This window comes from Schistocerca cancellata, chromosome 5 (assembly GCF_023864275.1).
Source record: "Schistocerca cancellata isolate TAMUIC-IGC-003103 chromosome 5, iqSchCanc2.1, whole genome shotgun sequence".
NCBI lineage: Eukaryota > Metazoa > Arthropoda > Insecta > Orthoptera > Acrididae > Schistocerca > Schistocerca cancellata.
The window spans coordinates 630,438,449-630,582,627 of record NC_064630.1 but is presented as its reverse complement, the minus strand read 5'-3'; positions in this window follow the sequence as shown (position 1 = coordinate 630,582,627).

Sequence of the window (144,179 nt, the reverse complement as noted above, 5' to 3'; positions counted from 1 at the left end):
GAGGCAAAAGAATCTCGAGAAGTGATAGGAAACTTAATAACAGGTCACAATCAATTGGGAATAGACATTGACAAGGTACAAGCGGACGCACAAACATTGCGTAATGACACTCAGGACGAGATCAAAACATTACGTAACAACACCCAGGGAGAAGTCAAGAAACTAGAGAAACAGATAAACGTAATTACTAGACAAGCAGCAGGTACAGCGCGTAAAATTGTTGAAAACAGTGTGTTGCACAAACGTATCACAAAAGCAGCTCTGAAAAGATATGATAACCGCATAGTCAAAATAGAAGCGCAAACGAAGCAACAGTTTCAGAAATTGCGAACAGAGTTGTTGCAAACCATTGATGAGCGTAGTGAACAGGATCGAACAAGCACTGAGTCTGCAATCACATCCGTATCTGTAACAGCACCGGACAAACAAACAATTAACGAAGATATTACGCATTTGCGATTCCAATCACAGGCGGAAAGTAACATACGTGAAGTCAGACAGCCTGCACAGCAACAAACACGTTTCGAAATTCTTAATGAACAAACGTCATCACAAACACATGCGGAACCACAAATGTATGTTTCAAGACAGTTTGGATGGTGCAATGAAGCAGCAAGGTTAGCCAGAAAAGATACCGAACCAATACCTGACAATGGAAAGCCAGGTCGCGAAGAGTACAGTGCAATGCATTCAGCTACACGTTCACAACCGATGAAAGAGAATTATTGCGTACCACTCCAACGATACTACGTAAGGGTAGGCGAAAGTTACAGTGGACAATATCCAATGGATCTACCACAAACGGAAAGAACGACGGGAGAAATGATCAGAAACAAAAGTGGCGACGAATCGCGAATTTCATATGGAACTATGACGAAGTACGGTAACGATCATTTCCTCACAGTCAGAAAACTTCAACACTTTCGAGAAGGAAACTCATTACATCCACGAACTTCTATTGATCAATTCCGACTAGGATTACCAGAACACTGGACGCTAGCACACAAATTAGTCTTTATATGTGCACACATGTCATGAACAGTCGTAGAAACCGTGCAAAATGTTGCAGCGACATGCCGATCGTACGAAGATATCAGAGAGAAGTTTCTCTACGATATTGGTCCAGCGAAGCACAGAACAGAGTGAAGTACGAATTATTACAGAACCCATATTTTGAAAATTCAGGAGAGAAGAGTCCTGTGAAATTTTTCGAATTAATGGCAAAGAAAAATCAATGCTTAGATGTAACATACAGTGACGGAGAGTTGATTAAATTATGCGCGATGAAGTTACCATTGAAATACCAGCAATCATTAGTAGGTCGCGGAGGCAATGACGTCGAAGCATTTAAAGGTATTCTATGGGAACTAGAGTTCATATTTTCGGAAGGTGACGCAAGTAAAAGACGAAGGGCACGTGAAAACGAAAGCAAAAAGCAGTGGAATCCACAAGACACAGTACGAAGAAACAATAATTACGAACCACGTGATAACTTCGCACCAAGAAACGACAATAGATTTCAACAAGGAACCGGTTATGGATTGAGAAGAGAATATGGCAATAACTATAATTCACCCAGGAACGGCAACAACTATTACCGAGGGAATAACGACAACCGGAACGGTTGAACCAATAGCCCGACAAATTATCAAAAAAGAAACCCCTATCAACAAGCTGAACAAGAAAAGAGAATACAGATAGAAGAGGTGGAGGTAAGATCACCAAACCCCGATAAACGTTCGAATTGACAGCTAAGCGCCCATGCCAAAGAGAGTGAGGCACCGACCCAGGACAATTCCAGCACCTTGAACAGAGAAGTAAAAATCTTATCACGAGAAGAGAAGAAGGAAGAAACAAATCCGCAGGGACCAGATGAAAACGAAGACAGGAAAATAACAATATCGTGTTGGGACGAAATTAATTGGGAGAATACTGAAGAGGAAGATGAATTACCAGATGCATGCACAACGAATGTAGGAGGAAAGGACGAAGTAATGAGTAGCGCAGAGCTATTTGAGATGAAACCAGGGAAAGCGAATTCAATGAGGATAATGCGCAGTCGACAGAAGTTGAAAATAGGTACTAGTGGGCACACAACCCAACGTATATAATGAAGGAAGTTAGGAAGCGATATTTAGAGCACTTAGATGCGATTATGTGGAAGTAGCGACGAAGAAGGAGAAGATGGACGAGGGTGAGGAAAAAGTAGAGGATGTTGAAGAAAGCGTAAATGAAGGAAGAAATAGAGAAGAGGAAATAAAAGAGAGAGAAGTAGCAGTCGAAGCTTATCCTACAGAAAGTTCGAATTCACAATGGAAATTCCTGAAAAGACTCAAGTATGATTCAGTGGAGGATTCGTTGATGCAAGAAGAAGAAGAACAGAACCAACCCTTTCAAATTCAACCAATTGTGAAGGCCATGGTAAAGCATATCCCAGTCAATATTGTAATTGACAGCGGAAGAGAACTGACTGCGATATCAGAAAATTTATTCATGCAGTGTAATGCCAAAGAGGAATTGCCAGTTGTGAAAACACGTAAGATTAAAGAAAGTGATCCTATTAGAAACAATACTGCGGAAGATACGAGACAAACAAGGTTAACTCTTTCGTGCCAAGGTCAAAAGATCGAAGCCAGCTTCGTGATTATACCTAAACTAACTGTAGATTTGATTACAGGTGCGGATTTTTTAAATGAGAGACGAGCGATAATAGATATGGGGAAAGGTAGCGTAACATTCGGGAATGTCACACTTCTCTTTGAGCAAAAGCTAAAGTTAGAAGAAATACCAGTTGTAAACAAACATTTAAGAATGATGCGAGATAAAGAGGATGAAGAATTAGAATGGTATGCACAAAAGGGGGAATCGCCTCAACTCATGTTAGAAGTCCATAAAGAAATCGACGAAAAAGTTCAAGGTATTTCGGAACACAGTAAAAGAGGGTATTTTACGAGATAAAGCAGAGGTATTTTTACCTAAGACTGGCAGTATTAAACACTTTCAGTACAAGTTTGAAGTAAAACAGCACTTTCCAACATCAGAAAGGCAGCCATTAAAAGAAAAGAAAGAGGAGATAGAACAACAATTAAAAGAACATTCTCAGTAGGCCAGAAAGTATTTGTAAAACCACATCATCTCTCCAGAAAACAAAAACACAAAATACATAAGTTTTACGCTGCATACATAATTAGCCAAATTGCTCATGATAATGCTGTAGAACTAATGAACCGAAAAACAGGGAAAACATTAGAACTTCACTATGTGAGCCATATCAAAAAGTTTGAAGATTAATTTCATTACTGGTAAATAATCAGCACAATATTTCAAGATTATGTTGCAGATAAGATCGTCAGGAGAAAGAAGAATGAAGAGAGAGAAAGGTGGGAAAAACAAAGTGGTTTCAATAAAAACAAAAAACAAAAATAACACCAGTAGTACCATAGATTAAGGTGAAGGGATAAAGTGTAGATAGTCTAACAGCATGAAATACTAAAATGCTATACAACACGACACTACACAAAAATAAAAAACGAATTTGAGGATTCTTGTAGAAGTTAAGACTCAAAATATCTTAGAATTGTAACATGGAAAGGATGCCGAAATTTGTAAAGTTTTTTAAGAAGGCGTAAAACAATGTAGGTACTAGACATATTGTAAGAGGTATGCGATGTATGCGCTGCCTGCAACAGGCAAGACTTAGGAGAGTCTCTGACCAGAGAGCGGTATGTAGTTAGTTGTTCCTAGTCGACATTAGTCGGCAGTAGTCGACAGTAGTCTGCGTAGTCGGCAGTAGTCGGCGCGTGTGTGCGCGTGTCGGCTGTCTGCTCTGGTCGGGACTCTGGAAGATGGGTATTATTGTAGAAGGTAAAGAAGCAGCCTTGCGCATATCTAGTAATGTATGTTAACTGTCATCCAATTTCTTTCAAAAAAAGCCCCAATAATAATTTTTATAATGTAAAGTAATTTTTTTTTAAAAAGCATTCATTTCAATTTAAAGAATTTTTCCAATGAATAATTAATTCCTTTCACGAGTCACAAAGCATAGGCCAGCATTGCACGGAGCTGTGCCGAAAATTTTTTAGGTAAGAGCAGATATATTCGCAGTTTTTATTGAGGTAAGAATTTTTGCTTTTTTTATTCAGAATACATGGCCGTGTCGCAGCGCAGCTGTCGTCATAAAATTTACCAGGTTACTGAATTTTCCTTTTTTCATTATTTTTGGGTTTAGGAATTTTTCTGTTGCGAACTTAACATTAAATGAGAAAAGAATTTTGTGGGAACATTAAATGTGAATGCATTTCTGCACAGAGATTATAAATGGGAGCCAATTTTGTTCTCAGGTTACAATATTTAAAATTCATTTAATTCTTATTTCCGAGGGGAGGTTACACCTGGTTGATTTTCATTTACTATTATGATTACTGTGGGCAGATTACACTTGGCGACATCCGATTCAAATGGCTCTGAGCACTATGAGACTCAACATCTTAGGTCATAAGTCCCCTAGAACTTAGAACTACTTAAACCTAACTAACCTAAGGACATCACACACACCCATGCCCGAGGCAGGATTCGAACCTGCGACCGTAGCAGTCCCGCGGTTCCGGACTGCAGCGCCAGAACCGCTAGACCACCGCGGCCGGCTTCGCGACATCCGGCCAGGATCGTTTATCTTTGTGAATCTTCTGAGAAGTAGTCATATATCTGCTCTTATTTACTTAAACGTAGTTTGCATCTGGCGCAACCCATTTACTAATTTGTCACTCTTTCTTTCAGAGATCATCAGCAATTTGTTGCTCTTTGTTGTAATTGTGTTTGTTGCATTTTGCACTGTCCTTATTTCATTTGTGCTTAATTTTTATTAGTGAAAATGCCGCGAAAAACTGTTAACAGTACATCGCGATGTGTAATGAGTGAAATAGCCGAATCTAATAATTTGACCGATAATACTAGCGACACTCAGTGTCTTAATGATAGCCCTCCATTTACAGACAATCAGTGCATACTGATAACTAGTAATGATTTTAATGCTAATGATGAGCAAACAAATTCAATAGTGTCCTCTGTTAATTTAACGACAATTTATGACGCGGGACGTTCTGTTACAATGAACGCTGCCCAGTTCGACTCACCCGATTTGCAAAATTTGAATTGTGAACAGATGAATTTTTCTAACGAAAATGAATAGTGTACTCAAAATACGACATGTTTATTTGATTCAGAGGTAGTGACTAACAGTGCACATCGGATTGGGTAACCTTTTCAAGAATTACAGAATGACCAAATGGTTACAGAAAACGTGACAAATACAGATACACCAACACACAGCATAGAAAATAGAGTCGCTAATTTTGGCTTGGATCAAATTATGGCAGTATTGCAACAGTTTAAGAAAGAACATGACAACAATCACAAACAACTTAGTGAAAGTCTTAAACAGTCGAATGATAAACATGACAACAATCACAAACAGAATAATGAAAATTTAAACAACTTAATGAACAGAACAAACAACTTAATGAAAAACATGACAAGATTAATGAAAAATTAGACAACAATTCCAGACAGCTTAGTGAACAGATTACAGCCGTTGCCGCGCAATGTCATGATACTAAGGAACAATTACGTGAGGAAATTAAGGCTTGTGCTAGGAAAAGTATTGAAGAAATTAGATCTATTGCTCAAAAAGTAAGGAATACGCATGCAGTTACAACAGAATCACTTAGAGACGAAATTAGTGCAGTCGCTAAACAATGCTCTGAAAACACAACACAGTTACGCGATGTCAGTAGAACTTTCGCGCACACTGGATGCAAAGGTAGACGCGAAATTTGACCAACAGAACAGCCAAATTGACGAACGCTTTAATCACCACCTACAAAACAGTGAAACGCGTTACCGTAAATTTATGCAGGAACAGAATAAAGTAAAGTGACAAGTCATGGAAACAATTACTGCACAGAGACAGGAAGATAAGCGTAAATTGTTTACGAAAGCAAAAACATACGTAGACAACAATATTGCTACAGTATCAGACTAAATTTATACCATCAAACAGTTGAATACCGAATTGCGTGATGAAATTTCCGATCTTAAATCAAAAACAGATACACACACAGTAGACTTTCAGACAGTGACCGACAGACATTAAAAACTCGGGACCTTTGCCTTGCCCGCGAAAGGCAAAGGTCCCGAGTTCGAGTCTCGGTCGGGCACACAGTTTTAATCTGCCAGGAAGTTTCATATCAGCGCACACTCCGCTGCAGATTGAAAATCTCATTCTGGAAACATCCCCCAGGCTGTGGCCAAGCCATGTCTCCGCAATATCCTTTCTTTCAGGAGTGCTAGTTCTGCAAGTTTCGCAGGAGAGTTTCTGTAAAGTTTGGAAGGTAGGAGACGAGGTACTGGCAGAAGTAAAGCTGTGAGTACCGGCCGTGAGTCGTGCTTCGGTAGCTCAGATGGTAGAGCACTTGCCCGCGAAAGGCAAAGGTCCCGAGTTCGAGTCTCGGTCGGGCACACAGTTTTAATCTGCCAGGAAGTTTCATATCAGCGCACACTCCGCTGCAGAGTGAAAATCTCATTCTGAATACTGAATGATGTTTTCTAATAACAGACTTTGAGTAATAGTTTCAGAGTGTTACATTTTTAAATATGTCATATGTCACTTGAATGATGAGTTCTGAGTAATAGTGAATGATATTTCGTAATGATGCATGCATGCTCTACACTCTTTAACTCCTGTTTTGACTGATGACTTCTGATGATTTGTAACTGGTCAATGAGTGCCAATAATTATTTTAAATATGTCATATGTCACTTGAATGATGGAAAATGTTTTGTAATATTTAATACTTGTTGGCCAATGAATGCCACTGTTTCTTATATTTTAAATTTGTATTATGTCACTTTTATGCTATATATATGAATACTAGTAGCTTGATGCTACACTCGTTAGCTCTTGTTTTGAATGATGACTTCTGATGGTTTGTAACTGGTCAATGAGTGCCAATGTTCTCTGTAAACAGATAACTTACGAACATTATTCTGTAATACTTCGTACATGGTACAGAAATGTTCAGTAACTGGGCGATGAGTGCCACTAATTAATCAACTCATTTGATAGACTAGTAATTATCCATGATGACTGGCATAAGACTTAATGTCCTTCACCGTCTGACCTAATTACCAGAAATTACTGTAATATCCGTTTGTCCTGTCTATCCTCATGCTCATGGAGCACTATATTTGGTTTTTGCACTAATTCTACGTTGGTGTGCCTTACAAGAACGTGGTGTTGACACGACATAATGTCCACCACCTTGAGTGATGGAGATGTTATTATGGTCCCACTGTTTGGTGTACCTAATGTACTACCAAAATGATAACATGGAAAATTACTACGACATTTCAGTGTCTTGGCTACACTGATTAATACTTCTGGGAAAAGAACTTCAGATTGTCTCACTTGGCGTTGTTCTTCTGTAGAAAGATATGGACTTTCAGTGCAGCTGCGTGCAACCTAATGCGCTACAACCATGATGCAATCCTTCCCTTTCCTATCCTAGTTCTTGTAAAATAGTAAAAAACAACTACTGTGCATGTGCACTTTATGTCATTTGTTAATATGATTTGTATTGATTGCGTATACATTTTGTGATTTGCTGATATATTCTGAACTACAGTGCGTGTGCACTTTATGTCATTTGTTAATATGATTTGTACTCATTGCGTATACTTTTTGTGATTTCCTGATATTCTGCACTACAGTGTGTGTGCACTTATGTCATTTGTTAATATGATTTGTATTCATAGCGTATACATTTTGTGATTTGCTGATATATTCTGAACTACAGTGTGTGTGCACTTTATGTTATTTGTTAATATGATTTGTACTCATTGCCTATACATTTTGTGATTTCCTGATATGTTCTGTACTACAGTGCGTGTGGACTTTTACCATTAGTTGATACGTTTTGTACTCATTGTGTATACATTTTGTCATTGCTTGATATGTTCTGTACTCAGTGCATGTACACTATATTTTATTTCATGTTCTGCACTTATATATATGTATATATTCTGTGATTGTAAACTTAGTTAATTAAGAAAAACTTGTTGTCCAATTGACTCACCATCGCTGCCAAATTTTTGCCCCCCAGTGCAGGGCTATGTAAGAGGTATGCGATGTATGCGCTGCCTGCAACAGGCAAGACTTAGGAGAGTCTCTGACCAGAGACCAGTATATAGTTAGTTGTTGCTAGTCGGCATTAGTCGGCAGTAGTCGACAGTAGTCTGCGTGAGTCGGCAGTAGTCGACAGTAGTCTGCGTAGTCGGCAGTAGTCGGCGCGTGTGTGCGCGTGTCGGCTGTCTGCTCTGGTCGGGACTCTGGAGGATGGGTATTATTGTAGAAGGTGAAGAAGCAGCCTTGCGCATATCTAGTAATGTATGTTAACTGTCATCCAATTTCTTTCAAAAAACGCCCCAACAATAATTTTTATAATATAAAGTAATTTTTTTTTAAAAAAAGCTTTCATTTCAATTTAAATATTTTTTCCAATGAATAATTAATTCCTTTCACGAGTCACAAAGCATAGGCCAGCATTGCACGGAGCTGTGCCGAAAATTTTTTAGGTAAGAGCAGATATATTCGCAGTTTTTATTGAGGTAAGAATTTTTGCTTTTTTTATTCAGAATACATGGCCGTGTCGCAGCGCAGCTGTCGTCATAAAATTTACCAGGTTACTGAATGTTCTTTTTTTATTATTTTTGGGTTTAGGAATTTTTCTGTTTCGAACTTAACATTAAATGAGAAAAGAATTTTGTGGGAACATTAAATGTGAATGCATTTCTGCACAGAGATTATAAATAGGAGCCAATTTTGTTCCGAGGTTACAATATTTAAAATTCATTTCATTCTTATTTCCGAGGGGAGGTTACACCTGGTTCACGGTTCATTTTAATTTTTTATTTTGATTTTTGTGGGGAGGTTACAATATGTTAGATGATTATAAGTAAAACTTTTTGTAGGAACCATTGTAAAAACTCCAGCAAGGACCAGATGCAATGGCCCGACGAGAAGACCGCTTGGGCAAGCCACCACTGGCAAAAAATATGTGTAAAAGTTACACTACTGCTATTAAACAGCACGCTGATGCACGAAACTGAAGAAAACTACCATAAAGTAAAAATGACACAGCCAAACAATTTATCAAACTGTTACTATGAGGAGAACATCAAAGCGACTAGTTATCAATAAATATTTCCATATCCCGCCCAGAGAAGAACCAAGAAGCAAGTAAGAAGCATAGAAAAAGCAGTGAAAACAGAAGTTGAAGATTCGCAAGATTGAGACCAAGAAAGAAGATGGGTGAAGAATAGACGACATACCTTCCGAAATCCCTATCCTATTGTAAACTAGTCGTCTGCGAAGTATTACTACAAAAAACGACCGCTTTCAGCGACACATAACGATGACTTTCACGCATACAAAGCCAGTAAACCACGAGATTCTGCACTCACAGCTCCATTCCATTATGGGACCTCCACAAGAGCAACACACACATGCAAAGCCAACAAGGAACGACGAACGAAGCTGTACATCAAATACTTGTCCACATCTATCTCGCTCAAGTCCATCACCTTCGTGCCAAAACATTCGCCAACCTCATGCTTAAATGTTGATAGGATTGTGTGAATGTGTGAAATCAAATTATGTGATGTAGGAATTGTGCAAAAGAAATGTGTGAAAAACTAAGTAAGTTAAGCACACCAGACAGCTAATAAACTACAAAATAACAGTCATTGACAATGGACTTAAGTAAAATATAGACTATCGATAAAAATAAATCATTAGTTCTGAAATGGACAGTATATAAGGAACAAAAGTAAGGCATAATAAACACTAAAAGTATATGCCACTTATTCTCCTCATAAAAATAAAAGAATAACTATATTTTACTTATTTTCTCCTTATAAGAACAAAGAATAGAAAATTATCTTGTTGGATGTTTCCTTTTTTTTAACATTTGTACCATTTTATTGATTGGCGACTCCATGTTGTCTTGTGCACTACGACCGATAACAGGTATACTTGAAAAAAGAGACAGCATTGGTTGTATATTTTTTACTATCGCAAAATCGATTTTCTGTCACTGAGTGACCATCTTCAGTGCTAGAAGTTAAAATTTTTTCACATTACGATCAGAGAGTACAACATAGAAAATCACAATTACATCTGCATATGAACATAACACTTGTTAGAAACTTACCTATATTGTATAACTTAAATTTAGGATGCACTGTTGTCACTAAGCTTACGGCAATCACATAGACTGAGGTCGCTGTTTACCTGCACTTGTTCAGCGGACCTCGGTGTGACGGGGCTTGACACGCCCTCTATGTGACATGTGTCACGTGACGACATAGTATTACTGGTTTTGCGAATTATTAACACTAAATAACTCTTGTACTTGTGTGAATGGTGTAGTAATTCAAATTTAAAATGTACGTACAACACATAGCAGACGCAGGGGAATATCTAAAATACATTGGCGTATTGTTTTTTATAAACTGTAAAACATAAAATAGATCGATGATAAGTTGTTAGAGTGCAGAACATATAAAAAGAAAAAGATAATGCAAAAGAATAATAAATGAATAATAAATGAATAACATAAAAAGAGGCGTAACACAGGTTTTTTGAAAAACATAATACCCACCATCTGGCGTGGGAAGTCAGAAGTACAACGTTCGTAATTTATGTAACAAACGTTAATACCAAGGAGTCAAATGTATAAAAAATAATAACAGTACGAAACTGCCGTTACTTCATAATTAAAATGCCATGCAAATATAAGGTGCGAACAAGTAGTATACATCAATCATCGAGAAACCATCATGAGCAAGGACAAGTAATAGTGTCACTTATACCAAAATATACATCGTACGTTAGAGAAATTAAACATAGACTATGCACGATATCCAGCACTTATTCAAATAGCAAAGGAATTGTTAACATACATTAAAAATAATTACGTAAAGTGATAACCGGTTTGTATTACTTTGTGTCAACGCCTACGAGATGTCGACTGTAGTAAAATTATGTTCAGTAGGCGTCCATAAGTTCTGCAAATTACAGAACAAAAAAGGAAGAAGCATCTTTTAAAAAACCGAAATTAGTAATGTTATTAAAACAAACTGAAAACATGTGTGTCAATGTGTTGAGATAGTTGAAATAGCGGCCATTATACGTGTTCTCGTAGCGACTATGACTGAGGCGTTGTATATAAGGGATAACAAGCAGCTGACTATGAATTGCTAATTGTGATAATTGACCACAAGTTGACTTTATTTCATAGGAAATCGGAGAAGCATTCCCAAAAATGTGTGCTTCTCGATATCGTTTGCTCGTTCAGTAGCGCGATATCTGGAGCTTTATTATGACAAAAGATCTCCATCTCTTCCATAAGGTCGAGGAGGCGACCTTTTTTACCCTTGTGCAACAACTTCAATTGCGATGTCAAATCTGGAGTTGTATGACCAGTTGCTACCAGATGGGCTGCGAAATTCGATTTTTCAGCAATATCTTTTCTCTCAAGTGCAACGTGCTCACGGAACCTTGTTTCTAATTTTCGTCCGGTTTGCCCTATGTAACCTGCATTACACGTGGCACACATAAGTTTGTAAACACCTGATTCATGTAAGACTTTGCGTTTATGAATGTTATTCCTTAAAAGCACGCCCAGTCTTTTCGGCGTCGAGAAACCGACATTAATATTTCTCTTCTTGAATACACTGGCAATTTTATTGCTAATGGGACCATAGAAAGGCAATGTGATAAATTTTTGATTTTTGGTTTCGCTTGTCTCATTCTGCCTTAAATTGTCTTTACTATATTTTTTGGATGTCATCTCATAAATGTTCATGACGTATTTCAACGGGTAATTATTATTTCTTGCAATTTGTTTAACTATGTTTAACTCTTTCTCATGGTTTTCATTAGATAATGGTAATCGGAACATACGATGAAATGCAAAGTGGAAAAAAATGCAAAGTGTTGTGAACGATAATCTAAGATGATATCTGTGAATGTTGATTTTCTGTAAATGTCAAATGTATGTTTTCCATTTTCCCTTCCAATGGTTAGGGCTAAAAAATTAATGACTCCATTCTGTTCTTTTTCAACTGTGAAAGCAATTTTGTTGTGTAAGCTATTAAATGTACTGACGACTTCGTCAATATCAGATTGACTACCATTAATAAGCAATAGCGTGTCGTCTACATATCTATAGTAGTATACGATCTTTTTAGCTAATATTGGAAAATCTTTTAGTAATTTCAATTCAAAATAGTTAATAAAGATGTCTGCCATAATCCCTGATACAGAGTTTCCCATGCTGAGTCCGTCTTTTTGGACATAAATTTTATCGTTAAATGTGAAGTAGTTATATTTTAAGCAGAATGATAATAATTCTATGAACTGGTCATACAACTCCAGATTTGACATCGCAATTGAAGTTGTTGCACAAGGGTAAAAAAGGTCGCCTCCTCGACCTTATGGAAGAGATGGAGATCTTTTGTCATAATAAAGCTCCAGATATCGCGCTACTGAACGAGCAAACGATATCGAGAAGCACACATTTTTGGGAATGCTTCTCCGATTTCCTATGAAATAAAGTCAACTTGTGGTCAATTATCACAATTAGCAATTCATAGTCAGCTGCTTGTTATCCCTTATATACAACGCCTCAGTCATAGTCGCTACGAGAACACGTATAATGGCCGCTATTTCAACTATCTCAACACATTGACACACATGTTTTCAGTTTGTTTTAATAACATTACTAATTTCGGTTTTTTAAAAGATGCTTCTTCCTTTTTTGTTCTGTAATTTGCAGAACTTATGGACGCCTACTGAACATAATTTTACTACAGTCGACATCTCGAAGGCGTTGACATAAAGTAATACAAACCGGTTATCACTTTACGTAATTATTTTTAATGTATGTTAACAATTCCTTTGCTATTTGAATAAGTGCTGGATATCGTGCATAGTCTATGTTTAATTTCTCTAACGTACGATGTATATTTTGGTATAAGTGACACTATTACTTGTCCTTGCTCATGATGGTTTCTTGATGATTGATGTATACTACTTGTTCGCACCTTATATTTGCATGGCATTTTAATTATGAAGTAACGGCAGTTTCGTACTGTTATTATTTTTTATACATTTGACTCCTTGGTATTAACGTTATTATTTTTTTATATATTTGACTCCTTGGTATTAACGTTTGTTACATAAATTACGAACGTTGTACTTCTGACTTCCCACGCCAGATGGTGGGTATTATGTTTTTCAAAAAACCTGTGTTACGCCTCTTTTTATGTTATTCATTTATTATTCATTTATTATTCTTTTGCATTATCTTTTTCTTTTTATATGTTCTGCACTCTAACAACTTATCATCGATCTATTTTATGTTTTACAGTTTATAAAAAACAATACGCCAATGTAGTTTAGATATTCCCTTGCGTCTGTTATGTGTTGTACGTACATTTTAAATTTGAATTACTACACCATTCACAAAAGTACAAGAGTTATTTAGTGTTAATAATTCGCAAAACCAGTAATACTATGTCGTCACGTGACACATGTCACATAGAGGGCGTGTCAAGCCCCGTCACACCGAGGTCTGCTGAACAAGTGCAGGTAAACAGCGACCTCAGTCTATGTGATTGCCGTAAGCTTAGTGACAACAGTGCATCCTAATTTAAGTTATACAATATAGGTAAGTTTCTAACAAGTGTTATGTTCATATGCAGATGTAATTGTGATTTTCTATGTTGTACTCTCTGATCGTAATGTGAAAAATTTTAACTCCTAGCACTGAAGATGGTCACTCAGTGACAGAAAATCGATTTTGCGATAGTAAAAAATATATGACCAATGCTGTCTCTTTTTTCAAATTTGTACCATTTGTTAGGATAATATCTCAATACTTGTGTATGTATATTTCTTTGTCAAAGCAATTCTTGGAAATAATTCTTATTTGTTAGTGTAACAATGTTGAAATGAGTGTCTAGAAACAAAAACATTTTGCTTGTACATGATATTTAGAAAATGTGTTAGGAATAGATTTTATTTAATTACTACATTTATAAAAAAAAATTCTAAGAAAATCGATGTGAAAGACTCCTCACATTCGATAACAAACTTCTTAAAAAACAAACTTCACACTTAAATAAAGAAAGAAAATAATTAAGAATTAATAATAATGATAATAATAATAATAATATAAAAATATTCATCTCTTGTCGATATAAACAAATTTTTGAGAATAATGTGGAAGAATATAAAAATATAAATTAGTAATACAAACTAGCATAGAACCAGAACAACGTGGCTGAACAGATAAAGGAATAATTTTTGACTGACTTAGACAATGATTCAATCGTTGCCTAACTTCAGTGCAAAAATTAAGTTCGAAGGGTGGTGATATGTAAGGTGTCAGGCAATTCCAACTCCTTCCAACCCTGACATGATAAGCAAATCCAGTAGTATGTCACATAGCTCCGAATAAATCGTGACATTAAATTAACCAAAGTAATACGAGTAACGAGTGAGCAAATGAAATACTACAGACTAACACAAGAATGCCTAAATGCATGTCATACCTTCCCACTGTGAGACAGACGCAGTTCCGAGGGGAGAAACGAGAACAGAAGCCGAGAACAGAACCGTGTTAAGCTAAAAGGCCCTACGATAAGAGACGGACACCCACGTCGCCAGCTAACCGCTAGGACCACCCCCCAGCCCATGTTAAAAGCTAGAGCCCTCCAGAAGAACAGTATAGATCTTACGATAACACTAAAAGGGCCACACCAGCTGCAAGTTTTAGCGTGAGACTTTTCTGCGTCTCTGTTACGTTGCAAACTTCAAAAATATTGCCCCACCACGAAAAAGTATAACGTTTCTCATTGGATAGACAGAATTTTTGTAGGCAGAGCTTAAGGTTAACATCGAGACCCTGATTGTTCAGATGAAAACACAGCTAGATAGTTTTTTTTAAACCAACTTCGGTAAATTGTAGTAACGAGAAGTTAGGAGGAAGTGGCTTCCGACACGGCGATATGCGTGCAGCTGTACCTACCGCCGCTCCCTGACGCTGACTAACCACCGACAAGGTAATGAACGCATGCGATGCCGCATAAGCGCGCATAAAGCTTCACTCAGAACTGCAGAAGTCTCATCTGTTACATCCCTTTTTTACGTAATACTAGTGTCGATCGTCAATTAAATTTCATGGTGTTCACATTTGCCACTTGAAGTTAAAAACTGAAACGCGATGATTTTTCTGTTATATAACTATTGAGAAGCCACATCAGCCACTGTAATTTACGACAGGTTAGATAAGTAATTAAAGATAATTGAGGGTCACTGTAGACCATTTTGATAGTTTTCTCTTTTGTGAAACTTAATTTAAACCTAGATTATAGAAGTGATATGGCATAGGTCATCCTTCGATCCATTGTAGAACTTGGTGACCCATTCAGGGAATATTCGTTCACATTTTTGTTGAACGCAGTTGGTTTTTATCATCCTGTAATAAAACATTTCCTTTTATCAATAGTGCAATTTATAAACAATGTTTTGTGAGTAGAATAAAATTTCAAATGATAAACTTAACTGCTTTTTCGACGTTATTTTACCAGCTAACTAAAAATAGGAAAGCCTTGAACCCCTTCCACTAAATTTAGTTAGTATTAAGATTCTTTTACAGGGAGTGCAGTGGAGCTGACGCTGAAATCATTAAGTATTTGGTTATATCATCGCTAGTCTCACTGAACTCTTCTGAACTCTACATGTCATGTGTGGTCTGGCGTCTCCTTACCAGCAACAGGTCCCAGGTTCAAACTAGTCAATTCCCTAAGAAACACGCTCAGAGCGTCGTTGCGTGGTAGGCAGACACGACTTAGAACAAACAGAAACCACGCAGAATGTTAGAAACCGAGTACGCAGGCTTCCTAGACACAACACATCCAGTGTTGCTTGGAAGGGACACTATAACTGCCTCTCCTTTCACTCCACAGTGTCCCTTCCTTGTTGGCTCTCTGCTTACTTCTTGCTCCAATTCTTGCCCATGCTTCTCTCAGTCCTTGGCGAAAGAGACTGCTCATCGATTCCCGTGTTAGTAGACCTCTGTAGATCAATAGCTGCAGCGGTTACAGTAACGGCTCAGCTGTTTGTAGTACGTTAGAATTTCCAAAAGACCTTCTCCTGTTGATGCTCATTTATAAAGCGAGGTGGCAATGCTACAAAATTGTAGCGAAATGCTAGAAGACCTGTAGAGGATCGACGGTTAGTGAGGCGTTTGGCATCTGGCCCTCAGCACAAACAAATGCAACGTGTTGCTCATAGTTAGGCATAAAGACTCATTATTGTGTAATTACGCAATTACCGAAAAATCAGTGGGGCAGTCAAATCCATTAAATATCTGGGTGAATGAGTAGGGAGCGATTTAAATTGGAATGATCACAGGTACGTCACATGTCAGATTGATTTATTGGAAGGAAGCTCAGAGAGTGTAGTCCACCCACGGAGGAGGTTCGACAAATACCTAAGTAATAGTGTTGTAGTTGGCAGGAGAGCCAACACCGTGCTACTAATGGAGGCCGAAATGCTCGCGTTTAGCTCACGCAGGCACGCAGGCAGGACTATACTGACGTGAGGTCTGGAACATGACAAGGAATTAGAATTCAGAAAGAGGACGTAATCAGTTTTATACTTAACTTTAATCCATTAATGATGAACGTCTCTCTTGACGGTACATGATTCACTATATTATCTGTTCAGGATACATAGTAACTGAATATGGCGCCTTGCTAGGTCGTAGCAAATGACGTAGCTGAAGCCTATGCTAAACTATCGGATCTGCAAATGAGAGCGTATGTAGACAGTGAACCATCGCTAGCAAAGTCGGCTGTACCACTGGGGCGAGTGCTAGGGAGTCTCGCTAGACTAGACCTGCCGTGTGGCGGCGCTCGGTCTGCAATCACTGATAGTGGCGACACACGGGTCCGACGTATACCAACGGACCGCGGCCGATTTAAAGGCTACCACCTAGCAAGTGTAGTGTCTGGCGGTGACACCACATATAGACCTCTTGTCTGGGATCCATTCTGAACAGCTTTGATAGAGGAAAAAAAAATGTCCAAAGAAAAGCTACTTTTCTCATTACAGATCAATTTAGTAATCGCGAATCCCTTTCGGAGATTGTCAGAAAACGCCAGCGTCATACAATATAAAAGAGAGTGTAAATTCTGTGAAAACATGACTTCCGTACTGCTCTCTCCTACGTGTATCCCGCGAAAACACTGTGAAGACAAGACTCATCCGAGCTCACACACACGCTTATGAACAACTGTTCTTCTGGTGAACCATTCCTAACTGGAGCAGGAAAGAGGAAAACTGAAAGTAATACGAAAAAAAAACCGCCACACACCATAAGGTAGCTTACTGACGATAGATGTGGATTTAGAAGACAGAGGCTACAGTAGGATCCGTGCTTCCAGCATAAGTGAACAGCATCCAACGCTATAAGGCATAGCACGTTTGTCTTGCATTCTAAAGGAAGAGGATTAAAATACCCATACGATATAAGTTACAAAAATCTTTTGAGGCGCATGGCCGGAGCTTCTTTTTTATATAATATCACAGGCCACATTTGACACGCCGAGGTGCTTCTCTGTTTGTAAATGCTACAACACAGATACTACTTTGAGATGAAGCCTCTCTTATATTCTCTTCCAAGCGATCTTCAGTATATCCCTGTTCTTTTTTTCTTCTTTTTATCACGGCAAGAAGTGGGACGGGTTTGAGATCCGACCCATTAGAGAGTCGCGGTTGTATTCAGCCAATTTTCGGGCGAGCTGATTCTGTAGTGGGACAGACGAGGAATCCCTATCGGAAGAAAGATGGAGCAGCTTACCTGTGCAGGCATACACCTTGCCACCAAGGGAAACCTCCCAAGAACCTTGGTCGGAACTGGTGGATTCGAACCTTATCAATTCACTTCTGGAACATCACCCTTCCTTGAGGACTTCGTTCCATCCGAAAGTTAAATGCGTGTGTGAATAGCGTACACATAGTAATTCAGCTTCCCCTACCAACGTCGTTTAGTGCAACACGCAATTTTTTGTCATGCCTGCAAAAACCACGTGCGAGATTTTCATATTCTCTCTCTCACTATGCGTAAACTGTTAGTCCTACTGGAAAAAATAACGAACAGGGTTGTTCTGTGGGAAACTCAATGTAGCTCAACTATGCGCTGGGACACGTTTTAGCTAGAGACTGTAGCTTTCGAGTTATTTAAGAAAAACGTACAAAAGTGACTTTCAAACGCACCCCAACTCCCACACTCAGGCCTCACAAACAGGATTTCTAGTGTGTTCTTCATGGCACTCCTTCTTGACAAGGTACGAAAATTTGCAATTGGAAGAATTACTTCCGACCTTCGACCTCTTTTACATTTTAGACTTCATTGACTTGCCTTATTACGCCACCGACTTAGTCGAGCAAAAAGTCTAAAATTCACGTTTGTGTAAATTTTACGTAAGAATTTTGTGTATTTTAACAGCATACAGTAAATAGTTACATCATTGTACTCGTTAGATTTTCTGACTGCAAAAATGCTGTTTGTAAGACTCAAGTTTGGACTGAATTTTAAAAGTAATTAGTTTTAGCGTAACGTTTACAAAAGTCGCTTTTTCCTTCATTACCCTCACAAAGACGTTGATATTAATAATGTTAACGATATAGCAGACTTTGATGGTTGCATAATACCTCTGTAAGTAGGCTGTTTAGGTTTTTATATTGGTAACGTCACGTAGCGCTCTGTATGAAAATCACTGATTGCGCTGTGTGCAGTCTGTGGCTGGTTGACATTGTTGGAATATTCGCCATTGCAGTGTAGGGCAGTTGGGCGTTGGCCGTTAACAGCACGTAGCGTTGCGCAGCTGGAGGTGAGCCGCCAGCAGTGGTGGATGTGGGGAGAGAGATGGCGGAGTTTTTGAGAGCGGACGATCTGGGCGTGTGTCCATCAGAAAGAGTAGATTTGTAATATTGGATATCATGAACTGATATATAATGACTTTGGGACATTATTAAGGTAAATACATTGTTTGTTCTCTATCAAAATCTTTCATTTTCTGTCTATGCCTATCAGTAGTTGGTGCATATACTGCATATACAGGGTGAGTCACCTAACGTTACCGCTGGATACATTTGTTAAACCACATCAAATACTGACGAACCGATTCCACAGACCGAACGTGAGGAGAGGGGCTAGTGTAACTGTTTAATACGAACCATACAAAAATGCACGGAAGTGTGTTTTTTAACATAAAACTACCTTTTTTTTAAATGGAACCCCGTTAGTTTTGTTAGCACATCTGAACATATAAACAAATACGTAATCAGTGCCGTTTGTTGCATTGTAAAATGTTAATTACATCTGGAGATATTGGAACCTTAAGTTGACACTTGAAACCTCCGACGTTTAGTTGCGTGTTGTAACAAACATGGGCCACGGTCGGCGGGCAGCATCTGCAGCGACATGTGGCTGTAGTGTACTGTTGTGGTTTTGTCTAGCTGTCGCAGTGTCCGCATGTAGCGCTTGCTGCTATTGTTATTCTGCATTCGTCTCCGCACGCAGATGAACTGTAGTACACCGTGTTACCAGACGTCTGTGATAGTGTAGTGTTGCAGGAACTGTGACCATAGTGTATTCGAACTCTGAAAAGGCGGAGATGATACTCATCTATGGCGAGTGTCGAGGAAATGCAGCTGAAGCCTGCAGGGTGTATGCAGAACGGTACCCAGACAGAGAGCATCCAACTTGCCGCACATTGCAAAACATCTACCGCCAACTGTGTGCAACAGGTATGGTCGTAGCACGCAAACGGTCGTCACAGGAGAAGCGGGTGCAGTTGGTGTGTTAGCTGTTGTTGCCATGAACCCACACATGAGTAAACGGGATATTGCGACAGCCGGTGGACTGAGTCAAAGTAGTGTCATGCGCATACTGCATCGTCACCGCTTTCACCCATTTCATGTGTCGCTACATCAGCAATTACATGGTGATGACTTTAATCATCGAGTGCAATTCTGTCAATGGGCATCAACAGAGAATGCGTTGCAGTTCTACCTGTTTACCGATGAAGCGGGTTTCACAAACCACGGGGCAGTGAATCTACGGAACATGCATTACTGGCCCGTGGACAATCCTCGCTGGCTCAGACAGGTAGAGCGACAGCGATCGTGGACTGTAAATGTATGGTGCGGAATCATTGGCGACCACCTCATTGGTCCTCACTTCGTTGCAGCGGCCCAAACAGCTGCAACATACATCGCGTTTCTACAGAATGATCTGCCAACGTTGCTCGAAAATGTCCCATTGGAAACGCGTCGACGTATGTGGTATCAGCATGATGGTGCGCCTGCACATTCCGCAATTAACACTAGGCTGACCCTTGACAGGATGTTCGACGGGTGTTTCATAGGACGTGGAGGACGCATAAATTGGCCAGCCCGTTCTCCTGATCTTACACCTCTGGAATTCTTTCTGTGGGGTACGTTAAAGGAGAATGTGTACCGTGATGTGCTTACAACCCCAGAGGATATGAAACAACGTATTGTGGCGGCAGCCTGCGGCGACATTACACCAGATGTACTGCGGCGTGTACGACATTCATTACGCCAGAGATTGCAATTGTGTGCAGCAAATGATGGCCACCACATTGAACATCTATTGGCCTGACATGTCGGGACACACTCTATTCCACTCCGTAAATGAAAACGGAAACCTCGTGTGTACGTGTACCTGATCCCTGATGGTAATGTACGTGTGCGTCAGTGAAGAAGACCAATAAAAAGGTGTTAGCATGTGAACGTAATGTGCTGTTCCAGTCTCTTCTGTACCTAAGGTCCATCACCGTTCCCTTTGGATCCCTACGTAATTCGGTGTTCTCCGATACACACGATCGAACAGCGGAGGAGTGGTACTCAAGCGTCAACTTTAGGTTACAGTATCTCCGGATGTAATTAACATTTTACAATACAACAAACGGCACTGATTACGTATTTGTTTATATGTTCAGATGTGCGAACAAAAATAACGTGGTTCCATTTAAAAAAACGTAGGTTTGTATTAAAAAACATACTTCCGTGCATTTTTACATGGTTTGTATTAACCAATTACACTAGTCCCTCTCCTCACGTTCGGTCTGTGGAATCGATTCGTCAGTATTTGATGTGGTTTACGAAATATATCCAGCGGTAATGTTAGGTGACTCACCCTGTATATGCAGTAGTGGCACTTGCTGTATTGCAGTGGTTCGAGTAACGAAGATTTTTGTGAGGTAAGAGATCCATGAAAGCTATAGGTTATTGTTAGTCAGGGCCATTCTTTTGTAGGGATTTTTGAAAGTCAGATTGCGTTGCGCTAAAAATATTGTGTGTCAGTTTAAGCACAGTCATTTATAATTTCTCTAAGGGGACATTTCACATGGCCACCCTGTTCACTAATTGTTTCACTGTCTACACGATTATTTGCCGCCCGCTCCATTTTCCTATGCACAATTACCAAATTACTACTTTGAATATCAGTTAATTCATTACGCTCGTCGTCACTATCGTTTCCCACTTTACTTTGGAGCCTAGTGTTACGTTTTTCACACGTCATAATTATCACGTATTTCACGCGGTAACAAGAAAAGCACAATTTGAAGAGCAAAAATAAGAAAACACAATCACATAGCACTGAAAATAATACCTAGTTAATTGGAAGCGCAGCTGCGAAATACTTGGTGCAAATCTACATGCATGCCACAACGGTTTTACTGTACAACAATGAAAAACTACAACTACAGAGGAAATTCTCTCTATAATTACGCGCTAGCAATGAACAATAGCTACACTAATTACACAAACTACAAGAAAAAAATCAGGAGATTCCAGTGAGGTATCCTCGGCTAAGGGACGACATAGAAAAATTATAAATGACAGTGCTTAAACTGACACACAATATTTTTAGCGCAAAGCAATTTGACTTTCAAAAATCCCTACAAAAGAATGGCCCTGACTAACAATAACCTATACCTTTCATGAATCACTTACCTCACAAAAATCTTCGTTACTCGAACTACTGCAATACAGCGAGCGCCAATGCTGCCAGCTAAAAAAGCATTTCGCTTCCCACGCCCGGGTTCCCGGGTTCGATTCCCGGCGGGGTCAGGGATTTTCTCTGCCTCGTGATGGCTGGGTGTTGTGTGCTGTCCTTAGGTTAGTTAGGTTTAAGTAGTTCTAAGTTCTAGGGGACTGATGACCACAGCAGTTGAGTCCCACAGTGCTCAGAGCCATTTGAACCATTTAAAAAAGCATTCTAACTACGGAAGGCACCAACTACTGATAGTCATAGACAGAAAATGAAAGATTTTGATAGAGAACAAACAATGTATTTACCTTAATAATGTCCCAAAATCATTATATATCAGTTCATGATATCCAATATTACAAATTTACTCTTTCTGATGGACACACGTCCAGATCGTCCACTCTCAAAAACTCCGCCTTCTCACTCCCCACATCCAACACTGTTGGCGGCTCACCTCCAACTGCGCAACGCTACGTGCTGTTAACAGCCAACTGCCCATCACTACAGTGGCGAATATTCCAACAATGCCAACCAGCCACAGACTGCACACAGCACAGCCAGTGATTTTCATACAGAGCGCTACGTGGCGCTACCAATATAAAAACCTAAACAGCCTACTCACCTCCATGAATAGGGACTAAAAAGGTTCGAATACCAGGAGTAGTTACTGCAGTCGGAAATTTTTGCACAGTGGTAGGAGGGGATGACACGAACATCACACAAGAAGAGAGGAATGAGTGCGGGAGTGGTGTATATTTCTCTTGGATAAAAAAAATGTGTGTGAAATCTTTTGGGACTTAACTGCTAAGGTCATCTGTCCCGAAGCTTACACACTACTTAACCTAAATTATCCTAAGGATATACACACACACCCATGCCCGAGGGAGGACTCGAACCTCCGCCGGGACCAGCCGTCTATTGGATAACTCCAGCGAAAGCGTGTCCCAGTACAACATGTAACTACGTTAAATTTCCTACAAAGAAATCCTGTTCATTTTTTCCATGCGCGTAGCGTGCGAAAGAATATGAAAATTTTACAAGATATAATATTGCGGGTCGCAAAAAACGACATCGGTAGAGGCCACTGAATCACACTGTGTACGTTGAGTGTAAGTGTGTCTTTATTGCTGAAAGGAGTGGAATATTCTGTACCCCTCCTCGTATGTGCACGACCGTGAATTTTAGCAGGAACACTGACAATGATAGGTTGGAACTCGATAACAATGGAAGTGCGGCACGGTCAGTAGTGACATACCGGTGCCTTGACGGAGCACCAAGGACTGGCGGTTGGTGGGAGGGGGGGGGGGGGTGGCAGAAGGGCGGGGGATAGCACGGCAGGACGAGCTAAACACGGTCGGCAGCCCTGCCGGCTGCGGATATAAAACGAAATTGAGCCGTGCGGGCGACGGCCAGATAAGGGAGGCTCACTAGGGAAACGCGGGCCTACATCCGCTTTATCGTTACGGCCGAGCACGCCGTCACCATCTCCCCGATAAAAAGAGACGAAGGCCCGAGGCGGTGAGGCGGCGAGGCGGCCAGAAGAAACTCCGGCGGGCGGCTTTACAGCTCTGCAGGGAGCGGCCGCGGGTCACAGCGGCCAACGCCGCCGGCCGGTCACAAGTTGAGGAACGGCGGGGGCGGCCGGACGACTTACGCCGCGGGCAAACGACTCGAATCGCTGCTCCAGTGCGTGCGTGCACCAGAAAACTCGCCATCACTAAAATGTGATCTAACTGTGCATGTTCGACTTTTCTACATCTACATGTAGTCAAAAATGGTTAAAATGGCTCTGAGCACTATGCGACTTAACTTCTGAGGTCATCAGTCGCCTAGAACTTAGAAGTAATTAAACCGAACTAACCTAAGGACATCACACACATCCATGCCCGCGGCCGGATTCGAACCTGCGACCGTAGCGGTCGCTCGCCTCCAGACTGTAGCGCCTAGAACCGCACGGCCACTCCGTCCGGCTGCATGTAGTCACCATGATGAAAATTAGGTGGCGAAATTATTATACTCTCATGTTTTTGAGGACAGAGTGTCATAAGCAACATACTAAAAATCATTGACCTCTGTGGTGTGAGCGTGGCCGTGGGGAGGGGATTTCAAGTTAATTCTTTTTTTCCGGACTAACTCGATAACCACTGCTTCCAGCGAATCCCAGTACAAAATTAAAGTACACTAAATTTTCTACAAAAAAGATCCTGCTATTTTTATGTAGAATTTATAGTTTCCTTTTTGCGTGGGTTGGAAAAATCACAGATTATTAACAATTGTTGTATGAATGTACGATGACTGTTCTTTCGAACATGTACAAAAGTACTGACATCACGCATTCATAAGATTGAGCCGTCTCGATGGGCTACAAAACCACCAGCTTCGCTGTAAATGCAGTTAGTTCGACCTCCTGCGGGAATCTCGAAGTAGTAGGCATGGAGGACACGGACGGTGCCATAGCACATAAAAATAGGATCTTCCGTGAATGGCACGTAGCTAGAATTCCAGACACTAAGCGCCTCCTCGACAGGCCCAGGAGAGAGCTGAAAGTGGCGGTGGAGGGACATCGAAATAGGAATTGGGAAGAGAAAATAGCTAGCCTGCAAATAATCGATGGGTCAGCATGGCAAATGACGAAGCAGCTCTTAAGGAAAGGCCAGTGCCCTGGCTGATGTCTTTGCGCAGAACTTCACACCTGTAGAGGACCCCATTGACGAGGAGCACATACGTTTAGTGCAGCAACGGCTCCCAGTCTTTTTCGAGGAGGAAGCAGTAGCAGACATCGAAGAATTCACACAGGAGGAAGTAGAGGCACAACTGAAGCAGCTAAACCCGAGGAAAGCCGGTGGGTGCGACCAGCTATAAAAGGCTATACTACTTCAACTGCCGGCCGGAGTGGCCGTGCGGTTCTAGGTGCTACAGTCTGGAACCGAGCAACCGCTACATTCGCAGGTTCGACTCCTGTCTCGGGCATGGATGTGAGTGATGTCATTAGGTTAGTTAGGTTCAATTAGTTCTACGTTCTAGGCGACTGATGACCTCATAAGTTAAGTCGCATAGTGCTCAGAGCCATTTGAACCATTTGAACTACTTCAACTTCCTCAAACAGTCATTCGCCCTATTACCACGATCTTTAATCGAATTATTCGGACCGGAAACTTCCCCTCTGCACTGAAACGTGAAAAGGTGGCTGCCATCCCAAAACAAGGCAAAGACATCAGGCTCCCACAGAATTACAGGCCGATCAGCCTTCTGCCGGTAATCTCTAAGGTATTTGAGCGCCTGTACTATAAAAGGCTAATACTGCATGTAAACGCGGAGAAGCTGATCCCGCCGGAACAATTCGGCTTCCGACGCGGGCACAGCACCGAGCAACAGCTGCTACGTCTGGCAGAGGACGCGATGAATGCCCTGGAGAATCGACAGTACGCAGGGGCCGTGCTGCTTGATGTCTCTAGGGCTCTCAACTGTGTATGGCACAAGGGCCACACTGGGGGTACCGACTCCACACGTCCGTCTTATCGAGTCCTATCCCAGTGGACAATTGCTCAATGTCCGTACGGGTGCGGGCATATCTACAGCAAGGCCCATACAGGCGGGAGTACCGCAGGGTTCTGTTCTCCGACCCCTGCTGTACTCCCTATACACCTCGGACACTCCAAACGCCAACAGAGTCTCGCTCGCGTTATACGCGGACGACACCGCGCTGTATACCATAAGCGCGAATGCGAACCTCATGCGCCGCCGCCTGCAGACGGCGTGTGACACTCTAGGCACATGGGCCACAAAGTGGCGCCTCAAATTCAATGCCAGCAAAAGTCAGGCAATCATCTTCAAGAGGAAAAAGATCCCCATCGACCTACAACAGGTGTACATCATGGGAGGCCCCATCCCATGGACCAGCACTGCAACGTACTGTAAGTAGACTGTTTATGTTTTCTTATTGTCAACGTTACGTAGCGCTCTATATGAAAATCACTAGCTGTGCTGTGTGCAGTCTGTGGCTAGTTTGCATTGTTGTCTGCCATTGTAGTGTTGGGCAGCGGCAGCTGGATGTGAACAGCGCGTAGCGTTGCGCAGTTAGAGGTGAGCCGCCAGCAGTGATGGATGTGTGGAAGGAAATGGCGGAGTTTTGAAATTACATATATTATGACTTTTGATGATACTAAGGTAAATACATTGTTTGTTCTCTATTAAAATCTTTCATTTGCTAACTGCCTATCAGTAGTTAGTGCCTTCCTTAGTTTGAATCTTTTATTTAGCTGGCAGTAGTGGCGCTCGCTGTATTGCAGTAGTTCGAGTAACGGAGATTTTTGGTGAGGTAAGTGATTTGTGAAAGGTATAGATTAATGTTAGTCAGGGCCATTCTTTTGTAGGGATATTTGAAAGTCAGATTGCGTTGCGCTAAAAAAGTATTCTGTGTCAGTTTAAGCACAGTCGTGTACAATTGTTCTAAGGGGACGTTTCATATGTCGACCCTTAGCCTAGGATACCTCACTGGAATCTTCTGATTTTTTCTTGTAGTTTGTGTAATTAGTGTAGATTTTGTTTATTGCTAGCGCGTAATTATAGAGAGAATTTCCTTTGTAGTTGCAGTTTTTCATTGTTGTACAGTAAAACACTTGTGGCATGCCTGTAGATTTGCACCAAGTATTTCGTAGCTGCGCTTGCAATTAACTAGATATTATTTTCAGTGCTATGTTAATGTGTTCTCTTATTTTTGCTCTTCAAATTGTGTTTTTCTGTGTTGTTGTGTGAAATATTGTGACAATAATGGCGTGTGAAAAACGTAATACTAGGCTCCAAAGTAAACTGACAAATAACAGTGAAGACGAAAGCAGTGTGTTAGCGCCACCATGTAATGAATTAACTAATGTTCAACATAGTAATTTGGTAACTGTGCATAGGGAAATGGAGCGGGCGGCAAACAATGGCGTAGGCAGTGAAACAATTAGTGAACGGGGAAGCATTATCGATCGATCGCTCGGCAACAGCTCGCCTCAGGAATCCGAAATGATAGGACACAATTTTGCAAATACTGTAGATTCAGATTTTGCGTCCTCACCGTTTTCTCAAATAAGTCAAGACACATTTTCTGCTTGTCAAAATGTGAATGTTGCTGGTTCAAATGCATTGCCGAAAAGCGTAGAGGAACAGATTCCAGACACTAATGCATTGTTATTACAATTAATGCAACAAATGGGACAAAATCTTCAAAAGTTACACACAATGGAACAGAATCTTCTAAAGTTAGACACAATGGAACAAAATCAGAGACAAACACAGCAAAAGCTTCAAAAGTTAGACACAATGGAACAACACCACAGACTGCACAGAGCACAGCCAGTGATTTTCATACAGAGCGCTACGTAACGTTGCCAATAAGAAAACATAAACAGCCTACTTACAGTACCTCGGGGTGACGCTGGACAGGCGCCTAACGTGGGGGTCACACATAAAGGATATTATGGGTAAAGCGTGTGGAAGATTGGGAACACTGTACCCGATCTTGAACCCAAAGACAACACTACCCAAACGCTGCGGTATTACGCTGTTTCTCGCCCTTATAAGGCCGGTAATGGAGTATGCGGCAGTCGTGTGGGGCAATGCGGCAGGCTACCACATCCGAAGATTGCAGGACCTCTAGGGTAGAATCCTTAGGATGATCATGAAACTCCTGCGTGACTTCCCCACTAGGGAGCTACATAACATCACTTGAGTACAGACAGTAAAGGATAGAATTAGACAGACTGCTCGACTTTTCTACGAGAAGTCACAGCAGTCGGAAAATAGGCTTGTCTCGAATCTCGGGAACAAACCACACAGAAGAGGCACAACCAGATGGCCCGACCTGCTAAGTGAAAAACTGCCACAGTGGTGTATATTAACCAACATAAAATGCTCAACACACAATAGGACCGACACAAACAATAGGACCATTTAAAATACACATTAGGAAGCGCAGGAATAGTGCAAAGCACTTAAATTGCATAGCCTACAGATAGTCAGGCACTATCCAATTAGGCAAAGAGCGAGGCGGATGGGTGGCGCTACGTGGGAACATGTGTGGGCTGAAGGGTGTACCGAGATAATCTGCCCAATTGTAGTAAACACAGTGTACGCTTGGCGCATTTGTTAACGCAACGACCTAGTAAGCAGAAGAGCCCCTACAGCTTCAGTTCATATAAAATTAAATAAATAAATTTAACCTTTTTCGTTAAGTAAGTGGTTTAAGAACATATGTTAACTGTGTGTACCATATATAGGTGCAGTAGAACCATGTTATCGGGTAAACTGTGTTCTGGAGGTGTGTCAGGGTGGAAGGGGGGGTTGGTGCGTAGAATCCCAACGGAAGGTAGGCCGCTGGATTGCGCTACGCGCTTTTCATGCATGGTGTGTGAGAAAAGTAATTGGTCTGATTTATTATCGACGAAAGTTTCTTTCTTTCCAAACAGCAGTCTTGTCCCTTTCAAATGAGTTCTCTTCGGCAGCTATACATCGGCAGAGTTGTTGTTCCCAGTCCAGGTAGCAGGGCTGAAAGGCCTCAGTTGGTAGGGTTTCCAAAACGTCTGTCACATTTTTTAAATGTTCTCCAAAATCTCAAAATGACTTCAATTTAAAACAATTTTCAATTACTGGAAAAGAAAATAGTCACAAGGACTCAGATCAGGTGAACAGCACGGCTGTGGGACAACAGGAACGCCATTTGAGGACAAAAACTTCTCGATGGAAGTGGCCATGTGACATGGTGCCTTGTCATAATGCGGTAGCCACCTGTCTGCAACGTCCGGTCTCATTCGATCACTCAGTTCCTGAAACTTTCAAGGACATCTTTGTAAACACTTGGTTGACAGTGCGTCCTGGAGGAACAATTTACTTATCTCTTCCTGAGTGGCCCGCATCTCGTGGTCGTGCGGTAGCGTTCTCGCTTCCCACGCCCGGGTTCCCGGGTTCGATTCCCGGCGGGGTCAGGGATTTTCTCTGCCTCGTGATGGCTGGGTGTTGTGTGCTGTCCTTAGGTTAGTTAGGTTTAAGTAGTTCTAAGTTGTAGGCGACTTATGACCACAGCAGTTGAGTCCCATAGTGCTCAGAGCCATTTGAACCATTTTGATTTCTTCATGAGCCTTTCAAGGACACCTTTGTAAACACTTGGTTGACAGTTTGTCCTGGAGGAACAAATTACTTATGCACGATAACCCTACCGTCTAAAATGCGAATCAGCATTGTTTTGATCGTTAATTTGCTCATTCAGGCGTTTATCGGGCGCTGAGTTGTCTCAGTGTGCCAGTCCTCACTTTCCTGCTTCGTCTCAGGATCGTACTAAAATATCCAGGATTCATCATCACCTGTGATCGGACGACTAAATCATTCGTGGTCACTGGAATTTCTTTCAAGAAGGTCAACACACACGTTTCTTCGATTGTCCTTCTGCTCAGTTGTGAAGTTTTTCGGCACCATTTTGACAGAAACCTTTCGCGTGTGCAAATCTTCGGTCAAAATTTGATGTACAGCGAACGTGTTTAACAGGTCACCCATCATACTTATTGTTAAGGGGACCACACCGTGGTTCGGGTCGAAAAAAATCGGTTTTCAGTTTTCATCATATTTCGATAGATTAAGGTTTTATTTAAATACTGTGAAAAGGACTTTGCTGAAATTTTTTTTTTCGAGCATTTAAAGAGCATTTTCCTACCACGTGCCACGCCCACTTTTCTGTCACCTACTTTTCTGCATATATTTTAGATCTTTATATCCCCTACACTGCACGTTAGGGCTCTTTTTTTAGTCCTGAGTGTGTTGACTATTCTTGGAATGGAACGGTCGGTATTCTTTTGTTTCTGCTGTTTGTAAACAAACGGTTAGTTTTGTTCAAGTCTGATTGCGAGTAGTTGTTATAGAAAACTTGCAGGTATACTATGGACAGGCAATTAGGAAAAATAAAGAAAATGTGGAGGCAATGAAGAGAGATGCATGAGAGGCAATGTAGAGCATGACAAACATCCAGGGAAGGTGGAAAAGAAGCTGAAAGACCTGCTAGAGGCCAAAGAATGGCCATCATATGCAGCAGGACAGTTTTAATTAACTGTAAGTAACAAATTTCAAAAGTTTTTCTTTAAAGTCAATTTCCTGCAAACTAAAATTTTCAGTACATATGCCCCATTATATCAGAAAGTACTACAAATAATTGAATGAAATTTTCAGAGACTCTGCATAACATAAAAAGCCACCTCTGGTACTACATTCATTAATATTCCGCCATTAGGAAGTTCACAAAAAATATTTTCTGCAGAAAAAACTTAATATTTTTTTGTTAGTAAATTTAAAAAAAGTATTTCTTAAAAATTATAAAATGGATAAAGTAGATTTTAGTACAGTTGATTCTATTAGCATCATCTAACATACACTAAAATATTAAGGTCCAGCAACAAATAGTCTTTTTCAGAAATGGGTCAAATACTTGCCTAAATTAACATGGGTGTGGTCCCCTTAAACGCCGGTCTGATCTCACAAGAGCTCATACACTTTCGACGTTGTCGTCGGTTTTTGAAGTTGGAGGTCTCCCTGAGACAGGTTCATCTTCATTGTGTTCACGGTCATCCGAAAATTATTTGTAGCAGTAAAAATCTTGTGATGTTGATAAGGAAATTTCCCGTAAGGGAACCTCTAAAATGTCACATTCGCGGATTTCCCATGCTTAACACAAAACATGATTGCATAACTTAGCTTTAAATTGCGTTGTTTGAGTTTTGTAATACACAACAAAAACACAAATTCACTGATGACGCTCTGGAAAGTCACATTATGGCTGTACAGAGCTGAAACTCGGACTGGGCGTCTGGAAGGAGAGGCGACACACTTCTACATGAGAAGAACAACACAGTGCTGCCAGAACACACGCAGTATTCTCAATCTCATTTCTTTCTCATAGACTTCGTAGGTCTGAAAATTGAAGAGCGAGCAAGAGATTCCCAGCTCTCTCCACCCCGTTAAGCCACAAGAAGCTATTACAGGGTGTTTTACCAAAATATACGCACCCTTAGACAATGATTCAGGCTCTTCAATGTGTTCGACAGTTCGACAGCACCAACTGCTGAGCTTTCTTGCAGAATATCTCAGTTAACACCTTCAAATAAGTACTTACTTAACAAACTGAATACAGCTCCAACCACGAGCTCAGTGACGTAATTTTGTCTACTCACATAAGAAAACTGCACATGAAATGCCAGGGAGGTACAGCTTGTAAACTGGAAAGCCAGCAGCCCTCGTGATGGGGCAAGTCTCCTTTCCTCCGTGGACGCTGCAAATACTCTACAGTATGATTAAGAATAAATTATCGCTCTATCAGTATAGAACAGTGTGCAGAGAGCTGCAAATGGTGTCCAAATACCCTTCTGGGGATAGCATTATTGGTAGCTCACATTTCTATTCCATGTAGTTAAATGCACATTGGGGAGGGGGGAGGGGGAGGAAGGACACACCTCGTATATGTGGCCAGCGATTCATAAGATGAGCTGCGAAAGAGGCAGTATGAATTTGTAGTGGTGTAGAGAGAGTGGAAAATCGCCTGCTTGCCCTTCATTTTGCTGACCTATAAATTATCGAAGTCGATGACCACAATCCACTGACTTGCCATCTCTCGTATATCTAATCTCCGCCCCCCCCTCCCCCGCCCATCGTGATTCCCTCTAGCCTGTCACTTTACCAAACAAGAATATATCCCTCAATAAGGATTGTAAGAGGTATGCGCTACCTGTGATATGTTAGCTATAAGAGAATCTGAGACCAAAGAGCAGTGTTGACTGCAGTACGAACTGTGTAGCGGTAGCAGTAAGTTGTTGCTAGCGAGCAGTCTCCTGTCTGCGCTTGTCAGTCCTGTCTGGTGTATCATGTTGGTTGGGCCGGTCGCGGTGCAGTGATGGCGGAGCCTGAGTATTATTGTATAAGGTAAAAAAGCAGCCTCGCGCATATCTAGTAATATGATGTAAACTCACATGTAAATCTTTTAAAAATGTCCGAATAATAATTTTTGTCTAATTTCTAACAAGCATTCATTCAATTTAAAGAATTTAATATTTTTTTTAATGCATGATCATTCCGATTGTTGCAAAAGAAAAATCATTTGCGTCCTTTCATAAATAACAAATGTATAGGGCAGCATTGCACAATGCTGTGCCGGAAAAGAGCTGTTATAAGAGCAGATATATTTGCCGTTTTTATTGAGGTAAGAATTTTTTCCTTTTTTTATTCAGAATCATCTTACAGGGCCGTGACGCAGCGCTGCTGTCGTCCAAATTCTACCAGGTTACTGAACATATTTTTTATTACGAGGTTTAGGTATTTTTCTGTTTCGAGCTTACATTAAATGAGAAAGGAATTTTTGTAGGGAGGTTATAAATGGTAACCAATTTTGTTCTGGGCTTACACTGAAATTAGAATCATTAACCAAATAATATTCCAAATAATTTTGTGGGGAGGTTACACTTGGCGACAACCGACCAGGATCGTATTTCGTTGTGAATCTCTGAGAAGTAGTCATATATCTGCTCTTATTTACTTAAATGTAGTTTGCATCTGGCGCAACGCATTTACTAACTTGTCACTTTTTCTTTCACAGATCATCGGCAATTTATTGCTCTTTGTTGTACTTGTTTGTTGCATTTTTTGCTTTGTCTTCGTTTCATTTTGTGCTTAATTTTGATTTGTGAAAAATGCGGCGAAAAACTATTAACAGTACATCGCGATGTGCAATGAGTGAAATAGCCGTCTCGAATAATTTGACCGATAATACTTGCCACACTCAGTGTCTTAATGATAGTTCTCCATTTACAGACAATCAGTGCGTGCCGACCACTAGTAATGATTTTGATCCTAATGATGAGCAAACAAATGTAATTATGTCCAGAGTAAATGTAACAATTGATGACGCGGCACGTTCCATTACAATGAACGCTGCCCAGTTTGACACACCCGGTTTGCAAAATTTACGTAACGAACAGATAAATTTTTCTCACGAAGATAAACAAGGTAGTCAAAATACGTCAGATTTATTTGATTACGAGGTAGTGACTAACAATGCACATTCAATTGGCGAACCTGTTCAAGAATCAGAGAATGACCAAATAGTTAGACAAAACGCGACAAATGCAGATACACCATTACACAGCATAGAAAATAGAGTCGCTAATTTTGGCTTGGATCAAATTATGGCAGTATTGCTACAGTTTAAGAAAGAACAAGACGACAATTTAAAACAAATTAATGAATCGTGCAAACAACTCAATGAAAAATATGTCAGGTCGAACAAACAATTTAATGAAAGTTTAAAACAGTCGAATGAAAAACACGACAACCTTAATGAACAGAACAAACAACTTAGTGAACAGACTACAGCCGTTACCGTGCAACGTCATTATACTAAAGAACAATTACGTGAGGAAAGTAAGGCTAGTGCTAGGAATAGTAGCGAAGAGTTACGTGATACACGTGTAGCCACACCGAAATTACTAAGAGATAGTGCAGTCACTGAACAATGTACTGAAAAAGCAACACAGTTACGCGACGAGTTTGATTTAATGTCAGCAGAAGTTTCACGCATTCTGGATACGGAAGTCGATAAGAAATTTGTACAACAGATCAGCCAAATTGACGAATGTTTTAAAGTGACAGAAACGAAAAATGTTTCAGTCACTAACGCGTCACAGCATACGCCACGTTCCGAACATTTGTCACACTCACACAGCCAGTATAATTTGGGTAATTTACAGAGAGTACGTGACTTAGATTCCGAACAGTCATAGACAGATAGATTCTCATACAACCCTGAACCTGTTCAGACATACAGAGACGATAATTTTGATTACAAGCAATTTTTATCCGTCAAAAAATCTGAAGTATTTAAAAATGACAGAGCAGAGGTTCACGTTTTGGACTGGATACGACAATTTGCTTTTGTATTTTTATCAGCTTGGCCTGTAATGCAGAAACTAGAATTGGACTGGATACAACAATTAGTTTTTGAATTTTCATCGGCATTGCCTGCAACGCAGAAACTAAAATTTATTTGTAGCGCGTAATAGACCTCAGGGGATACATTACACTTCGATGAATATGTGCCGTAGCGTGCACAGGGCCCCAAGCCGTAGTAGTGCTATTTCATCTTTAGTTTTCTGCACTGCTGCCTTCTCTTCTACTATCCTTTAAATCTATCAAAACAGCTCTTCAACCATCGATCTATCTAGGATTAGAAACGTGTAAAAAAACCCAATATGACAAATTTAACCGAAAGTGACAGTTTTCATTAGACGCTCCAGAAATGACAACCACGAGAACTTTAATACCAGATAAAAATTTAATCATCAGAATGTGTACAATTTTCAGCAGTCGCAAATACATTTTGGTAACAATAGACGCTTTTCACCGCAACAGCATCAAAGCCAGCCGGTTAGCATACCTAACCAACAATGTAGTCTGCAATGTCAACCAAGCTTTTATGTTTCGCCGTCTACGTGAATACCGTCGGCTCCACCAAATAGTAACGCACAGCAACACGGAAATATCTACGTACAGAAAACACACCATTTCAACTCATATCGCAATGCGCCGTATAGCAATGACTATCATGACAGACGTAAAAATAATGAGCACAATTTTCAGCGTACGTTTAATAACAGTCGGTCTTATCAGCAACAAAATCATCCGCAACAACATATTATCATGCATGAACCAGACAGTAGATATCATCCCGAACGTAATACGTCAGGACGAAGTAACAGAACAGTACAAATAGTGGAAATGCCACAGCATCCTCCCGAAAATGACAGCACGTCAGATATAATTTGACTAGATACAGTACAGGTTGCATCTTCCAGCAACGCCAGCAATACTTCAGATACGCAGAATCTTGTTCACGAAAATGTTATTACTTATGACGACATCTGAGACACACTTATACATGAAAAACCAACATTCTGAATTTGTGAATCTGAAACAAGCTTTGTTTAATGCACCGCTTTTAACACGTCCAGATCTTACTAGAAATTTTTCCATTGCCACCGATAGTTCTAACACCGCTTTAGGCGTACACATTTTTCAGGAAATTGAAGAAGATGGTTCTACAGTAATTAAAAACATCGCCTTTGCGAGTCGCATTCTGTCACCTGCTGAACGCAGTTATTCTGTTACAGAACTTGAAACATTATGTGTTGTGTGGGCATTCACGAGATTTCGGCATTTTCTTTATGGAGGACACACTACCGTTTACACAGATCATAGAGCTATACAGTTTTTACTTTCCGCTAAATTTACACACGACAGATTAATCAGATGGAAACTTTATTTACAAGAATTTAATTTAACAATTGTTCACATTCCCGGTACACAAAATATTGTAGCAGACGCACTATCCCGTTCTCTCAGCAACAATCAGCATGACATCGCAACTAGCTTCTGCAAAGCAAATTTCAGCGTCATGTATATTCAACAAGTTGCATTTGAAAATTTCATTTCGTCGTCATTACGAGACATAGCACAATAGCAGAGTAAAGACAACATATTGAAAGAAATAAAACACCTTTGGCAACATAGGAATAGTGTTACCATTAGAAACCATTACACTGTACGCAAAAATATTCTGTTTCGCCGCTCTCACCCAGACAGCAACAACTGGTTACTCTGCATTCCTGACGAGCTTGTTAACAAATTAATTTGGTATACTCATTTAAGTTACAACATGATGGAGGCAGAAAATGTTTTCTAATACTGAGACAGATCTGTTATTTTACCAACATTGGGAGACGTATTCGACGAGTTTTAGCGTCATGCAAAATCTGCCAGAAAACTAAGTCAGACACGACTTCACATATTCCTCCATTACATCCCATTGTACCTGTTAAATTGAGACACATGGCCGCTGTAGACATTTTTGGTCCGATTCCCAGAACTAATAGAGATTTTTGCTACATCTTTGTCGCTGTTGAACTCACATCAATATTTGTTACCTTCGCTCCGTTACGCAAAGTTACTGCTAAATATGTTTCGAAAGCATTTGTAAAACATTTTTTATTTCATGTAGGGCATGTATTGAAAGTAACTTCCGACAATGGATCACAGTTTCGATATGCTGTATGGACACGTATGTTACGAACAAGAAACATTTCTCCGATCTATAGATCCAAGTATCATGCTTCTCCGAACCCTTGTGAACGATTAATGAAAGAAATTGGTAAAATGTGTAGAAAATACTGCCATAAAAGAAATATTGATTGGGACACACAAATACTCTCATTCCAGGATGTAATTAATTCCATACCAAATGAATCTACTATGCTATCTCCGACTGTTATACTGAACAATGTTGAACCACCTAACAAAATTAAAGAATTAGTAACCTTTCCTACATCTCGTCGACTACGACACCATGAAATAATTGACATTCCGCTGAACAACATCAAACGTGCCGCAGAGCGCCGGAGAAGACAGTAAAACCAGGTTTGTACACGCTGTGACTTTCACATTGGACAGAACATATTAGTGCGTAGACACTATTTATCTAAAAGAGGAAAGAATAGATGTAGTAAATTTGAGCTTCTATATGCAGGTCCATATAGAATTCGCAGCATTCCTCACCCCAACGTAGTACACATCGAAACTCTGAGAACCAGAAAAAGTAAAGGCAATCACCATGTCTCCAATATTAAACCTTTTATTGAATGAACATACTTTATGATTTATTACACTGTAATGCCATTTCCTGATTTTATATGACCACTTATACAATTATATTTATATGAACACTTACTGATGATTATCATATTTTTTCTTGGCGAGTGCCCGGCAAGGTAAGGTTAGCAGGTCGCTTTTCTTGTCTTACACATCAGACTGTGCAAATTTTTCCAGATAAACTTACACATTTTATGACCACTTATGCAATTATATTAATGTGACTACTTACTGTTGATTATTATATTTTTTCTTGGCAAGTTCCCGGCAAGCTAAGGTTAGCAGGTCGGTTTTCTTGTCGTTATATATCAGACTGTGCATATTTGCCATTTTTTTATGTACATATGATTGTTTTTCTGTTTCTTTGTATGCACTATGAAATCTTTAAGATATAACAAACACCAGTTGACTTTGACATTTTTGCCTTATGATATCTCAACATCGTGACTATTTTACATTTTTTTGCTACTACATTATGATACTCTGTGTACATTTTTGCACCTGCACACTGTCTGTGTTTTTGTCATATTACGTTTTCCGTCATGTTATGCTGTATGCTTAATTATATCACTAGAAACCAGTTTTTATTTAATGGGTATATGATTTAAATGCAAGACATTAATCATTGTTCATCATTTTCAGAAAGCAATATTGTGTAAAAGAAATAAATGAAACAAACCACAGTGGATTACTATGAAATGGGAATTTCACCTTCGGAATGAACGAAAGAAGATGCAATGCCTCGTCACGAAGAGTAAATGGATCAGAATTAACAAACATTAACATGAATATACCATACACATCGTATGATAGCAGTCTTAACTAATTTTTTCTTTCAGAATGCGAGGCGATTGATGCAGGCTGTCAGACAGACCTACACATCTTAGTTTTAGTGATGAAATATGCTAGAAATAAGAAACTCGATACTATGTATAGTTGTATGAAGTAAATGGTAATATGAATATGAATAATGAAGTGTCTTTTTTGAAGATGATAATGAATAATGATGAATAGTTATGTGGAGAATATGAATAATGAAGTTTTTCTTTGCAGGTGATGATAGTGATGAATTTTATATGGCCACTTAGCGCACCGCTTTTGAGTTTTTCTTTGCAGATGAGAATAATGATGAAGTTTATATATTTACTGTTAGTTAAGGGATGCTATGTAGTTATTTAAGTATTTGTTGCAGTTCGTTTTGACAGTATGTCTTATGTCGCATGGTATAATGACTGAAGGTTTTGGAAAGGAAAGCTAGAGCACATATATATTGAATACACATTTCATTACCTCTTAATTCGAAGTTCACTACTTTTCAGCATAATATGCGTTTCTTCTTTCAGCTTAATAATCCATTTTGTATTTTTTCTAGGAGAAGCTATTCACGAAATTAATATGCTATAAGCAGTTAATCATTAAACCTGTTCTAGTACTTGCATTTTTTTACCCATTTGTGTGTGTCATTCATGAATGTGATCACATTTACTCTACTTGTTTCGTAACCTTGCTGCAGCTGACTCATGACGAATGACGTTACCTATCCTCATTTGCAGCAATAACTCAAAAGCAAATATTTTCATGCGCCAGCAATTAATTATCGATCCCAACTCAATGCATAGCTAGCACAAAAAAAGACCTTGAGTAATAGTTACAGTGTGTTACATTTTCAATTTGTCCTATGTCACTGGAATGATCAGTTCTGAGTAATACTGAATGATGTTTTGTAACAATGTGTAAATGCTATGCCACTAATTTCTGTAAATAATATTTTTGTTATACTCTATAAATGCTATGCCAATAATTAACTCTCATTTTGAATGATAACTTCTGAATAATACTGAATAAGGTTTTATGAATCTATAAGAGTACTTTGTAACTGGCCAATGAGTGCCAATAATTATTTTAAATATGTCGTATGTCACTTGAATGATGAAAAATGTTTGTACTATTCAATACTTGCTATATGTTTTGTAACTGGCCAATGAGTGCCAATGATTACTGTAACTAAGTGAATTATGTTAATACTATGCCATTTATTAGCTCCTGTTTTGAATGATGACTTCTGATGGTTTTTAACTGGCCAATGAGTGCCAATGATTACTATAACTGAGTGAATTTTGTTAATACTATGCCATTCATTAGCTCCTGTTTTGAATGATGACTTCTGATGGTTTGTAACTGGTCAATGAGTGCCAATGTTCACTGTAATCAGATGATTTATGAATAATATTCTGTAAAACTTCATAAATAGCACAGAACTGTTCAGTAACTAGGCGATGAGTGCCAACAATTAGTCAAATTGGTTGATAGACTAGTGTAATTCTCAGTTATGACTAGCATGAGACCTAATGTCCTTCACCTTCTGACCTAATTACCAGAAACTACTGCAATATTGTTTGTCCTGTCTATCCTTATGATCATGGAGCACTATATTTGGTTTCTGCACTAATTCTACGTTGGTGAACGAGTGTCGTGTTGACACATCATGGTGTCCACCACCTTGAGCAATGGAGATGTTACTATGGTTCCACTGTTTGGTGTACCTAATGTACTACCAAAAGGATAACATGGAATATTAATACGACAATTCAGTGTCTTGGCTACACTGATTAATACTTGAGAGAGGAGAACTTCAGATTCTCTCACTTGGTATTGTGCTTCTGTAGAAAGATATGGCCTTTCAGTGCAGCTACGTGCAACCTAATGTGCTATAAACCATGATGCAATCCTTCCCTTTCCTATCGTAGTTCTACTAAAATGGTAACAAAAAATACTACAGTGTGTATGCCCTTTATGTCATTTGTTAATATGTTTTGTACTCATTGCGTATACATTTTGTCATTGCTTGATATGTTCTGTACTACAGTGCGTATGCACTTTATGTCATTTGTTAATATGTTTTGTACTCATTGCGTATACATTTTGTCATTGCTTGATATGTTCTGTACTACAGTGCGTATGCACTTTATGTCTTTTGTTAATATGTTTTGTATTCATTGCGTATACATTTTGTCATTGCTTGATATGTTCTGTACTCAGTGCATGTGCACTCTATTTCATTTTATGTTCTGTACTTATATATATGTATATACTCTGTGACTGTCAACTTAGTTAATTAAGTACATTTTAGAAAAATTTGTTGCTCATGGCAAGTCCAATTGACTCACCATCGCTGCCAAATAAATAAAGGATGGGGCCCCTCCACGCCCACACCAACGTGGTGACCAAACCAAAAGTTCTACTGTCACCTCCGTAAACATGTTAGTTTTTGAATCAGGCGTCACAGGATGCAAGCTGTGATGTTATCCATGCGTCTGGGTAAGACTACTCATTAACATGGTCCATCAGGAGATAGAAGTGGTCGAAAACGATCGAAGGGTAGCGGTTGTAAGAGCAGAGGAAAAAAAGTGCCAAGGCCAGCGCCAAGGGAAAAAAACCTCTGCGACAGTAGAACGGGTAGTAAGGGCAGTAGCGGTTTGCTAGCTGCGACAGAGCATGCAAGGTGAGGGGTGGTTAGCGTGAGGTATCGTGCAACGTTACCTATGTACTGCGTGGTCGTTAGCTGGGTCAGTCCGGTGCTGCGGCTGGCCTCGCTTGTAGTCTCCTGGGCCGGCGGCAGTGGCTTACTCCCTGTAACATAAAAGTTCGGCGCGGCAGCTTGGCGACGCTTGTGCGATGAAGACTGCCCTATTGGCTTTTGCACCTTTCACCTGCGGTGCTGCTGGGGCAACCGCTGGGATAGGCGCAGGTACGACTGCGCTGAGGCCTTGGGCGAAGGCTGCACGCAGTCGCCTCAAGGCCTCTTCCTTCTCTGCAGCCACGGCGGCTGCGAAGGCAGCCCTCTCCGCCGCCATGACGGCTTTGAGGGCTGCTGTGGCCTCCTTCACGGCGGCCCCGAGGTTGAGGTCACATCTCTTCACGGGAGAGCGAGCTGCGTCCTGGCTGCCCGTTTCCGAGCGGCCGTCCCTGCCCCAGGCAGGTGGATCTGCTGCTGCGCCGCCCCTCAGCTGTGCCGGGCTGTTCTGCGCCCTACGCCGTTTCCGACGTCGTCTCTTCTTCTGCTGCTGCGTCGGTGCGGCCGCGGCCGCTTCGCCGCCCCCGGTACGGCTGCGACTTGAGAAAGCCGCACAACCACGCCAACTGGCGACGTGCGGGCCGCCACACCGGAGACAAGTTGGCAAAGCGTTGCTGCCGCGGTCGCAGGCGCGGCTGTCGTGCTCGCCTGAGCACTTGACGCACCGCGCTGCATTGCTGCAATACTTCGCAACATGGCCCTCGCCCTGGCACCTGAAGCACTGGGGCTGAGGGTCCATGGCGGTCGGGAGAGCCTCCGTCGTAACCGGGAAGCCCAGCAACTTCCGCAAGTCGAAGATGTCACTCCCGCCGTCGACGGTTTGCACGGTCACGGCATAGAGCGACGCCCTCTTCCTGTTGGTCCGGTTGTGCAACCTTGCGGTTGCGCAACCAAACCCGGCTCGCAGCAGCCCTTCCCGGACCGCTGCCTCGTCACAGCACCAAGGTAACGCCCTGAGGAGTGCCTTGGTCGTCTTCATCCTTCCGACGGAAGGTGCCTTATCACGCGCCGGCGGTGCGTCGACGACGTGGTCGACCACTACGACCTTGATCGCCCTGTGGTCGGCCACGTTTGCAGCTCGAACGCAGATCAGCGAGTCTGTATCGACAGACTCGTAGACCACCTCGTTCCGAGCGCAATTCGCGATGGTGTCGAACAGCGCTGTCCACGCGCCTTTGCACTTGACGTACAAAAGGGGAGCAGGCCGCGACTCGTCTTCACGGGAGTTCCTCGCATGGTCGGCAGACTCGGTGAGTTGCACAACCGAAGGACCCTTCGTAGCGGCAGGTTTCCTCTGCGCACCCTTCTTTCCCATGCTGCGAGGCGCGGAACACGACAATTTGCACGCGTTGTAAGAACAACGCACGACAATCTGCTCTTCGCGGCGCCCACAGCACAGAAAACCTCTTCACGAGCTCTCAACGGCCGAGTAAGCGAAGCGCACAACGACAGCGATGCGCTCGCCTCGCCAGCTCAGGCCGCTCTCCGCCGCTGCCAAATTTTTGCCCCCCCCCCCCCCCCCCCAGTGGAGGGTTATGTAAAAGGTATGCGCTACCTGCGACATGTAAGCTATAAGAGAATCTGAGACCAAAGAGCAGTGTTGACTGCAGTACGAACTGTGTAGCGGTAGCAGTAAGTTGTTGCTAGCGAGCAGTCTCCTGTCTGCGCTTGTCAGTCCTGTCTGGTGTATCATGTTGGCTGGGCCGGTCGCGGTGCAGCGATGGCGGAGCCTGAGTATTATTGTATAAGGTAAAAAAGCAGCCTCGCGCATTTCTAGTAATATGATGTAAACTCACATGTAAATCTTTTAAAAAATGTCCTAATAATAATCTTTGTCTAATTTCTAACAAGCATTCATTCAATTTAAAGAGTTTAATAATTTTTTTAATGCATGACCATTCCGATTGTTGCAAAAGAAAAATCATTTGCTTCCTTTCATAAATAATAAATGTATAGGCCAGCACTGCACAGAGCTGTGCCGGAAAAGAGCTATTATAAGAGCGGATATATTTGCCGCTTTTATTGAGGTAAGAATTTTTTCCTTTTTTTATTCAGAATCATCTTACAGGGCCATGAGGCAGCGCTGCTGTCGTCCAAATTCTACCAGGTTACTGAATCTATTTTTTATTACGAGGTTTAGGAATTTTTCTGTTTCGAGCTTACATGAAATGAAAATTGAATTTTTGTAGGGAGGTTATAAATGGGAACCAATTTTGTTCTGGGCTTACACTGAAATTAGAATCATTAACCAAATAATATTACAAATACTTTTGTGGGGAGGTTACAGGATCTACTGCACTAATGTGTAGTAAACACATTTTATATTTGATACTAACCAACTTCATTCAATAATCAACAATAAATATCAATTTTATGCATTTAAAGCACCATCTACAATAATGATGATTTCAGGATGGGTCCGCCTTTCTGCAAGCACACAAACATGTTTCACCACAGTTGTGACTGCCTAAGTGAGTTTTTCTTGTATTTTTCTGAAGTACGTACACATAGATTATGTTTATGTTAGGAAATATGTTACATTAGCTTTTCTGGTTGTTTAGATTATATGTCTACTGTACCTTATGTTTTACGTTGTGTGTGACCTGTAGCTGCCAACCGAAAACAGTCACACGTCCAAATTAGAACTCCACGTCATCTGCAATCATGAGGTATGTTAGAAAATGGTCTGCACTAAATTTTTCTTTACAATCCAATATTTACAATGTATGTTCAGGTAAAACTCATGGTATATGCTAATTTTTGGCCTTGCCATTGTAGTATTTGGCTAGTCCTGATGTGGAATAAGTGGTTTTTTGAGGACAAAAGTGTTTTTGTGTAGCTGAGCTGAGCGTGTGAACATCGATAAAAGTTTTATGAAGCTTAGGTATTGCGAACTATTTCGTGTAGTTTGTTATTCATGGATTATGTCCCGTATTTTGACAGCATTTACTCACGTTTTCCTCCTGTTTACTTTTGAATACTGCATCTCGCTGTTTTGTTGTGATTTGGAAACACATCCCACTGCTCAGACTTCCGTTTCTGATGTGCTTCCGACTGTTCTTTGTCTGCTGTTTTCTTTTGGTTTGACGATCGAGAACTTTGAAACTGTTCCGTTCGATTTGATACTGTGTGTGTGTGTGTGTGTGTGTGTGTGTGTGTATGTGTGCGTGCGTGCGTGCGTGCGTGTTTATTTTTTGATGTCCGATAATTCGTTTATTGTGTTGCATAGTGTTTCGTTTGGTACTGATAAGATTTGCCCTGGGTAGTAGCTTTTTGGATGTGGTAATTTTTTCGGTTGTTAAAGATAGGTACAGATGATTATTGTGTTTTTGGATTTGGGCGTTTGTTTCTATGCCATTTGGCTATTGGTTGTTTCTGATGAGGTGGTATGCAAATGTGGAGTGTGTGCTGACACTTTTCAGTGCTCTTAAATATTCTGAACATCTTATCTTGTAATTTCGCCATGTACGTCCAACGTGCACTGAATCGCGGCTTTTTCAAGCATAGGGACTGAGGTCAAAACTTTGTTATGATACATTTTTAATACTCTGCGATTTTCTCACTCCCTGCAACGCGGGAACTGTTCATAGTAAGAAAAAGCGAAAAAGGACCCTTACCGTGAGAAATTTAATGTAGTATTTCCGTTACAAGTAGAGGTTTTCAAGTTAGACAAGAAAAAAGTACAACAAAATAATAAACTCCTCAGATGCCTTTCCCCAAACTCACATCACGTCGATGTAGATTCTTCGTGTTGTTAATGCCACTCCTTGCCACCCCCGCACGAAATTTTGCGGCTACATCAACATACATAATTGTCAAATTGATGTACAAGGTGGGGGTGGAGGTCGTTCCTCCCTGCCAGTATTATGGTAAGATCGAGGTATACCATGTGATCAAAAGTATCCTGACACCTGGCTGAAAATGACTTACATGTTCGTGGCGCCCTCCATCGGTAATTCAATATGATGTTGGGCCACCCTCAGTCATGGTGACAGCTTCCACTATCGCAGGCAGACGTTCAGTCAGGTACTGGAAAGTTTGTTGGGGAATGGCAGGCCATTCTTCACGAAGTGCTGCACAGGGGAGAGGTACTGACGTCGGTTGGTGAGGCCTGGCACGAAGTCGGCGTTCCAAAACATCGCATATGTGTGCTATAGGTTTCAGGTCAGGACTCCGTGCCGGCCAGTAGCTTACAGGGATGTTATTGTTGTATAACCACCACAAGCCGTGCATTAGGAACAGGTGCTCGATCGTGTTGGAAGATGCAATCGCCATCACCGATTTGTTCTTCAACAATGGGAAGCAAGAAGGTGCTCAAACATCAATGTAGACCTGCGCTGTGATAGTACCACGCAAAACGACAAAGAGTGCAAGCTCCCTCCATGAAAAACACGATCACATCATAACACCAATGCCTCCGAATTTCACTGTTGGCACTATACACGCGGCAGCTGACGTTCACCGGGCATTCGTCATACCCTAAATCTGCCATCGGATCACCACGTTGTGTACCGTGATTAGCCACTCCTCACAATGTTTTTACACTGTTCAATCGTCCACCCTCCTTACACCAAGCGAGGCGTCGTTTGGCATTTAACGGCGTAATGCGTGACTTACGAGCAGCCGCTCGATCATGAAATCCAAGATTTCTCACCTCACACCTAACTGTCATAGCACTTGCTGTGGATCGCTTGTGTGATGTTCATGATAGATCTCTTCCTATTAAACATTACGGCCCTCTGCAACTGTCGGCGGTCACTGGCAGTCAATGGAAAGGTCGGCTTGTACGCTTGCATGATGTACGTGTCCCTTCACGTTTCCACTTCACTATCACATCGAAAACAGTACAAACGTGTGGCACAAATGATAGCTAATCACCTACAACGTTCAAACTCCGTGAGTTGCGTGGAACGGTCTCTCACGATGCCTAATGACTAATGAGGTCACTGATATGGAGTACCTGGCAGTAGGTGGCAGCACAATACACCTAATATGAAAAACGTAGCTTTTTGGGGTGTCCAGATACTTTTGATGACATGAAGAATGACAAGAATGACTGTCAATACCTATGTACATGCAGCAATCATCCATATTTTATTATTATGAACGATATGAGATAATATTTGCTCATTCTTCTTTGAACACAGATTTCCAAAATTTTCCCTCCAGGGTTTCACGAAAAGTTCGTCACCTGTCCCCATTTATATTAGTGGAACATTTCTGTCATATTTTGATGTTGGATATGCTGATCTGTTATGGTCAGTAGTGGGAAATCATCAGTGCATCTTGTGAGTGTCATTTGCCTATGTCAGGGGAAGGTATGCACTCAGGGCCAAACCTATTTTTCTCCTTTGATTGACAGGTCCTTAACCAATTGTTCTGCTAAGAGGATCCTTCCTTTTGTTTGACAGGTCCTTAACCTTTATGTGCACACTTGTGAAAACACCGTTAATCGTAAAAGCATTTATGTTATTTGGAAAGATAGCATTTTCAAGGCACAGACGGAGAAATCAAAACAATAACACAAACAGAATTCGAAGCACTGTATTACAGAAGAGAAAAATGACTGGCGTTGTCGGTGTCCTACAACTATTGGTCTGGAGATGTCCTGATGCCACAATGGTGGATGAGGGACAGCATCCCGCCAGAGACGGATGGTCTGCTCCAACTTGCCTTTGAACACTTGAACAAAACAGAAGACATCACGTTACTCTCAAAACTTTCTGTAGATACCCTGCCCAAATTTTGTTCGAACCAGTCCACAGAGGCTCCTATGTGCCAGCACAGAGGTTGTCTTGTGAATGAATGGAGCATTCTGATTGGCTCTTACTAAATTTTATATTACAAGAACACATGTATTTTCACATGGTTTGCCGGAATATCATACCATTTTCGCGGTACTTCTCGATATCAAGCACTTGTCAGTATACTACCGATCGAATGCACACGCGAACATTTACACTGGAAATTATTTCTCGAGACCCGAAAGTTTAGAGAGGTGCAGCGACTTGTAAACCCCTGAATAACTAGAAACTCATCCCATCTGCAAAGATATTTACATGAAAATACGAAAAAAAAACTGATATTTCCACTCGCGAATACCGATGCCGGTAATACAACAGATTCCACATCATCCCTATAGTTTACAAAGTCAACTAAGGTGTTTCTCATGTCTAGAGAACCAGGAAACGTGACTTCCATCCGTCTTCCATCTGCTAGATGCACACCCTACAATCAATGTTCTCTCAATCAAATGAAGATGGGAAATGTGCAGAAGCAGTCAGCCAGACAATTTACATGGGAGGGAATAATGGTCCGGCGCAAACACATCCGTATTGAATCTTCTCAAATTTCCACCAGCGATACACACGATAACGAAGACTGTCCAACACATGTTAAGTGTTAGTTCACTATTCACCAGTCTAGAGGACGACACGGTTAGGTCAGGTACATTCCTGTACCCCTACAAGCCTTTCAATTCAGACAGCTCCTGCTGTTATATGCAGTGCCAGACAGAATCGCCCTAGGAAACCAGCCACATGTATTTTATCACTGTATTCACAATTAAATATTACGATAGCGGTCTCAATTGGACGACATTCCACAATAAGCGTATTATCGAAAATACACCCTGCTGATAGCAGTGGCTCTGGAAATAGAAATATCTGTACAATTCTTATGACTTGTCATACTTTTCCAAGTAAAAAAAAATATTTTCTTTCCCTTTGCGGCTATTGCAGTATTCCACATCAAATCCATGCCTTCCTCACGACTGAACATAGTCTTTTTTTGGATTTGTCAGAACACACACACACACACTTTATAAGGATAATGTTCAACGCGAATCTATCACGCATCACCTACCACTAAGCATAATACTTCGTCAATAACTGATTGCTGGCGATACGAAACAATACTGAGCTAAAATCAGCGATGGGTGGACATGTTTTATAATTTTTTCTTGCGAGTGGTACCACAATGTCTTCGAAAGAGAATCGTAACGGTCTTACAATCCGCTAGATGTTAAAAGCACGATCGCAACGACTATGTTACTGTTACAAGCGGTTTGATGTTACAGATGCCGACTAGTATCGCTAACGATGTCCATGTCAAAAACTGCACATGCCTTATAAATAGAGGTATGGCGCTACCTCCAAATGAAGTGGTTTTTCTTCACATATACGAGGCGAGTTTTTTAAGTAGGCACCGTTTTGAAATTTAAAAAGGACGTGCTAAGATATCTCAATAACTTCATTTTTTATGAAAGCCTGTACCTTAGTCTACTTTTCTACATAATTTCCGTCAATATTGAGGCACTTGTCATAACGTTGTACCCGATTTTGAATACCCTAATCATAGAAGTCTGCCGCCTGACTTGTTAACCACTGCATCACCACTGTTTTCACTTTGTCATCGTCTTGAAGACGCTGACCGCCCAGGTCTTTCTTCAAGTGCAGGAACAGATGGTGGTCACCGGGCGCAAGATCGGGGCTGTATGGAGGACGATCTAGAGTTTCCCATTGAAAAGATGTGATGAGATCTTTGGTCTGATTCGCTACATGCGTACGGGCATTGTCTTGCAGCAAAACGATGCCCTTGCTCAACTTCCATGGACTGTTGCTTTGATTCTGGTGTGACGAAGGCGACCCATGTTTCATCACCCGTAACAATTTGGCTTAAGAAATCATCACCGTCGTTGTGGTACCGCTCAAGGAAAGTCAGTGCACTGCCTAAACGTTTTGTTTGATGCACATCCGTCAACATTTTTGGTAGCCAACGTTCGCACAATTTTCGGTAATTCAAGTGCTCTGTCACAATGCCATACAAAACACTACGAGAAACATTAGGAAAGTCATGCTGCAAGGAGGAAATACTAAAGCGTCTGTTTTCTCTCACTTTATTGTCCACTTCCTGGACCAAACTTTCATTAACGACCGAAGGACGCCCACTCCGTTGCTCATCATGCACATTTGTGCGGCCATCTTTAAATGATCTCACCCACTTTCTTACCATTCTATCACTCATAATGTTTTCTCCGTAAACTGCACAGATCTCGCGATGATTATCGATCGCTTTTAGGCCTTTAGCACTAAGAAATCTTATAACAGCCCGTACTTCACAGTCGACGGGACTCACGATTGTCGGAAGAATCTTAAACACTCAGTACACAATGTAAACCAGGAAGAATCAGACTGTAATGGCGTCAGTGCGTAGATTAAGGTACAGGCTTTCATGTAAAAATTGAGATATCTTAGCACGTCTTCTTTTAATCTGAATACTGTACTTACCTAAAGAACACGCCTCTTACCTCAACACTGAATATCGCCTGAGTGTATTTTTTTTTTTTTTTTTTTTTTTTTTTTTTTTTTGTCATCAGTCTACTGACTGGTTTGATGCGGCCCGCCACGAATTCCTTTCCTGCGCTAACCTCTTCATCTCAGAGTAGCACTTGCAACCTACGTCCTCAATTATTTGCTTGACGTATTCCAATCTCTGTCTTCCTCTACAGTTTTTGTCCTCTACAGCTCCCTCTAGTACCATGGAAGTCATTCCCTCATGTCTTAGCAGATGTCCTATCATCCTGTCCCTTCTCCTTATCAGTGTTTTCCACATATTCCTTTCCTCTCCGATTCTGCGTAGAACCTCCTCATTCCTTACCTTACCAGTCGACCTAATTTTCAACATTTGTCTATAGCACCACATCTCAAATGCTTCGATTCTCTTCTGTTCCGGTTTTCCCACAGTCCATGTTTCACTACCATACAATGCTGTACTCCAGACGTACATCCTCAGAAATTTCTTCCTCAAATTAAGGGCGGTATTTGATATTAGTAGACTTCTCTTGGCGAGAAATGCCTTTTTTGCCATAGCGAGTCTGCTTTTGATGTCCTCCTTGCTCCGCCCGTCATTGGTTATTTTACTGCCTAGGTAGCAGAATTCCTTAACTTCATTGACTTCGTGACCATCAATCCTGATGTTAAGTTTCTCGCTGTTCTCATTTCTACTACTTCTCATTACCTTCGTCTTTCTCCGATTTCCTCTCAAACTATACTGTGTACTCATTAGACTGTTCATTCCGTTCAGCAGATCATTTAATTCTTCTTCACTTTCACTCAGGATAGCAATGTCATCAGCGAATCGTAGCATTGATATCCTTTCACCTTGTATTTTAATTCCACTCCTGAACCTTTCTTTTATTTCCATCATTGCTTCCTCGATGTACAGATTGAAGAGTAGGGGCGAAGGCTACAGCCTTGTCTTACACCCTTCTTAATACGAGCACTTCGTTCTTGACTGTCCACTCTTATTACTCCCTCTTGATTGTTGTACATATTGTATATGACCCGTCTCTCCCTATAGCTTACCCCTACTTTTTTCAGAATATCGAACAGCTTGCACCATTTTATATTGTAGAACGCTTTTTCCAGGTCGACAAATCCTATGAAAGTGTCTTGACTTTTCTTTAGCCTTGCTTCCATTATTAGCCGTAACGTCAGAATTGCCTCTCTCGTCCCTTTACTTTTCCTAAAGCCAAACTGATCGTCACCTAGCGCATTCTCAATTTTCTTTTCCATTCTTCTGTATATTATTCTTGTAAGCAACTTCGATGCATCGGCTGTCAAGCTGATTGTGCGATAATTCTCGCACTTGTCAGCTCTTGCCGTCTTCGGAATTGTGTGGATGATGCTTTTCCGAAAGTCAGATTGTTATATCGCCAGACTCATATATTCTACACACCAACGTGAATAGTCGTTTTGTTGCCACTTCCCCCAATGAGTTTAGAAATTCTGATTGAATGTTATCTATCCCTTCTGCCTTATTTGACCGTAAGTCCTCCAAAGCTCTTTTAAATTCCGATTCTAATACTGGATCCCCTATCTCTTCTAAATCGACTCCGGTTTCTTCTTCTATCACATCAGACAAATCTTCACCCTCATAGAGGCTTTCAATGTATTCTTTCCACCTATCTGCTCTCTCCTCTGCATTTAACAGTGGAATTCCCGTTGCACTCTTAATGTTACCACCGTTGCTTTTAATGTCACCAAAGGTTGTTTTGACTTTCCTGTATGCTGAGTCTGTCCTTCCGACAATCATATCTTTTTCGATGTGTTCACATTTTTCCTGCTGCCATTTCGTCTTAGCTTCCCTGCACTTCCTATTTATTCCATTCCTCAGCGACTTGTATTTCTGTATTCCTGATTTTCCCGGAACATGTTTGTACTTCCTCCTTTCATCAATCAACTGAAGTATTTCTTCTGTTACGCATGGTTTCTTCGCAGCTACGTTCTTTCTATCTATGTTTTCCTTCCCAACTTCATCTCTAACTGCATCTCTAAAAAGGGTCAACACAGAAGTTGGGAAGGAGTGTATATTAACAGACCGAAAGTTGTTGTTACATGTCGCTGATGGTTAGGGTAAGGAGCGTGATATGAAGCAGGTATTTGCAGCTTCCACAGGCCGCCACTAGATATTACTCAAGTAATTGTAACGCATTCTGTCTCGATGCCGCATCAGAGGTTCTGTGATATATCTGCTAGGTTGCAGAGAATGGTTGATTGAGAAGGATCATCAGCTATAGGTGGTGTGCTGACTGAGGTCGTAAGAAATGTACACTAGCTTTTTCAGATCTCTAGTGCAACGCTTTCTGGTAGAAATGCTGTCTGCGGTTTGGAATCAAGTCTTTCCATTCAACCACACAAATGTGTTGGATCATATGGAGAAATTCTTTAATGATTGCAGTCACTAGGAAATCATACATATCTCAAAACAAGTCACCTTTTTCGTACCTATATGCTACAGCAAAATTTTAGATAGTTCCTATGCTTCTGGAAATTGCTGCCATTCCTGCAGTGTTACCCACGTGATTATTCCACTTTAAGTTGGAACTGAGTTGAACTCGTGCAGAAATAGAATAACCTGAGTTACTGCAACAGGACCGTGTTTCGACCATTCGGTAGCTATGGGAAAATGTTGTCGTAATTTGGCCAACAGTGAACGTTGTGTAAGGTCAGCGCCAAACGAAGCCCGCTCCTGCAACACGAGGAAGTATAATAGACAATAAGAGAACTGGGAAAAGGACGAGAGATTTGATGCTGCATTGTGGTGCGTCTCCAAACTACATACAGCTACTGTAGTCGGAAGCAGATCCGCGTCCATGAGCTCCATTGACGTCTGTCACCCCAACATGCTATCATCGCTATTCTGTACCATCCAACAGAGAAAAGATATGAACTATAGAGAGTCCGCTAACTTCATCTGATAGAAGATTTTTTACGCCATCTTTCTACTCCCATATATCGAAAGCTAATACCGTCTGCATGCCAGAGTCGAGCACATTTGGTGATCCTATTAAATATACAGGTATTGATTCATTACACAGACCAGTGTAACATTTCATCGCCTGTACTGTAGGAGGAGGATGACGGTATCCCACATACTATAGTGTTAGTCGCAAGAGATGCTCCCTGTGTCGTTGTTTGAAAAATTGTGTTTTTTTTCTGCTGTAACACGCTTTATACTTTGCCACACATTTTTTCCGCCAGGACTTTGATGTCTGTGTCAGGTTCCAAAATGACATTAGCACATTCTGATCCATTGCCTCTCACAGAAAACTGGACATCGCATGGTGTAAATCATGTTGTTGCTGCTGCCATCACAACACACACACACACACACACACACACTGGATGATTTTAAACAGAAGTCACTCACAACACACGGAAACTGGAAGAGTATAGCGGTGTTGTGGAGTATTTCTAAACTACTGTCCAAAGGTGATTGACAGTCTCTACATTTAAACTCATCTAACACAGTGACGGGATAGCTGATGGCTCTGTGTTCCATTTCGATTGATTCATCAAATAGCAGTACATACGAGATCACTGTTTTGGTCCTACCCATGCCCAGAAGGTGTTGCCCCTCCACTAAGATACTTTCTCCATCTCGAACAAGCAATGCCAGTCAATCATTATGTGGCAATCAACAGAAATCAAGTGGACAGACGGGATGGAAAAGGCACAGTCGATGTACTGTAATAATAAGCATCACACTTGATAGTGCTAACAATTGTAGCAATTTTGTAGCAATTTTAACACTAACCAATGACGCGACAGCATGCCTCCCAATTTCAGTATTATGGCTAAACCGTTCCTCCTCTACTTTGCGAGTACCATTGCGAATATAGACAGATCACTGTGCAGTATGTCCTTTCATTGTTATACATCATCAAAACATACCAGATAGCGATCTACATGTTTCTAATAGCTCGAGAATAATGCGTAATTTACGACCTGTCTTTATGCCGACGGGAGTAACAAGACATTCTCGCATTCTTACGATAAAGCTAGAGACTGAAAGACCCCCTCGCATCGTCTTTGATTAACCCGCCCTGGGGTACCGTTACCGATTTAATCTGCAGCTGACCTGGAGTAGACTGCTGCATCCCGTGTCTCGTGAATGAATGATGCTTGCCAAGTCTGCACCAATCGAAGTGCACAAGATTTCTCCAGACCGCATGTGGAAGAAGTTAGCGCCCTTTATCGGTGTATAGTAGTTGATTTGAAAGTGTTGCGATGTAACACCAGACGGCTAAAAAGAACAAGAAACGGGTGGTTTTTATGCACGATGGAGCTCCAGACGGATGGAGTTCGAAGCATTTTACGTAAATCAACAAGTCTATCATTTCTCAATTATTGTTTTAGTATCTGGCATCAGTACCAGGAGGGTATTGGTAAGAGAGAACATAAACACATGCCCTCAAGGCTATATGGTTCTGCCCTTATAAGAGGCTGTAATGTTAGATCGCTGTTAGATTGCTTCAGGGGTGTCTGACCTATTAGTCGTGTGGAATACAGTATACAGGGTGTTACAAACAGGTACGGCCAAACTTTCAGGAAACATTCCTCACACACAAATAAAGAAAAGATGTTATGTGGACATGTGTCCGGAAACGCATAATTTCCATGTTAGAGCTCATTTTAGTTTCGTCAGTATGTACTGTACTTCCTCGATTCACCGGCATGATTTCATACGGGATACTCTACCTGTGTTGCTAGAACATGTGCCTTTACAAGTACGACACAACATGTGGTTCACGCACGATGGAGCTTCTGCAGATTTCAGTCGAAGTGTTCGTACGCTTCTCAACAACAGACCGATGGATTGGTATAGGCGGACCAATTCCATGGCCTCCACGCTCTCCTGACCTTGTAAGTAGGCTGTTTAGGTTTTTGTATTGGTAACGCCACGTAGCGCTCTGTATGAAAATCACTGGATGTGCTGTGCGCAGTCTGTGGCTGGTTTGCATTCTTGTTCGCTATTGTAGTGTTGGGCTGTTGGCTGTTAACAGCGCGTAGCGTTGCGCAGTTGGAGGTGAGCCGCCAGCAGTGGTGGATGTGTGGAGAGAAATGGCGGAGCTTAGAAATTTGTAAGACTGGATGTCATGAAATGCTATGTATATTATGGTTTTTCAACACTATTAAGGTAAATACATTGTTTGTTCTCTATCAAAATCTTTCATTTCCTAACTATGCCTATCAGTAGTTAGTGCCTTCAGTAGTTTGAATCTTTTATTTAGCTGGCAGTAGTGGCGCTCGCTGTATTGCAGTAGTTCGAGTAACGAAGATTTTTGGTGAGGTAAGTGATTTTTGAAAGGTATAGGTTAATGTTAGTCAGGGCCATCCTTTTGTAGGGATTTTTGAAAGTCAGATTGCGTTGCGCTAAAAATATTGTGTGTCAGTTCAAGGACAGTCATGTATAATTTTTCTAAGGGGACGTTTCAACCTCAACCCTCTTGACTTTCATTTATGGGGCATTTGAAAGCTCTTGTCTACGCAACCCCGGTACCAAATGTAGAGACTCTTCGTGCTCGTATTGTGGACGGCTGTGATACAATACGCCATTCTCCAGGGCTGCATCAGCGCATCAGGGATTCCATGCGACGGAGGGTGGATGCATGTATCCTCGCTAACGGAGGACATTTTGAACATTTCCTGTAACAAAGTGTTTGAAGTCACGCTGGTACGTTCTGTTGCTGTGTGTTTCCATTCCTTGATTAATGTGATTTGAAGAGAAGTAATGAAATAAGCTCTAACATGGAAAGTAAGCGTTTCCGGACACATGTCCACATAACATATTTTCTTTCTTTGTGTGTGAGGAATGTTTCCTGAAAGTTTGGCCATACCTTTTTGTAAGGCCTATGTTATACGTCCTTCTTACAGGATTCTCTATGATAAATTATGGTAACAAACTGTAAAATGATAGATTCCATGTGATAAATGAAGAATGTAGCTTTCCAGAGATGTACAGCATCCACTGTTCACATCCGATCACGGTTCACGAATTATACTATGCTAACATCAGTCCTATGACCGTTAGTAACGGAGAATACCTCTTTCTATGAAGCAGATAAACGCATAGCTGCGGTGTTTGACATGCGAAATTACACGTCATGCTGCCACTAACTCTGTAAACAGGAGTCCTGTCAAGCAGATACATCCACTGGGGTTGTAGTGTCTTACAAACACCTGTCGCTAACTTAGAATCATCTTAGTCATGAAACTGAAGTCTCGATTTGATACGAGTACCCAAGATGCCACAGGGTATGCAGTGCATCGCACAGATCTTTGTTCATTTAGAGGAATGTGTCGAAACAGCATGGTCACGTTTCATCACACATGAGATGGAAGTCCTCTGATGACCGAGATGTTTGCTGTTAACGATCGCGCATTTCGATGTATTTTCCCTCAATTTGTACGTATTTTCGGTCATTTTTCGTAATTCTGTCGATTTTACATCACTTCTACCAGTGCGATCATGAAACCACAACTTGTTCCTTGTTCTAACATTGTTTGTAAATGTAGTACAGCTACCACCACCTAGCGCAAATGTTCAATTTTTCTGGCATAGTATAGCACTGCACTTGATTGCATGGGGGGGGGGCAAATAGTTGCGTGTCTTCAGATTGGCTCAGAACAATTCTTGTACATTGGAACGGGTATGCAACAGCAATAGGAATCTGAGAAAACCTTGACATGGAAGCTCTGGGAACCAGGGAAACAGTCACTACTTTCCTGTCGAGGCAGCGTTCTACTGTATGTCTATGGAGGTAACAGTGATACACGCTAGTTGACAACTGTATTTGAAGCTTTTCAGGAAAACAGAGAACCATCTGCCTCTAAACTTACATGCATCTGCGTTAAAGAATAACTGTGAGTGGGTGGAGTGATAGGTTGAGATGTAGTTACGATTTAATGGTAGACTGATGATGCATTCTAGAGAGAGAGGGAGATGTTGCTGCAGATCATTTGACCATTTTTTCCAATGTTCTGTCAGGATGTAACAGTTGTGTGACATAGTTTGCATTTGTATACAACAGGGAGTTATGTGTGAGACTAAGAGCACTCTCTTCTTGCAATCGTTAACAGCAAACATCTCGGTCATCAGAGGAAACGTGACCACAATGTTTCGACACATCCCTCTAATCTAACGAAGATCTGTGCGATCTACTCCATTTCCCTGTCGCATCTTAGGTTCATAACTAAGATGATTCTAAGTTAGCGAAAGGTGTTTGTAAGGCACTGCAACCCCAGTTTATAAATCTTGTAAGAAGTCCGAGCAGATGTAATTTTATGTAAGAGGTCCGAGCAGATGTAATTTTATGTAAGAGGTCCGAGCAGATGTAATTCGATGTATTGCTCATGCACTGCCTGCGATATGCAAGGCATAAGAGAATCGCTGACCAGAGAGCAGTGTTGACTGCAGTAGGAACTGTGTAGCTGTAGCAGTAAGTTGTTGCTAGTCTGCGCTTGTCTGGAGTCTGGTGTGGTCTGGTATGGTGTATCGTGTTGGCTGGTCGGTCGCGGTGCAGCGATGCCGGAGCCAGAGTATTATTGTATAAGGTAAAAAGCAGCCTCACGCATATCTAGTAATGTTATTTGAACTCCCATGTAAATCTTTTAAAAATGTCATAATAATAATCTTTGTCATATAAAGTAATTTATAACAAGCATTCATTTCAATTTAAAGAATTTACTAATTTCTCCAATCCATGATCATTCCGATTGTTGCAAAAGAAAAATCAGTTGCTTCCTTTCGTAAGTGACCAATCTATCGGCCAGCATTGCACAGAGCTGTGCCGGAAAAATTTATTGTAAGAGCAGGTATATTCGACAATTTTATTGAGGTAAGAATTTTTCCTTTTTGATTCAGAATGATCTTACAGGACCATGACGCAGCACTGCTGTTGTCCAAAATTTACCAGGTTACTGAATTTATTTTTTATTACGAGGTTTAGGAATTTTTCTGTTTCGAGCTTACATTAGATGAGAAAAGAATTTTATGGGTCCATTAAATGGGATACAAATTTTGTGTGGAGGTTAAATGTGAATGAATTTCTGTAGGGAGGTTATAAATGGGAACCAATTTTGTTCTGAGGTTACACAAAAATTAGAATCATATTATTCATATTATTATTATTTATATAAAAGAATTTTTGTGGGGAGGTTACACTTGGTGACAACCGGCCAGGATCGTATTTCTTTGTGAATCTCTGAGAAGTAGTCATATATCTGCTCTTATTTACTTAAAGGTAGTTTGCATCTGGCGCAACGCATTTACTAATTTGTCACTCTTTCTTTCACAGATCATCGGCAATGTATTGCTCTTTATTGTAATTGTGTTTGTTCCATTTTTGCTTTGTCTTTGTTTCATTTTGTGCTTAATTTTGATTTGTGAAAAATGCCGCGAAAAACTGTTAACAGTACATCGCAATGTGCAATGAGTGAAATAGCCGACTCAAATAATTTGACCGATAATAATTGCGACACACAGTGTAATAGTGATAATCGTCTAATTACAGATAATCAGTGCCTGTCGATCACTAATATTGAGTTAAATCCTAATTATGAACAAACTAATTCAATTATGTCCTCAGTAAATATAACAACTGATGACGCAGCACGTTCCGTTACAATGAACGCTGCCCAGTTTGACACACCCGATCTGCAAAATTTACGTAACGAACAGATATATGTTTCTAACGAAAATGAACAGTGTAGTCAGAATACGTCAGATTTATTTGATTCCGGTGTAGTGACCAACAGTGCACGTCCGATTGGCAAACGTTTTCAAGAATCACAGAATAACCAAATGGTTACACAAAACGTGACACATACAGATACACCATCACAGAGTACAGAGAATAGAGCCGCTAATTTTGGCTGGGATCAAGTTATGGCATTATTACTACAAATCAATGAAAAACTAGACAATGAGCACAAACAACTTAATGAAAATCTCAAACGAATTAATGAATCATACAAACAACGTAATGAAAATCTCGAACAGTGGAATGAAAAACTAAACAACAATCTCAAACAACTTAATGAAAAACAAGACAACAATTCCAAACAGTTGAATGAAAAACACGACAACCTTAACGGACAGAACAAACAACTTAGTGAACAGATTACAGCCATTAGCATGCAACGTGATGATACTAAAGAACAATTACGTGAGGAAATTAAGGCTTGTGCTAGGAACAGTAGTGAAGAAATTAGATCTGTTGCACAAGAATTAAGTAGTACACGTGTAGCAACAACGAAATTACTTAGAGATGAAAGTAGTGCAGTCACTGAACAATGTTCTGAAAAAGCAACACAGCTACGCGACGAGTTTAATTTAATGTCACCAGAACTTTCACACATTCCGGATGCGGAAGTCGATAAAAAATGTGAATATCAGAATAGCCAAATTTACGAACGTTTCAAACTGACAGAAATGAAAAATGTTTCAATCACTAACACGTCACAGCATACGCCACATTCCGAACATTTGTCACACTCACACAGCCAGTGTAACTTAGGTAATTTACAGAGACTACGTGACTTAGAATCCGAACAGATACAGACAAATAGATTCTCATTCAATCCTGAACCTGTTCACACATTCAGAGACGATAACGTTGATTATAAGCAATTTTTTTCGTAAAAAAATCTATTTTAATATCAGACAAAATTTTAATCATCAGTATTGTCATAATTATCAGCAATATCAAACGCATTTTGGTAACAATAGAGGTTTTCTCCGCAACAACAACAAAACCAGCCGGTTAGCATACCTAACCAACAATGTAATGTGCAAGGTCAACCAAGCTTTAATGTTTCGCCGCCTACACGTATAGCGTCGGCTCCGCCTAATAGTAACGCACAGCAACAAGGAAACCAGTACGTACAGACAACACACCATTTCAACTCATATCGCAATGCACTGTATAGAAATAACTACCATGACAGACGTAAAAGTAATGAGCTCAATTTTCAGCGTACGTTTAATAACAGTCGGTCTTATCAGGAACAAAATCATCCGCAACAACACCCTGACAGCAACAATTGGTTACTATGCATTCCTCACGAGCTTGTTAACAAATTAATTTGGTATACTCATTTAAGTTACGCACATTACGGACCCAGAAAATGTTTTGTTATACTGAGACAGAACTGTTATTTTGCCAACATGGAGAAACGTATTCGACGAGTTTTAGCGTCATGCAAAATCTGCCAGAAAGCTAAGTCAGACACGACTTCACATATTCCTCCATTACATCCCATTGTACCTGTTAAATTGAGACACATGGCCGCTGTAGATATTTTTGGTCCGATTCCCAGAACTAATAGAGGTTTTTGCTACATCTATGTCGCTGTTGAACTCACTTCAAAATTTGTTACCTTCACTCTGTCTCGCAAAGCTACTGCTAAATCTCTTTCGAAAGCATTTGTAAAACATTTTTTATTCCATGTAGGGCATGTATTGAAAGTAATTTCCGACAATGGATCACAGTTTCGATCTGCTATATGGACACGTATGTTACAAGCTAGAAACATTTCTCCGATCTATATATCCAGGTACCACGCTTCTTCGAACCCTTGTGAACGACCAATGAAAGAAATTGGTAAACTATGTAGAATATACTGCCATAAAAAACATATTGATTCGGATCCACATATACTGTCATTCCAGGATGTAATTAACTCGATACCAAATGAATCTACTATGCTCTCTCCGACTGTTATAATGGAAAATGTTGAACCACCTAACAAAATTAAAGAATTATCATCCTTTCCTACATCTCGTCGACTACGACACCATGAAATAACTGACATTGCGCTGAACAACATCAAACGTGCCGCAGAGCGCCGGAGAAGACAGCAAAGACAGGTTTGTACACGCCGTGACATTCACATTGGACAGAAGATATTAGTATGCACACATTATTTATCCAACAGAGGAAAGAGTAAATGTAGTAAATTTGAGCTTATATATGCAGGTCCATATTGAATTCGCAGCATTCCTCACCCCAATGTAGTACACGTCGAAACTCTGAGAACCAGAAATAGTAAAGGCAATCACCATGACTCCAATATTAAACCCTTTATTGAATGAACATACTTTATGATTTATCACACTGTAATGCCATTTTCTGATTTTATATGACCAATGACGCAATTATATTTATGTGACTACTTACTGATGATTATCATATTTTTTCTTGGCAAGTGCCAGGCAAGGTGAGGTTAGCAGGTCGCTTTTCTTGTCGTTACACACCAGACCGTGCACATTTTTCCAGATAAACTTACATATTATGCGACCACTTATGCAATTATATTTATATGAGTACTTACTGATAATGATCGTATTTTTTCTTGGTAGGTGCCCGGCAGGGTAAGGTTAGCAGGCCGCTTTTCTTATCGTTATATATCAGACCATGCACATTTTCCATTTTCCGTGTATGTACGATTGTTTTCCTGTTTCTTTGTATGCACTACGAAATCATTAAGATATAACAAACACCAGTTGAGTTTGACATTTTGCCTTATGATATCTCAACATCGTGTCTATTTTACATTTTTTTTTTTGCTACTACATTATGATACACTGTGTACATTTTTTTGCACTTGAAAACTCTCTATGTTTTTGACATAATACGTTTTCTGTCATGTTATGCTGTATGCTTAATTATATCACCAGAAACCAGTTTTTATTTAATGGGTATATGATTCAAATGCAAGATATTAATCCTTATTCATCATTTTCAGAAAGCAATAACGTGTAAAATAAATAAATTAAACAAACCACAGTGGATTACTATGAAATGGAAATTTCACCTTCGGAATGAACGAAAGAAGATGCAATACCTTGTCATGAAGAGTAAATGGATCAGAATTAACAAACATGAACAAGAATATACTATACACATCGTATGATAGTAGTCTTAACTAATTATTTTTCTTTCAGAATACAAGGCGATTGATGCAGGCTGTCAAACAGAACTACGCATCTTAGTTTTAGTGATGAAATATGCTAGAAATAAGAAACTCTATACTATGAATAGTTGTATGAAGTAAATGGTAATATGAATATGAATAATGAAGTATTTTTTTTGCAGATGATAATGAATGATGATGAATAGTTATGTGAAGAATATGAATAATGAAGTTTTTCTTTGCAGGTGATGATAGTGATGAATTTTATATGGCCACTTAACGCACCACTTTTAAGTTTTTCTTTGCAGATGAGAATAATGATGGAGTTTATATATTTACCGTTAGATAAGAGATGCTATGTAGTTATTTAAGTATTTGTTGCAGTTCGTTTTGACAGTATGTCTTATGTCGCATGGTATAATGACTGAATGTTTTGAAAAGGACAGCTAGAGTACATACATATTGAGTACACGTTTCATTACCTGTTAATTCAAAGTTCACTACATTTCAGCATAATATACGTTTCTTCTTTCAGCTTAATAATCCATTTTGTATTTTTTTCCAGGAGAAGCTATTCATGAAATTAATGTGCTATAAGCAGTTCAATATTAAACCTGTTCTAGTACTAGCATTTTTGTTACCCATTTGCGTGTGTCATTCATGAATCTGATCACATATACTCTACTTGTTTCATAACCTTGCTACAGCTGACTCATGATGAATGACGTTACTAATCCTTATTTGCAGCAATAAGTTAAAAGCAAATATTTTCATGCCCCAGCAATTAATTATCGATCCCAACGCAATACATTGGTAGCACAAAAAACAAAAAAACAAAAATGTATTACCAGTCCCAAATAATGCTACCAGTTTAAGACAGTTCTGAGTAATACTGAATGATGTTTTCTAATCACAGACCTTGAGTAATAGTTACAGTGTGTTATATTTTAAATATGTCCTATGTCACTTGAATGATGAGTTCTAAGTAATATTGAATGATGTTTTGTAACAATGTATAAATGCTATGCCACTTATTTCTGTAAATAATATTTTTGTTATACTCTATAAATGGTATGGCAATAATTAACTCTCATTTTGAATGATGACTTCTGAATAATAATTAACAATGTTTTATAAAACTATATGAATGCTTTGTAACTGGCCAATGAATGCCACTGTTTCTTATATTTTAAATTTGTCTTATTTCACTTACATGCTATTATATATGAATACCAGTAGCTTAATGCTACACTCATTAGCTCCTGTTTTGAATGATGACTTCTGATGGTTTGTGACTGGGCAATGAGTGCCAATGATTAGTATAACTAGATGAATTATGTTAATGCTATGCCATTAATTAACTCTTGTTTTGAATGATGACTTCTGAACAATGCATAAAAATGGTTAGTAACTGGCCAATGAGTGCCAATGTTCACTGTAATCAGATGACTTATGAATAATAGTCTGTAATACTTCAGACATAGTACAGAAATGTTTAGTAACTAGGCAATGAGTGCCACCAATTACTCAAATCGGTTGATAGAGTAGTGTAATTCTCAATGATGACTAGCATAAGACTTAATGTCCTTCACCTTCTGACGAAATTACCAGAAATTACTGCAATATCCGTTTGTCCTGTCTATCCTTATGATCATGGAGCACTATATTTGGTTTTTGCACTAATTCTACGTTGGTGTACCTTACAGGAGTGTGGTGTTGACGCATAATGCTGTCCACCACCTTGAACGATGGAGATGTTATTATGGTCCCACTGTTTGGTGTACCTAATGTACTACCAAAATGATAACATTGAATATTAATACGACATTTCAGTGTCTTGGCTACACTGATTAATACTTCAGGGAAGAGAACTTCAGATTGTCTCACTTGGTGTTGTGCTTCTGCAGAAAGATATGGACTTTCAGTGCAGCTACGTGCAACCTACTGTGCTACAACCATAATGCCATCCTTCCCTTTCCTTTCCTAGTTCTTGTAAAATGGTATAGACATATACAGTGCATGTGCTCTTTATATCATTTATTAATATGTTTTGTACTTAATGCATATCCTAGTTCTTGTAAAATGGTAAAAAATATATACAGTGCATGTGCACTTTATGTCATTTGTTAATATGATTTGTACTCATTGCGTATACATTTTGTCATTGCTTGATATGTTCTGTACTACAGTGCGTGTGCTCTTTATGTCATTTGTTAATATGTTTTGTACTCATTGCGTATACATTTTGTAATTTCTTGATATGTTCTATACTCAGTGCATGTGCACTCTATTTCATTTCATGTTCCGCACTTATATATATATGTATATACTCTGTGACTGTAAACTTAGTTAATTAAGTAGATTTTAGAAAAATTTGTTCCTCATGGCAAGTCCAATTGACTCACCATCGCTGCCAAATTCCCCCCCCCCCCCAGTGGAGGGATATGTAAGAGGTCCGAGCAGATGTAATTTTATGTAAGAGGCCCGAGCAAATGTAATTTTACGTAAGAGGTCCGTGCAGATGTATTTTCGATGTATTGCTCATGTGCTGCCTCTGATACGCAAGGCATAAGAGAATCGCTGACCAGAGAGCAGTGTTGACTGCAGTAGGAACTGTGTAGCTGTAGCAGTAAGTTGTTGCTAGTCTGCGCTTGTGTGGAGTCTGGTGTGGTCTGGTATGGTGTATCGTGTTGGCTGGTCGGTCGCGGTGCAGCGATGCCGGAGCCAGAGTATTATTGTATAAGGTAAAAAGCAGCCTCGCGCATATCTAGTAATGTCATCTGAACTCCCATGTAAATCTTTTAAAAATGTCATAATAATAATCTTTGTCATATAAAGTAAATTCTAACAAGCATTCATTTCAATTTATAGAATTTACTAATTTCTCCAATCCATGATCATTCCGATTGTTGCAAAAGAAAAATCAGTTGCTTCCTTTCGTAAATAACCAATCTATCGGCCAGCATTGCACAGAGCTGTGCCGGAAAAATTTATTGTAAGAGCAGATACATTCGACAATTTTATTGAGGTAAGAATTTTTCCTTTTTTATTCAGAATGATCTTACAGGGCCATGACGCAGCACTGCTGTCGTCCAAAATCTACCAGGTTACTGAATTTATTTTTTATTACGAGGTTTAGGAATTTTTCTGTTTCGAGCTTACATTAGATGAGAAAAGAATTTTATGGGTACATTAAGTGGGAAACAAATTTTGTGTGGAGGTTAAATGTGAATGAATTTCTGTAGGGAGGTTATAAATGGGAACCAATTTTGTTCTCAGGTTACACAAAAATTAGAATCATTATTCATATTATTTATTATACATTTTTGCGGGGAGGTTACACTATTATTATTATTAATATTTATTTAATTTTGTGGGGAGGTTGCAATCTGCATGACACATGTCATGTCTACAGAGTTAATGACTGCATGACGTGTAATTTTCCATGTCAAACGCAGCAACTGTGCCTTTACCTGTTTCCTAGTAACAGGTATTCTACGTTATTAACGATCATAGGACTGATGTGGGCATAGTACAATTTCTTAACCATGATGGGATGTGAACAGTGGGTGCTATATATCTCTGGAAATCTGTATTGTTGCGCGTACCACACAGAACCGATGTATTAAGGAAATAGTTTTTTTCATTTTCCAGTTTGTTGCCAAAGTTTATTGTAGAGAATCCTCTAAGGACGTATATCATGCGCTGGAAATATATTTCTTACATTTGAATATTAACAGCGTTCCATTCCCCCTCTTACAAATACCCTCATGGTACTTATCCCAGCCACTATAACAATACTTTAGAATTGATAGTGTTGTTCATTACCGTAAAATGCTTCGAACTCCAGCCGTCTGGAGCAGTGTCTCTTGCGACTGATAGTACAGGCTGTGGCATATGGTCATCCTCCCACTCCGACAGTACGAGCGTTGATGCTGTACACTGATCTATGCAAGCGACTTCGATCATTGTCCGCCTGCTCCGATGGATCAATACCCACATATTTAACACGATCGCCACATGCGCTCAATGCCACCATGCATACAGTGTTTGTTTTCACTATACGTGAGGAGAGAGATGCGGTAAAAAATATTGTTGAGTTCTCAATGGGACGAAGTTAGCGGAGCTTTTATAGCTTGTAACTTTTCTCTGTGTGATGGTACTGATAATGATGATAGAAAGTTGGGGTGATGGACGTGAATGGACCCTGAGGGACGCGGATCTGCTTCAGACTGCAGTAAATGAATGTAGTTTGGAGATGCACCACAATAGATTAGCAAAAGTCTCGTCCTTGTCCCAGTTCCCGTACTGTCGTTTACACTATCTCATGTTGCAGGAGCTTGCTTCATTTGCCGCTGACCTTACACATCGTTCACTGTTGACGGAGTAATGACAACATGTTCCCTTTTCCACCGAATGGACAAAACACTTAGCTCTCTCCGAATTCTGCTCAGTTCTTACTTCGTAAATTACAACGATCATAGCTGCAAGAATGGCAGTAGTTGCAAGAGGCATAGCATCCATCTAAAATTTTACTGTTGCAGATAGGTTTCAAAAAGCTGACTCGTTTCAAGATATGAGTGTGCCACAAATGTAATTCACTAGTGGCTATAATCATTAAAGGACTTCTTCATAGGATCCAACACAGGTATGTGGTTGAAAGGAAATACTTGATTCCAAATCGCAGACCTTGTGCACATTTCTTACTACCTCAATCATCAAACCATCTACTGTTTATGATCCTTCCAAAGCAACCATCGCCTATAACCCAATGGATATATCATAGAACCTCTGATGTGGCTACAAGACAGAATACTGGAGAAATATCTGTTGGCAGCGTGAGGGAGTCGCAAATGCCGGTTTCATACTGCGTTTCTTAGCCGAATCACTTTTTAAATTGGTTGATTTTATTACGAGCTTAAGGCAATCGGCGTTGTGTAACAGCACTTTCGGGCTGTTATTACCACTCCGGCGATTACCATCTATATTAAGTTTCGAGGTATTTGTGTGGAAAAACCACTTCATTCGGAGGTAATAGCCTAACACTGTTTATAAGGCATGTACAGTTTTTGACATGGATGTCATTAGCAATACTTGTGAGCAACTGTAGAACGAAGACCGCTTATAACAGTAACATAGTCGTTACGATCGTGTTTTTAACATCTGGCGGCTTGTACGACGGTTAAATTTCTCTTTCTAAGACATTGTCGTATCACTTGCAAGAGAAACGTGTGAGACATGTCCACCCACCGCTGATTTTCGCTCAGTATTGTTTCATATCGCCAACAATCAGTCATGGACGAAGTGTTAGCTTAGTAGTAGGGGATGCGTGATTGATTTTCCTTAAGCAACAGCCTTATAAAGCATGTGTGTGTTTTGATATGTGCAAAGAAAACGACTATATTAAGTCATAAAGAAAGCATGGTTTCAATGTGGAATACTACAATAGCCGCAAAGAGAATGAAAGCTGTTTTTAACTTAGAAAAGTATGTCATATCATAAGAATAGTACAAATATTTCTATTTCCAGAGCCACTGCCATCAACAGGGCGTATTTTCGATACTTTACTCATTGTAGAATGTTGTCCTATTGAGACCGCTATTGTAATATTTAATTGTGAGTACAGTGACAAAATACATGTGGCCGCTTTCCTAGGACGATTCTGTCTGGGGGTGCATATAACTGGGAGCTGTCTGAATTTAAAGGCTTATTGGGGTACAGGGAAGTACCTGACGTAACCGTGTCGTACTCTAGACTGCTGAATAGTGAACTAACACTTAACATGTGTTGGACAGTCTTCGTTATCGTGAGTATCGCTGGTGGAAATTTGAGAAGATTCAATACGGATGTGTTTGCACTGAACCATTATTCCCTCCTATGTAAATTGTCCGGTTGACTGCTTCTGCACATTTCCCATCTTTATTTGGTTGAGAGAACATCGATTGTGGTCTATGCATCTAGCAGGTGAAAGACAGATGGAAGACACGTTTGCTGGTTCTCTAGACATGAGAAACGCCTTAGTTGTCTTTGTAAACTGTAGGGATGATGTGGAATCTGTTATATTAACAACATCGGTATTCGCGAGTGGAAATATCAGTTTCCTGTTTTTTTTTTTTTTTTTTCATGTAAAGATATTCGCACGTGAATTTGTATGGCACAGGACACGAATTTCGTGTTTACTAAATCGATATGGTCTGTAGTGATATATAGCTGGGTTGGGGATCCGTTACATGCTAAAATATTCAAGCTTCCGTCGTCAGTGGCAGTGCAGTGTAATTGAGGAAGTTTCTTTCCGAATTTGACGGTCTGTAGACCACTTTTTCAAGGTTTAATTGTCAGTGCAATATGGCGATCTGTACGAAATAGTATTGCCGCTGAAAATCTCGTCTGCAGAAAGAAAAACGGTGCGCAGTGCTTCCACACTGGCAGTATCAGTAATTTGGTGCGTATATTTAGTAAGAGCCAATCGGAATGCTGCATTCATTCCTAAGACATCCTTTGTGCTGGCACATAGGATCCTCTGTGGACTGGCTCGAAAAAGATAGTTGCAAGGTATTATCGTGTACCTTTTTTTTAAAAAAAGAGAATGAAACAAATTATTCTGATAACTGGAAATCAAAATGTTTTGTTAAAAATTCTCTTTTATGTTGGTTAAAAGCCACGGCTAATTGTTTCTCAGGGCACTATCGCCAGAAACACCATACGTATTCAAACGTGAATATATCCGTCTTACTGAGGATGGATTAAAAAAAATCTTTCTTCTATGTTACGCCATTAACTAGTTATATGGACTGCTTAATTATTTCTTTTTCTGTGAGGCTTGATGCTCCAGTATAGCTGCCTATGTGCAATGGCAGCATATACGTTAATAAAAATTATTATTCCTAAAACTGTACCTCTGGCCTAAAAATGAAATGGAAATATTACAATTCTGTATTTATTAAGATCATTATCTTTAATACTTTTAGCAAGAAATGACTATTAAAAAGTTTTTATCATTTTATCGTTAATGGCGTCGCTACAACAATTAACTTACTCAGAACGGTCAGGGCAACATTTAATTATTACGTAAATGAATCATGGATCAGAGAAGGTACTTCTTGCAACCAACGAAAAACATGTTCTACAATAAATGATGGCATATATATTTGACAAAATTGACAATAACACTACAGATAATTCTATTAATTATTTGCAGACCGTGATCTCTACGCGTCCGTCAGATACGACATCAGAAGCAACAACACCAGGAAGACAAAGAAACAAAATGTCTTTTCTTATATACGACGATTCAGAGATAGTAATTATTGCACATCCTAAGGGCGTAGAGAGAGCTGCCATACTTGATGAATATCGATAAGTTAATTTACATCACTTTTTCCCAGAGGCTATGCTATAGTATCTGTAGAAAGTTCTGAGAGTAACGTGATGTCTTCTGCTTTGTTCAAGTGTTCAAAGACAAATTGAAGCAGACCATTCGTCTCTGCCGGGATGCTGTCCCTCATCCACCACTGTGGCATTAGGACATCTCCTGACCAACAGTTGTAGCACACGGATAATTCCAACCATGTTTTTCTTCTGTAGGACAAAGATTCGAATTGTGTGTGTAATTATTCTGATTTTTCCCATCTGTGCTTAGACAGTTCTCTCTTTATAACCAACAAGAATGCTTTTATGATTCACAGTGTTGTCACAAGTGTGTGCATACGTGATGAAGGCTTTCGGTGGTGAGAACGTTTACCTTTCCTGAGACATATGTTGAAAGCAGGACGTCATGATTTCCAGGTCGTGTAGCATGGGATGCCTCGTTAGGACCATCAGGAATAATGCATTCGGTGTTATTCTGGGCCAGCCGGAATGGCCTAGCGGTTAAAGGCGCTACAGTCTGAAACCGCGCGACCGCTGCGGTCGCAGGTTCGAATCCTGCCTCGGGCATGGATGTGTGTGACGTCCTTAGGTTAGATAGGTTTAAGTAGTTCTAAGTTCTAGGGGACTGATGACCTCAGATGTTAAGTCCCGTAGTGCTCAGAGCCATTTGAACCATATTTTTTTATTCTGGACCATTTCATTTAACTTGGCTGTTATTTACATAGACTATAACACTAACAACCCTTTATCTGCACCTGCGCATGTGAGTCGCTATGCATACATCTCTTGCTTGGTAATTACGCCTGCGCTGGACCAGCAGGTATTCATAGTCATTGGGTAATCATGTACACAAGAGCAGAGCTGTTTTGCATATGGGACATGCTGTCCCTTTAGGATCGCTAGGATAAATGCATCCTGTGCTATTCTGAGAAGCATTGCAAAAGATTGCTATAGCGCATCCAGAGGGAGACTTGGCTCTTATTTACATAGACCTGTGACGTCAGTACATCTCTGACAGCCTTTTAGCTGCATTTGTGATGGTGAGTCACTCGGCAGTTAGGTCTTCGCTGGACTGCAGGTGCAAACACTATGCGTCATCACGCTAGTAACGGTGCCTAGGTGAAGACGTGTTTCGACAGGAATATCTCATGTGTCTATTATTAAAGGTAAGCCACAGCCTCGTGCTTGCAGGACCCAAAAGGGCACCTGCACGTGGGTCAGCAGCTGACGGCTGCATCTTCACTTTGTGGGGGCACTGGTGCACCCCGATTCTTGGCATCATGTGCTGTGGCGTTCTGTGTGGTCCAGTGGACAGAGGACAGCGGGCAGTACGTGCTCCACGATCGAAAGATTTTTAACTGAGTAATCACATGTGACGTGCGTTTCATAACGGTATTTTTGTGCGATCATAATTAAAAGAAGGGCAATCGATTTTATTACTTCTTACAAGACCTACATCTTTCCAAATAGCATTGAATGATGAGCAAGAGAAATCCAAGCTCCGCAAACCGAATTTTTTGTAAATAAATAATATACCCTGATATTTCCCTTCGTGAGAACCTTTCTCTCCACCTCAGGGATGCCAATTTCCAGAAAGGAAGAGAGGGGGAAGGGAGAGAAATGGAGGTGGATTGATTTCCTGAATAATTCTTTAAATAAATAAACAATATTCCATACACTCTTTGGAATCCCCTGAATTTTTTTAATAAAGATTAATTCCACACATTGTCTAAATTGTTTAAACAATATTCGATACACTCAAATGGAATTCTCTCCAAGTGATCGATCAAGTGAGTTTCTTATCCGCCAATTTCTGGGAGGGTGTGGGTTACCAGAGGGGAGGGATTAATTAATTTAACAACTAATTAAGTAGACAATCAAATTGATAAATGTGAGAGGGGACTATTCTAACAACTCAGACCCAAAACTGTACCCGCAGCAGCGAGGGGGAGGGGGTGGGTTGGAGGCCTCTGGTTGGTTGGGAGGAGGGAGGAGGTGGCGAAGGAACCATAGGTTAAGGACCTGTCAATGAAAAGGAAGGATCCTTTTAGCAGAAAAATAGGTTAAGGACATGTCAGTCAGAGGAGAACAATAGATTAATGACACATCAATCTATGAAAACCAACAGATTTGCCTCTAAGTGCATACCTCCCCTTGATGTAGGCAACTCGTACTAACAAATGCACTGATGTCGTTGTTATCCCACTATTATTGTTTTGGTAGTATTTGTCCTGGTTGGTTCAATGTTTGTGGTCGTTCCTTCTTGACAAGAACTCCAAATTCTGGAAAAATATTGTAGCATAGTCACACTTGTACCTTGCAAGGGATATTTTTTTATAGAGGCATTTCATTTCGCCAGTACCATACAACGAAAGTATGTTTTCCAGTTTTCCCTCTGGAATACCGATTTTACGTGATCGGATTATTTCATATTGTTTCTTTTAAGGCAGGTGTCCGAACTATGAGCCATATACATACATACATACACGCTGGTCTCGTTGTTTGTCGCTGAAGGCAGTGGTGGTGGTCACTCGTTGAGGAAAAGGCCGGTTTTCGAATTACACTGAAGAGCCAAAGAAACTGCTATAGGCACACTTATTCAAATACAGAGATATGTAAACAGGCATAATACGACGCTGTGGTCGGCAACGCCTATACAACAAAAGAAGTGTCTGGTGCTTCGATGGCAGGTTATCAAGATTTAAATGAGTTTGAACGTGGTGTTATAGTCGGCGCACGAGCGATGGGGCACAGCATCTCCGAGGTAGCGACAAAGATACGTCCATTTTGTGAGTGTACCTTGAATATCAGGAATCCGGTAAAACATCAAATCTCGGACATCGCTGTGGCTGGAGAAAGAATCTGCAACAACGGGACCAACGGCGACTGAACAGAATCTTTCAACTTGACAGAAGTGTAACACTTGCGGAAATTGCTGCAGACTTCAGTGCTGGCATCAGCAAGTGGCAGCGTGCGAAACATTAAACGAAACCTCACCAATATGGGCTTTTGATGTCGAAGTCCCACTTCTGTACCCTTGACCACTGCACGACACAAACATTTACAGCTCGCCTGAACCCGTCAACACCAACATTTGACTGTTGTGTAGGTGTGGAGACAACCTCATGAATTCTGCATGTCAGCAGGGGGCTGTTCAAGCTGGTAGAGGATCTGTAATGATGTGGAGTGATATGGGACCCCTGACACGTCTAGATGCGACTCTGACAGAAGGCACATACGTAAACATCCTGTCTGACCACCTGCATCTGTTCATGTTGATTAAGCATTCCGACGAACTTGGACAATTCCAGCAGGACAATGCGACACCTGAAACGTCCTAAAATACTAAAGAGTGGCTCCAGTGACACTCTTCAGACCTTAAACACTTCCGCTGGCCACCAAACTTCTCAGACATGAACATTATTGAGCATATCTGGGATGCCTTGCAACGTGCTGTTCAGAAGAGATCTCCACCTCCTCCTCGACTTACGGATCTACGGACAGGCTGCAGGATTCATTGTGTAAATTCTCTCCATCACTACTTAAGGCATTAGTCGAGTCCAAGCCACGTCGTGCTGCGTTTCTTTGACTCTTCAGCTTATACAGCTATACAATTTATGAACAGTACGTCCTCACAGCGGGCAGTTACTTCACTGCTCCGCTTGTTGAGCGGTATTGTGAGATGGGGCCAGGGTCGGCGCAAGGCACGTGCAAAACATGTGGACGCCCGGGGCGGCACGTGTGTCCGGCGACAACGAAGTAGCAGGTTTGCGCCCCGGCTGGACAAGGCGAGAGAGAGGAGGGCCATTTTGTGAAAACTGATTTCTTGCTTACGTAATTAACTGGAACAGCTGCAGCCATTCTTTCGTTGTTACTTATTATCCATCTACCGTTTTAGGTTACTAAGTACACCATCTTCAGGTCTTACCTGACGCTGAATAGGTGAACGCAAATCGTAAACATGATCTAATCAGTGGCCAACAGCTATGAACTGGTTTCTGTTGACTACCGTAACAGCGATGCTGATGGTTGCAGACAGAACATCGCTGTTACAGTAGTCGATGGGAACCAGTTCAGAGATGTTGGCCACTGGTGGGATCGTGTACCCTTGGAGTTCACCTCCTCCGTGTCATTTAAGTACTAAAGACTATGTTCAGAGGCTTTGAAACTGATAGCTATATAATAAATAACGTCGGAAGGACGGCTGCAGGTGTTCCGTTGTGTTACGTAAGTGAACGTCCGAAGTCCCTCAGACCTTCCATCAGAATAATTGACATACATTTCTTTCTTGTTTTGTTTTGAGAGTAGCCAATGTTGCGTTCATGTGGCCGCTGAGTATGTAAGCTAGTTTGTCAACTGTTGTCTTTATTTATAGAAGAACCATTGTAGCTATTGTTGGGTTCTTTACGGCTGAATAACTGAGGATCCGTTTTGGTAGTTGAATGAGGCAGTCAAGAATGATCAGGAGCACGTTTATTGCTTTCTCCAACCGCGGAGAAGGGAATCGTAACTATTCACTGTAACGGGATAATAAAGTAATTTACATTGATGTAATAGGTTAGTGTTATTAATGTACAGTACAGTTAGCATTGTGCATGAATGGTGCTAATAAGCTAATAGCTCCTTGAAGGTTGCAGAAAGGAAAATTTCTTTTCTTATGATCTGGTATTTGAAAAATTGGCTGGGCAGTGAATAAGCACGTGTCGTCCCACTAGCTAGAACGAAAAGAAAGCGAAGAAAAGTGAAGGGATACGGCGATGAAGATTAATATTTTACCCTTTACTGAACAATCAGATACGAAGGAGGTAATACATGATAATACTATGACGTACGTCAAGTAGAGATTGTTGCAGCTTACCCGGAGCTTCAGTTAGGCTTGTGCCGGCCCCGAATGGGGCCCTCACGGTACGTTCGATCAGGCAGTTCCTACTACTGATGTCTTCCTGAAGCAACTATCTGTAGTACACTAGTGCGTATTTACACATCAGATATCATTCCGGCATCATGCTGTTAAATATACAGGTTTTTTAAAAGTGTAGTACCGTTGTATTTACGATCATACTGTTAGTGCATTCATCGTTCTACTTACTATTTTTTACATATTACATTAAATTATTTTTTCAATCAGCAATTTTCGGTAATTGAATGGGAGCTGGCTAGTCAACAATTTCCTTCGCTTCCTCTCCTGATGGCCTCAGCGTACCTGCGTACTGGAAATTGAAGGGGACGTCGTTACTGATCTGTCGTATCTAGTGAAATGGTGCCTTAGTGCTACAAGAGGTGCTTTTGTGTTTCATGAATACCTTTGCCAAAAACTCGATAGATTTTAAGATAACGTAAACATTAAAGTAAACCGGGTCGGGGAGAACTTTTGTGTTTCATACATAGTTTTGCTGCCCCCCCCCCCCCCATGAACCATGGACCTTGCCGTTGGTGGGGAGGCCTGCGTGCCACAGCGATACAGATAGCCACACCGTAGGTGCAACCAGAGTGGAGGGGTATCTGTTCAGAGGCCAGACAAACGTGTGGTTCCTGAAGAGGAGCAGCAGCCTTTTTAGTAGTTGCAGGGGCAACAGTCTGGATTATTGACTGATCTGGTCTTGTAACATTAATCAAAACGGCCTTGCTGTGCTGGTACAGCGAACGGCTGAAAGCAAGGGGAAACAACAGTCGTAATTTTTCCCGAGGGCATGCAGCTTTACTCTATGGCTGAATAATGAGGTGTCCTTTTCGGTAAAATATTCCGGAGGATCTCTGGGCGAGGACTGCTCAGGAGGACGTCGTTATCGGGAGAAACAAGACAGGCGTTCTGCGGATCGGAGCGTGGAATGTCAGATCCCTTAATCGGGCAGGTAGGTCAGAAAATTTGAAAAGGGAAATGGATAGGTTAAAGTCAGATATAGTGGTAGTTAGTTAAATTCGGTGGCTGGAGGAGCAAGACTTTTGGTCAGGTGAATATAGGCCTATACATACAAAATCAGATAGGGGTAATGCAGGAGTAGGTTTAATAATGAATAAAAAAAGTAGGAACGGAGGTAAGCTACTACGAAGAGCGTAGTGAACGCATTATTGTAGCAAAGATAATACGAAGCCATAATAGTACAAGTTTATATGCCAAATAGCACCGCAGATGAGGGAGAGATTGAATAAATATATGTTGAGATAAAAAATTATTGAGATAGTGAAGGGAGACGAAAATTTAATAGTCATGGGGGACTGGAATTCGATACAAGGAAAAGGAAGAGAAGGAAAAGTAGAAGGTGAATATGGAATGGGGGTTAGGAATGAAAGAAGAAGCCGCCTGGTAGAATTCTGCACAGAGCATAACTTAATCGTAGCTAACACTTGGTTAAAGAATCATGAAAGAAGATTGTATACGTGGAAGAGGCTCGGAGACACTAGAAGGTTTCAGACAGATTATATAATGGCAATATAGAGATTTAGGAACCAGATTTCAAATTGTAAAACATTCGCAGGGGCAGATGTGGACGCTGACCACAATTTATTGGTTATGAACTGTAGACTTAAACTGAAGGAACAACAAAAAGGTAGAAATTTAAGGAGATGGGACCTGGATAAACTAAAAAAAAGGACAACAGATACTATAGAGAATTTCAGAGAGAGTATTAAGGAACGATTGACAAGAATGGGGGAAAGAAATGCAGTAGAAGAATAATGGGTAGCTTTAACAGTGAAGGCAGCAGAGGATGAAGTAGGTAAAAAGACGAGGGCTGGAGATATCCTTGGGTAACAGTAGAGGTACTGAATTTAATTGATGAAAGGAGAAAATAAAAAAAAAACACAGTAAATGAAGTAGGCAAAATAGAATACAAACGTCTCAAAAATGAGATCGACAGGAGATGCAAAAGGGCTAAGCAGGGAAGGCTAGAGGACACATGTAAGGATGTAGACGGGTATATCACTAGATAGATACTGACTACAGGAAATTAAAGAGACCTTTGGAGAAAAGAGAACCACTTGTACGAATATCGGGAACTCAGATGGAAAACCTGTTGTAAGTAAAGAAGGGAGAGCAGAAAGGTGGAAGGAGTACATAGAGAATCTATGCAAGAGCGATGTACTGGGGGGGGGGCAATATTATGGAACTGTAAGACGACGCAGATGAAGATGAAATGGGAGATATGATACTGCATGACAAGTTTGACAGAGCACTGAAAGACCTGAGTCGATACAAGGCTCCCGGAGTAGACAATATTCCATTTCAACTATTGATAATCTTGGGAGAGTCAGCCATGACTAAACTCTACCATCTGGTAAGCAAGATGTGTGAGACAGGTGAAATGCCCTCACACTTCTAGGAGAACATAATAATTCAAATCTCAAAAAAAGAACGTGTTGACAGGAGTAAAAATTACCGAACTGTCAGTTTAATACGTCAAGGCTGCAAAATACAAAAACGAATTCTATGCAGACGAATGGAAAAATTGGTAGATGGGGAATATCAGTTTCGTTTCCGTAGAAATGTTGGAACACGTGAGACAATACTGACCCTACGACTTATCTTAGAAGATAGCTTAAGGAAAGGCAAACCTGCGTTTCTAGCATCTGTTGTCTTAGATAAAGCTTTTGGCTATGTTGACTGAAATATTCTCTTTAAATTCTGAAGGTGGCAGGGGTCAAATACAGGGAACGAATGGCTATTTACAATTTGTACAGAAATCAGATGACCGTTATAAGAGTTGAGTGGCAAGAAAGGGAAACAGCAGTTGGGAAGGGAGTGAGGCTGGGTTGTAGCCAATCCTCGATGCTGTTCAATCTGTATGTTGAGCAAGCAGTAAACGAAACAAAAGATAAATTAGGAGTAGGAATTAAAATCCATAGAGAGAAAATTAAAACTTTGAGGTTTGCCAGTGACATTATAATTCTGTCAGGAAACTACTGCGAAAGCAAAGAGAGCTTCACTCCAAGTTTAAACGCAGCCAAAACCTTGTAACCTCCCCACAAAAATTTACAAGAAAAGACAATATTTAATAAAAATGGGAGCCAAGTGAAACCTCCCGCAATGAAATGTACTGACAAAGGCAACAAAAATGTGAAATTCGCAATCTGACTCTGGTGTAAGCTCCCACAAAAATAATGAAAAACAATTCAGTGCTAATGAAATCTCAGTGATAATGATAATTCAATTAAACCGAAATATCGGTCTTTGGCCCTGTACAAATCAGAATTAAATTCTTACCTCATTGTAACTGCTAGCCAAATTTCTGCTCTTATTCTTGCGCACAGCTTGGAGGAACTGCATTGCAAATAATAATATTCCTTTTTTTTGTAATTTAACTGAAAATTTTCTTTAAGGGAAGTGGAACGAAATCGTTAATTCAATTAAATAAAATTTTTGTTGTAAAATTGCTTTTGAAATCAAAATTATTATTGGGGCACTTGTTGGAAATTAATTACAATAAATAAACTCTCATTATCTGATGATTACCTTAATTAACAATATACCTCATTCAGCATCTTGACCAGTGTTGCCGACAGACTACATCACACAACCGCACTGGGCTGCTACTACTGACCGACTGCTCTGCATGACAACTACTACAGAACTGCAGGACGGCTACTACTGAACTGCTCTACATGACGACTACCACTGAACTGCTCGCAACACTCGCGCGGTCAAGCGCAAACTAACTACGATTATAGGCTCTCTGGTCAAAGATTTTAACGCGCCTCACCATCGCTGCTATGTTACATACGTGTTTCATAACCCTCCACTGGGGGGGCAAAAATTTGGCAGCGATGGTGAGTCATTTGGACTTGCCATCGCAAGAAATTTTTACAATTTACAGAATATTCAAATTTAGTACATAAATTAAATGTTGTGCACATGCACCGAGTACAAAACATTTCAGACAAAGACAGGATGTGAGTACAAAACATAGTAGTAAATCAGAAAACTGTATATACAAATTATTTGACAGATAGCAAAGTGCACACGCACTGAAAAAATTCTTTAGCATTTTCAGAACAAATAAACAGAATGGCAGAAAATCGTGTTGATAAGTGACATGAGTGTACTCGCACTGGAGTTGATAACATATTAGCAATTTACGAAATGTATATATATAATTAGTAACAAATGACATAAGTGCATACGTACTGTATTGAATATACAGAATGAGTACAAATCATATTGAAAAATGAGAAAAGTGCACAGGCACTGAAGTTCAGTAGAAAACATATTGACACACAACATAAGTGCACATGCACTGTAGTACAGAACATATCATTAAAATAAAATAACAAAAAAAATGTATATACAATATAAAAGACAAGAGTGCACATACTGTACTTGAGAACAAATCGAAAAAATGTCTTAGGCATTTTTGCAATAAATAAACATAATGGCAAAAATCATATCGACAAGTGACATATGTGTACTCGCACTGGAGTTCAGCGAATCAAAAAAAAAAATGTATAACTCATGAACATAAATAATGTTAGCAAAAAAATGATTTTCACTATGTGACAAGAATTAGGATAGGAAAGGGAAGGATTGCATCATGGTTGTAGCACTTTAGATTGCACACAGCTGTTCTGAAAGTCCATATCTTTCCACAGAAGTACAACACCAAGTGACACAATTTGAAGTTCTTTTCCCATCAGAATTTACCAGTGTAGCCAAGACACTGAACTCTCGTAGTAACATTTCATGTTCTCATTTTGGCAGTACATTAGGTACACCAAACAGTGGGACCATAATAACGTCTTCATCGCCCACGGTGGTGGACAGCATGTCGTGTTAACACCACGCTCTTACAAGGCACACCAACGTAGAATTAGTGCAAAACCAAAGATAGTGCTCCATGATCACTAGGATAGACAGGACAAATGGACATTGCAGTAATTCAGGGTAGTTAGCTCATGAGGTGAAGGACATTAAGTCACATAATATTGACAATTACAGTCTTCATTAGTAGTTTGCGGCATTCATAGCCCAGTGATTAAACATTTCTGTACCAAGTATGTAGTATTACAGAAAAATGTTCATTAATTGTTTTACATAGAAACAGTAACCTTCTTTTCCTAGTTACAAAGCATTATTAAATAATCGCATTCTTTTCCAGTTACAAAGTATACCATAGTTAATTAATCATTGGTCATTCCAATAGTATTAATCACTAGCCTTCTCCTAATTACAAAGCATTATGAAGCAATCGCATTCTTTTCCAGTTACAAAGTATGGCATCGTTAATTAATTATTTGTCATTTCAATAGTAATAATCATTAGCCTTCTCCTAATTACAAAGCATTATGAAGCAGTCGCATTCTTTTCCAGTTACAAAGTATGGCATCGTTAATTAATTATTTGTTATTCCAATATAGTAAGAATCATTAGCCTTTTCCTAATTACAAAGCATAATTAAACAATCACATTATTTCCCAATTATAAAGCATAGTTAATCATTTGTCATTTCAATATAGTAAGAATCATATTCTTTTCCAGTTACAAAGTATCAACATTGAAAACAAGAGCTAATTAATGGCATAATTAATAACATAATTCATTGAGTGACATTAATTATTGGCACTCAGTGGCCATCAAGTATCGAATAGTATAAAACATTGTTCCTCATTCAGTATTATTCAGATCATTATGAAGTCATTATTAAAAAGCAGCTAATTACAGTCATAGCATTAATAATCATACACATTATAAGTAGTCTCATTACAATAACAGTGGAGTTATTATAAGGGAAAGCAAGAAGAGAAAAAGAAAAAAATTGGTTCTGGGTTGTTCCTGTAAATGAAAAACGTGTAACGTCATTCATCATGAGTCAGCTGTAGCAAGGTTATGAAACAAGGCAGTATATGTGATCACATTTATAAATGATAGACAAAAATGGGTAAAAAAAAATGTAAGTGCTAGTACAGGTATAATAAGTAACAGGTTTAGTATGTATCATGAAAAACTTCTCCTGGAAAAAATACAAAATGGATTATTGACCTGAAAGAAGAAACACACACTATGATGAAAAGTAGTGAACTTCGAATTAACAAGTAGTGAAATGTGTATAAACATGTGTTCCATAGCTGTCCTTTCCAAAACTTTCCAACATCCTACTATGCAATATAACACCTGCTGTCAAAACAAACTGCATCAAATACTTAAATAACTACGTAGCATAAATACATAACTTCAACATTATCCTCATCTGTAAAGAAAAAACTTCATTATCTATCCTCAACTGTAAAGAAAGAACTTCATTATCAATCACTTCATTATCCATATTATCATAACTTCATTATTATCATCACCTGTAAAGAAAAACTTCATTATTCATAATAGCATATTCTTCATCATTATTCATCAGTATTTATTATCATCTGCAAAAATATCACTTCATTACTCATTATACAACTATTCCTTATCTCTAGCATATTTCATCACTAAAACTAAGATGTGTAGTTCTGTCCGACAGCCTGCATCAATCACCTTGTATTCTGAAAGAAAAAATTAGTTAAGACTGCTATTCTACGATGAGTATAGTATATTCTTGTTAATGCTTGTTAATCCTGATCCATTTACTCTTCCACATAAAGTTATTGCATCTTCTATCGTTTATTCCGTAGGTGAAATTCCCATTTCTGTTGAATTTATTTCTTACACGCATCATTTCTTTCTGAAATTGATGAACAGAGATTAACGTCTTGCATTTAAATCATATACCCACTAAATAATGACTGGTTTATGGTGACACAATTAACCATACAGCATAACATTACAGACAACGTAATATGTCAAAGACATTGACAGTGTTCAAAGCCAAAATGTACAGAGAATATCACAATGCAGCAGCAAAAAATGTAAAAGTCACGATGTTGAGATGTCATAAGGCCAAAAAAAAAAGTCAAAGTCGACTGGTGTGTGTTATATCTTAACTATTTCACAGTGCATATAGACAAAACTGGAATACAATCGTACATAAAAAAGTGGAAAATGTGCATGGTCTGATGTGTAACGACAAGAAAAGCGACCTGCTAACCTTACCTTGCCGGGCACTTGCCAAGAAAAAATACGATAATCATCAGTAATTAGTCAGGTGAATATAATTGGATTAGTAAATGGCATCATAGCATGTTACATCATAAAGTGATTTCATTCAATAAACGGTTTAATGTTTGAGATATGGTGATTGCCTTTCGATTTTCTGGTTCTCAAAGTTTCGACGTGTACAACATCGGGGTGAGGGATGCTGCGAATCCGATATGGACCTGCGTATAGAAGTTCAAATTTACTGCACTTACCTTTTAATTTGCTGGATAAATAGTGTGTACGTACTAATATTTTCTGTCCAACGTGAAAGTCGCGGCGTGTACAAACCTGTTTTTGCTGTCTTCTCCGGCGCTCTGCGGCACGTTTGATGTTGTTCAGCGCAATGTCAATTGTTTCGTGGTGTCGTAAGCGACGAGATGTAGGAAAGTTTACAAATTCTTTAATTTTGTTTGGTGGTTCAACGTTTTTCAGTATAACAGACGGAGATAGCATAGTGGATTCATTTGGAATGGAATTAATTACATCTTGGAATGAGAGTATGTGTGTATCCCAATCAATATGTCTTTTGTTGCAGTATATTCGGCACAGCTTACCAATTTCTTTCATTAATCTTTCACAGGGATTCGAAGAAGCGTGGTACTTGGATATATAGATCGGAGAAATGTTTCTGGCTCGTAACATGCGTGTCCATATGCTACTACGAAATTGAGATCCATTGTCAGAAATTACTTTCATCACATGCCCTACATGAAATAGAAAATGTTTTACAAATGCTTTCGAAACAGTTTTAGCAGTAGCTTTGCGTAACGGAGTGAAAGTAACAAATTTTGAAGTGAGCTCAACAGCGACAAAGATGTAGCAAAAACCTCTGTTAGTTCTCGGAATCGGACCAAAAATATCTACTGCGGCCATGTGTCTTAATTTAACAGGTACAATGGGATATAAAGGAGGAATATGTGAAGTGGTGTCTGATTTAGCTTTCTGGCAAATTTTACAAGACGCTAAAACTCGTCGTATACGTTTCTCCATGTTGTTAAAATAACAGTTCTGCCTCAGTATAAGAAAACATCTTCGTGCTCCGTAATGTGCGTAACTTAAATGAGTGTACCAGATTAATTTGTTAACAAGTTCGTCAGGGATGCATAATAACCAATTGTTGCTGTCAGGATGAGAACGGCGAAACAGAATGTCATTGCGTACAGTGTAGTGGTTCCTAATCGTAACATTATTCTTATCTTGCCAAAGGTGTTTAATTTCTTTCCACACATTGTCTTTATTTTGTTCTTGTGCTATGTCCTGTAATGACGATGAAATAAAATTTTCAAATGCTACTTGCTGAATGTACATGACACTGAAATTTGTTTTGCTACGTCTTGCTGATTGTTGCCGAGAGAACGCGATAGTGCGTCTGCTATAACATTTTGCGTACCGGGAATATGAACAATTGTGAAATTAAATTCCTGCAAGTAAAGTTTCCATCTGCTTAACCTGTCGTGAGTGAATTTAGCTGAAAGTAAAAACTGTATCGCTCTGTGGTCTGTGTAAACGGTAGTGTGTCTTCCGTAAAGAAAATGCCTAAATCTCGTAAAAGCCCAAACAACACATAATGTTTCAAGTTCAGTAACGGAATAATTTCGTTCAGCTGGTGATAGAATGCGGCTTGCAAATGCGATGTTTTTAATTACTGTAGAACCATCTTCTTCAATTTCCTGAAAAATATGTACGCCTAAAGCTGTGTTGGAACTGTCGGTGGCAATGGAAAAATTTCTGGTAAGATCTGGGTGCGATAAAAGTGGTGCATTCAACAAAGCGTGTTTCAAATAACATTTTCGTGAACAAGATTCTGTGTGTCAAAAGTATTGCTTACATTATTGGAATTTGCAACCTGTACTGTATTTAATCAAATTCTATCGTACGTGCTGTTGAATGTACTCTGAAAATTGTGCTAATTAATTTTACGTATGTCGTGATAGTCATTTCCATATGGCGCATTGCGATAGAGATTGAAATACTGTTTTTTCTGTACGTAGTTATTTCCTCGTGGCTATGCGTTACTATTTGTTGTAGCAGGGACTATACGTGCACGCGGCGAAACATTAAAGCTTGGTTGACCTTGTAGACTGCATTGTTGGTTAGGAATGCTAAGCGGCTGGTTTTGTTGCTGTAGTTGTGAAAAACCTCTATTGTTACTAAAATGTATCTCCTATTGCTGATAATTTTACACATACTGATGATTAAAATTTTGTCAGTTATTAAAATTACGCTGGTAGTTCTGGAGTGCCTAATGAAAATTGTCACTTTCGGTATATACTTGTCTTATCCGGTTTTCATTACATGTTTCTTCATCCTAAGTAGAGCAATAGTTAAAGAGCGGTTTTGATAGATATAAAGGATAGTAGAAGAGAAGGCAGCAGTGCAGAAAACAAAAGATGAAACAGCACTACTACAGCTCGGGGCCCTATGCTCGCTACGGCACATATTCATTAAAGCGTAATGAATCCCCTGAGGTTAATTACGCGCTGCAAATACGTTTCAGCTTTTGTGTTACAGGCAATGGCGGTAAAAATTCAGAAGCAAATTGTCGTATCCAGTTCAAAACTAGTTTCTGCGTTACAGGTAATAGCGGTGAAAGTACAAAAATAAATCGACTTATCCAGTTCAAATCGTGTATCTGTGCTCTGTCATTCTTAAATTCTTTACATTTTCTTACAAATGCAAACTGCTTATTATCAACATTCTCGTCACTGAATTTGAGAACACGTTCGGGTTTGTGTGAGAATTTGTTTGTCTGTGTCATTTCGTACTTCAAGTTACGTAGCTTTTCAGATTTTAAGTCGCGTAGCTTTTCGGATTTTAATTCGCGTAGTCTCTGTAAATTGTTCACATTATACGCGTTGCGCGAGTCTGACAAATGCTCGCAACGTGGCGGGTTCTGTGACGTATTGGTGACTGAAATAATTGTTAATTCTGTTACTGTAATACTTTCGTCAATTTGGTTATTGTGTCGTGCAAATTTCTCGTCAACTTCCGTATTCGGAGTGTGTGAAACTTCCACTGACTCTAAATTAAACTCGTCGCGTATCTGTACTGTGTTTTTACGGCATTGTTCAGTGACTGCATTAATCTTGTCTTTATGTGATTCTGTTGTGCCTACGCGTGTGCTACTCACTTCTTGTGCAACAGTGCCAACTTCTTTATTACTGTTTTTAGCACAAGCCTTAGTATCCTCACGTAATTGTTCTTTACTGTCCTGACATTGAACGGTAACAGCTGTAATCTCTTCCCTAACTTGATTATTCTGTTCGTTAAGGTTGTCGTGTTTTTCGTTCGCCAGTTTGAAACTTTCATTAAATTGTTTGTTCTGTTCACTAAGTTGTTTGTTCTGTTCACCGAGTTTTTTGAGAAAGTCGTCTTGTTTTTTAATAAGCTGTTTGAAACTTTCCCTAAGTTGTTTCTTGTCTTCACTAATTTCATTAAGTTGTTTACTCATTTGTAGCAACACTGCCATAATTGGATCCGACACAAAATTAGCATTTCTATTCTCTGTGCTGTTTAATGGTGGATCTGGAATTGTCTCGCTTTCTGTAACCATTTGGTTATTCTGAGACTTACAAAAGGGTTTGTCATTCGAATGTACACTGTCGGTCACTATTTCGGAATTAAATGGATCCGTCGTACTTTGTGTATCCTGTTCATTTTCATTAGAAGAATTCGTCTGAACGTTACTTGAATTTTCCAAACCGGGTGTATTAAGCTGGGCAGCGCTCATTACAATAGGGCGCTCCGCGTCATCAATTGTCGTCAAGTTAACAGACGAGATAACCGAGTTCGTTTGTTCATCAGTAAGATAATAATCATCACTAGTAGTTGGAACGCACTGATTATCAGTGAACGCAGGATTGTCACCATTACACTGCATGTCACAATTACTATCGGTCACGTTGTTTAAGTCGGTAAATTCATTCATAATACCTCGCGATACACTATTCATAGTCTTTCGCGGCATTTTTACAATAGTCACAAATATTCACAAAACAATAAGCACAAATGCAAAAGCAACACACAAATACAACAGAGCAACGAATTGCCGTTGACCTGTAGAAAGAAAGTTACAATATTAGTAAAAGCGTAGCGCCAAATCCTAATTATACCTAAGCAAATAAGAGCAGATATCTGACTGTTTTTCAAAAGACTCTCAACGAAATACGATCCTGGACTGGGTGTCGCCAAGTGTAACCTCCCCACAAAAATTTACAAGAAAAGACAATATTTAATAAAAATGGGAGCCAAGTGAAACCTCCCGCAATGAAATGTACTGACAAAGGCAACAAAAATGTGAAATTCGCAATCTGACTCTGGTGTAAGCTCCCACAAAAATAATGAAAAACAATTCAGTGCTAATGAAATCTCAGTGATAATGATAATTCAATTAAACCGAAATATCGGTCTTTGGCCCTGTACAAATCAGAATTAAATTCTTACCTCATTGTAACTGCTAGCCAAATTTCTGCTCTTATTCTTGCGCACAGCTTGGAGGAACTGCATTGCAAATAATAATATTCCTTTTTTTTGTAATTTAACTGAAAATTTTCTTTAAGGGAAGTGGAACGAAATCGTTAATTCAATTAAATAAAATTTTTGTTGTAAAATTGCTTTTGAAATCAAAATTATTATTGGGGCACTTGTTGGAAATTAATTACAATAAATAAACTCTCATTATCTGATGATTACCTTAATTAACAATATACCTCATTCAGCATCTTGACCAGTGTTGCCGACAGACTACATCACACAACCGCACTGGGCTGCTACTACTGACCGACTGCTCTGCATGACGACTACTACAGAACTGCAGGACGGCTACTACTGAACTGCTCTACATGACGACTACAACTGAACTGCTTGCAACACTCGCGCGGTCAAGCGCAAACTAACTACGATTATAGGCTCTCTGGTCAAAGATTTTAATGTGCCTCACCATCGCTGCTATGTTACATACGTGTTTCAACCTCTCAGACAAACAGAAGCTAAACGATGTCAAAGTTAGCGTAAGGAGGGCTATGCGTGAAGCGTTCAGTGAATTCGAAAGTAAAATTCTATGTACCGACTTGACAGAAAATCCTAGGAAGTTCTGGTCTTACGTTGAATCAGTAAGTGGCTCGAAACAGCAAATCCAGACACTCTGGGGTGATAATGGCATTGAAACAGAGGATGACACGCGTAAAGCTGAAATACTAAACACCTTTTTTCAAAGCTGTTTCACAGAGGAAGACCGCACTGCAGTTCCTTCTCTAAATCCTCGCACAAACGAAAAAATTGCTGACATCGAAATAAGTGTCCAAGGAATAGAAAAGCAACTGGAATCACTCAACAGAGGAAAGTCCACTGGACCTGACGGGATACCAATTCGATTCTACACAGAGTACACGAAAGAACTTGCCCCCCTTCTAATAGCCGTGTACCGCAAGTCTCTAGAGGAACGGAAGGTTCCAAATGATTGGAAAAGAGCACAGGTAGTCCCAGTCTTCAAGAAGGGTCGTCGAGCAGATGCGCAAAACTATAGACCTATATCTCTGACGTCGATCTGTTGTAGAATTTTAAAACATGTTTTTTTGCTCGCGTATCATGTCGTTTTTGGAAACCCAGAATCTACTCTGTAGGAATCAACATGGATTCCGGAAACAGCGATCGTGTGAGACCCAATTCGCTTTGTTTGTTCATGAGACCCAGAAAATATTAGATACAGGCTCCCAGGTAGATGCTATTTTCCTTGACTTCCGGAAGGCGTTCGATACAGTTCCGCACTGTCGCCTGATAAACAAAGTAAGAGCCTACGGAATATCAGACCACCTGTGTGGCTGGATTGAAGAGCTTTTAGCAAACAGAACACAACATGTTGTTATCAATGGAGAGACGTCTACAGACGTTAAAGTAACCTCTGGCGTGTCACAGGGGCGTGTTATGGGACCATTGCTTTTCACAGTATATATAAATGACCTAGTAAATAGTGTCGGAAGTTCCATGCGGCTTTTCGCTGATGATGCTGTAGTATACAGAGAAGTTGCAGCATTAGAAAATTGTAGCGAAATGCAGGAAGATCTGCAGCGGATAGGCACTTGGTGCAGGGAGTGGCAACTGACCCATAACGTAGACAAATGTAGTGTGTTGCGAATACATAGAAAGAAGGATCCTTTATTGTATGATTATATGATAGCGGAACAAACACTGGTAGCAGTTACTTCTGTAAAATATCTGGGACTATGCGTGCGGAACGATTTGAAGTGGAATGATAATTTAAAATGAATTATTGGTGAGGCGGGTACCAGGTTGAGATTCATTGGGAGAGTCCTTAGAAAATGTAGTCCATCAACAAAGGAGGTGGCTTACAGAACACTCGTTCGACCTATACTTGAGTATTGCTCATCAGTGTGGGATCCATACCAGATCGGGTTGACGGAGGAGATAGATAAGATCCAAAAAAGAGCGGCGCGTTTCGTCACAGGGTTATTTGGTAACCATGATAGCGTTACGGAGATGTTTAGCAGACTCAAGTGGCAGACTCCGCAAGAGAGGCGCTCTGCATCGCGGTGTAGCTTGCTCGCCAGGTTTCGAGAGGGTGCGTTTCTGTATGAGGTATCGAATATATTGCTTCCCCCTACTTATACCTCCCGAGGAGATCATGAATGTAAAATTAGATAGATTCGAGCGCGCACGGAGGCTTTCAGACAGTCGTTCTTCCCGCGAACCATACGCGACTGGAACAGAAAAGGGAGGTAATGACAGTGGCACGTAAAGTGCCCACCGCCACATACCGTTGGGTGGCTTGCGGAGTATAAATGTAGATGTAGATGTAGATGTAAAGGACCTGGAAGACCAGCTGAACCTACTAGACAGTGTCTTGGAAGGAGGATATAAGATGAACATCAACAAAAGCAAAACGCGGATAATGGACTGTAGTCGTATTAAATCATGTGATGCTGAGGGAATTAGAGTAGGGAATGAGACAAGCAGTAGATGAGTTTTGCTATTTGGGGAACAAAGTAACTGATGATGATCGTAGTAGGGAGGATATAAAATGGCAATGGCAAGGAAAGCGTTTCTGAAGAAGATAAATTTGTTTATGTCGAGTATAGATTTAAGGGTCTGGAAGTCTTTTCTGAAAGTATTCGTATTTTTGTAGCCACATATTGAAGTGAAATATGGACGATAAATAGTTTGGACAAGAAGAGAATAGAGGCTTTCGAAATATGATGCTACATAAGAATGCTGAAGATTGTATGGGTAGATCACGTAATTAATGAGGAGGTACTTAATAGAATTGGGGAGAAGAGGAATTTGTGGCACAACTTGACTAGAAGGAGGAAATCGATTAGTAGGAAAATTTCTGAGGTATCAATGGATCACAAGTTTAGTATTGGAGGGCGGGGAGGGGGGTAAAAGTCGTAGGAGGAGGCCAAGAGATGAATACACTAAACGGATTCAGAAGGATGTTGATTGCAGAAGGTACTTGGAGATGAAGAAACTTGCACAGGATAGAGTAGCATGGAGAGCTGCGTCAAACCAGTCTCTGGACTGAAGACCACAACAACAACACAACATGCTTTTGCTGTGTGTCTTCTAGCTACATCAAAACAGTGTTACAGGAAGTGTTAGAATTTTAACTTACTGCCCTGTGACACTAAACATACTGCATGGAGACAACAGCTGACCGAAACTTAGAAAGACTAGTATGCTGGAAATGTGTCTCATTTTTTAAATACAAGCAACACGCTTCTAACGTTACACAAACGTGTAAATATACTGAAACAAGTTTGCCAGCAAGTGATAGCAAGGAAAATTGCGAGTGATTTTCATGTTGTTAATGTTTGCAACTTTTTTCTCAAGAGAGAATATAGCAGAGAGCCAATGACGTTTTTATACATTTGCACCTAAGCCTTTCTCTCCTTTTCCAATTTGTACATCATCCTCACTGGCCACATGTTTTATAATGAAACCAATTATGACTTCCTAATAGTATCTACATTACGTGTCACTCACTACAGTGGACAAAAATGAAGTCTCAAGCCATCAACATGGGCTGAAAAAATTCACTGAGTTTACAGAATTTTCGACGTAGAAGAAGCAAAAACTGAAAACGAAAATTTAAAATAATTGTTATGTGGTATCAACAGACGAAAACACCGTAATACGAAGTTGCACCTAAGTCTTTCTCTCCTTTTCCAATTTGTACATCATCCTCACTGGCCACATGTTTTATAATGAAACGAATTATGACTTCCTAATAGAATCTACATTACGTGTCACTCACTACAGTGGACAAAAATGAAGTCTCAAGCCATCAAAATGGGCTGAAAAAATTCACTGAGTTTACAGAATTTTCGACGTAGAAGAAGCAAAAACTGAAAACGAAAATTTAAAATAATTGTTATGTGGCATCAACAGACGAAAACACCGTAATACGAAGTTAAAACTGGAAGACTATACCAAAGATAAAAAGAGAAACACACGCCAACAGAGTCGATTATCGATAGATAGGTGCCCTCGAAAAAAACTGGTAAATTCTCTGCGGATCAAATCGGCAGCAAAATATCTATGCCGCAATAAAGAAGGTACCCAGGAAGGCTGCGGTTGGCCCGTGTCGCATTGTGTTTCGTATCCAATTATCGGCCTGTGGCGCGCCACCAGGGGCCACGGTATTGTTTCCATCGCTGGTATTGCCGCACTTGGCCGACAACCGCGTTGGGCGCTGCCATAGCTCCGGTTCCCGCCAGCCCATAAAAGGAGCCCTGCGGGCGCTTCTTTCGAAATCGCCGCTTTACGACTTGCAGTCGTAAAACGCGAACACCAGCCAAGAATTTATTTGCGAGCCTCTTGACTACGCGCGCCAGGGGCGCCTCCGCATTATAAACTGGTCGCCTGATGTCCGATGGTCGATGCAAGTGCCTTCCGCATTCACTTGTCTGAAAACTTACTTGATGTGTCAGTCTCAAAGATGGGGTGTCTTATGATGTCATCTCTTAGTTCCGTGGAGGTGAGCAGTAAGCTCAGTGAAACAAGCTGGTATTTTATGGGGAGAATGGATGAGTCAATGACTCTGAGACCCTTCAGATGTTGACCGTTTCATCTCTGCTGCACTATTTTGCCACACATCTTCGACAATGACTTATTCTCATCCTTATCTGTCCTTAAATTTTTCTTCTCACCTGCTCCTTGTGTTCTCTTAGTTATTTCTGCCACTTAAGCATTTTTTTCTGTGTGATACATAGACCGCGTATGCCACTTACACAATTCTCAATCTCTGCCTTCGTTCTTTGAAATATAAGCGAAAAAGCAATTTTCTGCATTACGTGCTTCCAGACAATAATGTGACTTTGATGGTCTTTTGCACAGTCAAGATGGCAGCGGAGTGAGATCACAGGTATTTTCCTCGTCCGCTAAAAGAATTTATTTAAGAGGAAATATTGTCAAACTTAAATTTTACTCGTTTCGTATACTTGCTGTAGTGTCGTTCTTGTCATACAACTGAATATTAGCGTCCCAGCAGAGCTTCTTCTTGAAAAAACTTCGTGTTATCTGAAGTCCCGATAGTCGCGACATAACCCGAAATTTTGTGTGACATAAACACAAATAATTCTATTCAAGTTTTCTTGACAGCGCAAAATTCCTTAAAAAAGAGACAGCTACTAGTTTCATCAGTGCCTATTGTCGCAATAAAAGCCTAGTTAAACGTTCCTGAATCGTATTTAACTAACAAATTTCGTAGTGTTTACTAATTAGATAGACGCGATATAGGCCTAAATTTTCCGAGTTATAAACGTTTAAAAACCTAACCAAACACGCATCATAATGTAAATTCTGTAAAAGTAAAGTAATTAATAATTCATTCTTCTGTCATTGTATCTTTAAATCAGTACTAAAACAACAACAACCACACATGATACCCTTGTGTCGTTTTTTATTTACATACTGACAAACTCGCTCCCTTGACAAATTTAAAACATTCTTTAAACTTAATTATTCTTTAGAAACTGACCAAGAGTGAGAAATGTGGGAGCTGTTATAGGATAGTGAGTAAAGGGATTTGTGGCCAATATTGTAGGAAATATTTTCTATTTTCACTGGGGGGGGGGGGGGATGCAGCGGGGAGAATATTGGGAGAACAGAAGAACAGAAGATGCTCTCTCCTGGAACTGCAGAGAATGCAGTAGGAACATTCTGGTTGGGGAACAGGAAAGGAAAATCTGTGCCCTTCAGGCACAGTTGGAGAAAGTAAGAAATGAACTGATAAGGATCAAGTGAGAAAGGGAGGATGGCAGCTGGTACGAAGAAAGAAAACGCGATCTGACTGTTTTATCATCAACACCAAAAACAGATATATAACTTTGCCAGAGTTAAGTGGAGAAGAGCTTCAGGTAGAACGAGGAGGAGGAAATCTTCAGCACACTCCAACCAAGGCCAAGAAGCCTAGGAATGTACAAAGCGTTAGGAAGAAGGAAATCCTGCTGCTAGGTAGTAGCCATGGGCAAGGTGTAGGCCCTCAGTTTCAGGAAAACTTAGGGGCAGCATACCAGGCCACCAGTATCTTCAAGCCAAATGCAGATCTAAGTCATGTGATAGAGGACATAGGGTCTTCATGTAAGGACTTTACAAAAGAGGACCAAGTAGTGATAGTCGGTGGGGCAGGAAACAGTTTGGACACAGATGGGGCATATGAAGTAGGTGGTGACCTGGACAAAATAGCCTCCCTGACTCATGGCACCAACGTACACTTCGTTAAGCTGTTCCTGCATCATGATCGACCACACCTTGATGGAGCTGTGAGGCGAATCAATGTGGGGTTAGGGATGGCTCTGAGGACAGCCAACATTGCTCATGTTTCCCTGGTGCCTGTCAGGACTATCAACAGATGAGGTTTCACTAGGCATGGCCTACACCTAAACTGGACTGGGAAGGGGTGATTGGTACAGCTGATTCATGAAAGTATGGTGGGTGGGTCTGCAGCCACACATTGTCAAATACCTGTTGTCATTGGTAGGGAAAGTTAGTCCTGTGTAGGATAAATCCAGACAACATGTTCCCCTGCCTAAAGAGTATCTTCAGCAGTTTAAAAAAATACTAAAACAATCACTCACAAGACAGATTGTAACACTCCAAATATCACACGTACCAGATGTCAATAACAAAAACAAACAATTGGAAAGAGTAACACAGTGAATTTCACAGACTTAACAATCCTCCATCTAAACATGCAATTAATAAAAAATTAACTACATCTTATAGAAGTTGAGCTCCAATCTTTGACCTGCACAGCAGTTTGTGTTACCGAGCACTGGTGTAGAGACACATAAATTGAACATGCAGTACTACCACTGTATGAAAGGGCAAACTCTTCCTGCAGAACCGCTTCAAGGGGGTGGAGAATAGAAACCTTTTTCAATAAATTAACAGAAGTTCTAGATAAAGTCTCAAGTACAACGGTCAACTAATTCTGTGTAGGGACGTTAACATCAACACTAATATCATAAATGAATCCAGCAGCACCCTCATAAATATCCTTCAAAGTTTTGGAATGTCCCTATTGGTAAATAGTGCAACAAGGGTTACTACAACGACTTTTAGTAATTGACCATGTGACGCAAATACTGACAGGGAAAAATGTGATGTAGCTGTATAAGATCTCAGACTATCAGACCATCTTTGTCAAATAAGAAGAGTAAAATCAGGCATTGAATCAGTCCCTAAACTACAAGCCTACAAACGACATCTATCAGAAATCAAAATAAAATATTTTTCAAAAGAACTAGCAAAACAAAGCTGGGATGAAGTGAAAAAGGAAACCAATGTAAATATGAAATTCTCTAAATTCTCCACATTATTTAAATTGAACTTGGAAAAGGCATTTTCAAAAGTATGCATGTCTGTATCAATATCTTACAAAAACAGATCAATAACAACAGGTGTTAAAAAGTCGTCCCAAATACTTAAATACCTCAGTTCCCCAAAAAAGAGAAACAATGATCCACAATTCTAAAACTCCTATCATAGATACAAAAGGTCTATAGGAAAGTGCTGATTGCGGCAAAAAAAGTCATTTAATGACAAAATAATATGCAATGCAGAGAATAAAAGCAAAGCAGTCTGGGATATTATAAAAAAGCAAATGGGGAAAGGCAAACAAACACAGAATATCATACTGCTAAGGGAGGGGGATAAAGTACGAGTAATATATGTTCCATAACGCTTAGGAAACTATGTAAACGAGCATTTTTCAAGTATTGCTGAGACGTTACAGCAAAAATTCCCCCAAACAACTATAAAACCTGTAAATAATGTTGCACTAAATACAATGATGTTACTTCCAACCACAGAGAATGGAGTCAATAAAGCTGTTCTCATCATCATCATCATCATCATCATCATTTAAGACTGATTATGCCTTTCAGCGTTCAGTCTGGAGCATAGCCCCCCTTATACAGTTCCTCCATGATCCCCCATTCAGTGCTAACATTGATGCCTCTTCTGATGTTAAACCTATTACTTCAAAATCATTCTTAACCGAATCCAGGTACCTTCTCCTCGGTCTGCCCCGACTCCTCCTACCCTCTACTGCTGAATCCATGAGTCTCTTGGATAACCTTGCTTCTCCCATGCGTGTAACACGACCCCACCATCTAAGCCTGTTCGCCCTGACTGCTACATCTATAGAGTTCATTCCCAGTTTTTCTTTGATTTCCTCATTGTGGACACCCTCCTACCATTGTTCCCATCTAGCTACTTTCATATCCGTAACCTCAACCTTGTTGATAAGGTAACCTGAATCCATCTAGCTTTCGCTCCCATACAACAAAGTTGGTCGAAAGATTGAACAGTGCACAGATAACTTAGTCTTGGTACTGACTTCCTTCTTGCAGAAGAGAGTAAATCGTAGCTGAGCGCTCACTACCTTAGCTTTGCTACACCTCGCTTCCAGTTCTTTCACTATGTTGCCATCCTGTGAGAATATGCATCCTAAGTACTTGAAACCGTCCACCTGTTCTAACTTTGTTCCTCCTATTTGGCACTCAATCCGGTTATATTTCTTTCCCACTGACATTACTTTCGTTTTGGAGATGCTAATCTTCATACCATAGTCCTTACATTTCTGATCTAGCTCTGAAATATTACTTTGCAAACTTTCAATCGAATCTGCCATCACAACTAAGTCATCCGCATATGCAAGACTGCTTATTTTGTGTTCACATATCTTAATCTCACCCAGCCAGTCTATTGTTTTCAACATATGATCCATGAATAATATGAACAACAGTGGAGACAGGTTGCAGCCTTGTCTTACCCCTGAAACTACTCTGAAACATGAACTCAATTTACCGTCAACTCTAACTGCTGCCTGACTATCCATGTAAAGACATTTAATTGCTTGCAAAAGTTTGCCTCGTATTCCATAATCTTGTATAACAGACAATAACTTCCTCCTAGGAACCCAGTCATATGCCTTTTCTAGATCTATAAAGCATAGATACAATTCCCTGTTCCACTCATAACACTTCTCCATTATTTGCCGTAAGCTAAAGATCTGGTCCTGACAACCTCTAAGAGGCCTAAACCCACACTGATTTTCATCCAATTGGTCCTCAACTAATACTCGCACTTTCCTTTCAATAATACCTGAGAATACCTAAGCTGGTCTAAAACTAAAAAATAAAATATCAGTAGGCTTAGGTGAAATACCAATGTGCGTACTGAAATAATGCATAAAGATTATGCAAGGTCCCTTAACAAGTATAGTAAATGAATCCTTCACATCAGAGACATTTCCAGAGCAGTTAAAACAGGGAAGAGTTGTACCATTGCTTAAGAAAGGTAATGCAGAAGACATAGAAAATTACTGGCCCATTTCCCTGCTGTCACCATTCTCAAAAATAATACAATCAATTATGAAAGACAGATTAATGAGTTACCTGAATTAATACAACCTTTTTATCATAGTTTGGTTTCCGAAGTAGCAAAAATATGGAATCAGCCATAGTACAATTTACAAACGTACTTGACGCTCTTGACAAAGATGAATGTGTGACAGGCATATTTTTGGATCTTTCTAATGCCTTTGATACAGTCGACCACAATATTCTATTAAATAAATTAGAAGCATTAAGAATAAGAGGCGTAGCTAATGACTGGTTTCGATCATACCTAGCAGACAGGGTACAAAGAGTAGAGATAACATATACTTCAAATAGTTCCAAACATTTAGTAAAACACTTATCAAAAACAAAATCCATTAATATTATGGTTCCACAAGGCAGCATATTAGGACCAATACTATGTACATCCTGATGTACATCAATGACTTTCCCAGTAGTGCTACTCATGGTCAAAAAATTCTCTTTGCTGATGACAGTAATATTATAGTCACTGAGAAAACAAGAGAACTCCTTGCAACTAAAGCAAACTAGTTTACAACTAGTCAGAAAGCAATAAAAAGCCATTGAACATAATGAAAACCAATGCTATGAATTTCACTTTGAAGAGGGAAAATGACAATGTTAAATTAAATGTGGATTCTACAAATGCAAAATTTATAGGAATGAGCTTTGATTCCCAGTTGAAGTGGTGTGAACACACAAAGGTACTTGCAAACAGAATGTCAACAGCATATTATGCCCTTATAATCCTATCATCAGTGTGTAACATGCAATGTCTTTTAGTTACATACTATTCATATGTACACTCAGTTCTTAGCTATGGCATTCTTTTTTGGGGGACAAATGCACAAAATATGAACACAATTTTCAAACTCCAGGAAAGAACCACAAGAATAATAAGCAAAATCAGTAGTTGAGCTCATTGTAAAGATCTGTTACAAACACTGGAGATTTTAATTGCTCCATGTGAGTACATTTACCAGCCAGTTGTATACATCAAAAATAACATTGGTAATTACCGCACAGACAGCTCTATCCATGACCACGAAACAAGAGCTAGACTCAACTTGCATTTACCAAGAAAAAATAAACATAAAACTCAAAACAGCGTTTTCTACAAAGGAATAAAACTGTACAATAAATTTTAAAGATTAAAGAAATTGCAAAAACATACTTATTTAAAAAGGCACCTGGAAAGTACCTGTTTTGCGATACATTTTATACTTTGAAGGATTACTTGGCTAAAACAGAGTAGAGGTTTGATAAAAAAGTTATACAAATAAATAACGATGATTATAAAACATCCAACGTTCCATGAAACACCTTCACTTTATGTTTTCTTTCCTTCTTTTCTCCTTTTTAAAAATGCTTACCCCCAAGCTATGCATAGCACAATATTAATACCTCTTCCTCTTTCTGAGCTCAACATCTCACTCATGGAGGGATGCTGACTCAGTTTTTCAGGATAGAAAATGGGAAGTTGCGGTACAGAAAATGGCACAGAGATCACCAATGTATGTGTGTGTTTGTGTGTGTGTGTGTGTGTATGTGTGTGTGTGTGTGTGTAGTGTAGTGGTGTAGTGGTGTAGTGGCTGAAGTGTTACGAAACAATGTGTGTATAGTGTGTGCAGTGACTGGTAGTGGGATATGAGTCAACAGCGTGGCATTACGTTATGTAATAAGTTATTTGTAAAAAAAAAGTATTGTGTAACCAGTCGTAAATCTAATGATTGTCTCTAACCAATGTGTAACTGTGTGTGTATAGGAATTAGCTTATTTTAAATTGGTCGAAACTTGTAAATACTTTGATATACCCTATATCGTTGTAAAATGAGATTGGGCTGGTTCAAATGGCTCTGAGCATTTTGCGACTTAACTTCTGAGGTCATCAGTTGCCTTGAACTTAGAACTAATTAAACCCAACTAACCTAAGGACATTCATTTTTTAAAGTTTACTTCGATCCGAAGTAAAATTGCCAAAAGAAAATTTATTTCTATGTGAACAAATTTCTATTAAAGTTTTCTAAGTCGTCAAAAGAAAGTGTTTTTAATGCAGTATTGAGAATGTAACTTTTCACGACCGTATCGGACAATATTGGTCAAATTACTACAGAAATAACAACCTTGGATAATTTTTGAGATTTAACAGAGTGAATTTGCTTTTAGAATCTCTTTTTACCTAATTTTACAGTAGGCTGTGTAGATCTTCGTTTTCTCTTCATAGCTGCTGGTCAGGCTATTGTCTCCATTGATTTCGTCCCTCCGATTCTTGAAGTAGGTAGGTATAGAAATGATTTTTTTTCTAAGTCTTGATCTTGCTTTTTTTCATACTCATTTATTGCTTGTACTTATTTACGACCATACGAAATAGAGTTGCAATGAAATCTGACATTATCGAATCTTCAAACTGGTCAATATCATTTACAAGAATGCATCAGTCACTTGCACTGTTCCTATGAACTGCTCTATGTGTTATCACAGTAAGAGATCTTAATTGCAACTGCTGCCGCTCTCGACTGGCGGACGTCTATCAACGCTACTGCACCTCTTTGGTCAGAGGTAGCAATGCCTTGTCTTCGCTGCTTCCGACCAAAGAGCACGTTTACAAAAAAAATTATTTATTTACCTTAATATTAATTTACAAAAATGATAATTTTAATAATCAATTGTGTAATTTCATTTGAATAAAAAATAAACATTTTCCTTTCTCGTCATTTGTGTCAGTGGGGAGGGGTCTGTTCCACTACACCAACCCCTACTGTTCACTGACGCATGAGGTCACTTTCCTCGGTTCATGCAGATAGTGAACAGTACCTTTTACACTTTTACATATACCTATACAGATCTCTAAGAAAAAATTCAGCTCTGCTCTAAATCTAATTGATGAAGTGCTATGCTAGGTGATATTCTTAGCTACTACAAACAATTTTTGTTACATACATTCATACATATATACACATATATATATTACATACAAAAAGATTTTTTGGTTTTAGAATTGCGTTTTTTCCTCTTTTGCTCGCGTTGGCGAGTCCTCAGATTCGTCCTGTTGGGATTGGTTACCCATTGTTTCCCTTACGGTTCGCGTTCGGCAGGTTTTTGTTCCGTGGGACCATTGTTTGGCTCGTGCATCTAAGGCACACATTGTCTTATCCCACGCTGTCGTTCCTGTCCTCGCGCATGACCGTGTTGTCCCTTCACGTGGAGGCTGTGAAAGTGTTGGATTCCTGGTGGTAAATGCTACTAGAAGTCGCGTTAGTTGCGCCAGTACCCACAGTACCCGTTACGACGCCCCTTGGTGTGCTCCAGGGTCGAAGCGCTAACTTCCAGCCCGCAGTATCGCCTCACAGGTACGTAACACAAGCACTAACACTCACACCCCTTTTTCTTCACTTTCCTCCCTTGAGAGATATGATTTTTCACAATCACTTAAGGACTTTTTCCTTTCACACACGTTTTTTCCATTACTCTTGTCACAAGGCTCACTTTGTCTTCTTCCATGCCAACATTTTTTTTATGACATACATCGTCATGAAAATATGCAAAACAAGAGGACAAATAATTATACTTCTGAAATTCCAGTTCATATACACTTTTGTTTTACATGAAAAATCCTTCATTCTTTTGTCATTATTCTTTTGTGGCATCAGTTATCCTTAATACTAAATACATACATGTTACATAGCTTTCTTTACACATACATTTTTAAACATGAAATTTAAATATCTTATCCTAAAGAGCTGAACTTTTTCAACCCTTGATTTTTCTTTCTTATTTTCTCACTTTTAGGGTGAACTCCTGTTGTACGTAAGTTCCATTCTCAAGGTTCAATTGCTACTTCGCTATTCATAAGGGTCTTCACCACTTCTTACTGCAAGTCGTGTTAATTTTACACTACAAGTAGACGGTGAAGAAATATGCTAAAAACTACCAATCTACAATACCTACAAAGAAGAACTTTTAACCATAAATACTTACATTCACTCCACATTTACTCTTTGTTTCTCACTTGTACGCCAGTGATTTCTACAAGTTGTGTCAACTTAGTGCAAAATTCGTCTCTCAGCATATCCGAGGTCTGTGTTTTACTTTAAGCATCGTTTGTGTATCAGCGTTTCTTCGTGTTAAAAACTTGAAACTTACCTTAGATATACTCTCCATACTTCTTCTATTAATGTATTATGTACTCTCTTAACAAACAATATTTAAGTAGGTATATTTTCAGAGCTTCATGCTGTTCATGGCTATCCATTGCATGTTTCGAAAATCATGTCATATTCTCTGCTATGGCTATGTACAAGTCCTTCATGTGTGCTTCCCACTATAATGTGTGTGTGTACATGTATATAGTTTTGGGTGTAAAAGAATTTGTAGCTTAATATTGCTTAAATATTGCTTTTGCATATTCTTCCTGTTAAATGCAGATATGTCATACATTCTCTTAGCATTTCTGAGGTATTGTTTGCTTATTAAGTTCATAGGTTAGTTACTAGTTTACAGTAAGAGCAATAATCTTATTCAGATATTAGTGGTTCTTTAGGTTTCATGTAGCTTATCTTATGATGTTAGCTGGGCTACAGAATGTTAATTTGTTGTTTTCTCAACTACAGATAATTGTGTGTATACACTTAAGAAATGTTGCAAAAATTCATATTGCTTCTTGTGTTGTTTTGTGCTTTGAGGTGGTCCCTACTGAGTTGGCTTCAAATTTGAGCTATTCTCAACATAAGTGTGGTTATTTGTGGTGTATTCTGTGCTTTTCTAATGGAAAATTCTTTACACTTGCCATTGCTTATTATCATAACATACATGGTTTCTAGGTCATGTCAGAGGTTCACTGTGGCTTCATACTCTCACACATATTCTATTCTCATTACACACTCATTCACCTTAAATCTACAATACTCGTGTGGCCCTCTCATTAGGTACCAACACCTCCATTTCCTCAATACTACCATCATTAATGTGGGCCGGGCTTTATCCTCTGGTCCCACTGTAAATTCCTCCTTCCTCTAATACTTAAAACTAAGTTAAGGCTCCCGGTAGGATTACCTCAGTGTTCACTCACATACAAAATTCTCACAAAAATCCAAGTTATATCTCTCCCTGACAGTTACCATGTGTATGACATAAGTGTTGTCTATAATAGTTGAACAGTTTGCCTTTTCCTTACAACAAAATATTCCTCCTTGTTATTCAGCTTTCAGAATACTACCTTTTGCTCACACTTCAACTTATGTTACCTTTTGTGCTTTTCATATGCATTTATCGTGTCTTTATATTGTTCCTTACTTGCTTGGCACTTCCATCTGAAAGAAAAGTAGTGTATACTACATAGTTTCTGCTCTTTACTCTCATTTGCTGTAATCTGTGCTTAATATTGCTTCAGTTTGCCTAGGCTTCACCTTACAAGTGTTTGTGTATAATGTTAGCTTGAGATGACATTTGTTTTCAGTGTTAAGTGTTTTCCCTTCTCTTACTGTCTGCCTTTTACACAGAATTAAGGTGGGTTTTGTAAATATTGTACATCAAGTTCATAGCTATAGCTTTAGTGTTATGGTGATGGGTTTTCCTTTCTCTTGTAATTTGTAATCAATCTTTTGTACATAGCCTTCCTTATTCCTATTTTTGACTGTACATAGTGTGAACTTACTGTCTAACCTTGACTGGTTATGTACATGAAGTGTTTAGAACATGTAGTGTGTGTCTCTAGCACTTCACTATTCCTCCTGTTCTCTACAATACCTTACTTAGTCTACTTTCTTACTTAAATGTAACTTATTGCCTAAAGTAAAGTTTACTATTTACACATGTGTCTTTTCTCTGATATTGTCATAGCTTCCAAATCTGATCATTCTTTCTCTCTCATACTAGGTTCTGTGTGTCTTAAATACTTCCTTAAATCTTTATGTGGATATAATCCCTTTATTTTCCCAGTTTTTTGATAGCTTAGCAAGTATGCTCCAGTGTGTGGAATTTTACTAATTTTAAAAGGACCAGCATAAAGCATCTGCCATTTTTTGTTCAGTTTCTTAACCTTGGTAGACGTATGGTGTGTCCTAAGTAGTACCTCCTCTCCTACCTTGTATTCTGCTCTGCTTCTATGTCTTTTGTCAAATGCTCTCTTTCTATTTTGACCCTGTTCTTTTAAGTGTACCAGTGCTTCTCTGATCTTTTCTTCCTAAGTAACTTCATGATTGGTTAACTTAGGTAAAGGGTTGATCCATTCATTTGTTTCCTGTTGAGAAAACATTAGTTCGGCTGGTGTATAGCCTGTAGATGTGTGTGGTAGATTGTTAAAAATTTCTTCGAATGGTGTAAGGTATTCTAACCATTCAGTCTGTTTATGTGGGATGTATGTTCTGATGAACCTGTTCCATTCTTGGAATACCGGTCCCATCGGATTTGCTTCTGGGTGACATCGTGAAATGAGTATGTGTCTTATGTCTTGTTCTGTCATAAAACTCTTCCATCTGTGGCTCGTGAAAGTCGTTGCGTTATCAGTGAGAATTGCCTGTGGTTTGCCCACTCATGTAATGCAATCTTCTTTGATTCTCTTAATGATGGGTTGGGAGGTAAAAGTTTTTGTGGCAAACAATTTCAAATATTTTGTGTGTACATCATATAATGCAATCACATATTTAGTTCCTCCTTTTGATGTGGGTAAGGATCCTGCAGCATCTAAAGCTACTATTGATAAAGGCCTCTCTGGTATTATAGGGTGTAACTCTGTTCTTGTGTCCTTGTTGTCATGTTTTACCTTTTGACAAATGGTACAATATGTAAGTACTTGTTGAATGCGCCTATGCATGTTTGGAAAGTAGCAATAAGTGGATATCTTACTCATGCATTTGGGGACACCATAGTGTCCCCAAACCTGATGAGTGTATTGTATAAAGATCTCCACAGAGTCTTCAGGTATGCATACACACCAATGCCTTGAAGTGAGTGTACGCCAATAAAACAAAACTCCTTCAGATAAACAGTAGTGTGTAGAGATCTTGTTGTTGTCTCCCTTAATTAGTTGTTCTTTTACTGACTTCCATCATGGAATTTCATATTTCTGCAAAGTTTTAGATAATATGGTCTGTAAGTACCATCATACATTAATAGGATTCTAAAGTCTGTTGCCTGTTCTGTAAGTTCTGTAAATTCTGTTAAATTTTGAGGTAACCTCGACAAAGCATCAGCTATAACGTTTTGCTTTCCATCCATATGGACTATTTCGAATTGAAATTCTTGCAGGTAAAGACACCAACGAGCTAACCTGGCATGTGACAGTCTGCATGTCAATAGAAATGATAAAGCTTGGTGGTCACAAAAGACTTTAGTGCGATTACTCCACATATAGTATCTAAATTTCCTGAATGCCCATACAACAGCTAGTGCTTCTAATTCAGTGACTGAGTATGACCTTTCACATTCAGTTAATATCCTGCTAGCAAAGCTTATAATACATACAGTTGGTGTGTTGTCCATTAAACGTATCTCAAACAAGGTAGCACCAAGGCCTTGAAAACTTGCATCAGTGGCTAAAGAGAAATCCTGTGTCATATCTGGGTGATGTAATAAGTCTGCATTTACTAAAGCTTGTTTGATAGCATCAAAATCTGTCTGACATTTCTGTGTCCAAATCCATGTGTTGTTTTTTCTCAATAAGTTTAACAGAGTTTCACTATTTAAAATTTGGTGTGGCATAAACTTCCAAAAGAATGATGCCAATCCTTGAAATGCCTTAAGCTGTTTCTTTGTTTGAGGAGTAGGACAATTCCTGATTGCATCTATTTTACTTGTGTCTGGTCTTATTCCTTCCTCAGAAATGATGTGGCCCAAAAATTTCACTTCCTGCTTGGCAAATTTTGACTTTTTAAGATTTAAAGTAACACCATACTCTGAAAATTTTGTTAACACTTTGTTAAGTAAATCTAAATGTCCTCTCCAAGTGGCTGTAGCAATGAGTAAATCATCTACATATACTGTTACACGACTACGTAATTCAGGCCCAAGTACTTGATCCAAGGCTGCTGTAAATACTCCTGCGCTGACATTCAGGCCAAAAGGTACCACACAAAATTGATAGCTTCTCCCATCACATACAAATGCTGTGTATTTACGGCTATCTACATGCATTACTATTTGCCAGTATGATCCTTTCAGATCGATAGTTGATAGAAATTTTACACCATAAAGCATTAGTAGTTGCTTGTCCAACTTACCTGGTTTTCAGAATGAGATTTTCACTCTGCAGCGGAGTGTGCGCTGATATGAAACTTCCTGGCAGATTAAAACTGTGTGCCCGACCGAGACTCGAACTCGGGACCTTTGCCTTTCACGGGCAAGTGCTCTACTATCTCAGCTACCGAAGCACGACTCACTCCCGGTACTCACAGCTTTACTTCTGCCAGTATCTCGTCTCCTACCTTCCAAACTTTACAGAAGCTCTCCTGCGAACCTTGCAGAACTAGCACTCCTGAAAGAAAGGATATAGCGGAGACATGGCTTAGCCACAGCCTGGGGGATGTTTCCAGGATGAGATTTCGCTGCAGAGTGAAAATCTCATTCTGCCTGTTGCAGGCAGCGCATACATCGCATACCTCTTACATAACCCTCCACTGGGGGGGGGGGGCAAAAATTTGGCAGCGATGGTGAGTCAATTGGACTTGCCATGAGCAACAAATTTTTCTTAATTAACTAAGTTTACAATCACAGAATATATACATACATGTAAGTGCAGAACATGAAATAAAATATAGTGCACGTGCACTGAGTACAGAACATATCAAGCAATGACAAAATGTATACACAATGAGTACAAAACGTATTAACTAATGGCAAAAGTCCACATGCACTGTAGTACAGAACATATCAGGAAATCACAAAATGTATAGGCAATGAGTACAAATCATATTAACAAATAACATAAAGTGCACACACAATGTAGTTCAGAATATATCAGCAAATCACAAAATGTATATGCTATGAATACAAATTATATTAACAAATGACATAAGTGCACACACACTGTAGTGCAGAATATCAGGAAATCACAAAAAGTATACGCAATGAGTACAAATCATATTAACAAATGACATAAAGTGCACACACCTTGTAGTTCAGAATATATCAGCAAATCACAAAGTGTATACGCAATCAATACAAATCATATTAACAAATGACATAAAGTGCACATGCACAGTAGTTTTTTTTTACTATTTTACAAGAACTAGGATAGGAAAGGGAAGGATTGCATCATGGTTGTAGCACATTAGGTTGCACACAGCTGCACTGAAAGTCCATATCTTTCTACAGAAGCACAACGCCAAGTGAGACAATCTGAAGTTCTTTTCCCAGAAGTATTAATCAGTGCACCCAAGACACTGAAATGTCGTAGTAATATTCCAAGTTATCATTTTGGTAGTACATTAGGTACACCAAACAGTGGGACCATAATAACATCTCCATCGCTCAAGGTGGTGGACAGCTTGTCGTGTCAACACCACGTTCTTGTAAGGTACACCAACGTAGAATTAGTGCAAAAACCAAATATAGTGCTCCATGAGCATGAGAATAGACAGGAAAAACGGATATTGCAGTAATTTCTGGTAATTAGGTCAGAAGGTGAAGGACATTAAGTCTTATGTCACTCATCATTGATAATTACTAGTCTATCAACTGAGTTGATTAATTAGTGGCACACATCGCCCAGTTACTGAACATTTCTGTACCATGTATGAAGTATTACAGAATAATGTTCATAAGTTATCTGTTTACAGAGAACATTGGCACTCATTGACCAGTTACAAACCATCAGAAGTTACCAATCAAAACAGGAGTCAAAGAGTGTAGCATCAGGCTACTAGTATTCATATATATAGCATAAAAGTGACATACTACAAATTTAAAATATAAGAAACATTGGCATTCGTTGGCCAGCAATTATTGAATATTACAAAACATTTTTCATCATTCAAGTGATATATGACATATTTAAAAATGTAATACTCTGTAACTATTACTCAAAGTCTGTGATTAGAAAACATCATTCAGTATTACTCATAACTCTTTTAAACTAGAAGCAATATTTGGGACTGGTAATACATTTTTTTGTGCTAGCAATGCATTTCGTTGGGATCGATAATTAATTGCTGGGGCATAACAATATTTGCATTTGACTTATTGCTACAAATGAAGATGGGTAACGTCATTCATCATGAGTCAGCTGTAGCAAGGTTATGAAACAAATAGAGTATATGTGATCACATTCATGGATGACACACACAAATGGGAAAAAAACGCAAGTTTAATGACCAACTGCTTATAGCACTTTAATTTCATGAATAATTTCTCCTGCAAAAAATACAAAATGGATTATTAAGCTAAAAGAAGAAACGCATATTATGCTGAAAAGTAGTGACTTCGAATTAATAGGTAATGAAATGTGTATTAAATATATATGTTTTCTAGCTGTCATTTCCAAAACCTTCAGTCATCATACCATGCGACATAAGACGTAGTGTCAAAACGAACTGCAACAAATACCTAAATAACTACATAGCATTTCTTAACTAACACTAAATATATAAACTTCATCATTATTTTCATCTGCATAGATAAACTTCATTATCAATATCATCATAACTCCATTATTATCATCAACTGCAAAGAAAAACTTCATCATCCATATTAGAATATTCTGCATCACTATTCATCATCATTCACTATCATCTGCAAAAAAGGTCACTTCATTATTCATTATACAACTATTCATAGTACAGAGTTCCTTAATTCTACCATATTTCATCACTAAAACTAAGATATGTAGTTCTGTCTGACAGTCTGCATCAATCGCCTCGTATTCTGAAAGAAAAATTAGTTAACACTGCTATTATACGACATGTATAGTATATTCTTGTTAATGCTTGTTAATTCTGATCCATTTACTCTTCGTGATGAGGTATTGTATCTTCTTTCGTTCATTCCGAAAGTGAAATTCCCATAATTTATTTCTTCTACACGTTATTTCTTTCTGAAAATGATAAACAATGATTAATGTCTTGCATTTAAATCATATACCCATTAAATAAAAGCTGGTTTCTAGTGATATAATTAAGCATACAGCATAGCATGACACAAAACGTAATATGTCAAAAAACATAGACAATGTTCAGGTGCAAAAATGTACACAGAGTATCACAATGTAGCAGCAAAAAAATGTGAAATAGTTACGATGTTGAGATATCATAAGGCAAAATGTCAAAGTCAATTGGTGTTTGTTATATCTTAAATATTTCATAGTGCATACAAACAAAACGGTAAAACAATCATACATACATGAAAAATGGAAAATGTGCATGGTCTAATGTGTAACAACAAGAAATGCCTCTCTTTCTTCAGCTTGTATGTTATGTAGTTGATAGAGGCGAGAGTTGAGGACTTTAATGGAGAAAGAATTTGATAAAATTAATATGTCACTAGATAGAATCGCATAATTGGTCATAAAATATGTAAGTTTATCTGGAAAAATGTGCACGGTCTGATGTGTAACAACAAGAAAAGCGGCCTGCTAACCTTACCTTGCCAGGCACTTGCCAAGAAAAAATACGATAATCATAAGTAAGTGTTCATGTGAATATAATTGCATAAGTGGTCATAAAAAAATAAGGAAATGGCATTACAGTGTGATAAGTTATAAAGTATGTCCATTCAACAAAGGTTTTGGTGTTGGAGATTTGGTGATTCCCTTAGGTTGTTCTGTTTCTCAAAGTTTCGACGTGTACTACATTGGGGTGAGGAATGTTGCGAATTCGATATGGACCTGCATATAGAAGCTCAAATTTACTACATCTACTTTTTCCTCTATTAGATAAATAATGTGTGTGTACTAATATCTTCTGTCCAATGTGAAAGTCACGGCGTGTACAAACCTGTTTTTGCTGTCTTCTCCGGCACGTCTGTGGCACGTTTGATGTTGTTCAGCGCAATGTCAATTATGTCATGATGTCGTAGTCGACGAGATGTAGGAAAGGTTACTAATTCTTTAATTTTGTTAGGTGGTTCAACATTGTTCAGTATAACAGACGGAGATAGCATAGTAGATTCATTTGGTATGGAATTAATTACATCCTGGAATGAGAGTATGTGTGTGTCCTAATCAATATGTTTTTTACGGCAGTATATTCTACACAGTTTAGCCATTTCTTTCATTAATCGTTCACAAGGTTTCGAAGAAGCATGATACTTGGATATACAGATCAGAGAAATGTTTCTTGTTCGTAACATACGTGTCCATACAGCAGATCGAAACTGTGATCCATTGTCGGAAATTACTTTCAATACATGCTCTACATGAAATATAAAATGTTTTACAAATGCTTTCGAAACAGTTTTAGCAGTAGCTTTGCGTAACGGAGTGAAGGTAACAAATTTTGAAGTGAATTCAACATCGACAAAGATGTAGCAAAAACCTCTATTAGTTCTGTGAATCGGACCAAATATGTCTACAGCGGCCATGTGTCTCAATTTAACAGGTACAATGGGATGTAATGTAGGAATATGTGAAGTCGGATCTGACTTAGCTTTCTGGCAGATTTTACATGACGCTAAAACTCGTCGAATACGTTTCTCCATGTTGGTAAAATAACAGTTCTGTCTCAGTATAGGAAAACATTTTCTGGGTCCGTAATGTGCGTAACTTAAATGAGTATACCAGATTAATTTGTTAACAAGCTCGTCATGAATGCATAATAACCAATTGTTGCTGTCAGGGTGAGAGCGGCGAAACAGAATGTCATTGCGTACAGTGTAATGGTTTCTAATGGTAACATTATTCCTATCTTGCCGAAGGTGTTTAATTTCTTTCTATACGTTGTCTTTACTCTGCTCTTGTGCTATGTCTTGTAATGACGACGATATGAAATTTTCAAATGCAACTTGTTGAATGTACATGACGCTGAAATTTGCTTTGCAGAAGTTGGTTGCGATGTCTTGCTGATTGTTGCTGAGAGAACGGGATAGTGCATCTGCTACAATATTTTGTGTACTGGGAATGTGAACAATTGTGAAATTAATTTATTGTAAATAAAGTTTCCATCTGCTTAATCTGTAGTGTGTAAATTTAGCGGAAAGTAAAAACTGTATCGCTCTATGGTCTGTGTAAACGGTCGTATGTCTTCCATAAAGAAAATGCCGAAATCTCGTAAACGCCCAAACAACACATAATGTTTCAAGTTCTGTAACAGAATAATTGCGATCAGCAGGTGACAGAATGCGACTCGCAAAGGCTTTTTAATTACTGTAGTGCCATCTTCTTCAATTTCCTGAAAAATGTGTACGCCTAAAGCGGTGTTAAAACTGTCGGTGGCAATGGAAAAATGTCTAGTAAGATCTGGGTGCGATAGAAGTGGTGCATTCAACAAAGCGTGTTTCAGGTTCATAAATTCAGAATGTGCTTGCTTATCCCAGGTCCAAATAGTGTTTTTACCTGTCAATTGACATAATCTAGGGGTGCCTAAAGCAGAGTAATGAATAAATTTACGAAAAAAGTTAATTAAACCCAAAAAACGGCGTAGTTGTTTCTCCGTCGTAGTAACAGTAATGTCACGTAAAGCTTGAAGTTTTTCCGGGTCAGGCGCAATGCCTTCTGCTGAAATTACATGTCCAAGAAATTTTATAGAAGTTTTGCCAAAGTGCGATTTACTGAGATTAACTGTGAGTCCTTGTGCACGGAAAGTTCGTAACAGTTGTTCAAGAATGAGATTGTGTTCAGACCAGTTAGCTTCTGCAATAAGAATGTCGTCTACATACGTTGTGATTCTGTCTTTTAATGCAAAAGTGTGTATCGGATGTCGTCAAAAGTAATAACATTTTCGTGAACAAGATTCTCTGTGACAAAAGTAGTGCTTACGTTGCTGAAAGATGCATCCTGTACTGTGTCTAGTCAAATTCTTTCTGATGTGCTATCATTTGCGGGAGGATGCTGTGGCATTTAGACTATTTGAACTGTTTTGTTGTTTCGTCCTGACGTATTACGTTCGGGATGATATCAACTATCTGGTTCATTCATGATAATTTGTTGTTGCGGATGATTTTGCTGCTGGTAAGACCGACTGTTATTAAACGTACGCTGAAAATTGTGCTCATTATTTTTACGTCTGTCATGATAGTCATTTCTATACGGTGCATTGCGATAGGAATTGAAATGGTGTGTTTTCTGTACATACTGGTTTCCTTGTTGCTGTGCCTTTCTATTTGTTGGAGCTGACGCTATACGCGTATGCGGCGAAACATTAAAGCTTGGTTGACCTTGTACATTACATTGTTGGTTAGGTATGCTAACCGGCTGGGTTTGATGCTGTTGCGGTGAGAAAAACCTCTATTGTTACCAAAATGTGGTTCCAGTTGCTGATAATTTTGACGATACTGATAATAAAAATTTTGTTTGTTATTAAAATTACGCTGTTATTTCTTTTCATTCCGGGAGTGTCTAATGAAAATTGTCACTTTCGGTAAAATTTGTCGTATCAGGTTTTCTTTACTCATTCCTAATTTTAGATAGATCGATAGTTGAAGGGCTGTTTTGATAGATATAAAGGATAGTAGAAAAGAAGGCAGCAGTGGAGAAAACTAAAGATGAAATAGCACTACTACGGCTCGGGGCCCTGTGCACGCTACGGCACATATTCATCTAAGTGTAATGAATCCCCTGAGGTCTATTACGCTCTACAAATAAATTTTAGTTTCTGTATTACAGGCAATGGCGGTGAAAATTCGAAAGAAAATTGTTGTGTCCATTCCAATTCTAGTTTCTGCATTACAGGCCAAGCTGATAAAAATACAAAAGCAAATTGTCGTTTCCAGTCCAAAACGTGAACCTATGCTCTGTCATTTTTAAATACTTTAGATTTTTTAACGGATAAAAAATGCTTGTAATCAAAATTATCGTCTCTGAATGTGTGGACAGGTTCAGGATTGTATGAGAATCTATTTGTCTGTGACTGTTCGGAATCTAAGTCATGTACTCTCTGTAAATTACCCAAATTATACTGGCTGTGTGAGTGTGACAAATGTCCGGAATGTGCCGTATGCTGTGACGTGTTACTGACTGAAACATTTTTCATCTCTGTCACTTCTTGCTGTAAAGTTGACAATTTTCTACGTAATATATTATTGGACGAATCTATCTCATCGATCGTCTGCTGTAAATTTTGGAACTCAGGTGTTTGATTAAACGAAATCGGTGAAGTATCGTCTGATTTGCTGTCATTATTACTTTCAATAACATCAATACGACTGGCCAATTCATCATATTTTTCAGTCAGTCTTTTTTCCTGATCATCGTTTTTAGTGTCACAAGCATTAATTTGTTTTTGTATTTTACGTGTAGTTTCGTTCAATTTTTTAATGTCTGCTTTGATGTCATCGGAATCATGTATTAATTCTAATTCTACAAGTCTGTCGGTCACTGTCTGAAAGTCTACTGTGTGTGTATCTGTTTACGATTTAAGATCGGAAATTTCATCACGCGATTCGGTATTCAACTGTTTGATGGTATTAATTTCGTCTGATACTGTAGCAGTATTGTTGTCTACGTATGTTTTTGCTTTTGTAAACAATTTACGCTTATCTTCCTGTCTCTGTGCAGTAATTGTTTCCATGACTTGTCGCTTTACGTTATTCTGTTCCTGTATAAATTTACGGTAACGCGTTTCACTGTTTTGTAGGTGGTGATTAAAGCTTTCGTCAATTTGGCTGTTCTGTTGGTCAAATTTCGCGTCTACCTTTGCATCCAGTGTGCGCGAAAGTTCTGCTGACATTAATGTAAACTCGTCGCGTAACTGTTTTGTGCTTTCAGAGCATTGTTTAGCGACTGCACTAATTTCTTCTCTAAGTGATTCTGTTGTAACTGCTTGCACATACCTTAATTCTTGAGCAACAGATCTAATTTCTTCACTACTTTTTCTAGCAAAAGCCTTAATTTCCTCACGTAATTGTTCCTTAGTATCATGACATTGTGCGGCAACGGCTGTAATCTGTTCACTAAGCTGTCTGGATTTGTTGTCTAATTTTTCATTAAGGATGTCATGTTTTTCATTAAGTTGTTTGTTCTGTTCATTAAGTTGTTTGAAATTTTCATTAAGCTTGTCTTGTTTTTCATTAATTTCATTAATTTGTTGTTTGAGACTTTCACTAAGATGTTTGTGATTGTAGTCATGTTTATCATTCGACTGTTTAAGACTTTCACTAAGTTGTTTGTGATTGTTGTCATGTTCTTTCTTAAACTGTAGCAATACTGCCATAATTTGATCCAAGCCAAAATTAGCGACTCTATTTTCTTTGCTGTGTGTTGGTGTATCTGTATTTGTCACGTTTTCTGTAACCATTTGGTCATTCTGTAATTCTTGAAAAGGTTTCCCAATCGGATGTGCACTGTTAGTCACTACCTCGGAATCAAATAAATCTGTCGTATTTTGAGTACACTGTTCATTTTCGTTAGAAAAATTCATCTGCTCATAATTCAAATTTTGCAAATCGGGCGTGTCGAATTGGGCAGCGTTCATTGTAACAGAATGTCCCGCATCATCAATTGTCATTAAATTAACAGAGGACACAATTGAATTTGTTTGCTCATCATTAGCATTAAAAACATTACTAGTGATCAGTACGCACTGATTGTCTGTAAATGGAGGACTATCATTAAGACACTGAGTGTCGCTAGTATTATAAGTCAAATTATTAGAGTCGGCTATTTCACTCATTACACATCGCGATGTACTGTTAACAGTTTTTCGCGGCAATTTCACTAATCAAAATTAAGCACAAATGAAACAAGGACAATGCTAAATGCAACAAACACAATTGCAACAAAGAGCAACAAATGGCCGATGATCTGTGAAAGAAAGAGTGACAAATTAGTAAATGGGTTGTGCCAGATGCAAACTACATTTAAGTAAATAAGAGCAGATATATGACTACTTATCAGAAGATTCACAAAGAAATACGATCCTGGCATTGTCGCCAGGTGTAACCTCCCCACAAAAATCATAATATAAAAAAATGAAAATGAACCATGAACCAGGTGTAACCTCCCCTTGGAAATAAGAATTAAATGAATTTTAAATATTGTAACCTCGGAACAAAATTGGCTCCCATTTATAATCTCTATGCAGAAATGCATTCACATTTAATGTTCCCACAAAATTCTTTTCTCATTTAATGTTAAGTTCAAAACAGAAAAATTCCTAAACCCAAAAATAATAAAAAAGGAAAATTCAGTAACCTGGTAAATTTTATGACAACAGCAGCGCTGCGCTACGGCCCTGTATTCTGAATAAAAAAGCAAAAATTCTTACCTCAATAATAACTGCGAATATATCTGCTCTTACCTAAAAAAATTTTGGCACAGCTCCATGCAATGCTGGCCTATGCTTTGTGACTCGTGAAAGGAATTAATTATTCATTGTAACAAAATCTTTTAATTGAAATGAATGCTTTTTTTTAAAAAAAAAGTTACTTTATATTATAAAAATTATAATTGGGGCATTTTTGAAAGAAATTGGATGACAGTAAACGTACATTACTAGATATGCGCAAGGTTGCTTCTTTACCTTCCACAATAATACCCATCCTCCAGAGTCTCGACCAGATCAGACTGCCGACACGCACAGACATGCGCCGACTACTGCCGACTAATGCCGACTAGCGACAACTGACTACATACTGCTCTCTGGTGAGATACTCTCCTAAGTCTTGCCTGTTGCAGGCAGCGCATACATCACATACCTCTTACAACATGTAACAGAAATTGACGTTATGTTAACAATGACAAAGACAGAATCAATAAATACTTTCTTTAAGTCACAATTTTTATAAAATTTTACACATTCTCATATTCGTGTCCTGTCATGGTCGCCAATTCTGTAGTAAATTTGGTTTTTTGGTAGGTAGTTTATTATTTAAAGTTTAGCGGGATAGGAACTCTTGAATGAGACTACCCCTGATTTTCGATCCGAAGTAAAATTGCCAAAAGAAAATTTATTTCTGTGTGAACAAATGTCTATTAAAGTGTTCTAAGTCGCCAAAAGGAAGTTTTTTTAATGCAGTATTGAGAATGTAACTTTTCACGACCGTATCGGACAATATTGGTCAATTTACTACAGAAATAACAACCTTGGATAATTTTTGAGATTTAACAGAGTGAATTTGCTTTTAGAATCTCTTTTTACCTAATTTTACAGTAGGCTGTGTAGATCTTCGTTTTCTCTTGATAGTCTCCGTTGATTTTCTCCCTCCGATTCTTGAAGTAGGTAGGTATGGAAATTTTAATATATTTTGTATGGGATCTAAAATTTAAAAACCTCTCTCACACCGGCCTGATTTAGCTTCACGGATCAGGATAGTAAACAAATGCGTATATTAAGGGAATTTTCATTGACAAAGCAGGCTTATCACAGTCACACAGTTCAATACTGTTCTATCCTGATTAAATTAAGCTTAACTTAAATTCCATAAGGCAGTGAAGCAATTTCTAAGTCTCGGTGCGACGAAAATTGTCAGTCGATCTCCTGGAAACATTTGTAATAATTATGAACTTTCGGTGATCACATGGGGAAGACCGGAGATCTGCTGGTAAGACCGTGTTAGCCTATTTATTTGAAGTAACTGGATATCTTGAGCATACAAAACGGCAGGTTCGTCCAGTGTAAATCAGACGTTCCCCACTGATCCCGTGCAACACAGCGTAGTAAGCAGACACTGTCAATAATAATAATCCGTTAAATAATACGCGAACACACTTACTTTAGTTTAGTTCATGTATTAAATTCCTTCTCATGCAGAATCTCATCAAGATGGCGACTAGCTCAACAATACATACATATACATCCTTCTTTCACGACTAATCGGCAAGAAGTCTCTATTCTTTTTCCTAAGAAAAAACATAGATAGCAGAGAAGCTATTCCATGGAGTAAATGGACGCTCCAAGTAATAATTGGGCTTGAAACTACTTTGCATTGATAATCGGTAAGATAAGAAGAGATATTTCGAGATATGTACTGAGTTATATAATTTATAAAATTTCTGAAAATATCATGGACAGACCGCTGCAAGAGACATTACATCGCCCCTCGCAGCGAGCAAAGTTGATATGTATCCACTTTGCGAGCTAACTATTGGCTTAGCTAACTCGTTAGAATTTGTGGAACATACGTTCCTATAAATTTTAAGAAGTTAGTAAGATTTTTTTTTTTTTTACAAGAAGTAAAAGAGATTTTGTATCTGCGTTACTAGATACCTAGTTGTTGCTTTCACGTGTACTGGGGCATACCCGCATCCCATGTACACAACCAGGGAAGATGGACTCATATAGTTGTTAATCAGGTCTACCTATTCAGGAACTGGCCTTCACAGGGAAACCCCGGAAAACCTGGAGGCTTAGACCGCAACTAGGTATCACAGATGATAGGAAAGACAGAATAATTTAGAAATTTGAGAGTTATCTAGAATTCATAGGAAAGATAAAATCTGCCTCATAACTAAAAAAAAAATCTTTACACATGCAAATTTTTTTACAATCTTCTGAAAAATTTTCTTCATCGATGTCTTGCTGAACTGTGGTGAAAGTGATCGAACAGGAACATGGGACACGGCACGGAGGACAGGCATCGCATTGGCATACTGCACAGGAGACATAACGGATTTGAGAGACCAGAAGGAAGCCTGGGAATAGGTACTCAGGATTGTGGCATGAAACAATCGAAATTCGTCTAAGGAATGGTCAACTATTAAAGATTCCTGGAAGAGAATGGTTAGTTGAATTTCTCCAGATTTATTTTGAACTCAAATATGGACGTGATCCATCCCATCTTCCATCTGAGAAATGGGAAAATCCATTCGTCTTATACTTTCCACACCTAGGTGTCTTAATCGATACTGTAGTTGCACAATATCACAACTCCAGATCGGAAAACAATTTTGAAAACATGGATAATTTCATCCATCTTCTTGAGTAAGCTGAAAGGTTCTAATCCTGGTTTTAATTATTTATTTATTTATTTATTTTTCGTTGTCTTTTCCAGGTGGAAGTAGATCTGAATCTTTCCTAATTTGGTTTCAAGTACGAATGTGGATAGCATGTCAGAATGTTAAAAAATTTATTATTGGAGACAATTTCCAAAAAAAATTATATCTTACTCATACATGATTAAAATGAAATTTTGCTGAAAGAGAACGTTTGATTAAGTCTTGCTGCATGACCTCTCCAGCTGAAATTAATTTTTCTCTTTTATACTCCAAATGCGCATTTTTTCATGAACATATATGAATGCAATATAACAATAAACAAATCCTACTGGAAAATGACACATTATTATAAATTCAATGAAGAATTTTCTTATTAACTCTAATTTTATAAACACACACTAAGCTGGTTAATTAAATTCTCTTAATAGAATTTAGCTCGCGCCGGAAAAAAAAAAACCAGCGAGTCTTTATATCTGTGCACAGTAGCAATCGATTCTAATTTCCTAACGCGGTTCATTTGTTCTCCTGTGAACTGTCAGTTTACAAACACTAACTTCACACGCAAGCGCCGTATTCGACCATATAGTTTCAGTAAACTTATTCTCACTGGAGATTAACACTCCCTGAATGTATATTATTTCACATGCCCAAGCTTCTTTGGTGATCATCGTGTAGACAGATAAACCGTAAGTCTTCACAGCAGCAATAGCTACAGTTCCACTTACTTTTCTAAATATTCCTATCCTATCACAGAAGCAATCGCTTACTGTTCATTGAACTATCACAGATGCTTGGCATGCTGTCATTTAACCTATCACAGTAGCTGAGGCATACTGTCCTTCGCACTTCATTTTTAACACCAAAATACTTCATACAGACTTTTCATTTAAATTGAAACACTTTTTTTAAAAGTACCTCTTTAGGTCTACATGGGGAAATAATCCTTTTATTCTTCCAGAATCCGGATATGCTAATAAATACGCACCAGGATTCGGTATATCAACTATTATATATGGACCTGTATAAATTAGATTCCATTTTCTGATGGTCTTCTTCAATCTTGATGACTTGATGTGTCTTCTTAAAATAATTTTTTGTCCGATATTGAAAGTCTGAATCCGTTTGATGTTTCTGTCATGGATTTCCTTTCGCTGTCTTGCTTTCTCCGTAATATTAATGAGAGCATTGCGAATTATTTCTTCCCATGACATTTTGGTGTCCTCGAGTTTAGGCAAGTTATCTACCCAAAAGTTTCTTTCGTTATCTCTGAACATCAGTTCATTCAGGGTAAAGTTTGTAGAACTATGAGGTAAATTATTATAAATCTGTTCAAACTCTGTCAAATAGTTTATCCAGGTAGTTTGTTTATCATGACAGTACGTTCTCATGAATCTGTTTAGTTCTCGAAAAACCCGTTCAATTAAATTCCCTTGTGGATTATACCAAGATGTAAATATCTGTTTTATTCCTAGTTGTGACACTAATTTTCTCCATAAATATCCAGTAAATATCTTCGCATTGTCGGAGATTATAGATTTTGGAATCCCTGCATGAGGTATGTATAGTCATTTACAAACTTTACTGCGGCAGCTCTTGCAGTTGCTGATTTTATAGGATATAGTTTAACATATTCTGTAAACACATCACAGAATCCAATAATGTACTTAACACCACCTCTGGCTCTAGGAAGTGGTCCACAAATATCACGTGATATAAGTGATCTTGGTGCTTCAGGTATTATTGAGTGAAGCGCAATTTTATTTCCCTTGTTGTCCGGCTTAGCCTTTTGACAGAGAATACATTTCTGGATGACTTTGTGCACTTTTCGCTTTATATTTGGGAAGTAACAATAATATCTAATCTTATTAGCACACTTTACAACACCAACATGACCCCAGGTCAAATGTGTAAACCAAATTAATCGTTCTTCATATTCTTCAGGTATGTAGACACACCACTTTGGATTCTCAGCCTTCCCAGATTTAAAAATAAAATATTATTCACAAGCCGTTAGTATTCCAAATTGACCATAGGATTTTGTTGATTGAATTGTCGTATTATAGCATTCCATCGTCGATCCTTCTTCTGAAGCTGAGCCATTGTCTTACATAAATGAACGTAATATAACTTGTAATTATTTTCTTGAAGAAGAAGCACTGGAAATTCTGCCTTATTATTTACATCCAGTTCAGGTGTTATTCCTTCTGGAGATCTTGACAACGCGTCAGCTATAACATTTTCTTTTCTGGCTACATGAATAATTTGAAACTGATATTCTTGCAGTGCCAGCGTCCACCTTGACAAGCGAGGATGCAGCAACTTACAAGTTTTTAAAAAGGCTAGTGATTGGTGGTCACAATAAACGGATATCCTTGAGCCATATACATAATAATTAAACCTTTTCAAAGACCAAATAACTGCTAAAGCTTCTAATTCCATAGTGGTATATGCTCTTTCACAGGTGGATAAAACTCTGCTAGCAAATGCAATTGGACAAAAGGTTTTTACACCTTCGATGTACCTAATTTGAAATAAACAAGATCCTAATTCGACATCTGAAGAATCAGTGGCTAAACAGAATCCAACATTCATATCAGGGTGGTATAATAACGGAGCATTTATCAGTTGATCCTTAATTTCACAAAAAGCCTTTTCACAATCATTAGACCATTGCCATGGTACATCTTTCCTCAGGAGCCGGTTTAGAGCTTCAGAGTTCATTGCTTGAGTTTTAATAAATCGACGAAAAAATGAAGCCAAGCCTATAAAGCCTTTCAGTTGTCTTCTGTTTCTTGGAGTTGGAAAATTTTTTATCGCACTAATCTTCGCTTCTGTTGGAAGAATTCCTTTTGAATTAATCATATATCCTAAGAATTTAATTCCCTGTAGAGAAAATTGCGATTTTTTTAGATTTGCAGTTATACCAGTTTGTTTGAATACAGCAAAAATCCACCTAATAAGTTGTACATGTTCCTCCCAAGTTTTAGAGGCAATAAATAGATCGTCCACAAAAATTGTTATTCGACTTCGTATTTCTGGTCCTAGGGCATAGTCCAACGCAGAAATAAAAACTCCAGAGCTGATATTGAGACCAAACGGAACGACCTTGAACTGATAGCGTCTCCCTCCATATATAAAAGCAGTATATTTTCTTGAGTCCTTGTCTAACTGGACTTGACAGAACGAACTTCTCAAATCAATACTGGTTAAATAGGATACATCTTGAAATTTCTGTATTAACTCATAGATGTTCTCTGGATGTGTGCGCACAGGTACTATAATTTTGTTAATTTCCCTTGCATCTAATACCAATCGAACTTTTCCTCCTGGCTTTGGTACAACAAGCAACGGAGAACAATATGGGCTGTTCGACGGTTCAATAAGATTCCAGTTTAACAATTTTTGTATCTCTTCCTGAACTGGTTGTTTTAATCGCCAGGGAATGGGATAGTGTGTGCAGCAAAATGTCTTACGGGGCTTAATCTGTAATGTACAAACATATCCTCTAATAATTCCGGGCTTTTCATCGAAAACTGACTCATATTCTGTTAATATATTGAATAATTGTTCCCTCTGACTATCCGTTAGGCAATCTGACCCAGCAATCTTCTGTTCGACTGTTTGTCTGAAATCCTCTTCTTGAATTGACTTGATCGGTAGTCGGCACATATTATTATTTTCAGCACAAATCAACTGCACAGCAGCACCACGGAAATATCGCTCATACACTGCCTCCTTTCTCAGTAAGATCAGTGTAACAAATTGATCTTCGATTTTAAAATGCACCTTTCCTTCTACCAAGTCCAACTTGCAATTTCAGGCTTGCAAAGTTCCAATGCCAAGAATACAATCTACTAACAACTTTTCCACTACAAGGAATGTGCATTGTTTAGCTACATTTCCTAATTTTACCTCTATAAGCGTTTGTATCTTGACGTTCCTGGATTTTGCTCCCACTGCACCTATAACTCGGCAATTTTGTACTGGTAGGACAGGGATTTTCTTAATTTTACTAATTCTGCGAAACAAAGTTCCGGATACTACGTCTGTAGATGAAGCCGTGTCCAATACAACATTGGTTAAAATTCCTCCCACTTCTGTGATGATCTCAGACACAGGAACCCTTTTATCTTCGACTACACAGGCCTTTAAGTCTCTTGTCAATTCATCTGTCATTAATTCGCCTTCATTATATCTCAACATTCCCACGGAATTAATTTCGTTTAAAACAGGTTTGCCCCTTTTGTATTCCCCGGCCGACTTTACGGAGCATAAAGCGGCCCTCTTCAGTTTAAATGTCGATTATTATTTCCTCTTGAATCATCTACCACTTCCGTTATGACTGGTTGTTGTTGATGACTGGTTGTGTTATTTGCTTCAAATCGAGTGTCAGAATTTCTGTATGCATTATTATTATTTGAAAACTGCTGGTTCTGATAATCTCTTGCATTTCCAAACATTGGGTTGCATCTGCGACCTGTTCGATTGTCTCTGAATCTGCCCCTCTCAGCACTGTTATTGAAATTTCCGTTTCCGTTGCAATTGTTTCCGTTGAATCTCTGACTATTCCTAGTATAATAATTATTAAATCCGTTTCCATTCCGGTTTGCATTTGGCGCCTCAATCGCTCTCCTCTGCATAACCGGTTGTCTTGGCCGATGTTCATCTTCCTCGATCATATCTAAAGTATCAAGAGTAGTCATGAAAGAGTCAAGGTCATGCTCATTAATATACAGCATTCTATTTCTGATGCTGGCCGGAAGTCGAGATTTTAATATGGCAATCACGTCTTGTAGAGGCATAGGCTTATCCCAATACCGCGATTTGTTTATATATTTCTCAAAGTATTTCTTTAAAGACTCACATGAAAAAGAAAAAGGTTCCGGGTATAATACCTCCTGCCTTAAACGTTCTTGTACTCCTTCGGACCAGTATTTGGATAAAAATGCTCGTTCAAAATCTTCATATGTGTCCCAAGTTGATATCATATCAAATGCCCATATACCTCCTGACCCCTGAATATAACCGGTCACGAAACTAACCTTCTGCACTCACTCCAAATTTTTGGCAATACTCCCCTAAAACGTCTTATAAACACTACGGGATGAACAATTTTCTTCTCTGGGTTGTAGATCTGGAATTGACGTTGTTTCAGCATTTTCTCCTCAGTATTGCTTTTGCAATTACAGGCATTATGACTACTCTCATAGTGTTGTGATTGATATTGATTGCAAAAGCGGACGTGTGCATTAATGTCCCTTTTTCTCCTCAGTATTGCTTTTGCAATTACAGGCATTATGACTACCCTCATAGTGTTGTGATGGATGTTGATTGCAAAAGCGGACGTGTGCATTAATGTCCCCTTTTCTCCTCAGTATTGCTTTTGTAATTACAGGCATTATGACTATCCTCATAGTGTTGTGATTGATGTTGATTGCAAAAGCGGACGTGTGCATTAATGTCCCTGTCTGTACTTGATCGGGTAAATGATGTGGCTTCTTTGATGGATCTTGTCATGGGTTCATTTCCTTGCGTGGAACAGCTCTTCGCCTAGTTGTTCTTTGGCTTCTCGGAAACTTTTACTAAATAAATTTTCTTCAGAACTGTATTTGATCGGGTAAATGATGTGGCTTCATTGATGGATCTTGTCATGGGTTCATTTCCTTGCGTGGAGCAGCTCTTCGCCTAATTGTTCTTTGGCTTCTCGAAAACTTTTACTAAATAAATTTTCTCCAGAACTCTCGGTCATAGATGGTATTGCTACCCAGACCGTATGTTCAATATTGTCTGAAGAAATGCTTTCCCTTTCTAAACTTAACTGCGAGAATTTTCCCGCGAGAATGTTTACCTTATGATCAACCTCGTCTTGTCTCTCCTTTATGTTATTTATGGATTTATCCTAATTTTGGATGTCCTTCGGTATCTTGTCTTGTGATTGTCTCAAATCCTGCATATCTGCTGACATCTCGTTTACTTGTTGCTTTAAGTCATCTTGAACTTCAACTAATACCGGAATTACCGCGATAGAACATTGCATCTGTTCTTGTGCTTGAACTATCTGTGGGATTGACTCGACCTGCTCTTTAATAGTATCAAGCTTAGTAGCAACATACTCAGTTAGCTCTCGGCGTAACTTCTTCGCATTTTCATTACACTGCTTAGTGACTTGCTCAATTTGAGCAGCTCATTTTAATTCTGTCTTTTCATTCCGAATTTTCAATTCTTCCGCAGTTTTATTTAATTTATCATCAAGTTTCTGGAAACTCTCTACTAATTTATTATTTAATTTCACTTTATTGGCTGCTAATTGTTCATTTATTTCCCTTTTAGTCTCTATTTGCGCTTTAGTTAATTCCCTTTTAATCTCTATTTGCGCTTTAGTTAAGTCTGTTACATTTTTGGCTAACAGTGTTAACTTCTGCATGATTACAGTCAATGGGTTTATTTCGTCCTGCTCAGATGACATCGAAACACTTACGCTTTGTTGTGGGGCCTGACTAATGCTGCCACGAGGCACTACTTCAGTTAAGCTAGCGTCTAATGTTTCACTAACCTCAGAAACAGCTGAGGGCTGTTGTGATTCGCTCTGCTGTTGCATTGCCATTTTATAAGCCGCCCTAGTAAGAACCATTAATACACAGAACAACAAACATATAAAGTCACTCGCATCTGAGTTAATAATGTCACTGACCTAAACTTTGCATAATACTCACTTCTAATAAACACTTCGTATCTAAAGCTCAACCCAATCAATCTGATTCAAACCGATAGACATTTAAACAGTTATTATAAATTTCTATCTACAAAAATTTAATTGTATATTGTCTGGCCTGAACGACGTTCTCGTAGGTTGTGGCGAAATTGTGACTTCTGGAACAGGCCTCGTCTTCTTTTGTCTCCTGCACATGCAACATAAAATTCACACAATATTTAAGTAATGCTGAAAAATGAGTCCTGTCACAGTGAAGCCAAATTTAATATATTTTTGTATGGGATCTAAAATTTAAAAACCTCTCTCACACCGGCCTGATTTAGCTTCACTGATCAGGATAGTAAAAACATGCGTATATTAAGGGAATTTTCATTGACAAAGCAGACTTATCACATTCACACAGTTCTATACTGTTCTGTCCTGATTAAATTAAGCTTAACTTAAATTCCATAAGGCAGTGAAGCAATTTCGAAGTCTCGAAGTCTCGGTGCGACGAAAATTGTCAGTCGATCTCCTGGAAACATTTGTAATAATTATGAACTTTCGGTGATCACATGGGGAAGACCGGAGATCTGCTGGTAAGACCGTGTTAGCCTATTTATTTGAAGTAACTGGATATCTTGAGCATACAAAACGGCAGGTTCGTCCAGTGTAAATCAGACGTTCCCCACTGATCCCGTGCAACACAGCGTAGTAAGCAGACACTGTCAATAATAATAATCCGTTAAATAATACGCGAACACACTTACTTTAGTTTAGTTCATGTATTAAATTCCTTCTCATGCAGAATCTCATCAAGATGGCGACTAGCTCAACAATACATACATATACATCCTTCTTTCACGACTAATCGGCAAGAAGTCTCTATTCTTTTTCCTAAGAAAAAACATAGATAGCAGAGAAGCTATTCCATGGAGTAAATGGACGCTCCAAGTAATAATTGGGCTTGAAACTACTTTGCATTGATAATCGGTAAGATAAGAAGAGATATTTCGAGATATGTACTGAGTTATATAATTTATAAAATTTCTGAAAATATCACGGAGAGACCGCTGCAAGAGACATTACAAAATGATTTTTTTCTAACTCTTGATCTTGCTTTTTTTCATATTCATTTATTGCTTGTACTTATTCACGACCATACGAAATTAAGTTGCAATGAAATCTGACATTATCGAATCTTCAAACTGGTCAATATCATTTACAAGAATATATCAGTCACTTGCTCTGTTCCTATGAACTGCTCTACCTGTTATCACAGTAAAAGATCTTAATTGCAACTGCTGCTGCTCTCGACTGGCGGACGTCTATCAACGCTACCGCACCTCTTTGGTCAGAGATAGCAATCCTTGTCTCCGCTGCTTCCGACTGAAGAGCGCGTTTACAATAAAATTTATTTATTTATTTTAATATTAATTTACAAAAATGATAATTTAAATAATTAATTGAGTAATTTCATTTGAATAAAAAAAAACATTTTCCTTTTTCGTCATTTGCGTCAGTGGGGAGGGGTCTGTTCCACTACATTTCACATGTTTTAAGTGTTGTACAATATATTATAATATTTTGAATACACTGTTAATTCTTCACATACGGCATGTTTTTAGAACTGTTTACGTAACATGTGGACAGATACGTCATAATTAGTCAGTCTAGTCAGTCGTGCACCATCTTGTACCTTGAAACAGGAACACCATGAAACATACTTCCCTGTAAACTGAACGATTTTACCTGTCACGAAAATGGAGATTTGTATTAGTTTCTAATAGCGTCTCTTTCGTATCTTATTAAAACTGCTACTGGTTTTTTGATAATACCTCAGCTTAGTTTGATTTCACGGTTTGGTGGTGAGTAGTAGAGTAATAATGTAAGACACAGATGATTAAATGCAGTATTACCAAGATCCCCTCGATTGCAGTGGTTTCAAACTACAACAGATTATTTTTTCCTAGCTATATGCTATGTTGCATCATGCAACATATTTTCACATTTGGAGGAAGCTTATGTTTTCTGATTAATTTTTGTAATTCCAGTAAAAGATTACAGCACCTAAAAATCGAATGTCATCATTTAAATATGGAATAAGAAAATACACTACCGGAAAAAAGATTAGTACATTTGGAAAGACCACGTCGATTTGGATCCGATAATGGCATACGCCTGCCACGTGCGATAGTAGATGTACTGATAATTTTTTCAACATTGTCCGCTAACAGATAGCGTATTGGCATAGCTACCAGGGCGCTACTTGTGTCTACCCTTTAATAGGGAATGCTCACAGCCAAAACTTTCAGTGTGGTGCAGGCGTGTGAAGCAAGCCTCGTGCTTCGTACTGTTAAGCTTTTATTGAATCGTGCGGCTAACGCCCCCCCCCCCCTCCCCCCACCACTCATCCGTCGGGCAGACCGTTAACCGGTGCCGGTCTTTCAATTTGACGCCACTTCGGCGACCTGCAGTCGATGAGGATGATAGGATGACGAAGATGACAGCACAACACCCGGTCCCTGGGCGGATAAAATTCCCCGAGCCAGCCGGTAATCGTACCTGGGCCCAGAGGATTAACAATCCGTCACGCTGACCATTCAGCTATCGGGGGCGTGCTACAGGTATATGAGCGAGTTTGAAATGGTCCAGACTGTGGCTTTCCGAGGGGCGGAATGGTTCTTTCGCTGAGTTGCCACACAAGTTGAACGAGCCGCGTCAGTATTGCAACGATGGTGGTGTCAGTGTCACGTGAACATTCTCACACGCGTACATGGGGTTTTGAACGTCCACACAGCACAGACGCCAGCCAGGATCATCGTTATGTAAGGGCAGCAGTGACAGATCGTAGAGCTACCACAGCACAGATAAGAGAGCTTGTGAGTCCAGACGTATCAAGATAAGCTGCTGCGAACCGGTTATTAGCAGTGGGACTAGGGGCCCGAACACCTCTAGCCCGTCTTCCACTCAATACACAACACTGACGTGCACGGCTCGACGAGTGCTGTCAGAGAATCACTTGGATGACAGAATGGAGTGCCGTGGTCCCACAGATGAAAGCAGATTCTGCCTGCACGCTGGTGATGGTCACACCGCAGGCCTTGTGGTCTGGGCTGCGATAGGCTACAATCCTCGTTCCCTTTTGCTGTTTCTGAATGGGATGCTAACCAGCACTCGGTACCTACAGAATGTTGCTAGACCCTTCCTTTTGCCTTTCTTGCCTTTTCTGCAAGGTGATGTGTTGGTCCAATAGCATAAAGCTCGCCCACACACAGCCTGTGAAACTCAGCGTGCTCTCAAGACGTGTAGCAACTTCATTGGTCAACACTGTCTCCGGAGTTGTCACCAACTGAGCACATGTGGGAAATGATGGGTCGAGAAGTGACTCGTGCTACTCCCCAACCAAAAACGCTTGCAGAACTGCGTGAACAGGTCTAGCAGGCGTGGAATTACGTATCCCAGGACGGTATTCGCCGTATGTACAATCGACTCGAAGCCAGAATCTCGCCTGCATTGCTGCCCTTGGAGGTGGCAACACGTACTAATATGGTGATTCAAAATGGGTAGATATCGGGTACCTCAGAACCGCTTGTGGTAATTACAGGGCTATTACAAATGATTGAAGCGATTTCATAAATTCACTATAGCTCTATTCATTGACATATGGTCACGGCACACTATAGATACGTAGAAAAACTCATAAAGTTTTGTTCGGCTGAAGCCGCACTTCAGGTTTCTGCCGCCAGAGCGCTCGAGAGCGCAGTGAGACAAAATGGCGACAGGAGCCTAGAAAGCGTATGTCGTGCTTGAAATGCACTCACATCAGTCAGTCATAACAGTGCAACGACACTTCAGGACGAAGTTCAACCAAGATCCACCAACTGCTAACTCCATTCGGCGATGGTATGCGCAGTTTAAAGCTTCTGGATGCCTCAGTAAGGGGAAATAAACGGGTCAGCCTGCAGTGAGCGAAGAAGTGGGTGAACGCGTGCGGGCAAGTTTCACGCGTAGCCCGCGGAAGTCGACGAATGAAGCAAGCAGGGAGCTAAACGTACCACAGCCGACGGTTTGGAAAATCTTACGGAAAAGGCTAAAGCAGAAGCCTTACCGTTTACAATTGCTACAAGCCCTGACACCCGATGACAAAGTCGTGGTGGAGATCATGATCAGCAATTCATGTCATGGCCTCCACGCTCTCCCGACTTAACCCCATGCGATTTCTTTCTGTAGGGTTATGTGAAAGATTCAGTGTTTAAACCTCCTCTACCAAGAAACGGGCCAGAACTGCGAGCTCGCATCAACGATGCTTTCGAACTCATTGATGGGGACATGCTGCGCCGAGTGTGGGAGGTACTTGATTATCGGCTTGATGTCTGCCGAATCACTAAAGGGGCACATATCGATCATTTGTGAATGCCTAAAAAAGCTTTCTGAATTTTTGTATGTGTGTGCAAAGCATTGTGAAAATATCTCAAATAATAAAGTTATTGTAGAGCTGTGAAATCGCCGCGAAGTGACGAGTAGCGCCGTTAGGCCCCAGAGGTTTCACGAACAAGGCAGGTTGTGGCGCCACTTGTTAATAATGCTTCATTGGTCATCTGGAAATAGTCAGTGTAGACAATGACGTCGTATGAAGAACTACATGTCTTCGCTAAATTAAAAAAGAAAAACCGCAAGCGTAGGAAAATGAGAAACCATACACTGTCATGGGCGCCGGCAGAAATTTATTCAAGAGTGGGAAAATTATAAAATTTTTATTTTTGATATATCTGATTCAGTGAATCTAAGAACGTCTTGTGCCCCTAGGATTGATTTTTACAGAAGTATAACTAATTTGTCTCAAATGTTTAATAATTATTCATTTAGATTACCTTAGTACTTAAACGGCATGCATATTTCAATAGCGTATGTGATGTTTTTCTATTATTTACATGAATATGAATGCTATCTTTTTCAGTCAGCAGTCTGAAATTGTATCGTCTTGTAACTACACCCAGATTTATCAATGATTTATGAAAAAAATTTTGAAAATAAGCACATAAAATTTAATATATTCCATTAATGTTAGGGGAACACACGTGTAGCGGCACCACATTTTAAGATAGGGAAGTTAGAGTTGGTGCAATATTTCGAAGCGCACAAGTTGCAGCCAGGTGCAGACTGGATTGCAGTAAGTTACACTGACCAGCAGTTGCAAAATGGAATGGAGGCCACAGGGGCCATCGAACCGCTGAAAAGAGTAAATGCAGCGGTTCGTATGTCACGAGCTACAGGCAGAAGGGGCCCACTGGCGCAAACGGAGTGTGGGGCGTACGTGACTCGGAGCGATGCGTTAGCAACACAGAGGCGTGCAGCCGAGTATAAATAGGTGTTGTTTTCTAACGAGACTAATTGAAGTGAGGAAGCTCTCCTGGACGGCGGCGCGTGTCGCACTGCCGGGCTACACGCAGCAACAGATGGGGAGACAGCGTCCCAGGCCACGGCAGGTCGTTGGTTCGACCCTCTAAAGCCGACGCGGGGCCCGTAGCCCGCCAGGGCGAGCCACCCTTCGGGTCACTACCGTGGGCAGTCGTATCGTCTCCCGACACACGCAGGAGACTTACAAGGCGAGGGCCGCAGGTTCGGACGCCGGAACGGGGGCGGTCGTTGCCGCCGCGTTCCCAGCTACGCCAGCCGAGGAAGAAGCAGCAACGGGGCCGGCCTACGGCTCCCAGCGGAGCAGCGCGCAGTCAGTGGGGACGGTGGCCGCTGAGTCGGCTACTGGCGCAGCCATCCTGACGTAATCGGAACTCTACAGCTGGCAAACAAGGCGGCACGGCACAGCGTTGCGTTGCACAGTTCGCTGGGGCAGTGGCCTCAGAAATGCGGGGCCTGTGAAGTGGACGGAGGTGAACGAAGCTCCGTAGTGGAAATGAATAAATCATTTGAAAGTTCTCGCTGAGTTTTAATACGGCAACTCCTGGCACCCATCCACCACATTTGGGGTACGACGCCACAACAGTACTATTAAAAATAAGAAACATAAAAAAATCAGAACTATTAAGAAAATCCTGTCGGAAACAATTAGAAATAACTAACAAAAAATGCCACGTTAATGTTCTACAGAGTGAAGAACAAAGGGAACAATCATTAAAAACACTAATTGTTGTTTTATGACATCAAGAATACTTCGTTTGCTTACCGAACTTCACATCTGACCACGTCAATGATTTACTGCGTTACGTTCACAATTTCCACTTTTAATGCCGAGTGGCATAACTAGAGATGCTCAGCGGTGTTACTCTAAGCTTCGTGTCGTGACGAGCAACTGCGCATGAGTTCAGGTCACAGCTGGTAATGGCTGAGGGAGCTCTGACGGCACAACGGTAAGAACATCCTGCATTGTCGTGTGTTACCTGTAATGCGACAGTAACGTGACGCAGTTTTTCAATAGGATAATGACCGTTTTCACACGACACTCGCCTCAATGAATAGTCCATGTGCTGTTGAGGTACTCCTGTGGTAAGAAGGGTCTTCATATGCCAACAATAGAACATTTTGGAAGCATCTAGAACGTCAGCTCCTTCTCAGTGGCAATATGCAGAATGTCAGGGACCAGGTACAAAGTTCGTGGGCCAGCTCGATAACCTAGTGAACTAAACTAATGCATCCTTCCAAGCCTATGGTGATGTGGCGGGGGAGGGGGGAGAGGAAGGGCTGCAACCTCATTCTGCTGAGAGGGCTCGAACTGGCAGCTTCTTTGAAAATCTGATTCAGGTTTGCAGTCACTGAAATATTATGACATACCGTCTCAACCAGTAATATTTCATACCATTCCCTCCTCCAATAATGGTTGCTACACTCTTCATGTGTGTCTATATTTAATGTTGCTAGAATGTGTACCTCAAATTCAGAGTAAATAATCCAAATGTACTGTCTATGCATTGGTGTTATAATGGTATACAGGGTGCTACAAAAAGGTACGGCCAAACTTTCAGGAAACATTCCTCACACACAAATAAAGAAAAGATGTTATGTGGACATGTGTCCGGAAACGCTTAATTTCCATGTTCGAGCTCATTTTAGTTTCTTCCACCTACGCTAAATGGAGCATGTTATCATGATTTCATACGGGATACTCTACCTGTGCTGCTAGAACATGTTCCTAAACAAGTACGACACAACATGTGGTTCATAGACGATGGAGCTCCTGCACATTTCAGTCGAAGTGTTCGTACGCTTCTCAACAACAGATTCGGTGACCAGTAGATTGGTAGGGGCGGACCAATTCCATGGCCTCCACGCTCTCCTGACTTCAACCCTCTTGACTTCCATTTATGGGGGCATTTGAAAGCTCTTGTCTACGCAACCCCGGTACCAAATGTAGAGACTCTTCGTGCTCGTATTGTGGACGGCTGTGATACAATACACCATTCTCCAGGGCTGCATCAGCGCATGAGGGATTCCATGCGACAGAGGGTGAATGCATGTATCCTCGCTAACGGAGGACATTTTGAACATTTCCTGTAACAAAGTGTTTGAAGTCACGCTGGTACGTTCTGTTGCTGTGTGTTTCCATTCCATGATTAATGTGATTTGAAGAGAAGTAATAAAATGGGCTCAAACATGGAAAGTATGTGTTTCCGGACACATGTCCACATGACATATTTTCTTTCTTTGTGTGTGAGGAATGTTTCCTGAAAGTTTGGCCGTACCTTTTTGTAACACCCTGTATATGTTCGCCATGAAAACATGCTTTTGAAGGATAAATGTCGTAAGAATCCACCTATATAGGAACAAGATTACATAGAATGGCCACAGTAACGAAGTACCAGATGTAGATGTGCACAGGCGATAGAAGTTTTAATTTAACGGAAGTGCACTGGTGTATATTTCTGACGATACACATTTTAGTTCGACTCTATTTATGTTGCAAACGTTTTTCTTCTGAAGTAAGGTGCTATCAAAAACTGTTAAATTAGAAGGAAACAAAATATGAAACTAATAGCTGGTAAGAGTGCATGTGGACTGAAGCTTATGGTATAAGAACTTAGAAAACAAGGTTCTGTTTACTTGGCATCTGCTGTACCTTGCAGATATTTTAACTTGGTGAGGAAGCAACAGGGTTTGAAAATGGCAAACCAAGGATACAACATGCAGAACAAATTGTAGAATCTGTTGGACGTATCAGTTACGTAGACAGAAAACCACCAGCAAGAATTATGGACTGATGGGTTACAAGGTCTGAGTAATCAACTAACTGATGATTTTTTTAAAAAATTCATTAGATGTCTGTTACAGTGTTTGATTAATACTTGAACCTACACTGCGTTGTAACCTATGCGTTAAAGAGCAACAAAAGTAAATTTCTTTTTGTATAAGAAATTCACTTTTTAGCTTTTGCTTTCGCTAGAGCTTGATGAAGTACACACCACGAAAAGAGGTAACAGCAGCAGCTCAGGAAATAATAAGGTAGATGATAAAAGAGCGGTTACTCAATGCAGATCTAATGAGGGCAGAGGGTGAAACGTAGCAACCCTTGCATGGTAATTTTAAAACTGTCAGTGTCGCAGTATTCGTCTTGTGCTATTGCGTTCTGTACATAAGTACGTGAGAAACCATCGCTTTAGTCTGTCCGGTATCCAGGAGAATAGTGAAACTTTTTCCGCGAAGTATCTACACGGTGTTTCACATAGGGAGCTTCCGTCTGTAACTCACACAATAATAAGTGAAAGGAATTTTTATTTTGGCAGGCAGAAGAAAGAAATGTCACTCTTTCGCCCGGATTATGAACATAGTTTGTTTATTTGTCATCCATACAGTTACACAACGAACTACGTATAATTCTTTCAATAGAGCAAAATATTTTTGTAATATGTATTTAAACCTACTGTGTACAAATAAATTTAAATTAAATATCTGTGTGATTTAGTTTGTGGAAAGCATTATTGGTGGTTGCAACATGATATTCACAGCTGGCTTAGTTCAGACTGATCGCCCGCTAGCATTACGAATAACTATACAATATTTCTGTTTGCTGACGACACTAGCTTGGTAGTAAAGGATGTTGTGTGCAACATTGGCTCGCTTTCAAATAGTGCTGTTCATGACCTAAGTTCATGGCTTGTAGAAAATAAACTAACTCTAAATCACAGTAAGGCTCAGTTTTTACAATTTCTAACACACAATTCAACAAAACCTGACGTTTTAATTTCACTGAATGAGCATATGATTAGGGAAACTGAATTCAAATTTCTAGGTGTTCAGATAGATAGTAAACTGTCGTGGAAATCCCACATTCAGGATCTTGTTCAAAGACTTAATGCTGCCATTTTTACTATTCGAACGGTATCTGAAGTCAGTGATCATTCGACAAGAAAATTAGTCTACTTCGCTTATTTTCATTCGCTTATGTCGTATGGTATTATGTTTTGGGGTAACTCTTCCCACTCTGAAAGGAAATTTTCGGCTCAGAAACGGGTGGTTCATGCAATTAGTGGGTAAGTTCACGAAACTCTTGTTGACCCCTGTTCACGAGTCTTGGTATTTTTACGTTGGCCTCTCAATATACACATTCCTTACTGTCATTTGTTGTTAACAATATTAGCTTATTCCGAAGAATAAGCAGCGTTCACTCAGTTAATACTCGACAGAAATCAAACCTGCATTTGGATCGGACTTCCTTAATTCTTGTGCAGGAAGGTGTGCGGTATACTGCTGCATCCATTTTTATAAGCTACCACTCGAATAAAAAATCTTGGCTTTCAAATCGAAACTGAAGAATTTCCTCATGAGTCACTCCTTCTATTCTTTCGAGGAGTTCCTTGACAAGTTAAGTTGATTCTCGTTGTATTGTTGATTGCGTTGACTTTTTCGGGTTCATAAGCATTTAATTTTTACCTGTTATTACTTTTATGTTGTAATTTCATGTACTGACACTGTAACACGCCCGTGAGTACGAATGGGTGGGGTGGGGGGGTACCTTATACTGTCTTCTCGTTTCGTTACCGTTGCTGACCGTGCGCCCTGTCCACACCACGTACCTGATAATCCCGCGGCGGTCGCACTGTTCTGCTCCACACTGCTGCTGGCTTGCCTGAAATTATTTATCGAAATATGCAAGCGGGTTTAGGGGAGCCACTCAACGTTAGAACACAGCACTGTCCTATGTCTGGTATGAACATCTATAATCTGAGACTATTAAAGGAAATTCGCAGGTTGCACTGTTTACATTCCAATTCAGAAGTGTTATCCCAATTAATGGATGATTAACAGTCCGCAAAATATCATTTAGACGAGCGTACGCGTAACCGACAGGGCGCGGGTGATTGTTTATGATGCGGAAGCCGAATGATCGACGAAAGTTCTTACGCTCGTCACACATACAGATACCTGAGAATAGTCCTCCTTGTCACTAGTAATGATATAACACTGTTCGTAAAGTTAATTTTTCAGTTCTCAGTTCTCACTTGTACGAGCGTGTGCGTAACCGTCGCGGCGTGGCTGATTGTTAATAATGCGGAGGCGCGATGAACGAACGCACGTCCTCACGCTCGCTACAAGACACTGGCACTTGACTGCACTCTTTTATGGTAACTAATTTCTACTGATTCACATCAGTTCATTATGGGAGACCGAACACGGCGCGGATGATCGATGCTGTGCGACACGCAACGAGAGGATACACAAATACGTTATCGACGGCACTGGTCATTTTTTTTATTACTTTTTGACGCACTTTCCTCTGAATCACTTCCATATTTCATCACTTTACTGTAACAGCACTTGTAGCAACACATCATCCTGAATTCTGAAAAAGCCACTCACGTGCAGAGCTACACACTACACAACATAACCGTTCCGTGTCCCGCGATCGACTCACTACAGACGCTGCTGCCCGCAAAGATACTCCACAACTAAGCCAGCGATATGACAATACGCTTACAACACGTTCCATGACCTTCAAGATTCGCTCCTCAATTTCGTCACACGGAACTTGAGGCGTGAATAAATAAATAAATATTCGGGTGGCAGTATATTCATTTTAGTGAGGTGTTCAGTTTTTGGAATGCACAGTTCAATGCGCCTTCCAGACGACCTGCGGATTAGATGCGAAGTTGCTGGTGGTACGTAGCGACAAGCCTGTTACAAGTAATAGTGCGTCCTGATGCTTTGCAATGCATGTTGCGTTGCGCTAAGGCTGCTATTAGCCGAGGTACACTAGTGGCGCCACACATGACGTCTTGTGTTCTACCGCTATCTCCAGAGGGTTCGGTATCTTGTTGCAACAGGCGGTGGCTGGAGCCTATTAGCCGCCTGTCAGCGCCGCCACTGATCAACTTGCTGCCGTCCCCGACCGCAACTGTATCCACTTGAAGCTGTCCACCACCATCAGTGGGCACTGCGGTATATGGAGCCTATTAGCCTGTGCCACTAGTGGTGCGTCTTTTCCCGATGGACCTGTGCGCGCATACGATACAGCACTCGAGTACTGGCTCTCAGTCCCAACGTCCTTCAGTAACTTGGTGCTACATTTCATTGAACACCGAGTTTGTTGCAATATGTTACAATGTTGTAATTTTTTAATCAGTCAATAAGTATGGAAACACCAAACAAAGTAGATCGAGAAGTGGAGGAAATAAGTAAAGTGTTCGAAAGTACAATAAATACAAAGGACCTAACTTCTGAGATTGAGAGGAAACTTGTTATCTCGGATGTCACGACGGAAGCATTGATAAAACAGAGAGACTGAGTTCTTGGTATAAAACTGTAAATATTCTCAAAAACAGTGGTTCAAATGAGTCTAAGCACTATGGGACTTAGAATCTGAGGTCATCAGTCCCCTAGACTTAGAACTACTTAAACGTAACTAACCTAAGGACATCACACACAGCCATGCCCGAGGCTGGATTCGAACCTGCGGTTCTGGACTGAAGCGCCTAGAACCGTTCGGCCACAGCTGTCGGCTAAACAATCTCAAACCAAACTTCTATTAGAGACCTGAGATCGAGGAGAATCTTTTAGGTGAGTCTTGTACTACCTGCACTACTCAATCGATCGTCAAACTGGTCAGCTGAGTAATATACATGGCGCACATGCATCCGAAAGTGGGAGCAATAAGTCACACTTGCCCCCTTCTGCATTCTGTGTAGAGACTTGTTATTCGCAACGGAATTCTCAAACATATCTATCAGTGATTCTATCGAACTACAGCCTTAGTCCTGCTTATCCCGACGGAAAATACTATGACTTTTCGAATGGGCTTTTACGGATGTTACGCTGTTTGTTGCGCTGTTCGTTCGAAATTAAGTCGATTGCTGCAGCGATTTCGGTGGCGTTTTGCAGTCAATATGGATGCTAAACTTTTTCAGAATCAAGCCAAAATCGTGTTCCCAATATTTTCTCTGTCTCTTCCAGATACAGCCCTTAGTAAACTGCTGCTTGCCCAACGGAATGGCTACAGTAGTTCACCGTTTTCTGTGGACAACGAAGACCCGTGATGACTTGCGGAATGTATAAGCAGCTTTACAGCGCAGATCTACTACAGTGTTATCTAAAAAACACACCCATGCTACACTGTATAATTAACCTTTGGAACCAAATACATCAGCCGAGAAAAATAAGGCCATTTTCTGTGATAGATGAGAAAAAGAAACTGTCAAGTTTCAAGATCGAAAAGATGTCTTCTACCAAACACAAACTTTATAGGGTCCAGTTCAGGCCCAAATGCAGTTAGATATACGGCTATTTCCCTTGTCATAGCATGGCTGTACAATAATGAGACAAACTGCAGGAGCAAGGACTGCTTTTGTTCAGTGCTAGGCTGTTCAAAGTCGCTTCTACCCACTAATTTGAGGGACATTTTGAGAGATTTCTCGCATACAGCCATGAACCGAAAATATATAGCTTGCAAAACACATCAGCAAAATACAAAGAGAACAGTTTGTTATAATTTATAGAAACTTTATAAACACTGCAAAACAACTTTCATTTTTGTGTTTCACATATTGTATCACTTGTTGTTAGCCATCTCCCGCTACGGATTTTTCGGAATGTTTCGTGGACTTTATACTGTATATCAGTTCCAGAGCTGAAATTCGTCTTTTTAATTCATCATTTTTGAGTTGTCATTGACGACATTTTTCGTTGCACACGTGTAACAGTTCCACACCTGTCAGGCTATTGTACTTTTTTATCTCTGAAAACTTTTACGTTTTCTTCGTAAAACATTCGTTGCAAGCATCGGCACAAGTAGGAAATGTACACTGCCGGCAGAAATTGGTAAACCTGGAAAGACCACGTCAATTTTAATCCGATGACGGCATACGCCACATTGGGGATAACTGGGGAGGTAGGACGTGCTGAGTCAGTTGCACAGCGATGTTGCTATCAGCAATCACGTGAACATTCTCAAGCCCGCAGACGACTTTTTGGACGTCCATGCAGAGCAGACGCCTGCCAGAATCGCCGTACTGTAAGAGCTGCAGTGGCAGATCGTACAGCTACCACAGCGCAGGGAGGTGGGCTTGTGATCCCAGACGTATCAAGACGAACTGTCTCGAACTGGTTATTAGCAGTGAGGCTGCAGATATGCACATCTCTAGCCTGTCTTCCACTCAAGCCACAGCATACACGTGCACGGCTCGACTAGTGCCATCAAAGGATCGTCTAGAGCAGGCTCGTCCAAACTGTGCCCCTGAGGCGCTAGCACCCGCGATCGCCCGCGGCCAGCGCCCCGGGCGAATTTGTGTGTTGTCGCAGTGGCCGAGCCATGTCGTTTGGCTGGCCGTGCGGACCGCCCGAACGCCAGCCGATACGTACACTCCTGGAAATTGAAAGAAGAACACCGTGAATTCATTGTCCCAGGAAGGGGAAACTTTATTGACACATTCCTGGGGTCAGATACATCACATGATCACACTGACAGAACCACAGGCACATAGACACAGGCAACAGAGCATGCACAATGTCGGCACTAGTACAGTGTATATCCACCTTTCGCAGCAATGCAGGCTGCTATTCTCCCATGGAGACGATCGTAGAGATGCTGGATGTAGTCCTGTGGAACGGCTTGCCATGCCACTTCCACCTGGCGCCTCAGTTGGACCAGCGTTCGTGCTGGACGTGCAGACCGCGTGAGACGACGCTTCATCCAGTCCCAAACATGCTCAATGGGGGACAGATCCGGAGATCTTGCTGGCCAGGGTAGTTGACTTACACCTTCTAGAGCACGTTGGGTGGCACGGGATACATGCGGACGTGCATTGTCCTGTTGGAACAGCAAGTTCCCTTGCCGGTCTAGGAATGGTAGAACGATGGGTTCGATGACGGTTTGGATGTACCGTGCACTATTCAGTGTCCCCTCGACGATCACCAGTGGTGTACGGCCAGTGTAGGAGATCGCTCCCCACACCATGATGCCGGGTGTTGGCCCTGTGTGCCTCGGTCGTATGCAGTCCTGATTGTGGCGCTCACCTGCACGGCGCCAAACACGCATACGACCATCATTGGCACCAAGGCAGAAGCGACTCTCATCGCTGAAGACGACACGTCTCCATTCGTCCCTCCATTCACGCCTGTCGCGACACCACTGGAGGCGGGCTGCACGATGTTGGGGCGTGAGCGGAAGACGGCCTAACGGTGTGCGGGACCGTAGCCCAGCTTCATGGAGACGGTTGCGAATGGTCCTCGCCGATACCCCAGGAGCAACAGTGTCCCTAATTTGCTGGGAAGTGGCGGTGAGGTCCCCTACGGCACTGCGTAGGATCCTACGGTCTTGGCGTGCATCCGTGCGTCGCTGCGGTCCGGTCCCAGGTCGACGGGCACGTGCACCTTCCGCCGACCACTGGCGACAACATCGATGTACTGTGGTGACCTCACGCCCCACGTGTTGAGCAATTCGGCGGTAAGTCCACCCGGCCTCCCGCATGCCCACTATACGCCCTCGCTCAAAGTCCGTCAACTGCACATACGGTTCACGTCCACGCTGTCGCGGCATGCTACCAGTGTTAAAGACTGCGATGGAGCTCCGTATGCCACGGCAAACTGGCTGACACTGACGGCAGCGGTGCACAAATGCTGCGCAGCTAGCGCCATTCGACGGCCAACACCGCGGTTCCTGGTGTGTCCGCTGTGCCGTGCGTGTGATCATTGCTTGTACAGCCCTCTCGCAGTGTCCGGAGCAAGTATGGTGGGTCTGACACACCGGTGTCAATGTGTTCTTTCTTCCATTTCCAGGAGTGTGTATTTGTTCGCCCGTTTTCCCTTCGGGCAGAGGACGTGTCGCAAGTGCTTCAACTAGAACTGATTGACCTACACTGCCATATCCGCCTGAAGGACCGCTTTCTTATGTGTAAAACTTTGGACGACTTTTACAGCTGTCTTCCACGAGAGAAATCTCCTCTTTTGCACAAGCACGCGGCCAAAGTTCTCTCAATGTTTTGTTCCACGTATATTTGTGAGCGCTTTTTCTCTCTTTTATAGCTTGCTAAAACTGAGAACCGTTCATTCCTTGGCGATAAAAATTTGACCAATTCTTTGAGGTTAGCAGTCTCACGGAATATTGTACCAAGCCTAGACAAAATCGTTTCCTCAAAAAAGAAAAGTGTTAAATGTTAATTGTCTTCTTTAACAATGTATACTGTAAGAATTAAAGAGCTTTATAACCTTAATTCTATTTTAATAAGTTTTCAAACTTGGTCAGTTAAAATAATTACGTACAAAACAGCAAACCAAGTATCCGATTTGTAAACTCTGAAAAGGGATACAAAAAATTGTAGCACGAAGTATAACAAAAAATGCTTACTTGTAACTACTAACAGTAAGGATGGGAGTCTATATCCCTTATATAAAATTAATTCTAAAATAGATTATTTTGTTTACGTTGGGTCAGACCGCGGGACAGTCCAGCGCAGAGCAGTGCTATGCGGCCTCACTCGCTCTGCAGCTCTCTCTCTCTCTCTCTCTCTCTCTCTCTCTCTCTCTCTCTCTCTCGCTCCTATGCCGATACTAGCCGGGCGCAACTCTTGGATGAGCCTCGTCTAGATGGTGGAATGACGGTCTACAGTCCTCAGCGATGACAGCAGATCCTGCCTGCACGCCAGTGACGATCGTTTGCGCTTACGACGTTCACTTGGGGAACGCTGTCTCGTAGAGTGCATTCATTAAAAGACACACTAGCCTTACCTGAGACCTCATGGTCTGGGTACGATAAGCTACAACTCTCATGCACCTTCGATGTTCTGCAAGGGGCATAACAACTAGCGCTCGGCACGTTCAGAATACTGTTAGCCCCGTCTGTTGTCGTTCTTGCAACAGAAAGGTGAAGTATTGTTCCAGCAGGATAATGCTCACTCACACACTGCCCGTGAAACTCGACGTACTCAGCAAGACGTGCAGCAAACTACTTGGCTAGTAAGATCTGCATTTGTCTCTAATCGAGTGCATGTGGGATATTACTGGACGAGAAGTGACTTGTTTGACTCGTCAGTCAACAAGAGCAGGTCGAGCAGCCGTGGAACAACGTATCCCAAGACAGTATTCGCCATCTGTAAGACTGACTGGGTGCGAGAGACAACGTCCGTGGATGCTGCACCATGTGTTAATGTGGGTGTTTAGGCATGGCTTGATACCTGGCACCTCGGAAGTGCTTGTGCTATTGATCTGTAAATGTAACGCCGGCCGCGGTGGCCGAGTGGTTCTAGGCGCTACAGTCTGAAACCGCGTAACCGCTACGGTCGCAGGTTCGACTCCTGCCTCGGGTATTGATATGTGTGATGTCCTTAGGTTAGTTAGGTTTAAGTAGTTCTAAGTTCTAGGGGACTGATGATCTCAGCAGTTAAGTCCCATAGTGCTCAGAGCCATTTTTTTGTAAATGTAACTAGTTTACCAGGTGTAAAAGTATAAACCGGAATTTCCCTATGGTGCTAGCCGTCAGTGTAGGGCTCGAGAGACCGCGTCTGCAGCATCATCTGCTTCGTGTGACGGCTCCATCGGATATCAACATCCAGTAACCAAAGTTCCATACATTGGTATTAGTTTCAAACTCGAAACCATGTCCAGTTTTGTGCCTACCAACTACAATTTGCGGACGGCATTGGTTTCCTGTTATCATTTGAAGAAAACGGCTGCGCCGGCCGGGATGGCCGAGCTGTTCTAGGCGCTTTCAGTCCGGAACCGTGCGGCTGCCACGGTCTCAGGTTCTAATCCTGCCTCGGGCATGCATGTGTGTGATGTTCTTAGGTTAGGTAGGTTTGAGTAGTTCTAAGTTATAGGGGACTGAGGACCTCAGATGTTAAGTCCCATAGTGCTCAGAGCCATTGGAACCATTTTGAAAGCGGCCGCGGAGTCGCCTCCAATGCTTTTCGAAGCTATCTGCGAACATGCACAATGTTTCGAGTGGTTCAAGAAATTCTAGAGTGGTGATTTTGACGTGAGGAACGACGAGAGTGGAAAATCACCGAAAAGTTCGAAGACAACGAACTGCAAGCCTTAATGGATAAAGATGAGACTCAAACTTAACAGGAACTCGCGGAAAAATTGAATGTGACGCAGAAATGCCGTTTCTCTTCGGTTGAAAGCTATAGGAAAGGTGCAGAAAGTAGGGAAATGGCTTCCGCATGAACTGAGTGAAAGTGCTACTAGCCAGATACAAAAGAAAGTCGTTTCTAAAAAAAAAAATGGTTCAAATGGCTCTGAGCACTATGGGACTCAACATCTATGGACTAAGTCCCCTAGAACTTAGAACTACTTAAACCTAACTAACCTGAGGACATCACACAACACCCAGTCGAGGCAGAGAAAATCCCCTACCCCGCCGGGAATCGAACCCGGGAATCCGGGCGCGGGAAGCGAGAACGCTACCGCACGACCACGAGCTGCGGACAGTCGTTTCTCCTTCGAATAGTGTAGGTGATGAAAAAGGATATATTTTGAGAATCCTAAGCGTCGTAAATAATGGGTGAATCGAGGCAAACCATCGACATCCACTGCAAGAAAAAATCGCTTTGGAAAGAAGACAATGCTCTGTGTTCGATGGGATCAGAAGGGTGTCATCTATTACAAGCTGCTAAAATCTGGTGAAGCCGTTAACACTGATCGCTACCTACAACAGCAGCAAATGATCGATTTAAATCGAGCATTACGTGAAAAATGACCGTATTATGGAAAAAGGCAGCACAAAGTCATACTGCTTCAGGATAACGCCCCATCACTCACAGCAAAACGAGTGAGGGAAACGTTCGAGGCGTTCAGGTGGGAAATACTTATCCTCCAGATTTGGCTCTGTCCGATTATCATCTGTTTGCATCAATGGGGCACGCTCTCACTGAACAGTGTTTGGACTCGTATAAAAATGTACGAAAATGGCTCGCTGACTGGTTCGCCTCAAAAGGAGAACTGCTTTTTGGCGTGGCACTCATAGCCTTCTTTAGAGGTGGGAGAAATGTATAAATGGCAGTGTAAATTATTTTGAATGAAAAAATGTTTATCAATTTCAGATAAGAGACGTGTAATTATTGCAACCAAATTCCGGTTTCATACTTCTATAACTGGTATTTTTAGCCTTTTTTTTCTTTTTTTTTACGACGACTATCAACTTTCTTTACATCGTATGCTAGACTAAGTGCAGAGGCAACCAAATATATGTTCTGGATCTTTTACTGTCATGTGAAATTGTCACTAACTGGCGGTGCTGTAGCAGGTGCTGTGGGCCGCCTGGATTCTCGTCGGCGGCTTTAGCGGGGAAGCCGCATGCCTGCAGGGCAGCACCGGTCGCCTGGCGACCGGCAGGTGGTGGAGCTGTCGTGATCTCGGCCCCACGTCGCGGCGCAGCTGGGTCGCGTGATGGATCACGGCTTGTGGTGGGTGAGGCTGAGGCAGCACGTGCGGCGCTGCCAACCACCGGACAGGTCTTTTACGGCCCGCCGGGGTCCGCCCCAGGGTTGAGTGCTGCCATCCCTTCTCAGCCCGTAACCCCCCCCCCCACCTCTCCCCAACGACCTACACCGATGCTCCGATCGCGAAAGCCTCGAGGCGCCGCACGACAGCAATAACACTGGTGCCACAGCCCGTAAAGGTTGTCCTACAATGTTGTGCGGATGAGATACTTTGTTGTCTGCAAAGGGTATACTAATCGTAAATTCATTTCCAAATCATCAATCATTTCATGTTAGTATGGAAGAGTTTCTCCATTGTGTTAGAATCGAAAGAAATTTTATACATTCCTCAAACTTTGTTGATGTTGTAACACGCAGTTAAAAAAATGGCGGCATTTGTTCGATGACAAAAGACATTCGGATGGAACCGGGCTGTGGCGTGGACGATCGCCGTTGGCAGGGACGCTGACGAAGTGTGTGCGGCTTTCAAAGTATCTCCGATAAAGTCAGACGACGATACGAGAGCGTGCAGAAAATTAGTTCTTACGAATATTTTATGTGAAAATCCTTAAAGCCTTCCTAATTAAACAAACCTTAGTAACATTCAACATCTTCATTCTTCATGTTTTTTTTATAGTTTCTAACACACAATTCGACGAAAACACCGAACGGGCATATGATTAGTGAGACTGAACAGTTCAAATTTCTAAGCGTTCAGATACATAGTACACTGTCGTGCAAAGCATATTCTTAGGATTTTGAGCAAAAAATTAATGATATTTTATTTACCAGTAGAACAGTATCTGAAGTAAGTGGTAGTTCAACAGAAGAAGTAGTTTGCTTTACTTATTTTGATTCGCTTATGATATATTCAATTATTTTTTGGGGTACCTCTCCTGATTCAAAAAGCGTATCTTTGGTTCAAAAACGTGCGATTCGAGCAACATGTGGTACAAGTTCACGAACGTCTTCTCGACGTTTGTTCAGTAATCTGGGAATTCTGACATAATGTGGGAATTCTGACATCGACGTCGCCGGCCGCTGTGACCGGGCGGTTCTAGGTGCTTCAGTCCGGAACCGCGTAACTGCTACGGCCGCAGGTTACAATCCTGCCTCGGGCATGGATGTGTGTGATGTCCTTAGGTTATTTAGGTTTAAGTAGTTCTAAGTTCTAGGGGACTCATGGCCTCAGATGTTAAGTCCCATACTGCTCAGAGCCATTTGAACCATTTTAGCTGCGCGGGATTAGCCGAGCGGTTTGAAGCGCTTCAGTCATGGATTGTGCGGCTGGTCCCGGCGGAGGTTCGAGTCCTCCCTCGGGCATGGGTGTGTGTGTTTGTCCTTAGGATAATTTAGGTTAAGTAGTGTGTAAGCTTAGGGACGGATGACCTTAGCTGTTGGGTCCCATAAGATTTCACACACATTTGAAAGTTTTGTTTAACCATTTTAGACATTGGCCTTTCAGTACGTATTTTCTTTAACGTCTTTTGTTGCCAACAATATCAGCGAGCAGAAAAATCGTTTCTCTAGATTTCTAAAGTTCATAAGTGTTCGTAACGAATGACAGTTTTGACAGTTCCCTTATCCAGAAACAGATCGCAACGCTTCTCTCAAAGCTTTTACGTTTGAGAATTAGACCGTATTTCTGCGCATGTCTTCAGTTGACTCAGGTGTAGCTTGACACTGGATGTGACGTTGCTGTATGTACTATGCTGCCATACTAGCTGTTCAGATGGATATAGGTTGTAATAGTTATTCCCACATAAAGAGGCTTGCACAGGTTACAATTAGGAAGAAAGCTGCATGAAAAGAGCCTTTGGACTAAATACCGCATCAACAACTTCCACTACTATTCATTGATTAAGCAAGCAGATTAAAAATAATCGTTGACCATTATACAACAAATTATATTCTCGTAATTGCTCAAAAGAACTGTCAAACAACTGTAACCCGAAGTCTGAGATGCACAGTCGACCCCTTCACCTCTCATAATCGACTTTCGGCAACCAAGAATTTACAGATCGATACAAAGATATAATGAAAGCAAGCGATCGGCTATATTACAACATTACTTTAAAACTGTCACATCTGAGACAACGTGCCTTCATTTTTAACTAAAGTTAGATTTCTTCAGTAAGTCTTATGTAGTAAACATCGGGCTCGAATGGTTGATAAACATCTTGCATGATATATCATGCTACAAAATGTGTAAATGGAGCTGCTTACGATACAGTTCCTGCATTCTGGACTCATTTAGTTGGTGTGTACATATTACTTCGCTCTGCGCGTAGGAACTTGGTTCTAGCATAGGGGAGCCAAAAGGCATTTTAGTGCTGAGGCGCGAGGATAGATAGCTTATTGTTTATATCAATGGCAACTGTATATGTCGAGAGCGAACCTCACGTGAGTAGCATGTTCACCTAATAAGAAGCCTTCTACTTTTTTTTTGAGAAGATGTTAAAAGCGTGAGAATAGAATGATCAAAATACGCAAATCAGTCATAATTTCAACGATGTTAAAGAGAATCCTGCTATGATCAGCGGAGATGTCAAGCATGTGATAAGATAACTGAATAATGGATTAAGATTTTTTTGAAGTCATCTTTACGTACAATGTTACTTAACGGTTTCAATTTTCATAACCTTACTCATAATTTTAAAAATTACCTATTGGAGAGGATATGTTCTATAACAAATGAATATGTACTGTCTTTGAGCTATCGTTCGTAAACGTTTGTAATAAGTTGTTGAAACACACCGCATAGTATGACGAATATGAGAAGTTTCGCCGCCAGTGTTACTTAAGCAGAAATCTAGCAAATAATAAGGAGCTTGTTCTGCTACAGTTGGACAGTACTTATCATTATCACTGTTAAAATCTGACTCCTGATTACATTCCTTCGCCATACCGCTTGCACAGTGGCATATTCTTACCAGTCACGCGAATCTGAAAACTGCGAACGAACAACGCTACTTGGTCTATGTTTTATTTATGACACGAATCACTGTGCGGTCAGTTCTGTATGTCAGAGTGCCTGCCTTAACACAGGGTCACATAGATCTGCCCGTGTATTCTGCACCCATCGAACAGCACACAATATTTTCCGCCGCTACCGCCGTTCGTCAGTCCGTCTGCTTCATGCTTGAGGCCATAAATATTCACGCACAGATCCTGCTCGTTTGCATTCGTTCCTATCCAGTATTCCCGTGTTAGCAAGAGCGCTACACGTCAATATTCATCTTTTATTTCTTCGAGCGGTGTTAAGCATTCTAGCCCAGCATCGAGCGAGGATTCGCCAAATGTGGCGCAAAGTACAGCTTTAGAATCTTCCTGTGATCCGAACGGAAGACTGACGGATACAGGAGACGGAACATCAAAAAGATGCGAGGAAGCTCGTACCGAATACAATCCCCTGGAGAGTTACTGTTGTATGAGGGAAGACAACACTGTGAGCATATTTACTGTATTAGAAACTTTTAGAAATAAATTGAGGGATCACCATGGTACTGCTTACCTAACGGTAAAGGATACTACGTTCGATGCCAGCAATTGCTTAGCAGCTAAATAAAAATCATCAGCAACGGCGGTAAGTAATTGTTGCTGCAAATAGTTACACTTTTACTGCCAATTAGCTCGTCAATGACTCGGATACACTACGTGGGGAACATTTAGCACTATCAGCGGGAAAATACCCCTTAAAGCTATAAAATTTTCAGTGGTCAACGGCACGGACACACAGAACGCTATGAACACGGCTACATCAAGACAAATAATATGTATCTACAGGAATTGTAGTCAGTAATTAAAAAGCTACATGATAATTTATCCATGGAGGAAAAATATTCTAGATTAGTTCCCATCTAGATCTCTGGAATGGGGCTACCGAAGGTGATGTAACAATCAGAATAAAGATGCAATTGAACGAAAGTGTAACAAGGTGAGAGATAACTTAAATTTTCAGGAAGGAATATGGTAAGCTAGAGGAAAAGATGAGCATTATGCTTTATATAATAGAAGCAAGACGAAAATGTAAAAGACACAAAAGACACTTTTTACAAGGATATTTAGACCACACCTGATGGCAACACCGCATCGGTTTTGAGATATTTGGAAGGAGGGTAATAAGGTACAGGGGAAGATAGATAACACACTGTAAGCAAGAGGAATCCATAATGACATTGCCTACTAGGACAACTGAGCCACGCCAGATGATCACCATCACATTCGCCAGCGCTGACTTTCCTATGGAATACTGAAACGTACGCAACAGTCTTCACATCACATGTTGGAAACTTGTAGTGCATGTGGTTACTGTTGATATTTTCAAAAAAAAAAAAAAAGGTTCAAATGGCTCTGAGCACTATGGGACTTAACATCTATGGTCATCAGTCCCCTAGAACTTAGAACTACTTAAACCTAACTAACCTAAGGACAGCACACAACACCCAGCCATCACGAGGCAGAGAAAATCCCTGACCCCGCCGGGAATCGAACCCGGGAACCCGGGCGTGGGAAGCGAGAACGCTACCGCACGACCACGA